At 44.1% G+C, this 144,179-nt stretch overlaps 3 protein-coding genes across 5 annotated transcripts; 1 reads left to right on the plus strand and 2 right to left on the minus strand.

Annotated features, from left to right (window-relative positions):
* Positions 1-4,095: 4,095 nt before the first annotated feature.
* Positions 4,096-10,608, plus strand: LRIT2 (leucine rich repeat, Ig-like and transmembrane domains 2). The gene is made up of 3 exons (XM_035137438.2): positions 4,096-4,130; positions 4,471-5,252; positions 9,806-10,608. Exons 2-3 carry the CDS (start codon positions 4,484-4,486, stop codon positions 10,606-10,608), a joined length of 1,572 nt encoding a protein of 523 aa, XP_034993329.2. The 5' UTR covers positions 4,096-4,130; positions 4,471-4,483.
* Positions 10,609-20,285: 9,677 nt separating this feature from the next.
* Positions 20,286-77,419, minus strand: CDHR1 (cadherin related family member 1). Its single transcript, XM_060274204.1, has 17 exons — positions 77,359-77,419; positions 76,501-76,596; positions 73,765-73,910; positions 72,487-72,537; positions 71,656-71,745; positions 70,747-70,833; positions 60,816-60,932; positions 52,427-52,570; positions 49,994-50,072; positions 43,240-43,340; positions 42,233-42,436; positions 38,441-38,593; positions 35,127-35,291; positions 32,383-32,450; positions 27,426-27,654; positions 26,210-26,464; positions 20,286-20,834 (listed from the first exon to the last, which is right to left on the minus strand). Exons 1-17 carry the CDS (start codon positions 77,417-77,419, stop codon positions 20,286-20,288), a joined length of 2,595 nt encoding a protein of 864 aa, XP_060130187.1.
* Positions 77,420-93,535: 16,116 nt separating this feature from the next.
* GHITM (growth hormone inducible transmembrane protein) lies at positions 93,536-118,479 on the minus strand. 3 transcript variants are annotated; one of them, XM_035137961.2, is made up of 11 exons: positions 118,398-118,479; positions 113,924-114,078; positions 112,289-112,388; positions 110,432-110,543; positions 108,702-108,843; positions 106,684-106,792; positions 104,250-104,438; positions 103,711-103,888; positions 98,968-102,942; positions 95,743-95,799; positions 93,536-93,739 (listed from the first exon to the last, which is right to left on the minus strand). In XM_035137961.2, the coding sequence occupies exons 2-9, from the start codon at positions 114,047-114,049 to the stop codon at positions 102,855-102,857; spliced, it is 1,044 nt and encodes a 347-aa protein (XP_034993852.1). In that variant the 5' UTR covers positions 114,050-114,078; positions 118,398-118,479; the 3' UTR covers positions 93,536-93,739; positions 95,743-95,799; positions 98,968-102,854. The 3 variants fall into 3 exon arrangements, with proteins under 3 accessions (XP_034993852.1, XP_034993854.1, XP_034993853.1); XM_035137963.2 differs by having other exon boundaries at positions 118,389-118,430; XM_035137962.2 differs by having other exon boundaries at positions 118,302-118,404.
* Between the last annotated feature and the right edge of the window lie 25,700 nt (positions 118,480-144,179).

The raw sequence follows: 144,179 nt of genomic DNA on the forward strand, positions 1-144,179 counted from the left end.
TAGCTGGATTCTCTTGATGATGTGCTTTATATGGTCATGCTGGCCACATGACCGGAAAGCTGTCTGTGGACGTATGCCGTCTCCCTTGGCCTGAAAGCGAGATGAGCGCCACACCCCATAGTCGCCTTTGACTGGACTTAACCGTCCAGGGGTCCTTTACCTTTACGTTTTATGTTTTATATGTAAACCACTTTGATGATATGTCCCAGAAGTGAAAAGTGATACAGTCAAACCTCGGTTTACGTCTAGCTCTGTTTGCAACCGCTTCGGTGAGTGACCGCCGCGGACCCGGAAGTGTTTACATACAGGTTCCGCGGCGTCGGATGCGCAGACGCAATCTGCGCAGCTTGCGCATGCGTAGAAGCGATCTGCGCAGTGTGTGTGTGCGCGCAGAAGTGCTCTATCGGCTCTTCTCGCACGCGCAGAAGCGTGCCTTCGGTGAGCAACCGCTTCGGTGACCGGCCGCCTCCGCGGAACGGATTGCGGTCGCAAACTGAGGTACCACTGTATAGAAACTCTCCAAATAGTTAATAAATAAATACAAGCGTCACTTTTCCATAGGACAGCCAAAGTGTCAAAACCAACATTTTGCGGTGAGAAGTTCTAAAGGGAGAGAAAAAACAGGCTCCCTGAAACAGCTTAGTCAACACAGGGACTTTCCACTCAAAGGAAATACTGTCATGGTTAGGATGACAATGGGGGATTATACATAGCACTGATCCAGTCTGAGCAAATAGGATTCCAACTGAGCTTACTTAGCCCATTCTCGCCCCTCCCTGCTTGCACCCTTTCCATCATCACCCATTTCGACCTTTGTTGACATTGCAATGTTTTAGTAGGGACACGGGGCACAGCATGACAGCAGCATCATAATGTCAGATTATGGCATGCTAGGGAACTTAGTAGTGACCCTGGCTTGTCCAGCCGGCATAACGGGAGGATAGGCTCATGCTGCAAAAACAGCCAGTAATTAAATAGCTTATTTGGGAGCAACGCTGAGCACACAGCCTGATGGGCTTTGTTATAATTAGCTAATGACACATAGAACCAAATATGCAAAGCAGGTATCTTAGGGGCTCTGTTTATACTGCAAAACCTTTCCAGAATTGTCTGCTGTGTTGACTATGTCAGTTTCCTACTGGGGATTCAAAGGCTCCTGTGACTTAAAGGGCTCTACAGAATCAGGACCAGTGTTTACTCTCTCTCTCTCTCTCTCTCTCTCTCTCTCTCTCTCTCTCTCTCTCTCTCTCTCTCTCTCTCTCCAAACCAAGTAGGACAAAGATGTTTATAGACCAAATCTGTCACCTAGGTAGCTATAAATACTTTTCTATCCTAGTCTTCTAAGGTGATGGGTTAAGCAGGTTCAGGCTAATCTCTGTTTTCAGCTAGGCTTCATAGGGATGAGACTAATCACTTTTCCATCAACATAGTGTTCTCTGAGAACACTAATACCAACTATTGCCACTAGATGTCACCAAAAGAATAGATCATTTCCCACTCCAAAAGGTGCTGTCTCTGTGTTGTTGACACATTTTCAGGCAGGTGAAGGCTAATACCTGTTTTTGACCTTTGCTTCCTAAGGATTGTTGTTCCATCAGCAGGGTTTCCCGCCTTTGCTCCTAGCTTATGGCATATCTAGGGTTTTTTTTTTGTTTTATTTCTGTTACTGTTCTTATTTATGCTCTGTTACTTAAGCCATCTTTATGCTACATTTGGGTTACAATTTGTGAGAGCTTGCCGAAAACTACGAAACTAGCACTAGATGTTGCCAAAGGAATACAGATTTCTCATTTCAAAATGCTTCAGCCCTGTGTTCAATGTTTTTAAGTGCAATATCACTTTTGGTGATCTCCATCGAACATAGTAAAGAGTAGCATCTAAGCATTTAGTTTGGGGTTTTCATTGCAGAGCAAAAAGCTGATGGGTCCCCCTCTCCCCTGTTAACACCAGCAAACTATTACATATATGAATAGACTGGTGGGAGTACCTTGGTCTTTGCCCAACGACTTAGGCACCAAATTTTAAGAGATATTTCATTCATAATAGTGGGCCCCATGCAGTTGGCTTGTAAGAACATTGCAGCAACATTGCAGCCATAGCTGTCTTGCACAGGAGTTACTGTTTGTGTGAACCACCAACATGGCTGTCGTGTATGTTTCACTTGAAATTTCAATGGTGGAGATGTTTGTTTGTACAGACGGGGTGGCACTGTGGTCTAAACCACTCAGCCTCTTGGGCTTGCTGATCAGAAGGTCGGCAGTTTGGATCCCTGCGACGGGGTGAGTTCCCGTTGGATCCCTGCGACGGGGTGAGTTCCTGTTGCTCTGTCCCAGCTCTTGCCAACCTAGTTTTCGAAAGCACGCCAGTGCAAGTAGACAAATAGGTACCGCTGCAGTGGGAAGGTAAACGGCGTTTCCGTGCACTCTGGTTTCCGTCACAGTGTCCTGTTGCACCAGAAGCAGTTTAGTCATGCTGGCCACATGACCTCGAAACACCAGCTCCCTTGGCCTGAAAGCAAGATGAGCGCCGCAACCCCATAGTTGCCTTTGACTGGACTTAACCATCCAGGGGTCCTTTACCTTTTTACAGATGGTGGATTCATGCACACATGACTAAGCCAGTATCAGCCATCCATAATGACATGTGGGCACAATGTCATAGGTGAACTGTTCTTTGCTCCACCTTTTATCAATCTCACAGGCCTCTTTAGATGAAAACTGTGAGACTAACCCCCGATGTCACTGAAGTCTCCCACTCCATTTGAAGTTCACCGATTTCTTGTGTAGAAGATCTAGTGACTTTAGAGGTTTATTTTCTATCGTGTCATTTACACCTGGGGTGTGTTGCATTCCCAGAGATGGTTTAGCAGAGCCAGTGCAGCAGTGTGGCTATGAGCTAGAAAGCCCCTTGTTTAAACCTCACCTTAGCCTTATACCTCTCCCCGCCCAAAAAAGCCTATATATGTTCTTCCCTGGTCTCTTATCACAGGCATGTGAAGATTCTCCCTCCACCAGGAATTTGGGAATTAGATTGAGATTCCATTTTTATTTTCTTTTATTTTCTTTCCATTCTAATTTTTTTTGGGGGGGGGGAGGGAGGGTAACTAATTACATTTTCAGTGCTATTTTTCTAGCAATGGTGCCCACCTGAGAGGTGCTAGAACTGAGTTTCATTGAGTTTCAGCTGGAAAACAGGCCTGCTTATTCTTATATTGGGAACTTGTTTTTTTTAAAAAAAGAACTTTATTTCATTTCTTTAAAAAAATTACATGATAGAAAAAAGAAGAAAGAAAAAACAGGTAAGGAAAACAAATATAAACATAAAGTAGTAACAAATTCTTTAAATTAATATTTAGGTTTTTTTCACTAAACAAACCTAAGCAAAATTTTTTTAACAAACATTACAAGCGTAAAATCATCAAATCATAATTTACAGAATAAAGCATACAAAAACAAAACAAAAGAAAAACGAAACAAAAGAAAAATGGTAAAATTAAAAATTGACTCCCTACTATTAATAATACCGCTTCCCTTTAAGATAAATTCCTCTTATCTTGCATTATCTAAATTTAATTTACATAGATTCACTGTACATTGTTTCTCTATACTATTCTATGCATACATTTTCTGTATTTCCAGAAAATATTATTTTGGGAACTTGTGTCATGTTGAAAGCTTGTCTCTAAACAGTTTAGAGTTAACCTATCAGTTAACCATGGGCTTCCTGGCTGAATGTCCACTGCAATTTCCTTTGGCGTATTCTATATTCTCACTTCATCCATTGAATTAAAGGTAAATATTACTTAGGGACAGATTCATAGCTACCTAACAGAGCAGTTACTTCTTAGTACAGTGATGTTTGGAAAAAACATGTGCAAAAATCCATAGGATCCCTCCAGGTCCTCAGAAGTAGCTATCCCTGAGTCAAAGAAGATTACTCCTAATAGGATTTGCTACTTGGAGGCTGTTGTTCTGTCTGTTGCAAAACCTGCACAGTGTTTACTTCAGGAAGAATATGGATCTCATCTGTCATGCATGTCTTCTTCTGCTGCTGCTTTTCTCTTATGGGGCAAACCTGACAATTTCATCTTGTGTCACAGGATGTACCTGTTCCGACGATAACTTTGGACGGTAAGAAACATTGGTAGGACTATAGAGAAACTTGGGAACGACAAGTAGTGGCTGAATTGTGCCCAATATTGCTAGTATTTTGTTTTTGTTTTTTATTCTGTTTAATTTCACGTTCATATTTAGGGCAGGATTCGTTTTCTGAAATAGTAAGTCTTCGGATATGATGCTACTGGCGATGTTAATGTACTTTTGTTTGGGTGTTAAAACGAGAAAGATGAAAACGAAGCAAGTGCATTCTTAACAGTGTCATAAAAACAGAAACCTTCACTTTGCTGTCGTTCCATGTAATGGATTTAAAACCAACTAAGCAATATGTTAACTTTGCTGATTTGCTTTCTAGGAGTTTGCTTTGCATGTCAACACCATTGAGAAAGATCCCTGGGGGCATCCCTGAAGACATCAAAAAAATTAGAATAGAAAATTCTCACCTAACAGAATTGCCTCGTGGGTCATTCTCTAATGCCAGTGCCTTGGAATATCTTTGGCTTAATTTCAATAACATCACGGTCATGCATCTGAAAAGCCTCGAGTACCTGAAGGATTTGACTGAGCTGAGATTGCAGGGGAACAAACTGACTTCAGTACCATGGACAGCGTTCCAAGACACACCAGCTTTGAAAATACTGGATCTAAAGCACAACAGACTCGATGTCCTTCCAGAACATGCCCTCCGCTATCTGCCTAGCCTGACCTATTTAGACATCTCTTCCAATCAGCTTACTGTCATCTCCAAGGATGTTTTCTATAACTGGCCTGTGTACCAAAAAACCCAGCAGCTGGAGAAGAAGGGAGATGCTATTTCCAACGCGGTCTTGGCTTTGCACGACAACCCATGGATATGTGACTGTCGCCTGCGAGGGTTTGTCCAGTTCATCAAATCTATTAGCCCTCCCATCATTCTGATGAATTCTTACTTAACTTGCTCAAGCCCCAAATTCAGAGCAGGGAAGTACTTCCATGAAGTGGAGCTGAATAACTGCATGAAGCCATTGGTATCACCCTCTGAGCAGAATCCCACTGTATATGTTGGGCTGAATGTGACCTTGACCTGTCTGGTGCAGGCTAGCCCTTCCCCAGCAATCTGGTGGACCTATATGTTAAAACACCTACGAGGATTTAATGGTAAGCATTACTCCAAGGAAAGTTATATTGATTTGTCTCTGAACTTCTAGTCAGGGGCTGACTGCATACCAGTTAAGCTGGTTAGCCCATTGGATTCAATGAGACTAAAGTGCCTTATTCACTTTTTTTGTGAATGGGCTGCCACTTACCGAACTGAAAAGGTGGGTGAAATGTGAACAACCATTGTGTGATATTATATGAGTAAAGCCAGTCAGATCCTGTTATTGTTAAAAAATCATGTTGATTTAGGAGGGCTGAAGTGTTAGATACCTTCATCACCAGTCCCTTCTCTGCCTATTACATCCATATTCCACCTTTCCTCCAAGAAGCTCAGGGTAGCATACATTGTCCCCTCCCTCCTTTTTGTTCTTACATTATTTCTGTGAAATTGACTGGCAAAGGGATAGCAGCGGCACAAGATCACCCAGTGAGGTTCATGGTTGAGTGTGGCTTTGAACCTGGGCCTTCTCAGTCCTGTTTGATACAACCAAGTGCACCACACTGACTCCCCTCTATATGAGCAGGAGACTGATGAAACAAGCATAGTTTCAGTTTAGAGGTACAGAAATCTCTCTCTGCGTCATCAAGAGAAATATGATTGTCATGATTTCAGATTGAGTACAGTGGTGCCTCACAAGACGAAATTAATTCATTCCGCGAGTCGCTTCATCTAGCTATAATTTCGTCTTGCAAAGCGCGGGTTGCCGCGGCAAAAAGCCCCCAACAAAACAAAACAAAAGAACGCCGAAAAACTTCATATTGCGAAGCACGGCCATAGAAAACCAAAACATCGCAAGACGCTTTCGTCTAGCGAGTTTTTCATTGCATGAGGCATTCGTCTTGCGAGGTACCACTGTAATATCATTTGATTTAGGTTTTGTATGCCCTGCCTTCAGTTGGCTATATTATTGAAATTTTATTGTTGTTTACTTGTTTCTCTGGTTCCATAATATTTTGGGGGGTGGAATTAAAACAAAAACAAACATACTGTGCCTGGATGGATATGCTGAGCTTCCTGGATGCTCACATTTATTATGACTTGCTTAAAAATACCATCCTTTGGGTATGAAACCCATACCATGCTGACTTAGGGAAGGAGCATAACTCAGTGGCTGACTAAATTCTTTGAATGTGGAGTTTAATCCTTGGAAACTCTAAGCTAAAAGGATCAGGTACCAAGTGATCCCTGCCTGAGATCTGAGAGAGCCACTACTAGCATATAATGGGGTAGATCTGAGAGAGCCACTACTAGACTGTAATGGGGTAGATGGTTGAATAGTCAGACTGGATATAAAATAGCACCCTATGTTCCTTAGAGTACATCAAATGATTTTAATTGGACTGCTTCAGTGTCAATGAATTGCTGATAATAGCTGAATATATCCATCATATGCCATGTGCTCTCTCTCACATTTTCTTTAAAACATCTTAATGAGATTGCCAAGTCTACTGATATTTCCCTTCTCCCAGACCTCTCCTCACATCCTCAGGGTTGGCCCATCACTGCAGTGCCATTTTGTAAGCTTTATTTTAACAATGACTGCTCTATATCTAGTATGACTTGCTTCATTAGTAATACTTTGCTTATTAATTACTTTATACATTGGCCATGGTATAGCATCCAATTGAAAGAAATTGAATTGTGGGCTTTGAGGATAATCCGGCACAAATTAGCCACATCTTCATTCTGCTAAAATCAATGGAAGCTAAATTGTTTTCTTTTCCTTCATTCCCTCTTTCTCTTTCTCTCTCCCCTTCCCTTTGATTTCTTACCTGTGCTTTCCTCTAATGTCCTGGGATGACTTACATAAGCTAAAAAACAATCACAAAATAATAAATATAACCCGCAAACCATAAAACAACAGCAGCAATGCATGAGATACAACTAGTGATACAATTTACAGGGAGGACAACAACAATAACAAAATACTTCAGTTACAAAAGGAGAGGTGGAAGATGTAAAGTTGATGTAAAGAGGTGGAAATTCCACAGTTTTGAGGACACTTCAGAGAAGGCCTTGTCACGAATCACCACCCTCACACCACAGAGGGTTTCATTAGTCACTATGAAACCCCTTTCCATTGTTTTTTGATAAGAAATAAAGGTAAAGTTAAAGGGACCCCTGACCATTAGGTCCAGTTGCGGATGACTCTGTCTGGGGTTGCGGTGCTCATCTCACTTTATTGGCCGAGGGAGCTGGAGTACAGCTTCTGGGTCATGTGGCCAGCATGACTAAGCCGCTTCTGGCAAACCAGAGCAGTGCATGGAAATGCTGTTTACCTTCCCGCCAGAGCGGTACCTATTTATCTACTTGCACTTTGACGTGCTTTCGAACTGCTAGGTTGGCAGGAGCAGGGACCGAGCAATGGGTGCTCACCCCGTCGCGGGGATTCGAACCGCCGACCTTCTGATCAGCAAGCCCTAGGCTCTGTGGTTTAATCCACAGCACCACCCATGTCCCATTTGATAAGAAATTGTTGTCAGCAAATTTTTGCTGGATTGTGACTCTTTAAAGCATATTTGATCCTGGAGCTTTTTACACGTCCATTTACTGCTTATGCATATCTGAACGGTGTATAAAATGAAGGCAAGAGTTAACAATATCAACCGAGCAATTCTATACTCTTATACTTGGAAGCAAGCTCCGTTGACTTCAAGGAGACGTACTCCTGCATACAACCGAAGGCTGCAACCCAAAGTTCCAGATGGAGGCAGTAGGACTGAACGGAGCTGCAACTGAATCTCTGCTGCTCGTGCCAACCGTGGCTGAAGTTGGCAGAGCAGGGCATTAAAATGGGTGATTATTGCTGTCCCAATTCCAGGCTGTCACAGAAGAGAGTCCTGGGTTGCCCCATTGCCGGTAGCTGCACTGGCTTAGGATACAGCAGATGCTTGGCAGGCCTCCTCCCTTCCCACAAAGTGACCCCATTTGGGGAGTTTATGCCGGCTACCACAGACGGGCATATAACCAACCAATTGGTAGCATGTGTTACCAGCAGAAACAGTAGGGACCTCCCTATCAGCAGGGGTCCCCTAACAGCAAAGCCTTGTAGAGCTGAGTGGAACCAAGTGGAATGAATCCTTTGCCACATCCTGACCCCCTCCAAGCCGTAAACCGGGGGGGGGGGTGAGGATTGCTACAGCCACATTAGAATTTTGCAGCCTTACTATATTGACTAAATTGCATGTAGCTTTCCTAAACTGATTCCTACAGGGCTGGAATTTTCCTAGTCTGGACTCAGCCTTGAAGTAAATTATTTTAGACAGTTGAAATGAAATTGATTCAGCTAGTATCTGAGTATTTCATTCCTATAGGTCTTAATTGCTTCTTTTGCAGTCACCTGAATGGTTGTCGCTAGAAACAGTGACCTTGATTTGATTCATAGACCTTATGGAGAGAAAAGGAAAGTCTTAAGCGGATGGTAAAAGAACTCCATATTGTTCTGGCATTTTGGGCTCAGTTGCCAACCAGTATGGATGACTGCTGCTCTGTTGACTTAAAAATCCTGAATGACACTAGACAGTTCATAATTTTTGAAGTTAGGGTTTGCCACTGCGTAGCTACCTTCGGTCAAGGCCTACCATGTCACATCTGAGATTTCAACAGTCACTGGATAAATCCATGTTCTTCATAGCAAGTGCTCTTGGGTCTCCATGGTGTATGAAATGTACAGACACTGTTGTTTCCTTGATCACTAGGTGATAATGTGCACTAAATAAGTGTAGGGGTATCTGAGGCCTTCTTCATCCTGTGCCCTTTTATGGTACCTTCTCCACCATCGTTTCATCTCTTGCTAACGGATATGATCTGGTCTAGTGGTGATTGTAGTGAGGAGCCCATCTTGCTCAGGAGGTCCTCAGAATAATAGGATCAAAATTCCAGAGTCCACAATCAGGCAAAATTGTTTTAAGGCTAACCAAAATAAGGTGCAAGCTTCTGGGTTTCCCAGAACTCTTCATCGAAAGCTTGCACACTCTTCCAACGTTTTTCATGGCACTGCCCCAATATGGAATTTGCCGCTTTTCTTATGGGCCGACACAGCTGTCTTTCAACTTGGGAAATTTAGAATTGTCTCCACCCCCATCGTTGTGCCTGGACACTGACGTCCAGCTCTGAAGGCCTTCTGGCGGTTCCCTTGCTGCGAGAAGTGAGGTTACCGGGAACCAGACAGAGGGCCTTTTTGGTGGTGGCGCCCACCCTGTGGAATGCCCTCCCATCAGCTGTCAAGGAAATAAACAACTTTCTGACGACATCTGAAGACAGCCCTGTTTAGGGAAGTTTTTAATGTTTGATGTTTTATTGTCTTTTCCATGTTCTGTTAGGAGTTGCCAACAGTGGCTGGGGAAACCCATCCAGATGGGTGGGATATAAATAAATAAATAAATAAATAATAATAGCTGAAATCATTGAGATGAAACCATTGCAATTTTTAATGAATTTTTGCACATCTCTATGTTGTTCTGAGACTTGGATCATGCTATTAAAATATCAGGGGATCTAGAGTGCCGGTACTACTAACATGTGTGTCCTTGTTCTCCTTCCCCCTCCCTAGCATCCACCACCCATATTAGTGAAGACAGAATTAAGTCAGAATTGATTATTCCTTCTGCCCACGTTGTGGATGAAGGCAATTACACATGCACAGCTGCTAACTTCCTTGGCAACTCCTCAGCCACAATGATGCTGAAAGTTCAAGCTCCAAGGGCGTCCTCCTCCTCCTCCTTCTCTTCCTCAGCCTCAGGTGAGAATTCCTACATCGATGTGAGGATTGCCAAGCAGACGGTCTATGGGATCACTTTGGAGTGGTACAGCTTGACAGAGAATCCAGGAGAAGCCTGGTATACCCTCCATTTTGGGAAGTACGATGACCCTAAGAAAGAGATGGTATACCTTGGCCCCGGCATCAATAGCTACTCTGTCAATGACCTCCTCCCTGCCACCAAGTATGAAGTGTGTGTTACTTTGAGGAACCAGATGCCTCAAAAGGGGCAGTGCATTGTGTTTGTTACAGGCAGTGACATCAGCGAGCTGGAGCAGCGGGAGAAGCTCATCCACATCATCATCATTGTATGTGCCATGGTGCTGGCCGTCCCCGCCGGGATGTACGCGTGTACCACCGAGACCAGGTTTAATTGCATGGAGAAATGTGCCGACTTCTGCCGCCAGAGCAGGAAAGGGCAAAATCTCCGGGCGGTCAATAAAGAGAACACATTCGACAGCTTGCCAACAGGCAGTGAAGAGGGGCTGTGCCACCGAGACTCCAGTGACGACAAGAAAAAGCTGAAGGCTTGCGAGGAGAAGGAGAAGGCCAACAAGCAGAAACCCGAGCACAGAAATAGCGCTGATCTCTATTAGCCGATCTCCGAGCGCAATCCCATATTAGATAAGAGAAAGGTAAATATAGAAAGGCCGATGGAAATATCTCACACATGTGGACACTAGGTTTTCATGCTACATCAGTCTCAACAGGTGGCAAACGTACACAACAGAACTTCTGAGGCCACCCAAAACCTACAGCGGTTGAAGTTGTTGGAAGGGTCATCATTTTAGCAGGAACGCTATGCCTCTGTCAGCCTTCTAGCTGTAATTTATGGTTAACAGTGCAGGGGATGGATGGAATTGTATCGCTTGTTGAACGAGCATAGGGTATGATTGATCAATATACAACCAGAGGGTTTTTCTAGAGACACACCTGTAATTTAGCAAAATAAAAAAATTCCTTCAGTAGCACCTTAAAGACCAACTAAGTTTATATTTTGGTATGAGCTTTCGTGTGCATGCACACTTCTTCAGATACACTAGAAACAGAAGTGTCAGACCCTATATATATACAGAGGGTGCACATATATATATATATATATATATATATATATATATATATATATATATACAGGACGCCCCATCATCTCAGGTATTGGCACCATTATATATATACAGGACGCCCCATCATCTCAGGTATTGGCACCATTACAGTGGGTGTTTCCGGCTATATGGACTCTGTTCTGAAACCATATGCTATCAGTGCTCCCAGCTACGTACGTGACACCACAGATTTTCTGAGGAAAATACAATCTTTGAACAATCTTCCTAACAATACTATACTAGCCACTATGGATGTGGAATCTCTATACACCAACATCCCACACAATGATGGTTTACAAGCCATAAGGAACACCATTTCAGATAAAACCACAGCGGACTTTGCTACCAAACTCTGCCACTTTGTCCTTACCCACAACCACTTCAAATTTGGTGATGACCTGTTCCTCCAGATCAGCGGCACAGCCATGGGCACCCGCATGGCCCCACAGTATGCCAACATCTTCATGGCAGATTTAGAACATCGTTTCCTAGACTCCTACCCACTCAAACCTCTCTTGTACCTACGATACATTGACGATATTTTTATTATCTGGACACATGGACAACAGACCCTGGAAACCTTCCACCCTCTGTATATATATATAGGGTCTGACACTTCTGTTTCTAGTGTATCTGAAGAAGTGTGCATGCACACGAAAGCTCATACCAAAATATAAACTTAGTTGGTCTTTAAGGTGCTACTGAAGGAATTTTTTTATTTTGCTTCGACTCAGACCAACACGGCTACCTACCTGTAACCTGTAATTTAGATTACTGAATTGTTTTAGGACATCCCCACACCTTTCCTTCCCATTGTAGCTGCTGGTGAGGGTTTTTTTTAAAAAAAATATTAAACAAACAAACAAACAAATAAAGCAAATTCAGAAACAGGACCTTAGCAACAGCACTGGTCAGACCAGGAGAGTTTGTCCAAGTGCATTTAAAACAAGCAAGGTGGTGGAGATTTCGAATTCAGATTAAGAACTCTTCTGCACAGAAATAACTCGGAAAGACCGAAGCTGTTAAAGAAATGGAAGCAAAATGGTTTTCTTAAAATACCATGTGTTTTTGTTTGTTTGTTTTTAAATCACATCAGTCCAAATCTGACTTCAGTTGTATGTAACAACTATTGGTTCCAGAAGTAAACATGCATCTCTACCAGCATGAAAAGAACATTAAAGAATATTTAAAGCACATCCCTAAAAAGCATTTACTCTTAACTGAGGTACAGTTCCTAGCACAATACAGTTATCGTGGTTGTTTGGGGCAGGGATCTGCTTTCAATGTCTGGTATGTTTGCAGCTTTGGTTAGATCCAGCAGGCTCTTCCCAGGTTCTTGTAGATCTCTCTTACTGGTTAAAGTCAGCCATAACTTTAGATTTAACTTTATTGTCGCCTTCTAGTGAGCTTACAGAAGTAATTTTTTTTTTATCAGCAGCACAAAAAGTTAGTGGCGTCTTAGTTAATGGCGAAATTAGACAACAGAGCTTATCGTTCAGAAACCCTATTTGCTGCTAAAATGAAGTGATACTTAAAAGTATAAAAATCTGGGTGTCTGGGGGTGAGAATTTTGCTGTTTAGAAAGAAAGATGTGCCCACATACCTGTATGCAACCAGCCACACAAGGTACACACTGATCACAACAAGGATTCTTAGTTGTCCGCACAGATCAAAATCCAATGTCCATGGAGAAAAGATGCCAGTTTCAGGTCTCTCCCCCCACCCTCGGTAGTGTGGGGGGGAACGGAAGGCTGTGGGGGGGGAATCTTTAAAGAGGCAAATGATAGGTGGGGAAAGGATGAAGCACATCTCTCCCTAGGGATGGGTGAATTTGTCAATTTTGGTTCTCTCAGCTTCTCATTTTTCCAACTGATACTCAGTTCTCCACATTTTGCAGCAATGCAGGTTGAAAAAAATCCATGAAAATTCATTGTCATTTTAATTTGAATTTCTCCTTTAAAAACAATGCTTTTAATATGCAGCGTTGACTAATGTCAAGCTTTGCAAGTGATTCCCCCGAAAATAACACCTTTTTGCACATTATTTTCACCAGTATCTTCATTCTTGTGCCCACTTCCCCCTAACAGACGCATTTTTGTAGACACTGGCTGGAGAACTCCATGTTCGCTTATTTGGGTTCGCTTATTGCTCCCGAATGTGCAGTTTTGATAGATTCAGCTTTATACGAATACTTAACTGGGTTACTCCTCAATCCCTACATCTCCTCACCAATCAATTTCACACACGCATTGCATTAAAAAAAGGGGGGGTGGACTTCTCAGATCTTCCATGCCACATCTAATTTTGCCATTAGAAACAATCCAACAATACTTTATTCCCCAAATGTAAAATAATTGATAGTAAGACAGTCCATTTTTTTGGAAAACTTACTCGTCTCCTTTTTGCAAAGGACACCCAAGGCACTTTACATTAGAAGCAATTAAAATACAAAATAGAAAGTTGCCCCTCCCCCCATCAGTAAATGATAATTATGTTTATTGAAGCCATTTTCTTTTAAATGTGTGAAATCCCCCCTCCTGAAAAAGGTATACAGACCCAGTAGCATATCTGCATGCAGAAAAACTCTGTTATCTACCTGTCTGTCTTTATGTATGTATGTGGCAATTTTGGCCCCAGAGTCTGAAACTTTTGTCAATATTTTTTTAACTGGGCTCTTAAAAGATGATGTAGAAACAGTGCTATTTTTTTAAAAAAGAATTATTATTTTTGAAGTTGACTCTTCTTCAAAAGAGTTCAGCATATTTAGTTTAATCCCCCACAGCAACTCTATGAGGTAGGTTAAATTGAGTGGTCCAGTGACATTTAATGATGCTCAGAACCAAGCAGAGATTTGGCCACAGGTCCCCACTGTTCCCTAGGCCATGTTCATAAGCTCAGCAAAATTTTATATTCCAGAGCTTCTAGAGCAAGCATGTCCAACTGGTCGATCACGAGGTGTCCCTGATCGATCCTGGCCGATTGTGTGTTTCTGATCGCTCCCAAAAAAGCTCAACAACTTTGGTTAACCCATTGTCACTTTTTTATTTTTTATAGTGGGAGTAGATTGCAGTCTCTTGGGAATCGGACATGCCTGTTTTAGAGCAGCTAATTTTCAGGATTTCCTTGCTCCTCTAACAACGACCATTTCAACACATTATTATCCCAATCCTTAGATATGACTGTGTTATCTTTTGGATATTGAAAGTATGTGCGGTAGAAAGAAGTTGCTGTTAGCCGAAAACACACGTCTTGAAATAAAAGAAATGGTTTTTCCAAATGCGTTTCTTCTCTGTTGTGACACCTTGATTCATTTTGCACATATACATGTGGAGGTTGATGGGGAGGGGGCATATCGAAAGGACACACACACCCTAGCAAAAATGCAAGGCTTCAAATGTCAACGCTTCAAATGATTCAGGTGATCATATTGGTGACAAGCTATTAGGAAGAGAGAACAATTCGGGGAGTTCAGTGACCTCATTAAATAGATTTTTTAAAAGTGGGATGGGAAAGGAAGGAAATGAGCAGGTTTTAATTTGGCATCTCAAGCATCCTCTGCAAAGTGAAGTGTTGAAGCACCTTTTGAAAAATGTAATCTCGCCTGACAATTCTATGCCATTAGCTCATGAGAAGATGGTACAAATGGGGAAATGGAGTGGTCAAAATAAGAATGCATAGATCTCAGGCCTGTGGATAATTTTTGACTTTTAAAAAACTTGTAGCGCAATGGAAGTTGAATTGATCATGGCTCAGAACAGTACCAGATTTACATATAAGCTAAACAAGCTATAGCTTAGGGCCCCACTCTCTTGGGGAACCCCAAAAAGAAATCAAAGAGGAAAAAAACTGGATGTACATTTCCAAAATATAAGATAAAAAAACAAATAAAATAAAATCTACATACAGCAACAGTGTTTAGTGTTGTGTAGGCTCCTATGACGTAAGTAATGGGCCCTGTCTGCTCCCTAAAATATCACTGGTTTGCTCATTTCTATATATAGGGTGCCTACATTCTGCATGGACTGATTGTATGGGCAACGTGTGCAAATGGCTCTAGATACCTATTAGGTCCATAAATTACCATATAGCATTTATTCAACACACAAAAAAAACAGCAACTACTTGTTGTTGACAAAGGACAGCTGGACATATAAAGGGCACCATTACCTTCAGTAGCTTAGGGCCTCATCAAACCTAAATCCGCCCCTGGCTGAGAACCAGAACGTTTCTAATGGTCAAAGGATGCGGTTTAAGTGCCATGAAAAACTACTTGTCCTTACCCATAACTTCTGCTTCTACTCCTTGCCTTTGAAACCCTACAGTCCATCTCACCGTGATCCCCTTTCTCTGCCAATTGCTTCAAAAGGGTGAATCTTAACAATGGAATTGTTTAAAAACTTTTGCTGTGGTTGCATGCGTACACCGGTGGAATGTGCGTATTGTTTTTGTGCCATGGCAGTGAAATCCTGCTTGTGGGCTTCACAGGGACATCTGATTGGCTATCACAGGGACATCTGATTGGAGTAGATACTGGGGGCACAGGTGGCGTGGCGCTGTGGTCTAAACCACTGAGCCTCTTGGGCTTGCTGATCAGAAGGTCGGCAGTTCGAATCCCCGCAATGGGGTGAGCTCCCGTTGCTCGGTCCCAGCTCCTGCCAACCTAGCAGTTCGAAAGCACGTCAAAGTGCAAGTAGATAAATAGGTACAGCGGGAAGGTAAACGGCATTTCCGTGCACTGCTCTGGTTTGCCAGAAGCAGCCTAGTCATGCTGGCCACATGACCCGGAAGCTGTATGCCGGCTCTCTTGGCCAATAAAGCGAGATGAGCGCCGCAACCCCATAATCGCCTTTGACTGGACTTAACTGTCCAGGGGTCCTTTGCTGGAGTAGATGGGAAATTGGCCTGATCCAGCAGGATCTTCTTATATCCTTATATCCTTACTCAGATATTAGGTAAAATTACATACCAACTTAGTGTACTAGGATAAATCCACACTGAGGTTTTCATGAGGACTTTTTTTAAAAAACACAAACGGATATGGAAATGTGGATAACTGAACTTAAGGTTGCAAAAATGAGAATCTGAGAGAAGCCAGAATCGATGGATTCACCCATCCCTAATTTTGACCTTGGGACCCTAAAGGCATTGAAGGTCAAGACATCTTGGCCAGTGACAGGGTTGTGAGAAAAGGATCTCACCCATTGATTTGCAGCAGCCGAGAATTTTTTGGGCTGAAGGCTTCTAGCAGAATCTGGGCCGGATCTAGGCACATCAAAAAAAGTTTCAGGAAAATGCATATTAAACCTCATAATGGGAAATCGTGTTGCCAAAAGATGGAACTCCACAGCGCCATCTGGTGTGTTATAATGCATTTTAAATGCTTTTTCTTTACTAATGTAGCCGAGTCCCTGGATTGCCTTGACCCAAGCAATGCTGAATATGAAGAATTGACAGGGGTGACAATGATCAGAACATAAAAATAAGGCAACAAATGCATTTTACAAGTTTTTATTAACAAAAACATTTGGAACGCAGTTTACTTAGCGCATAATAACTGCATTTGGTTTGGGGGTGGGGAGTTGCACGATGTAAAAGAAAAACAGGTATCTCTTAATTATGTTGGAATCTATTAAGTCTAATATTATAAGTCTTTTCTTGAACATGATGCTGAGGGTTGCCACCTTTTCAGCTGCCAAAGGATGGGGCAATCCAGCCATTTTACATGTCAGTGGGCAATAGCTGCTCTGGACTCCTTTACAGGAGGGGGAAAAGAAGAATTATGCTTTGTTGCCCATTCTATCAGTGCAGTCGAGCCCTTTGACTGCATTGTGAAGTTGTAGCACACTCATGCTGGGGAGAGGGAAGGATCCGCAGGAGAAATTTAATCCTGCTACACCTTTCCTCCCGTCTCGTTCTAATTCCAACATTCTTGCGGTACCTTAAACACATTTTATGGTGGCATCTTTAGCATAATAAAATGTGCCGGTCTTTAAGGTTCCACAGGGCTGTTTGTTAATTTTGCTACAGACTAACACAAATATCCCCCCCCTCAAAAAAAAAAAAAACCCTGGCAAAATGCAAAATATGCTTTTTGTGGTTCCATAATTTTTTCTCCCTCAAACACATCATTTAAAAATCAAATGGAGTACTGATTCAAGTTTCTTTGTGCACAAAATGTCGATTCCATAAAACGTTTATCTGCAACAGGTTTTTTACATATATTACGGACAGATATATTTCAAAAATATGAACAATCCATACAGATTACAAACGGATGGCAGCCCTAGAGGTTTTTTTACCCTTGTTTCATTGTGCAATAAAACACTGTGTTAAGAAAATAGCAATGCAGACAATTCTTGGAAGGTTTTGGTACCTTAAAGAGAATTTGTTTAAGTAGGTTCAGAAACAAAAAGAAAGATGTTGTACAATTTACATATCATCCCATGATTTGGATGTGCCCCTCTGGGTGTAATATAAGAAATGTGCCTCTTTCTAAAGCTATTTATGACGCATATACTCAACTCTTCATCTGAAGAGCTCCAAGCAGCTCACATATAGTTACTGGGAGGACTTCTTTCAAATCCATTACATGGCCAGACCTGATAAACTTCAACAATAGGACTCTTTCATGTGCCTTCAAGACATTATCTTCTCCTGTGACTATTCATGGAGATCTCATGTGGGGTATTCCCCTGGGAGTGAAATTTACCAAATTGAACAGAGGGACATTTTGTTAATCTGGTTCGGGGGTAGCCAATGTTGCGCCCTCTGGATTTTGCAGGGCCAAAGTCCAAACACCACTGACTATTATTATTATTATTTATTATATTTGTCAGTTGGTTTTATTGCAAAGCAAATGAAAACAATAAAAACCGAAAACCACAGCAACACAGGCTAAAAACATAGCTAAACGAAAAGGCAGGGATACAAGTGTCGCCCCCCCCTCCCCGACACAATGCGACCCTTCAGATGAAGGGCCCAAAATGGAGGAATGGAGAAAGGGTTTTGGCCAGTCCGTAAAGCTCGGTGGAGAAGGTTCCAGGCCTACTTCCTTGGGGTCAGCAGTCCACAAGCAAAAAGGCCTGTTCTTGAATTGTCATCCTCTAAATCTCCCATGGAGGTGGCACACAAAGAAGGGTCATGTTGGCTAGGACTGATGGGATTTGGAGCCCAATAATATGGGGGGGGGATGGGACCACATTGGTAACCCCATGTCTGATTGAACCAGCCTTCGCCTCCTTCAAACACCCTGATGTTCCTTCCCAAAATGAACCCATGAAGTCACCATGAATTGCTTTGATGGCAACTCTTGCTTAGAACTACCGGTAGTAAGGAATCAAGTTAGGGCCACCAGCAAACCAGTCTAGATATGATGCAGGTAGAGTTAGGCTTCCCTCAACCTTGTGGCTATTAGAGCCAGGGGAAAGTCGGGATATCTGGACAGGTCTGATGGTGTCACAGCTCACCTGTGGATCCGTCGCAGTGGGTGAAATGGAGGAGGTTTCAGGAAGAAAACACACACAACTCCCTCCTATATCCCTCGGTTGGCAGGATGCCGCATGAAAGCCTTACACCATGTTTATAATGATATGGCACTAACATTCCACATGATGCGGTTTTAAGGGATGTTGCTACATTCCTTAAAAGGCTTCAGCTCAGAAGTTTACCTAAATTGTGCTGCATCTCAAAATGATGCCGGGCTGCAAGCGATTTCTGTCTTTCTCCTGTTCACACCTTTTCTTTGCCCAGCTCCACTCCAAGGCAAACACATCTGACACCATGTTCCTCGTTTAACTGCCTCGTTTGTAGTAATTTAACACCAGGGGAATGTTCAGATTGTCTCTCTGCAGCACCTTAACTTCACATTCCCATAAACACCGGCATTTTAAACATTCAGTGGTAAGGATGCTCATAAAGCAGTAAAGCACTGTTTTGCCGCAGTGTAGGGAGCAATTTTGCCTTTTATAGAGAAAGAACTCTAGGTTTTTCCACTCCTCCATAAAAAGTTTAACGTCACTGGTCTGTTGCGATGAGGCATATCACATAGAGACGAGCCGACTCTCAATAATACTGAGTGTGATGAAAACATTCCTGTTTTCAGTATAACTCACCTGCTTACTTTATGGACAGAAGTGGCTCTGATAAATTTTGTCAACCTATCCTTACTTGTCATTCAATGCATGTGCCCCAATACTGTTCATGTTACCTGTGATTAGGGATGACATGAATACCTCTGACTGCACACCTGTGAGCAGAATCAGGGTAAACACAACTCTCCCTCACTTTCCCGAAGGTGAAAAAACTGGATTGCAACTAGAAATACCACAATTCTTGCTGGGAAAGTGATACTGGATGCTGTTGGCTGTCACCTCCTGCCATGATCCCTCACCTCCTTCCTCTCTCATTCAAGAGATTTTCTTGGACAGGTTAGGGCAAATTGCATCATTCACACCTCACATTGGGGCATGTTAATCTGTATGCTCGATGCCTATATGATTGGGAATGCTGTCAAATTCTGGCCCGACTAAATCCCGAGTTATGGCTGGGGCAGAGCAATTTATAAGGTCAACCAACATCTGAGCTGGACCCCGGAGCTACTGAATTCCAGCGAGTGGCATGCTAGGAGATGGGGCAGCTTGTTAGGCTTCCTTGGCTATTCCTCGAGGACTCTGGCATGAGATATTTTAAAACGTTCAATATTTCAAGCTGAACTTTAAAACAGATCACTGGAAAGCACTGGCCAGATACAGAACAAATTGGCATCCTGAAAATCGCAGCACACAAACACACGAGCAGACTTTGCAGCCGGAACCTGTATAAAAAGGTTGTAACAAATGTGCACCACTTATTTACCATAAACATAGCTGCCAAGTTATCCCTTTTTTAAAGGGATTTCCCCTTATGCTGAATAGGCTTCCTCGTGAGAAAAGCGAAAACTTGGCAGCTATGCATAAAGTTATAGGTGAAACAATTGCACCGGGAGATAGGATATGTACCGGCATGCGATCCGGGCGAATGGATGCGAAACACCGAGAAGAGATAACGAGCGTTTTCAGCTTGCGGGGAGTTTAACAGAATTGGTACAAAATGCAAAGTAAGAAAAATCACACCATGTACCTGGAATGGCACACAGAAGACACACTCCACCTGCAAGCTGTGGGGAGGAGACACTAAATGTGAGGGCTTGCCGCATTTCTCATCTCAAACCTCTGCTTGAGCTCCGACACCAGGGCATTGTGAGATGTGCAGACCGCAGCGCCTTTCTTCGCCTGCTTTTTCATAATCTTCGGACTCAGCGACCCGGATACTGTGGGGACCCTCCATTCAGAGACATAAGTCTTGAGTGCTGGGGCTGGAGGGAGGGCTGGAGCAGCAGGTGGCGGAGGAGGAACGGGCACCTGCAAGTTGTTGTTGCTGTTCTCATTTTGCAGGCTCTTGGCATCCTCTTCGACGGCAAACTTCTCCGCAGCGTTGCTGGGCCTCTTGAATTTCAGCCACTCCACCCTGATCGTCCTGCTTGGTTGGTTCTGCCTCTTTTTAATGATCCGCCTCACGGGCATGATTTTGTTGGTTCTCTTATTGCGCCAGAACATGGCGGTGGAGATTAAGATGGTGATCGCCACCATCACCCCCATGACACCAGCTAGCACTCCTAAGGCTTTCATGGGGTTATCTTTTGTTTGCATCAAAAAGGCAGCCATAGGCCCTTTGTGAAGAGTCTGTAAAAGAGTACAAAGATAACATGGTGACTTAACTCTGGGGCACAGAGAGAGAGAGAGAGAGAGAGACTGCGCTTTCATTTGTCCAAAATATGTGATCCACACCACCAGGCCATCTCCAATTTGGCATCCGAAATTCAGATTTAACACTAAGAAGGCCAACTGCAGCCATTAAATAGTGGAGCCCTTCACTCAGGATGTGGGGAGTTTTGCATCATTCCTATGCAATACTCTATCGTCCGTCGGTTGCAAGTGGAAACAAAACCACTGGGTTGTGCAGCCAAGGACTTACCCATGCAACAAACTGGTGACAACAGTCATTCCTATTCTCTGAGGAACCCTGGAAATTGTAGTTCTGTTAGAACAGACACCAGGGGTCCCTAACCAGGCAGAGGGCCTTCTCGGTAGTGGCACCCCCTTAGAAGATCTCTGAAGGCAGCCCTGTTTAGGGAAGTTTTTAATGTTTGATGTTTTGTTGTGCTTTTAATATTCTGTTGGGAGCCACCCAGAGTGGCGGGGGGAATCCAGCCAGATGGGCAGGGTATAAATATTAAATTATTATAATTATAATGAACACCCATAAACTAAAATGTCTCAGATTCTTTGGGGGAAGCCGTCGCAGTTAAAACCGGTATCAAATTGAGATAATTTCGTAATATATCCATAAATGGAAGGCGTTCATTATGCTTCAGATTTCATTTCAGAATCCCCCTAAATCAAAGCAACGCTTTCCGAGAAAATAGTAGTAATAAGATTTTCTCAACGTGTCGCATCTTCAACTGAAAACATTTTGAGGCTGTCAATTTGGTTCTTAAACAGCAGAAACTGAGCATGTTCTAGTACTCTTTTACAGACATTACGAAAACAAAACAAACCACTCCAATGCTATGAGGTAATGAATGTGAGATGAAGAGACAGGCTGCTTGTTTCCCTTTTAAAGAATCCAAAGCTTGATTAAGAGGTAATGCAGCCTCTCGATATGGCATATTGAGGACAAATGAATGGAAAAGTTCACATAGCATTTTAGCACATAGAGCGCTGTGGTGGCCGCCGTTTAATTTTCCTGATTTTGCCCTGAGGATGGAGTCTGGATCTTTTCACACTTTTCCAGTACATGATGGTGGAGATCACCATGGTAAGAGAAATGGAAGAAAGGACGCCACTCATGCAAATCCCAAATAATGTCCATGGACGTTTCTTGAGGCCTAAAATATAGGATCTTACCCTTGATTTGATCTGAAAATGTCAAAAATAAGAAAACCAATCAACCTGTGGACCACCGTCATAAAGGTTGCATCCAATGTAGTGCAAAGGACCTCATTCTGTCAGTGCAAGGATGTCTGCTTGTGGGACACAACTTTCTCCTCCCTCCCTAAATCTGTTCTGGGATTCCTCCCACCCCCCTGCAACGTATTTGGGGAGGGCGTGGGGGGTGAACACAGGCAGAAGAAAGAGGAGGGAGTTCTGTTGTGCAAGTGGAAATCCTCGTACTGCCAAAATACGAAGTAATTGCAAGTAATTGAAGCAGATAGTTTAATTAGACAGCGCCTATATGATATCGAGCAACAGAACAATTTGGTCACCATAAGGAAATTTTGTCCATTGTACGATTATTTCCCACCTAGTCATTTTGACTCTTTGGCAACCTATTTGCAGAACTGAACAATTCCAAAATATACAGATGTGCTTTTACTTATGCAAAATTAAATTTACTGCCGACAGCTGTGCTTGAGGGTCAATTTCAAAAAAATCTGCTGGAAAAACAGTTATGTCCATGTGGAGATGGCAGTATTGAATCAGTAGTTCATGTGCTTCTAGCTTGAACTCTTTATAAAGATTTGAGGAGTGAAGTTATTACCCGGAAGCTGTACGCCAGCTCCTTGGCCAGTAAAGCGAGATGAGCGCCGCAACCCCAGAGTCATCCGCGACTGGACCTAACGGTCAGGGGGTCTCTTTACCTTTACCTACTATCCCTACCAGGTCGCTCAACAATTGCTATTGTGTCCTTTCTTTTAGCAGATCAGGATAACCAGGTGACAACAAAAACTGCAAAAAAAATTTAGCAGGGACAATTAGAATAATATGTATTATTCTATTATTAAGACTGGCTTAGTTGTATGGTACCTAAATCTAAACATGAAGCAGGTGTTCTTCATCTGAGATCAGGGATTGGAACCTGAGCTGCAGAAGCAGGCAGAAAATACTGCTCTCTTGAACTGACAAAGGCAGATATCCAAGCTCCCATTGTCTAGCTTGGACTTGACCAACTTTTCCTCCTGACTGTCCATTGTAGGAGACTGCAATCTCCTGCACCAGATTGCCAAATCCTGAGACACCATTCCTTTCCAGCATGGCACCAAGTGCTTTCTGCCTCCTTTCTTGCTTGCTGCCTTGATGGCAATAGCACTGTTACAACCCAGAGGTAATGGTGTGCAGGATTCCAGCCTTGGAGACTGACTACACTGCACTGCACTGACTTTAAGCAATGACTTTAAGCAATGGCCTTGGAGACTGACTACACTGCAGCCCAGGTCAATGGGAAGATTCTTCTGCTGATTTGAACAGTACAGAATCTCGTCTTCCTAAGATTTCTGGAGCAGGCCACAATCAATGCATGTTCTCTTTAGCTGCCTGAATAAGTTTATCTGTTACACACTTGACTCAGCAGTAAGCGTGCAAGAGAAAAACATATTCATCGCACGAGGCACACTTAAACTGAGTCCCATTTCCTCACTGTCCCTGTGCGTCGTCACAACAACAACAACATAATTTATTATTCATACCCCGCCCATCTGGCTGGGTTTCCCCAGCCACTCTGGGCGGCTTCCAACTGAATATTAAAAACAGTACAGTATCAAACATTAAAAACTTCCCTAAACATCCTAAGTCTGCTTATGTCAAATGTAAAGGAGATGAGGCTGTTAATAAAACACTCAGGTGTGTATTCAGTGATACCTGATTTCTCATATGAAAGCTTCCTGCTGCATGCCGTTTTCAATTTCCACATGGCACTAGGATGCTACTGAAATGATATGTATCGGGGCTGGAGCACCCAGAAAATTGTGGAGCTGCTAGGCTGCTAATTGGGATCAGCCATTGTGAACATATTTTGCCATTGCTTAAAGAGCTGCACTGGCTCCTGGTTCGTTTCTGAGAACAATATAAAGTGTTGGTGCTCCCTGTTAAAGCTTGGGATCTGGAAACAGCTCGCATAGCTGTCTGCTCTAACATTCACCTGCTTGTGCACAAAGATCATCTTTGGATGGCCTCCCCCAGGTACCCCACCATCAGATACAAGGCATGTGGCAACTGGGAAGAGGGACTTTTACCAGAAGCAGGCAGAGTCCAGCTTGTGTGGACAAGTGTAACATGTAGCCCGCCTCTGAATGAACCTTCTTCTTATCCATTTATGTTCAGGGCAGATGGTTAGATAGTCACCCCTTCTAAGCTTGTGTTTCTATTAGCCAAATATCTTATGGACTATAGACAAACTTTCACAAAACCATTGGTGTGCTCTGTCACTGCAAGGACCAGCCTTTCCATTCCAGGCCACAGAAATCTAGGATTACGCACTGTCATTAAACAAATACCTGTAAACAAGGATAGGGGAAAGCAAACAGCATATGCACTTTCCTCCCAGTAGGTATGAAAGAAAGCGTTGGCTTATAATCAATATCACTTTTTGTGTGTGGTAAAAATAGGATCCATTAAATTAAATAGCCTTGGGATTTTATTTTATTTTTATCGCTGCATTGTTTGAAGAGCAAAAGGTTTTTTTGATGCATGAAACCACCAAACCTAGCCGCAGGGCATCCATCTCGAAGAGAGCAGCGTTCTGCTAATTGTGATGGTAAATGTTAATCAAAAATAGGCCTGTTTAATTACTCATTGTGATTAACACTGTTGGACACCTCTAGTTGTGTTGTCAAAGAAGCTTTTCCTTCAGAAAGGAAAACAGAGCACTGTTCTGTGGGGTGAAGGGTGCCGGGTCAGACACAATGAACAGATGCATTCAAGTACATCCTGGGGCACGTTATACAGAGAATGCCTTATTTGCATGCCACTAGCTTTGATCCTGCCATCTCCAGTTGGAAATGATTTTTCTAGTGTAGTACAGTATATGCTAACCCTTTTCCTCCTGAAAAAAGGTCACAAAACCTTAAAGAGGGTGGGTGGAGTCTCAGAGGTGGAGTCATGTACCATGCAAGCTTAGGGTTCATCCACACTTCTGCTCGCTATCAAATCAGAGCAAACATCAATCTGGTTTCCTCCAGATGGACATTTGCACCAATTTAGTGCACAAGTGTGGGTTTCCTGGGGGAAAGCAGTGAGGAAGAGGCTAGACTGCATGGCCCCATGCTTTCTAGGCGTGGGAGAAGCGGAAATGTGGACAACTCCTACTTAGGCGCTAAGCATTGTTGCAATGAAGACACAAATAAGACAAACAGGCACAGGCTCTACTATAAAGAGACCAAGATATGAAAGCAAGGAACTGAGCTATTGCAGAGGAAATTACAGACAGCATAGTGAAGAGTTTCAGGTGGACACTTGTAAATTATAAGGTTTCGGGATAATAAAGCTAGGTATGGCTGAGGGGGCGGCATTTCAAATCTCTTCGCCACCAATTTGCAATGCTTATTCAAGGGAAATAAATATCCTAGAGCAGATGGGTGGCTTTCTGTTTGCTGATATTAATTGGCATTAGATTGCCACATGTCTAGGTTGCCCCTACCACATCTATGTGGTCCGCAGGGTAGAAGGGAAATGACCGTTTAACGAATCCTCTGTATATGTGAAGCAGATTGACAAGTCTGTCGCACACCCCAATACACTCACCCCAGCATTGGACTCGCCATCGCAAACATTCTGAAAATATTGTTTGGGAAGTTAAATGTAATAATAAAGAAGGAGTTACAGTGTTCTTCTAATGAACCATTTGGAGAACGGTTGGTAAAATCAAGGGTGAGTTAAGATACAAAGTTAAAAGAAGAAGGAAAGAATAGACGTGGACCTTTAAGACAATTGTTGTGGGCCTTCATGAATTTCTCCTTCTCCATTTTCAGTATAGGGAAAGCAATTGTAGCTTCTATTTGGTAGCGATGAGGCTGAACAATGCAACAGAGAGGTCAGGGGTGGACCCATTGCCAGTATCTGAAATAACTTAGGATCCACTTGATCCATAGGTAAACTCTACGCTTCCTTGACCCAGAAATGCCAGAAATTCTCATTTCACAGCTGACAGTACCCCCTTCCTTCCATCTAATGACTCAAATTATGACGCTTTTGCAGTGGTGCCCATTACAAACCACTGTTTCTCAACCACAAATCTTGGGTCTCCCCATTTGCCATTTCTCTCCAGTATCTTATCCTCTTACCTCTTCTGTGATATCAATCTTCAGGACAGCGGTGGTGCTAAATGAAGGAGAGCCCCGATCTTTGGCTTGAACTACCACCGACCATATGCAGTCTTTGTTGTTGGTGATGTTGTGAATTATGTCCAAGGATCTTATGTAGGATTTCAGTTTTATTTCTCCGGTGCTTTGGTCTATATCAAACACATTGGCAGGATCTGCTTGCATAATAGAATAGTCAACTATGTTATTGGGTTCTTCCGCATCCTGGTCTATTGCCTGTTGGAGATGGGGAGAAAAAGTGAAAGAGAAGTGTTTATTGAATGGCAATCTATTTTAAAGAGGACCGGTTCTTTTGGATTCTGAAGTGCCGTACTTTGAGCATGGCTTCTATACCAGAACTTTGTGAGGTGGGGTTTGGTTGGATTCCGGAGTAGTTTAAAAATCTATCTTGTACCATTCTTCCATTTTATATTCTGCTTGGTATAAAGAGGTGTGGGATATAGCTATTAATGATAAATTGACATGTGCCATTAAGGTAAGATGGGGAATATGCATATGGGTATGGTTAAATCCTGTGCTGACCCTCTGTCTGTTCCCAGCAGGGAATAGCAGTGTGTACCCAAACTGAGCAGGATTTAACACACACCCCACTCATTTGTTGCCTGATCCGAGCCATTAAGAAGAATCAACCAGCCTTGATTTTCCACGGGTCTCTCTAAGCTGTTAAGGTAGGTAAAGGTAAAGGACCCCTGGATGGTTAAGTCCAGTCAAAGGCGACTATGGGGTTGCGGTGCTCATCTCGCTTTCAGGCTGAGTGAGCCGGTGTCTCTGCACAGAAACACCGTTTACCTTCCCGCCACAGCGGTACCTATTTATCTACCTGCACTGGCATGCTTATGAACTGTTAGGTTGGCAGGAGCTGGGGCAGAGCAATGGGAGCTCACTCCATCGTGGAGATTCAAACTGCTGACCTTCGGCAAGCCCAAAAGGCTCTGTGGTTTAGACCACAGTGCCACCCGCATCCTCTAAGTCTAAACTGTAATGGAATATTGAAAAGTGGCTTATACCCATATCGGCACAGATTTACTTACAGAAATGTAAGCTCCTTATTTAGCCTTCGAGTCCATAATAGGAATCATTGCAACATAACGAATGCATTGCGATCACTTCAATACTAATCACTGCAACCAAACACACAAACAAAAAAACAAAAAAACAAACATGCACATCGACCAACCTCCACTTTCACTGGAGTGCCAATAATCATGGTTTTTTCCTGGATGTTCTCGTTGAACTCTGGGGAGTGATCGTTGACATCAAGCACAGTAATGAAGACTTCAGCCAAGCTATACTTCCCCTCTGTATCTTCTGCCTTCACATAGAAGTTGTACTTGGACGTAACTTCTGCATCTAACGTGGCCCATGGCTGGGTGTAAATGATCCCAGTGGATGGATGGATGAGGAATCTGGAAGAAAAAAACAACAGTGGCCAATATTTCATCTATTTCCTAGTCAGCTGCACAGACAGAAGAAAAGAAATCGCCCTTATGTTCAGATGCACCCTTTTCAGAGTGATTTCTCCCCCTAGCTGCTGTGGGTGGCTGCAGTCCCAATTGCGCTTGGAAAATGGGGATTTATTTGTTACAAATCCCATTAGCCAATTCTCTATAAAATACTCTGAACAACATACAGTAAAACAAGTGTTTAACGTGATGCATCTCTTAAAAAGAACATTTCATACCAATGGCTACACAATACCCATTAAAAATCAAGCTCATCTCAGCTATTCAGCATTTTCAAAAGTCGTGGTGAATAAGGATGGAGTCTGGTATACTTCTGTACAGAGTTCCGCAGGGAGGAGTGTCATAAAACTGAAAGCCTTGCTTGCTCTGTGGCCAGCCTTCCCAAAATCATCTTTCTACAGAAACTTCCCAGTTTGTACTGCTTATGGGCATGGAAAAGATCCCAGGAGAGGCCCGTTTTGACTTATGAAGATTAATTAAGGATGGAGTTATTTGTGTAAGATGGCAGAAGTTATTAGCACAACGGCTCTGAAGTAGGAAGCGATGGCTTATATTGAGGGAAAACGTTAACACCTTTGGACCCCTCCAATCTGAGCTATTTCCCATTTAATTTAAATCAAAAATGATTTTAAGGAAATGAGAAAGCAATCTGGGGCTTATGGAGTATTCCCTGGGTCTGTCAGAGGGGTCCTGTTATTCTTGCACTATTCTTCATAAATATATTTTTACATATTTAAAAGTTCACGTTATCTGTTGACCTGTATATGCTTCCATCCTTCACCTTACTTCAATGCCAGTAAAGCGAGATGAGCGCCGCAACCCCAGAGTCGTCCGCGACTGGACCTAATGGTCAGGGGTCCCTTTACCTTTACCTTTAGAAGAGTTGAAAACTGCTTGGAGGAGTGTGTGTGTGTGTGTGTGTGTTACTTGCTGCCCATCTCTCCACAACAAATAAATAAATAAATCCCTGAGCATTGGCCATGCTTGCAGAAGCTGATGAGAGCTTCAGTTCAACAACAGGCATGGAGGGGGGAGTGGCTTAAGGCAATAAGGCATGCCATCTCTTTCTCTCTCTCTGTGTGTGTCTATGTGTATTTATATATATATCTGCCTGCAAATAATAATATTAAATCCAAATCTGCAAAAGTCAAAACGGGGGGGGGGGGATCAATTCCAGTGTAACATGGATATATTTAGATTTAATACTATTTTTATATATTTTTTTGTGAACAGCACAGTGCGATGGATTTCCACTCAGTCCCTCTGCAGTGAAACAAGGGAGGATGGCGCAGTTGTGCAGTTTGTAAGAACAATGTATTGAGTCATGTGCTGAATAAAACAACGCAGAGACCTTCAGCACGCAGGCAATGGAAGTGTAACGTTTTGCTGTTGGTTAGTTTGGCCGAACACTGCATTAGATCCCTTATAAAACAAGAAAGGGGAGAAGAATTTATTTCCTCCTGCTTCTAAAGGGAGTTAAGCTCTGCTCCTCAAACTCTGAGGTACATTTAGACTAACTCAGAGAAGGCAAGTCTGAAAATCTTAGCTTAAATGAGTGTAAGACTGCAACTTCATCACACACAGACACACCCTGAAGGCAGCAGGCAGGCAAAACTATTTGTCACACATTATATACCAATCATTTCAAACGACAGACTGAATTTATTTGAAAGATGCTAATGTAAAATCTGATTCTATGAATTTGCAGATTGAATGATTTGGGGAAGCCTTTTTTAAAACACAAGATAGTACTAAATGTTCTGGGGTTCCCTCACCATTTTGACTTTTCCAATAGCAAGGCTAAGTCATAAAATTCTCGAGTAAACCTATTATACTCAAAAATGATTTGGGGGTAATGGAAGTTGCCCAGAGTGGCTGGGGTTGGGTGCATAGCTGCCAAGTATCCCGTATCCGCCGGGAAAACCCCTTTTTTTCTTACCGTTTCCGGCGGTCTCCCGTTTGGCGGAAAATCCCGGCATTGTCCCTTTAATTTGCTTCTTCCCGGCGGCCATTTTTCTGGTGCCACTTTGCCCTTCTATGGGCACCAGAAAATGGCGTCGGCGGCGTCGGAAGTCGCTTCCGCGCATGACCGGAAGTTGCGTGACGCGACTTCCGGTTGCGGTTTGCCCTTCTATGGGCATCAGAAAATGGCGGCGCCGGCGTTGGAAGTCGCTTTTACGTGTTTCCGGTCATGCGCGGAAGCGACTTCCGGAGCTGGCGCCGCCATTTTCTGGTGCCCATAGAAGGGCGAAGCGCCACCGGAAGTTGCGTCACGCAACTTCCGGTTATGCGCGCGCTGCCGATCCCGGATCTTTACGATCCGGACTTGGCAGCTATGGTTGGGTGGGGTATAATGATAATGATAATTCACAAGCCCCTGCTCTCACCTTTTCTTTTTTGCTACCAACACCCCTTCCTGCCATTACTCCATATTAGCTTCATAATAAAGCCAAATCAGAATGAGGGCAATGTGTCCTGCCATTACTCTGATTGGCTTGATAGTAAAATAAAGACAACAAGGGGGTCCGGTAGCACACAGGACCATAGCTATGGCAGCCAGGAATATCAGTAACTGGAATAAACTTCACAGAGCCCCTTCAAAATTGCTGAAAAATTGCCCCGCCCAACTCTTGGATTCAGCCCAATAACAACAGTAATAACAACCTCCTAATGCAAAATGTCCCAAGCAGAAATTAAAAATCAACATTGTTTATTGTTGTTTTTTCATGCCCAGTGAGTCGGTGTAAATATTGGATGCAATTAAAAATCTAATTATTTTTGCTAATTCCTTTTGAGACCATTTGCTGGCTATTAGAGTTATGACTGGGGACCCGCTATTTGTGCCCAACCTTCTGCAAATGCAAAGGGCAAGATATTCAAAAGGTTGTTCGTGAAGACAGAGAAATACTATTAGAATTATGCTCCTGCAGAAGTGCCTTGAGTTTTTCAGATGTAACCAAAGAGACAACCCATCCCACGAATTGCTAACCATCATTCTAAAAGAGGGAAGAAATATCTAAAGGAGCTGCTTAGATGTTGTTGCTGTCATATATATATATATATATATAGAGAGAGAGAGAGAGAGAGAGAGAGAAGCAACTTCCGGGGCTGCTCTGCCCATGTGTGGGCACCAGAAATAGGGCAGAGCGGCACCGGAAGTCACTTCTACGCATGCCCGGCAGCCATCTTGGTTGATTTCCGGTGCCCACACATGGACAGAGCGGCACCCAAAATGGAGGCTCCTTGGCAGGTAGGAAATCCGGGGGATTTCTGGGATTTTTCTCCATTCGGGAGAACAGCGGAAAACGGATTAAAATCTGGGGGTTTCCCACGGAAAACTTGGCAGCTAAGCTCAGAACTGGAGGAAAAAGCACACGGTTTTCTGACTCTTTATCAGGGTCCATCCAAACCTTTTTGAAGTCCAAGGGTGAGGTGCTAAGCATCATGGATGTGCAGGAAGAACAATGGCTCCCAGGACCAGGGTATGGCTGTGCTGGGCAGCAAATACCACTTACCTGAAGCCCCAGTTAAGTGGAGATTATCAGCGTTCAAAGGGATGCAGGTGGCGCTGTAGTCTAAACCACTGAGCCTCTTGGGCTTGCCGATCAGAAGGTTGGCAGGCCAAATCTGCACAATGGGATGAGCTCCCATTGCTCTGTGCCACCTCCTGCCAACCTAGCAGTTTGAAAGCACACTACTGCAAGTAGATAAATAGGTACCACTGCGGCAGGAAGGTAAATGGTGTTTCCATGCATTCTGGGTTCCGTCACAGTGTCCTGTTGTGCCAGAAGCGGTTTAGTCATGCTGGCCACATGACGCAGAAAGCTGTCTGTGGACAAACGCCGGCTCCCTCGGCTTGAGAGTGAGATGAGCACCTCACCCCATAGTTGCCTTTGACTGGACGTAACCCTCCAGGTCTTTTTAAAATCAGAGTTTGAGGAGATTTCCAGCCAGGTGAAGGCAGCAAAATATGACGTGAAGCAGGAAAAGAAAGGGGCGGGGATGGAGGGGGGGCAGAATTTTGGCATGAGGAGAGTCCATGAGGAGAGGGCCAGATGGGGAGATTTATTAGGCCCCAGGGGGCCTTACAGTGTTCCAGAGGGGAGATTATAAGTGGCACATCTCTTGAATAACATGCAGTTTTCATTGATAACCCCCTCGAAATTATTTGCTGCACCCTAAGTGGCACATCTCTTGAATTGCATGCAGTTTTCTTTGGTATCCCCCTTAAAATCGTTTGCTCCCACAATCCCAATCTTTTATGCTTTTACGTTTTATTTATGCAAAACTTCTACAACCCACAGTCGCTCAAGGTGGTTCACTCCATCAGTTTCACGCAGTTCCATACATCAAAACAAACAAAAAGCACACACTAAAACGGCAAACGTTAAAATGAAAAACAGCAACACCCTTCCCACAATCTGTTCTTCCTTTATGCGTTATTGTTAGGTTCATGTGGAAGAACCTGGAGGTTTAGTCCTCTGCATGTTGCTTTGCTTGAAATAGAACACTGTCGGTGTGAAACAGCCAGGAAAAAGATATATACATCCCTTTAAGGAAGGAATTTCATCATGTTTGATCTCGTTTGTTATCTAGTAACAATAAAAATTATGCAAACTATTTTTTTTAAAAAAACACACACCCTTAAACAAAATATATGTTTAAACTTACAGATCTGCACCTGTTCCATAAATGGAGTATTTCATTTCACCCCAAAGGCCTGAATCAGGGTCTGTTGCCTTAAGAAGAAAATGGAAAGGGGTATTGATGGATTAAAACAGAAACAAAACAGACTTTCATGACATGTATAATTGGTCCCGTTGAGGATGGAAAATAGCAAAAACCAGATGGCTACTTTTCCTAGGGGGACACAACTTTGGGAGTGGGATTTGGAGGGCAGAAGAGGGTGCTTCACCACTTTTCAGTTCACTGCTAATAATAATAATAATAATAATAATAATAATAATAATAATAATAATAATTTATTCCCTGCCCATCTGGCCAGGATTCCCCAGCCACTCTGGGCAGCTTCTAACAGAATATTAAAAACATGATAAAACATCAAACCTTAAAAACTTCCCTAAACAGGGCTGCCTTCAGGTGTCTTCTAAAAGTCAAATAGTTGTTTATCTCCTTGACATCTGATGGGAGGGCGTTCCACAGGGCAGGCGCCACTACCGAGGAGGCCCTCTGCCTGGTTCCCTGTAACCTCACTTTTTGCAGTGAGGGAACCGCCAGAAGGCCCTCTGAGCTGGTCCTCAGTGTCTGGGCTGAACGATGGGGGTCGAGATGCTCCTTCAGGTATACTGAGCTGAGGCCGTTTACGGCTTTAAAGGTCAGCACTCCAAATGGCGACCACAAACTGCTTCCCTCTCCCCACCTGACCCTTTCGCCACCAGCGTGTTTGGAGATGAAAATGTGCAACTGAAAGTTTCTGGGGGAGCAGGTAGGAGCCGAATTTAACAGCAGGGAAGAGTCATGTCAATTAATCTGCATCCATTTTTAAGGTGTTGGGAAAGGATGTCGCTAAGAGATGCATGTAAGAGAGTGATACCCGTGTTTCTCATATTATAAGACATGTCTTATATTTATTTTTTCCTCAAAAAAACACACTATGGCTTATTTTCAAGGGATGTCTTATTTTTTTCCTCCTCCTGCTGCTGCGGCCAGCATTGCTGCTGCGCCTATCACTATGTCTTATTTTCGGGGTATGGCTTATATTCCTTGAATGCTTAAAAATCCTGCTATGGCTTATTTTATGGGTATGTCTTAAAATATGAGAAACAGGGTAGTAAACTTCAGGATCAGGCCTACAAAGGACACACAAAGAAAAGGTGAAAAATTCCACCTCTGTACTAGCAACATTACCAAGTGGCGCCACTGGGTGGCTCCCCTCACTTGAGATACATGTCACCATTAAAGTTTGGGACTTGAAAAATGATGAAACGATCCTCTTTCTGAGCATATTATTCTGCTAAGAAAATATCAAGGCATTGTGCAGATTGGGCCCCTAGAAAATACGGGAGAAAAATAAATCATCTAGCCATCTTTTATTTTCCACTTAGCTGTTCTAGTTTAAGCTAAACAACATGTGAGATGAAGAAAGCATGCTATGCAGAAAGGTTTGGTTCTCTCCAATGACTTATTTGGTGGTTTCATATCAGCTTAGCTTTCACATCTTCCTCTACAGAATCATAGGAATTGCAGTTTGCAGTGCAATCCTAACCAAGTTAGTCCTGCTTAATTTGGTGGGAATAACACCAGTGGGAATTAGGTTAATCCAGAAGATATCATCATCATCATTTATTATGTATACCCTACCCATCTGGCTAGCTTTCCCTAGCCACTCTGGGCGGCTCCCAACGGATGATGATGATGATTATTATTATTAAAAGTGATAAAGGATCAAACATTAAAAACGTCCCTAAACAGGGCTGCCTTCAGATGTCTTCTAAAAGTCAGATAGTTATTTATTTCCTTCACATCGGATGGGAGGGTGTTTCACAGAGCGGTGTGCCACTACCGAGAAGGCCCTCTGCCTGGTTCCCTGTAGCTTCACTTCTCACAATGAAGGATCCACCAGAAGGCCCTCGGAACTGGACCTCAGTGTCTGGGCTGAAGGATGGCGGTGGAGACGCTCTTTCGGGTATACCCGGCCAAGGCCATTTAGGGCTTTAAAGGTCAGCACCAACACTTTGAATTGTGCTGGGAAACATGCTGGGAGCCAATGTAGTCTTTCAGGACCGGTGTTATATCAGTTTATACTGTGAATATGCTCCTGGGTCCCTGTATATTCTACATCCCAGAAGCCTCTGTGCTTTAAATCAGGGCCGGGAAAACTTTGGCACTCCAGATGTGGCTGGACTACAATTCCCATCACCCCTGACTAGGGGCTGATGGGTGCTAGCGTCCAGCAACATCTGGAAGGGCCCAGTTTAACCCCCCCGCTTTAATTCTGAAGTTGTAGAACACTGAAAAAAATCCGAGGATAGACTTAGCTTGATGTCACATGGACAGACAAACCATCTATCAAGTAGTTTCAGCACAGTTTTAAAGTGGTGGCATTATTATTTTATTCGTGTGAATACTGGCACTCTATAATTTAATTTAAGAAACACACCCTTGCTCAGCAGAGCAAATTCCAACCTGCATTGCTCTGTGCAGAATTACAGCCTGTGGTGAATTCAAATTCAAATTCTAAGAAGCAATCCTAGCTTGCTTCTGTGCTTAGACTCGTGAGAGATTCAGCTCTACAACTCTGTGATTCTATGATTCTAATTTTTTTGTCAGTTTCTGAATATATAAATCCCCACCTTCTCCCAGGTGCAATAATTGCAGATATCGAGAGACTCATGGAACTACACAGAATTGTAAGTGCAGCAGAGCATGGCTCTGGAGGGATGAATAAATTTTACCGTTACAGCCACAACATTGGAGCCGCCAGGAGAATTCTCTGGGATCCTCGCGATGTAGTAATCAGATGAAAACTTTGGGACATTATCATTCGTATCCAAGAGACGGATCACAATATCTGCTGTTGAACTGAACTTCTCAGGTGTGTTAACTTCTATTGCAAGAAGCTAAGGAGGTAATTGAGAAATTACGAGCTAGTAAGTCATGCAAAATCCAACAGTTGTGCTTCTACAGAGCCCAGCTATTTTATATGGAACTGACTAATATGCGCTATAGCTAATGATGATGATAGAGAATCCCATCAGTAGAAAATATTCCACATAGGACTGAAATAAAGAGAGAGAAAAGAATTCACAAAAGTCGGACTTCTGTCATTGTTACGTTAATAAAAAGTTAATTTTCAAATGACTGCAAAAATCTGAGTAAAAATCCCTTACGGCATACAGTGTTTCTCCGAAAATAAGACACTGTCTTATATTTATTTTTGCTTTAAAAAACCACACACTATTGCTTATTTTCAGGGGATGTCCTATTTTTTCCTCCTCCTGCTGCGGCCGGCATTGCTGCTGCGCCTATCACTATGTCTTATTTTCGGGGTATGGCTTATATTCCTTGAATGCTTAAAAATCCTGCTATGGCTTAGGGAAACAGGGTAGTCATGTTTGTGTGCTATATATAATTTCATTAACCACGGGAAGAACTAGAGTTTTCAGCACATCCTGAATCAAAGAGATCCAGCAAATGTCGATGGAACATCAGCATCACCACCAAACAAAGAAGGAAGCAGAACAAAAGAACATGAGGAGAGCTCTTGCGTTCCTTCTTTGTTGAGACCTTGGTGGCGATGCTCAAGAAAACTACATGGCAACTAGCAACCCAGAATAAAATGAAAGCAAATCACTCTTGAACATTAATACACCAGAACAGGTTATTTGGTTAAGGCATGAAGACATTAAACTGTGTGTTTGTGTGGGAAAGAGTGGGATACACTTATGAGAAATGAATTATTATTATTATTATTATTATTATTATTATTATTATTACTTATACCCAGCCCACATGGCTGGGCCTCCCCAGCCACTCTGGGCAGCTCCCAACAGAATATTAAAAACATAATAAAACATCAAACATAATAAACTTCCCTAAACAGGGCAACCTCCCCACTGCCGCCACTTCCTCCTACTTGGCTCTTGGCCATACGCGGCTGCCTCAGCGGGAAGGAAGAGGCGTCGCCCAGAGGCGTCTCCAGCTTCGGATTGCCTGCAGGAGCTTCCTGTGGCCAATCCGAAGCCGTGCCAGCACCGCGGAAGTCAGGCTGCCGTGCCGGTTTAGCACGGGGACTGACCAAGGGGGCGCCAGGGTCCGCAAGGTTCGCGGGCCGGATTAACAAGCCGGGTGGGCCGCATCCGGCCACTGGGCCTTAGTTTGCTGACCCCTGGTATAAAGATTAGTGGAGTCAAGAGCCAAGGAGGTCATCTGGAGTAATAGCAAGATGGTAATGAATCAAAGTGGGCATCAAGCTACACCCCCCCCCTGGGAGAACATGCGGGGGCAGCAGACAGAGGGGACTATTCCGCCCCCCCCCCAAATTCAAACTCCCAAGGACCCAAACCAAATCCGTCTATGAAATATTGCTTTCAGCTTTAATCGAAAGCTTCTGCAAATAGATGATGGCATGCCTATTAAAGACTGTTAATCATCCCCTCCGCTAAGAATAATAAAATATCGGGGACTGACATAAAGCAAAGGTTATGTAAAATTAACTTTGTATATTCCATCGCTCTGCTATCTTAGATATGTCAGATAACTGACCATTGAAGGCAACATCAACGCGATAAAAACATTTGGAATGTACAATTTCATGTGGAAATCTGGTCTTCAATAAAGTTCCTCTTCTCCCGGGCCTTTGACCAATTAAACAATTTATGGGAAACGGTGTGTGGCGGGGTTGGGGTATTATTGCTTTTGTTTGTTAGTATGTTGTGCATTTTTGTGTTTTTATATTCTAAATTGCATTGTGTTCCTCGGATGAATGGCAGTATATCATCATCATCATCATCTTCATCATATCAGTGGAGAACTCTCTACTGGCACCCGTGGTGAATGAATCTCTGACTTTCTTTGTTGCCAACGCATTTGGAATTTATAAAAGGGCTTTAAAATGTTTTATAAAAGCCCTTTGCTGTTTATCTTCAATCACTTGCAAATAATAATAATAATAATATTTTTTTTCAGAGACAAAGTGTACAATTTCTCAAGTAAAAAGAAACACACACTTTTCTCTTTTAATTACTTCCTTTGGTGTTTACAGCAGTGAATCATGCTGAATTCTATTAGTATTCATGAGGCCACGCTTTGTAATTTCCTTACCATGCATACTTGGGCAGTGCATTACAACCTTCTGAGAATTTTCTAGTTGTAACAGGAATAATTATACAGTAGGTCGCGTTCCATGCGCACCTCTTTCACCCAACACCCCATGAAATAAACAGGCAAGGGCCTTGGATGGCTCAAAAGGAGCAGATGGTCATCAAATCCAGCCCTCTCCCATGAGGCAGAAATATCCACACATCACCTTTTCCCCCACTCCGAGATTTACCCACACAAGCCAGAACACTGTATGCCGCAAACAGAGAGGTGAAACAAGTTGTAAATAAGACAGGAAGATACTTGCAATTGGGGTAGGTTGAGGTGGCTCTTGCAAGTGAGCCAAGGGACACACTTCGGAAGGGCTTCTATAATTTTAACCACATGAAAAACTATTTTTTGCCATTTTGGGGACATTTATTGTTTGTTTATAGATAGTTGCCTTGGTAATGTTATCTTGTGTCTGTTTTTTTCTTAAAAAATGTTTAGGGGTACTCTCATTTTGACTCAAGAAAAGCACCATTTTATAGTTCAAATCGGGGGAAATAAATACAGTAAATGGACAAAAGTACAAAGATTCACAAAATGTTTAGGGGTATGCGTACCCCTATGTCCGCCCGGAAAAAAAGCACTGTATATATGAAATCTCAAGATTCTATGCTGCAGCATTAACCCTTTGTGTAGAATTTGGGTCCAGCATTTCCCCCCACGCCCCCGGTCACCATTCTAATCCCCCTCCAGGAGTTGGAGGGCAATTTTCTGAAGGAGGAAGCCTGCTGTAAACCCACAGAGGCTTCCCGCACATTTTAGAACAGGGTTCTAAAACACCGAGGGAGAGTCGGCCAGGGCAAGAGACTCCCCACTTCAGAAGATTGTGCTCTAACTCATGATGAACAATCGGAATGGCAATGCGGGAATGAAGTTAGCATGAAGGCAGAAGTTACGGTACCTTGAAGGTCAACACCTGGAACTTTTCGTAGTCTATGGCAGCAGAGTTTTCTACGATGATTGTGACCTGCGCTTCATTCAGCACAGTCTGAGGGACAACGCGGAAAATGCCGCCTGGCCCGACAAGCCGGAGGTTGAATTTCGCATTCGCCCCCTGTGAAGATAGAGCCGGCATTAAAGAATAAATGACAAGTTCATGTATCATAGCCTGTAACACAGTACTGTTGATTTCCTTGCAGAAGAGACACATGTTTGTGTGTGATAAGTGTAAAAAAATCCTAGTCTTCCCGCAATAAATGTGGAAGTAGTGGGATTATTATTGGTGGTGCTACCCTTGACCTAAATGGGCCTGCCAGCTAGCCATCTCTGCACAGTAAATAGAAAATATGCTTGCATAAGTGAACATGCGGAGCTCCTCCATTCACATTCAGACCCAGAGACCTCCACCCTAAATATAGAAACATTTGACTCAAATTTTAGTTTGGTTTTTGGCAGAATTTTGGCGAGACCGTTCTCCCATCCCTATCACCTGAACCAGTGCCTATCCGCAACCTTACAAGTTGTGATGATTTGCTACGCTGCAGGCGAAACCCAAATGGCACCAGTCAATCAGCCAAGTGGGGGAAATTCCTGTTGTGCCCCTGTCCCAATGACAGACGACACACAACGGCATAGCAAGGTCAATCGCAAAATGTCCTAAAAGTAGGGAGAGGTGGGCGGGTGTTCCAAATGCACGGGCCAAAAGACGAAGCTCTGGGTCACATGCATGGGTATATATGGGTCCCTTGATCCGTTTGGACTGCACCCCATTGGCCAGAATGAACCCAACATCAAGGGACCTACCAATCGGGTGTTGTGGCTGTCCAGTCTCCCCCACCCACAACACAGGCGGTCAGTCTCCTGGTCTCACCGCAACACGTGCCCTCTTTTAGGGAGGACACAATCTGTTATCATGGAATAGGGCCCATTCTTCCACCCTGTCCAGTATACAGAAATTGGGGGACAGAGTTGGCATTTCCCTTTCCACACGTGGAGGGGAGAATGAGAGGAGAGGGCAAGAACGACTGCTTAGTATCTTCGATTCAACAGCTATTGGCTGAGAGAGAACTAAGAGGCTTTCTGGAGTAATCTCCCCAAGCTTTGGCTCACAAGACGTATGTGGTTTTGATAAAAATAGATTTGGGAGCTTGCCTATTCCTCCAGTCGCAATGGAAGAGCACCTAGTTTAGGTGGGCTAAGTGTGAGAATAATGTGGAAGGTAGACTCTGAGATGCTGAACATTCAGAATAACCCGATTACCTAAATATGGGTCATTTTAGGTACAAGGTACAACTCCATATTCTTTGACCAGGGGCATGGTTGAATATTATCCCTCCTTCTGCTAAGAAAGTACTGGGAGTGGGCCTTAGGTTGGTGGCACAGGTCTTTTTATTATTATTCCAGATTAATATGGTTGCTGCTCTGGAAATAAGTCACAACACCTTTCTGAGAGGAGAAGAATATGATTGGGTATGGTCAGGGCCAGCCCGCCCATGAGGCAAGATGAAGCTCTTGCTTCAGGGTGGCAGGCTGAGAGAGGCGACAAATCTGCCTCTTGTGCTTGTCAGCCTCCTCTTCTTCCTCTGCTGCATGCCCACTCTTCTCCTTCTGCTCCATGTATGCATGGCCATCCTGCCATGCGGGGCTCCATTTTGAAAACGTTGTCCTTACAACGTTGCGTGTCCCCAAGGAACAAGACAACAGGAGGAGGGGATGATGTGATTGGGCCATACGCAGCCTTCCGCAGGGTCAAGCTGTAACAGCGCCGTTTTCCAAATGGAGCCCCGCAAGGAAGGTAGGCCATGCGATGGTAACTGCAGCAGTGGATATACTATGAAAGTAATGAAGTTTAAGCTTCAGGGTCTGTGGTCCACATTGCTTACAAACATTTGGGTCTAGTAGGCCCAACCCGAGTCGCAAATTGTTGCATATGTTTCAACAGTCCCAAAATTTGGGAGTCAGCATCACAGACTTTTAGAAGACATCTGAAGGCAGCCCTGTTTAGGGAAGGTTTTTAATGTTTGATGTTTTATTGTGCTTTTAATTCTGTTGAGAGCTGCCCAGAGTGGCTGGGGAAACTCAGTCAGATGGGCGGGGTATAAATAATAAACTACTACTACTACTACTACTACTACTACTATTACCGTGATGGGGTGAGCTCCCGTTGCCCGGTCTCAGCTCCTGCCAACCTAGCAGTTCGAAAGCACGAAAGTGCAAGAAGATAAATAGGAACCGCTACAGCGGGAAGGTAAACGGAATTTCCGTGGGCTGCTATGATTCACCAGAAGCGGCTTTGTCATGCTGGCCACATGACCTGGAAGCTGTACGCCGGCTCCCTCGGCCAATAACGCGAGATGAGCACTGCAACCCCATGACTGGACCTAATGGTCAGGGGTCCCTTTACCTTTACCTTTACCTTACTACTACTACATGGTCTGCCTTGCATCCTATCGGCTAGCCTGCTGCCCTCAGGTGTAGTAGACAATGGACACTGGTTGGGGCCAGTGAGCGCTGCTAAACTTTCCTTTTGAATACCCGAAGGCGGCTCTAGTGAGGAACAAACAGGTGCAGGCGGAACCAGAGTTCAATTTTGGGTAGGGACTAGAAATATAAATATAAATTAAAAAGCAATCTTGAAGCTCAAATTGCACGGTTTCCTTGTGATAGGAAGGGGAGTAGAATGTAGCAAACAAAAGATCTATGCAAAATATACCAGCCATGACAACTTTTGGCTGGTCTCTGCTTGCTCCATAATATTAGTAAGCAGTTAATTTAAATTTTGCTGCCTTCTGCAGCTGCAGAAGCAGCAATTACGAGGCTGGCTGCCTCAGAAGTACGGTAGTTACTTATCCCTTTGCAGCAGGCTGGCAGGGAACCTGCTGACTTTTATATAGAACAGAATGCAGCCATGTTAGCACCAACACTGAGTATATACTACACATTGATGGGCTAGATTTTCTTTTCAATAATTGCAGTCCTTTCATGTGTATTAAACTTTCAGGCCTCAACTTTTCCTCTCCGGTTAGCTCAGGTGGAAGCTATTACAGAGGTTTCCTTAGCAACCTTTGCCATAGTTTCCACATAAAATAAACTGTACCGAACCTAAAGGAATCTCATTCCTCTGGGTAAAGAATACAGCGCTGACTGCATATGGGGTAGAGTGCTTATTTTTCAAAATAAGGCTCTAGTAGAGTAGCTTTAACAATGCTCCAGAAAGATCGGGATCAGGATTATTATTATTTTAAATGAAAAATAAAAACTAAGTGAGGAAGTATTATGTCCATCGGCTGATGAAGTAAATCAGCAATAATGCAATAAAGAAAGGGCACAACCCAGTCAAACTAAGAAGACAAGGCTTGCTGAATCAAACAAAATATTCATCCATTAACAGCATTTTGTTTCAAGGGCACAAATGTCAGATGCCCCTGGAAATCAAGCAGGACAAGAAGACAATGGATTGCTGGCTGTCACCAGCATCTACTTTTCAGTGCTGTGATACTTAAAGCAAAAGATATATGGAATCAAGGCCTGCCCACCCATGAGGCAAGATGAGGCAACAGCCTCAGGTGGTAGGATCAACAGGGGCAGCAGATCCTGGTGTAGATCTTTATCCCCCACCCCTGATTTTCCCTGGCAGGAAGGAAGCATTTTGTGGTTCGTCTCAAGTGCCAAAATGTTTTGGGCTGGCCCAGAATGGAGGTATAAGACAGAGGCAAGAAAGGACAGATAAACCAAACAAAAACACCACACTGGCCTGATCTGAATCATTGACGGTAATTTTGAGGCCTCTCAGAATCTCGCCCTCCGGTGGATGCTCGTACATTGTGAGCTCAAATCGGTTCTGTGGCCCGTTTTCTCCGTAGAACGTCGGCGGGTGGTTGTTGAGGTCCACAACTCGTATGGTTGCCGTGGCAAAGGCGTGAGCGGTCGCCTCACCCTCCGGGCTGATTTCGGAAGCCTATAGTGAACAAGAAATGGATTTCCATGGGCTCTTCCTCCTGCTTACGATACTTCATCCGGCATGCAATTCTAGAGTTTGATCATATCAGTATCTTTCGTTGGTTGCATTTGAGACTTCAGCGACTCCAGCTCTTCACCATTGGCCTCAGGGCTGACCAGAGGTGGAAGGTCCAGATTTGACTTCCCACAGCCCCAGCCTTGCACAGTGATACACAGCTAGAATGAGGAACTGTCAGCTCTGTGTGCAATTGCCTTATATATTAGAGCATATTCCTGACAATGAAATATTTCTCGAGTTCAGACCTACTCTGACCATTTGGCCCTCCTGGACAGAAAGAACTCCAAAAGGCTTCCTGGCCAACAAGGACTTCCTGGTTCCAGTATGTTTCTGTGGATCCCGCTTTGACTCTTGGCTTAGTCCCTTGGCTCAGAGTCTCTGGTGCAAATCTGACAGCTTAAACTATGGTTTAGCCATAATGCACACTACATAGGTGAACAAATTTGCATAACATGAATAATGCATTCCTATCAATCCTATTAAACTGTCTGGTTATCTAGTTATAGAATCCAGATCTTTTCTCTTTAACACACCAGACCCTTTGGGTAGAGTTGGCATTGGCAGAGAAAATTGTTTGTTTGTTTGTTTGTTTTTTAAATGGTATCATAGCAGAAAGCAGCAATATGCATCAATTCTCATATGTAAAGAGGGCACTACATTTGCAGTAGTTGAAATTCTTCACACTGCAGATCCATCAGAAGTGGTAAGGGGAAACATTTATAGCAGGAGAGTAAGACAAATACCTGAATTTTCAGTTCATATACTTCTTTCTTCAGCTGAATTGGGCTTTTAATAACAGAAATGGCTCCAGTCGCGTTATTTATTTCAAACGAGCCTTCACTTCCTGTTACAAAACAGAAATATACCTATCAAGTTTTCCAGCCCCCTCAAAATGAATCCGCTTCAATCCAGTTACAATCAGAGCAACTACTGGCCATACCCAGAGTACTGGGAAGTTATATTGATTGAAAATAGCTTCCCGACCATGCTGAACATGTGACCTGCTGTTTAAGAGACCCAGGACTCATCTACACAGCTGCAAATGAAACGTTTTAAATGTGTTGTAAAGTGCAATATACAAATGTGGCACTAGATTGCGACAGTGAGCTATGCCAAATCGAATGTATTTTTCAAAACCTTTTAAAAGCATTTTCACAGCGTTTTTTTTAAATATGTGTGTAGATTACACCCTACTTGTGCAAATACACAGGTACATGTGAACCTGTATCTTACTGATTACATGCGTGTTCATGGAAATAGTGCATCTTATCTGGAGTTGATTGTATACCACAGAGGCTATTGTAATGGACACCATTACTTTTAAAATACCAATCTTGTATTGCTTACTGGGGGAATTACCAACCACCAACAAGTTTGTTTACTAAAAAGGGTGCTCCGTGAGTCAAATGGCTCCGCTGTTTGAAGTGACAGTGCAGAAATGCAAAATAGCAAGTAGTTACAAAAATGTCACACATCACTTGGGAAGAAAGCCAAACTAATGCCAGTGTATTGGAAGAAGCAAAGATCACCAGTGTTGAAGCAATGATTCTTCAAATATCAACTTTTTTGGACTAGTCATGTTGTTCGGATGCCTGATTACCGTCTTCCAAAGTATCTATTCTATTTTGAACTTAAAAATGGGAAGCGTAATGCTGGTGGTCAACAAAAGAGGTTTAAAGACTCTCTCAAGACAAATCTAAAAAAATGTAATATAAGCATCGACAATTGGGAAACTCTCGCCTGCGAGGGATCCAGTTGGAGAACAGCCTTTACCAAAGGTGTCATGGCCTTTGAAGAAACTCAAACTCAGGACGAAAGGGAGAAATGTGCTAAGAGGAAGGCACTTTTGGCAAACCCTCACCATGATCAACTCCCACCTGGAAACCTATGTCCCCACTGTGGAAGGATGTGTTGACCCAGAATTGAAGACAGTGTTCATGGAAGACAATCTTACTCAACTACGAGTGATCACCAAAGAGGAAGAAAGAAGAATGACTTGCAGAATTCTCCATCCTTTTGCTGGTGGAGCCATTCAGGCACAGAGGGGTTAGCATAGGGCTTAGCAGAACCTGGTACTTTTCTGTGTCCTTCATGAACCCCCTTTGGACATGACGGGCCATTGCTGGGAATGAGAGGCCTGTGCAAGACTCCCATAGGCAGTTCCACGTTACCCTCCCTTTTTAGTACAAGTTACTTGCATGCATTCCTGCGCCAATCCCTCTATGTGTGGTTGGCTTCACCAACGTGGAAATGGATCATGTCACAAGGGAGTGGAACCAGTGAGGAATAAGCACATGTGCTCCATACAGGATCTGAAAGAAGGTGCGCTCTCTCTCTGTGAGAGATTGTCCCCTTTAAATGCTCAGTAGCCATCTTTGAATGCCGTATTGCTCAGGTGTGCAAAACATAAGGAAAAGCTGAAAAAGAACACTTCTCTTTTAATTTGCTGGGGCATAATTATATCCTCCAACAGTGCGAACACCTTTCACAAAGCTCAAGTAGGTGAGAAGTTTAACTTTCACAGATTCCTTTTCCTGCACATGTTTCTGAAAAACACACAACAGCCACAGCCACAAGCTCAGATCCTCGTATCTCGGGCATTCGGTGCTCAACAACAACAATGGCAACAGAAGCGGTAAACCCAAATCCTTGTATCTTAGGTGTTAAACATTCCACCTCCAAGCAATCTAAAAAACATGAAAAGATATGAGTCATGCAAGAGGCTTGGGTCCCCCCCGATGACTACTTGAGGCAGCTGTAAGTGTTAAAATCTAGATTTTTAGATCTAGTTAGTCTTCTAGACCTGTGCTGCTCATGATTCACCCAATCTAGAACCAGCACTAAAACTGAATGGAGACTAATTAGTTTTGGGGGATATTTTTGCTAGTAATGAACTGCCTCCCCTTTTCATTTGCCGGCAAATTCTTTTTTTGGTTTCCAGGTTCTGAAAACCGAGGTGCACATTAGATTCGGTGGCACATTAGACTCAAGCAAATATGTATATGCGCTGCTGCATACACCATGGGAGATGAAAGATAAAAAGGTAAAGGTAAAAGACCCCTGGACGGTTAAGTTCAGTCAAAAGCTACTATGGGGTTGCAGCATTCATCTCACTTTCAGGCCGAGGGAGTTGGAGCTTGTCCACAGACAACTTTCCGGGTCATGCGGCCAGCATGACTAAACCGCTTCTGGTGCAACGAAAACCAGAGCACACGGAAACACTGTTTATCTTCCCGCTGCAGCAGTACCTATTTATCTACTTGCACTGGTGTGCTTTCAAACTGCTAGGGTGGCAGGAGCTGGGACAGAGCAACAGGACCTCACCCTGTCATGCGGATTCGAAGCGCCAACCTTCTGATCGGCAAGCCCAAGAGGCCACCCGTGTCCTAGCACAGATAAACTAGGGAATCCACAGTAGATCATGAGCTCCTGTCCCTCAGAAATCTCACTCCAGGCCTTAAATCTCACTGACTCGGGTCTACTCTCAAGCAGTGCAACATCTGGGGACACTGCCATAGGGAGGTTGAGTGCCCCTGTTCCCTGTTCCCCTACCCTTCAAATCCGACAAAAAAAATATCAGTTCTATCCCCAGTTTTCTGACCAGAGCTGCATGCATGTGACCCTGTTCAGGAGTGCAGCATGTGTTCAGGAGAATTTTCATACGGAGGATGAAACACGTTCTGGGGCTCAGCCAAGCCTAGTTTGAAACTAGGAGTGTAGGAAATCCAGTTAAAGAAAACAGCACCGATACTCTTCTCTGTTTCCTTCTCTAATTTGACACTGATGCTCATTTTGAAAACCATCCAATAATGTCTCATTTTGCTAATATCTGCAATAACTGTGACTTCATTAGAAGGCATTAGACTTCACACTGAACACGGATTGACTTATGTGGAGGGCCATTATCAAGATTCATAGGCCAGAAAAGGAAAGCTTGACTACAATGGAAATGAAGTCAATAGCAGTTTCAAGTGCTCATATATCATGCTATTCACTGCCTAATTGCTATGTGGAAATAGATAATTCAGAGCATGGTTCATCGTGTGTTTTCTGGAGGATTTGCCAGCATATAAAATATAAAGTTCTTTTCAATGGTTTAGCATTATTTATTCTTTAATAAGAATGATAGACCTTTCTACAATTCCACTGAGTAACAGGTACGAAACATCACATGGGACTGAGATGGCACAAAAAGCTTGAGGAAGGACAAGTATGCAGAAAACCTGTGTTTGTTGTTACAACATGTAAGGAAAGTAATTGGTAGTTTACTTGCCATGATATACGTGTCCGTTTTGTGCTATGCAAAAACAACCACAGCAATTTAAATGCATATATTGTAAAGATTGTTATGTGCATATATTACTTTTCCCAATTAAGTTTTCTTGTTTTACGAGTATTTCAGATCTTTTATGATGTAATTTTGTGTAACTTCTTTTCATAGCTGCCAAGTTATCCCTTTTTTAAAGGGATTTTCCCTTATGCTGAATAGTCTTCCTCACGAGAAAAGGGAAAACTTGGCAGCTATGCTTCTTTTCCTGAAAGTGTTTCCAGACACGCCCAGAAATAATTGTTGTGATCTAGCCCTTTAAGAATTGAGTACCACACAGTATAAAAGCCAGGGATTAGGAACACCTTCCAGCAGTCCTTGCAATAGCTTTGTAAGAACAAGACTATGAGAGCTTACATAGCCCTTTGCTGAATCTTTTCTACAAGCTATGATAGCTTGGCTTCGAATCTTCCTATAGGTTTTAAACCTTTGGATTCAAGCAAACCTGGGCTTTTTATTTATTTATTTTACCCCTTACTGCCTGGGAGCTTTCAGTTTTCATTAAAATTCATAAATCCTCCCCTTATTTTGAATTGTTGAGAAGTGACCCTGAGTCTTTACAAATGCAATAAGTTTCTTTTTTTCCTTCTGAGGAAACTGATAGATCATTTACAGTGAAATGAGATTTTTAGCCGGCAACTCGTTAAGGTTTCTTTGAGTTATGTATGTTTCTTTGAGTATTTAATTATGGTTATATATTAGTTAGTTTAGCTTCACTATATTCTTCACTTTAATTCTAGATATCTCGTTTTAGGGATCTTTCACAATGTAGACTTGTTCTATATTTTCACATCGGCAGGAAATGAAGGGCAACCTAAGACGTGCAAAATAAACCGATTGCAGAGGAATGGAAAAGACCAGATAAAAACCACAAATGAATGTCGGAACGGATTGAGGCGTGTCTGTACGTCATTCTTATGAAGCTACTGAAAGTCAAACGGCAGAAAACCTATTCCTTGAAACTGGGTGTGCCCCAATCACATATATTTTTTTGGGGGGGGGGAGGTTGAAGAGCTCAAAATGGGATGCAGATGAAGGGAGCTGCACTCTCCCATTCCAGTTTGGCCCACAGTTTGGACCCCAAAACTGAAAGCAAGACTTTCAGGGAGGGGAAAACAATACCTGGTTGACAATCCGTGAGGAGATAAACTGCAGAAGTGGGGAAGTAAGGTTCTGCTCTTCTCGATTGCATGCCCCCTTTCTCTCCACAACTTCCGCTTTTATACGTGATTGGGGTCGGCAGGCACTTAAACAGAGTCTGCTGCCATCACTTGTAGTCTGAGCTAGCCAGGTTGTGCTAGCTCCCCACGGTCCAGTTAGGAGGATTCCAGGTAAAAAAGGCACTCTCAGCATCATCCTTCACACACCAGGTACTTGACATTAGAAAATGTGTCCTTTTCCCAATATGAAGATAAACATTACGTGTGAAATAATCCTTAGTTTGAGGGTAAATGTTCTGCAGATAAAGCCATGCTCTACTTGGCTCTCCCCGCCCCCAACCCCCCCCCACTAATAGCAGCTTCAAATAATAGACTAACTCCTTCCAACAAAACTGCCCTGATTGAATTAACAGAGTTTTAAGTTAAAAACGAAAATCAAGACAGTCATATGGATTTAATCTATCATGTCTAGCTTGGATGTCAAGGGTAAAAGTAGAAACATAGTCTGTGTGTGGAGGGGCCAGAGTTAAGGAAGCAGGCTAGTTAATCTGAACTGAAAACCTTTGTCATTTGGGACTGTATAACAAAAAAATTCGTTAAGACGATATAAAATGTAAATTGAAAAATGAAAACTAAAAGAGGAAAACCTTTGTCGTTTGCTCCTATCACCCATGTCTATCAGAGCTCCACTGTGACATCATGGTTTTCCCTTGCCTGGCCATGTACTGCTTTCTGTCTCCACTAAGAACTGCTAGACCCAGGTCTCATCTCATCCAATTGTACTCCCCATGATCTGTCATAAACTGGCCCTCAGCTCTCAAGCATAACCCCTGCATCAGAGTCTCGGCCAACCGGCAATCCTGCCCAGTGGATTAAAATTGGTTTACTCATCATCACAATCCTCATAACCAAATGCATGCAGTCCATTAAAAGAGGAGAAACAGGCCTGCCAACACACAGGCAGACATGGGTAGAATCTATACACACACACATATATATAAAGACTGTGAAAATGCTTACCCCACCCCACCCCCCAAAAAAAGTTTTGAAAAAAATACATTGGATTTGGCGTAGCTCACCATCGCCACCTAGAGTCGCATTTGTATATTGCACTTTACAACCCATTTTAAATGTTTCATTTGCAGTTTTATAGCTGAGTCCCATGGAAGCCAATATGCCCATTCCCGATGTGTACAACTACTATTATCCCTGATCATGGTGCTGAAGGGAGTTGTAGTCTGAAGGGCACCATGTTGGGAGAAGCTTTTGACTCTCCTAGAACCTGCCTGTGCCTTCTTAGACACAGTGAGAGCAAATATATATTTTGTGGTTTTATATTTTGATTTTGTTCTGTGAACCGCCCTGAGACCTCTGGGTATAGGGCGGTACAGTGGAACCTCGGTTTATGAACACCTCGGTTTATGAATTTTCGGTTTATGAACGCCGCGGACCCATCTGGAAAGGATTAATTCATTTTCCATTACTTTCAATGGGAAAGTTCGCTTCAATTTATGAACGCTTCAGTTTATGAACAGACTTCCGGAACCAATTACACCCATGCTTCAGTTTATGAATGCTTCAGTTTAAGTACTCTGCGGACCCATCTGGAACGGATTAATCCACTTTCCATTACTTTCAATGGGAAAGTTCGCTTCAGTTTATGAACGCTTCAGTTTAAGTACCCCTGGAACAGATTAATCCACTTTCCATTACTTTCAATGGGAAAGTTCGCTTCAGTTTATGAACGCTTCAGTTTATGAACAGACTTCCAGAACCAATTGTGTTCATAAACCGAGGTACCACTGTATATAAATTAAATAAGTAAGTAAGTAAGTAAGTAAGTAAGTAAGTAAGTAAGTAATAAGCTTTACAGCAAACCAAAGCAATGTTAAGTATACTTGTTCTTTTATATCTGATAGACTTCCTTGCATATATGACACCATAACTAAACAGTAAGTTCGGTGGCATTGGGTATTCCTTTAGGATTTCACACCAACCCGGTAAACTTACCATTCATAAGATGGTAATGAATGTCATTGGGCTTCCCTCGGTCCCCATCAATAGCAGCGACTGTTATTACCTCAGAACCCTGGAGAGAGAGAGGGAGAGAGGGAAAGAAAACAGGGGGGACAGGGAGGTAAAACTGCTGTAAAATAGAACTCCAAGCCAACCTAATGCATCAGCTCTCTCCCATGTAGACAGGCAACACAATATAAAACTGAGCACACTACTTGCAAACAGCCTTGCCAAAACACAAGCTCACCAGCATGATACGGTAAATGATTCAAGAGAGAGGAACTAAAGGTCCTGTTCTGTATTTGTAGTTCTGCTCAGACTCAGAGAATAACTTTTCTATCTTTTTTAATGGCGTATTTTAACAGAGAACACGGCAAGACCAAGACCAAGCAGGTGGAAACAAATCAAGGAGCTTCACTATCTCTGGTGGAAGAAGTAAGGACCAGCAACTCCTTGCTCAGTGATGGGAGGGGTTGACCACCCCTCAGAGTTGCCTTGGGCTCTAATGAGTGAGACACATCCTTCTGCAATTATTTGGAAAACTTGGGGGGGGGAATGCAGAACGTTGAAAAGTGCTTTAGGAAGAAATCGTCTTCAATAGCTAAGAAAGCAATATGCTATAAAAAGAGAAAAGAACGTTCAAGCTGAAAATCCACTCCCTTTGCAGGTTTAATGGGCAACACCTGGATCTGTAAATAATAGTAAACCTGGAAAAAGCATTTTACTATGTGGAGTTCCTGACATATTGAGCAGGGAAAGAGGTGAGTTTTTCCATCATTATAATATGATAATATTTTTGGTTATGGGGCTCACAGTGGAGGTGATTAATACTTAATTATCCCGGATTTCCTCAGTGGGCTCCATAAAAAAAAACCACAACTTGGTGCATTTAATAATTATGGGCATTTCCAGATCGTTGGTTAATAGCAGCACAAAGTAAATTATTATGTTTCCCAGCTTTATAGCACCTCTTATTGCCAAGGATTATGAAGTGCATGAAAAACACCTCCAATATTCCCCCAAATCATTCTCTCCTGCCCTCTAACTGGGCAGGCTACAACAATATGGGCACTGAAATATGGTACCAGTGTCTACAGAAATAACAGCAGAAATAACTGCAGATTGTGGAGGCAGACGCCTCCGTAAACATGGTTTGAACAGCAAGTTGCAGCACCACAGAGCTAAACTATGAGCTCGCTTCAGCTCTGGAGAATTTTATATCCACTTGCACAAGCTAAACCAGGATTAACCAAACCTTATAAGCTCCTGCAGGTTGAACTTGGATTTCTGCCGAGGTTGAAAACGCAAGTGGGTGTACTACATAAGTTCAGTTTGGACATTAAGCAGGCTTGGCCTTACCATTTGGCAAAGTCAAATAGCTGGGGACAATGTGTGCGTATAATCATGCTACAACCCTTCGTTATATCTGAGCATCATAAATTAATTCTGTAAGAACATGGCTTGTGTAAGCAATACTTCTGCTAAGCCGTTTACGGTACGTGTCACCCCCCCCCCCCAGTCTGCTTCAACTCTCTCTTTGTTCATCGCCTTTCCGCCTACTGTATTTCCAAAAACACTTGGAAAACTTAATGCAATTTCAGTATGACCCGATTTTAATTGATTAATTCCAAGCATCACGCACAATCCAAAGGTGCACATACAATCCACTGCGCATGAAGTGGGGCAAAAGTATATTTTAGCCTCCTCTTGAAGCAGGAGCTGCCCACACTCCTGTCAGGCATCCGAGGACCCAACCCCCACAGCAGGTTGCCAGGAATGGACAAGACAAGGAAAAGTCCTTACCATTTGCTTTTTATTCAATATTCACAGAGAGAGGCTTGGAATGCAGCCTCTTGGTATAATGCTGTTGCCCTGAGTCAGAGTTTCCTCCCCCTCCATCTCTCCCACTTCCTCATGCGTCCTCACTATGGGTGCTGAAAAGTGCCCTCTGCTTTTGAGCTCTTTGCTCTCCTACTTTCAATGCTTGCTGGGTTCTGGGAGAGGGAGGTTCTGCAATGTTTTCTAAAGACACTGTGTCTGTCAGCTGTCCCCCCCCCCCCCGGTGCTTCTTCTTCCTCCTCTCCCATTATTTCCCAGCTTTTCCCCTCATCTGCTTCTGAGCTGTGACCTTCCTTGAACCCCTGAACTGTCTTCTTCTCCTCTTGAAGGGTCAGGATGGGGAGGCGGTCTCCACCATTCCTCCTCTGCCCAGTTTCTGACAACTCCCCTGAAAAGCGACCCCTTAAGGTCCGGGGACCTTGGACATTTTGTGGGGAGCAAAGGACCACTCACTGTCAGAAAGGAAATTGTCAATCACCTTGCACATGTGCAGAAGCACTTTGCACCCACCCCTGCACTCCAGTTATTTGTTGCAGAAGCTACATGATTTTCACAGGGTGCACAATAAATGATTCTTGTGGTACTCACGGCCAGAGTGTCCTCATAGACATATCCATAGTAGGGAGTGCCGACAAACATTGGAGGTGTGTCTTGAACATCTTCCACATTGATTGTGACAGTGGTTGTGGCTGAGAACACCTTGTTGTTGCCACGGAGCTTGCCACCACCATCCTAGGATTCAAAACAGTTCCAAGATCTTAGGATCCCTTTGCATTTCACACACACACACACACACACACACACACACACACAACATGCACTCCACACATGTGGGTCTGTTCAATTGCTGTGAGAGACCAGGCTGAGAAGTACAGCTCTGATGAGGAGTGGTGGGAGCCTCTCCCTCCCCATGTGCCTGACCAGGATCCTGAAGCCATCCAGGAGCAGGAGGACAGTATAGATTCGGTACAGTGGTTTGCAGAGGGGCATAGTTCTGAAGACAAAAGTTGGGATGGACTGGGGGTTGAACAGCAAAGTGAAGCAGAACAGGAAGAGATAGAGCTAACAGACACTCTCTCACTGGAGACTGTCCAGCCTATCAGTCCAAGGACATGTAGAGCAGCCACCATAAGGTGGCTGCACAAAAGGCACAGTGGTTGTCAGATCAGGTTGCAAGGCGCAGAAATGACGAGGGGAACGTGAGTGGAAACCTTAATTGGAAACACCATCATTCCGAGAATGGCTGTGTTGCTCTTTTGCTGCGATCATTAAAGACTCTTCAAATGGTAAGCAACTCTTTTCATTTCCTGCTTATCTATGGCAAAAGGGTCCCCGAAGCCTGACAATTGCTCTGCTCCTGGTAGAACAGACTAACTGGACATGTTGAAAATTATGCATACACCAGAACTGATGGAAATAGGAAATATCTGATCTGGCACAGATAGATGGGGCTCATTCCCTGAACCATAGGAAGCTTTCCCCTCATTTTCAGCTTTTCTTCTGTTAACTACTTCTGAGGTCTGACCTTAACTGTCCAAGATTTTACATGCCCAGGATTCTAAGGAGAGAGGCTTTTTCCCAGGGACCACTCCCAAGGTGACAACGGTTACTGTCACTAGACCAAGGATTTATTGTAGTGCTCCTCGTGGATGCAAGTCTTTTGCTTTGTCAGCACAATACCATTGGTATCAAATTGCCAACCAGTATCTCCCCCCCCCCCCCAAACAATTCATCTGAATTTATCCTCTCTGCAGAATATACAATAAGCAAAGAAAAAACACTTGCTGCCAAGAACCCATTTGCAATATCTCAATGACTCATTTGGAATATTAACCTAACAGTATACAAAATGCTTCTACGAATTTCTAAATTTTGCTTTATTTTTAATTGCTCTTGTTTGTTCCTTAAATAAGCAGCCGGGGTAAATCCATCACATATCCTTTGTTTGCTTTTCTTTGAAAGGTTTGCAGATTTGATCTTCAACTGGTCACAGGGCAGCTAAGTCAGAAAATTCCGCTCTCCTATAGAGTACCAGGGGCTGAATTTACCCAGAATCCTTAAATACAGGCCTTGACATGATGGTAACACCCCACTGATCTTGGCAACGTTATTTCTGAAGGAAAAACCAGAAGACTGGAGTCCCTTAGAGACTCCCTTGTGATGGCATAATCAAAGTGCAAACAGCCTCTATGGACTATGAGAGAATTGACTCCTGCTGGAGCTGCAGGCACAATATAGGCAATTAAGGAGACAATTTGACATATGTAACCTTTCAACACCCAGTGATCATCATGGCTGAGCAGGGCTTTGAACTGGAGAGATCATCTACACAAACAACCAGATTATGTGCCAAAACCTTTAGCTCATATAGTCACTGTGTCCATTCAACCCTTTCTTGGGCCAGGGGAATTGGCCTGTACACTGGAATGTACGAAGGAGTCACATATCTTCACAAATCTGTTTTTAATTAATTATCACTCTCTTCTCCCCACACATTTCCTCCTCCTACACACACCACAGATTGATGTCTAAAAGCTTGGAACAAAAAATTAAAGCTTGGAACAAAAAATTAAAAAAAATTCCTTCCAGTAGCACCTTAGAGACCAACTAAGTGATAACACTGAGACTCTTGGTGTATTTTAATTCAGCACTTTTCCATTGCAGTCTCCCTTCGAATGACAAAGTGGACCTGACTGGGCTAAATGGACCATTGGCCTGGCACTGTAATAAGGGAGGTCCATACATTCTCAAGACCAGAAGTTGTCCACCCCTGCCCAATCGTCACCACCTCTTTCGAAATGTGCACAGATATCTTCCACCCACAGACTTTGCAGGATACCACTCACTCTGTTATGGGAAAGCTGAATATGTTTGGCTGCCATAAACCATTTCTCCAGAACTTCACACGGCAAGAATACGTGTCACAGTGGCCGGAGTGGGCTACTTCAGAGTAACGACGCTACGCAGCTCTGCATTTTATTCTTTTATTGGTGCTGCGTATTTACAGTGCTGAAGTCATTGCTATTTACACGGAGTGATGTGGTCAGTCGGTTCCAGAACCTCCGAATGGCTTTTGGCGCGTCTTTCTCCAACACAAAAGCTTTGGCAGACCCATCCTCTTTCCCCTCCTCTTTCTGCGTAATTCCGGAGTTGGGGGGATGGGTCTCCCCCCCTTATTCGCCCCTTCCTGTCCCACCTGGGACCCTGGCTCCTCTACCTTGCCTGAGCCTCGGACACGACTTCCTGCTTCCCCATTGGAATCGGAACTCTCTCTGCTTTCCCCTGTGCTCGGGGATGGGCTTGAACTCAGGAGGGGAGGGACTTCGCGATATCCCCTGTCCCTCACATCCACCCCCCTCCCAAGCTCTCCTTCACCCCTCCCCAGGTCCCCCCCAGGTGTCGGTGACGACTGGAAGCCTAAGAACTCAGTGCCTTCCGAGCCCGTTGGTGTGAACACCTCCCCCCAGTCCTGCGATCCCCCCCCCTTCCGCCTGGGAGGACGGGAATCCCAAAAAGTCCGTGGCGTCAGAGCTGGTAGGGGTAAAAATGTTCTGCCAATCTGCTCCTTCCTCTGACTGGGTGGATCTCGGTGACACCCATACCTCATCCTCTGGTTCCTCAAACTCCGCTTCCCAGCGCCATGGTGAACTGCTCTCCCGTGCTTCCTCCCCCTCCCCCTCCCTTTCCATGCGCCAGGGCTTGGGTCTATGGGGAAAGAGGGCGTGAAATTCTTCTACCAGGAATTCCTCCTGTATCTGAGTGGCTGGGACCCATTCATTCTGGGACGGTGGAGCATCCTCCCATGCCATGAGGTACTCCAGGCCCCCCACCCCCCTCCTTGAGTCCAGGATGGCCGTGGCCTCATTGAGTTGCTCCCTGCCTTCTCTCTCCCCCCCTCCCTCAGGGGTTTGTTCGCTGCCTCGGAGCCTGCTGCTTTCCCTGTACGGCGACAGCAGCGATCTATGAAACACTGGGTGCACCCTCATGTCCTCTGGCAGTGCCAACCTGTATGCCACCGGGTTGACCTGTTGCGTGACCGTGAAGGGGCCCAACCTTCTGGGCGCCAGCTTTTTGCACCTCCCTCTGATGGGAAGGCCCTCCGAGGACAACCAAACTTTGTCCCCCACCCTAATGACCTCCCCCGGTCGCCTGTGGCGATCTGCCCCCTTCTTGTACGCTTCCTTGGCTCTCTCCAAGTGTTCTCTGAGCTGCTGGTGCACCGTCTCCAGTTCCTCTGCCCAATCCTCAGCCTGTGGGCCCTCCTCCTCCTCCTCCCCCTCCCTCTCTGGGAAAGATCTGAGGTCGCGCCCGTAATTGGCCTTAAAGGGCGACACCCCTGTGGAGACGTGCACCGCATTGTTGTAGGCAAATTCTGCCAGTGGCAGGCGATCCACCCAGTCCGTTTGCCGCTGGCTGACGTAGCATCTCAGGTACTGCTGCAGAATGGCGTTGACCCTCTCCGCCTGTCCATTGGTCTGCGGGTGTCTAGCCGTCGACAAGCTGACCTCCACCTGCAGGAGGTTCATGAGCCGCCGCCAGAATCTGGAAACAAATTGGCGGCCACGATCCGAAATAACCCTTAAAGGTAATCCATGCAGTCTGAATACGTGATCCACAAACAGTTTGGCTGTCTCTTCTGCAGAGACCGCCCTGGCACACGGTATAAAGTGGCACATTTTGGACATGAGGTCCACCACCACCAACACTGCGGTCTTGCCCCTGGAAGAAGGCAGATCTGTGATGAAGTCCATGGACACCACTTCCCACGGCCTGTGTGGTGTGGCTAAGGGCTCCAGCAATCCCGGTGGCGCTGCTCTGACCACCTTTGCCCGCTGGCAGGTGTCACAGCCCCGTACATAGTCTCGAACATCTTCCCGCACCCCTGGCCACCAGAAGTGTCTCATGACTAGGTGAGCGGTTTTGTCCCTCCCAAAATGACCCGCCGTTGGGTTGTCGTGCATCTGCTTGAGGACCGTACGTCTAAGCTGGGTGGTGGGCAGGTACAGTGCACCCTTGTAGAAAAGCAGCCCCCTGCGTTCTGCAAAGTCTTTTGCCTGCTCCCCCCCCTCTCAGTTCTCTGAAGATGCGGTTGGCAAACTCATCTGCTGCCGTCAGTGCTGTGAGTTCCGCCTCGCTCACCACTGCTGCTCCGCAGGACCATGCTGACGGGGGAAAAATGTGCCTGGGTGCCGGTGGCGCCTCCTCCTCCATGTACTCTGGCTTGCGGGAGAGGGCATCCGCCCTGACATTCTGCTCTCCCGGGATGTAGTGTATGGAGAAGTTGAAGTTCGAGAAGAACTCTGCCCACCGTATCTGCCGCTGGTTGAGCACCCTGGCAGTTCTCCAGAACTCCAGGTTCTTGTGGTCTGTGCACACCTGGATGGGGTGCTTGGCGCCCACCAGGAAGTGTCTCCAGTGCTGGAACGCAGCGTGGATCGCAAGAAGTTCCCGATCAAACACCGTGTAGTTTCGCTCTGGCTGGGTCAACTTCCTGGAGAAGAAGCACAGGGTCTCCACTCTCTGTTGGCGTCCAGTTGCAACAAAATGGCGCCCACAGCTTTATCAGAAGCATCTGTCTCCACGCGTAGGGGCGCGTCCTGAACCACGTGGAACAGGTTCTGGTCTGAGGCGAACACCCTCTTGAGGCTTTCGAACGCTGCTTGCGCCTCTGGTGTCCACCTGAACTTCTGCTTGCCTCTCAGGCAGTCAGTGATGGGAGCCGTAACGCGAGAGAAGTTCTTGATGAACTTCCTGTAGAAGTTGGCGAAGCCTAGTAGGCGTTGGGCATCTTTGCGCGTCCTGGGGCTGTGCCAGTCCAGGATGGCCTGCACCTTGTCCTTGTCCATCGCCAGCCCCTTGTCTGACAGCTTGTAGCCCAGGAAGTCCACCTCCTTGGTGTGAAACTTGCACTTCTCCAGCTTCACATACAGGTGGTTCTCCTTCAGGCGCTGCAACACCTCCCTGACATCTTTCACATGCTGCACTGGGTCATCGGAATAGATAAGGATGTCATCCAGGAAGACCAAGCATTTCCTGAAGAGGAGGGACCCCAGGACGTGGTGCATGAAGGCCTGGAAGCATGCTGAGCCCCCTTGCAACCCGAAGGGCATCACCAGATATTCAAAAGAGCCCAGAGGCGTGAACATCGTGGTTTTCCATTCATCGCCTTCCCGGATCCTGATCAAGTTGTACGCCCCCTCAGGTCTAGCTTGGTGAAAATCTTGCCCCTGCGTGCCGCTGTCAGGAGATCATCCACTCTGGGCATGGGGAAAGCCACTGGCTCTGTCACTGAATTCAGCCGTCTAAAATCCACCACAAGACGGCGCTGTTGCGTGTCTTTCTTGTCCACCCAGAAGACTGGGCTGCCCCCTGCTGCCTTGCTTTCTCTGATGAACCCCCGCTTGAGGTTCTTGTCGATGAAAGCGCGCAGATCCTCCAGTTCCTGGTCTGACATGGTGTACAGCTTGGCTGGGGGTATAGTTGCCCCTGGCACCAGGTTGATCTGGCAGTCAAAAGGCCTGTGTGGGGGTAGGTGGTCGGACTCCGCTTCGCTGAAGACCTCCTGCAGGTCCCAGTACGGCTTGGGTATCGCCTCACCCCCTTTGACGTGCATGGTGGCTACCGTGGCTATCGGAGGCCCCTCCCCTGGTTGGTGCTGCATGCAATGTTCCAGGCAAAAGTCCGATCCAAAAGTGATGCACCTCTGGTGCCAACTGATGGAGGGGTCGTGGCGCGCCAGCCAGCTCATGCCCAAAACGATGGGGGGGTCTGAGATGGTGGTGACGTTGAATGCCAGCGTCTCTGAGTGCCTTCCCACCGTCATTTTCATGGGGGGGGTTTGATGAGTGATGGCCCCTCCCAGCAGCTCTCTGCCGTCAATGGTCGCCACGTGCAGAGGAAAATCCAGCTGCAGAAGCTGGATCTGGTGCTCTTCTGCAAAGTTTCTCGAGAAGAAGTTGGCTGAGGCACCACTGTCAATTAGGGCGAGGACCGTCAGGGGATAGCCATTTGGGAGCGTGAGCGTCACTTCTAGAACCACTCCTGCTCTGGGAGGGGTGGGCTGGCTCTGCTCCTCTCTGTGCGGGTGGGTGGGCTGGGGCTGTTGTCTGCTGACTGTGCCTGGCTGCTGCCCCTTGTCTCCTGCAGCCAGGCTTTCTCGTTTCCCTGCTGTGGTGCTGCGTCAGTGGGGGAGGGCACAACCGTTCCCGCCTTTCCTTGCCACTCCCTGCGATGTGGGCAGTCTCTGACGAGATGCTGGGGGGAGTTGCAGAGAAAGCAATTCCCACCCCTTCCCTCCTTGCGTCTTGGCGCCGCTGGGGTTTGAAAAGCCCGCGCGCGCGCGCTATCAATCTGCATGGGTTCCTGGTCCTGGCTGGCCCCAGGCGTGGCTTGAAAGGGTTGTTGGGGGAGTGGCTTCTCCTGCGACCGTGGGAACCAAGCCCGCTTTGCGCGCGTTGCTTGCTTGTCGCTCCACCGGGATTCCTGTCTCACCCCCACCGCCAGAGCCGCTTTGCTCAGCTGATCCATATTACTGGGCTTTGGACCTCTCGAGAGCTCATCCTTCACCTCCTCATGCAACCCCAAGTAGAACGCCGCTTGCATTGGGGGTGACTCCAGTTCCCACCCCAATCTGTGCACCAGCATGGTGAATTTCGCCCAATACGCGCGAACTGTCATATTTCCTTGGCGTAAATTATGAAGTTCCTCCTTAGTCTGGTCCATATGACTATCGGACGAATACATCGTTTTCAAACCTTCTAGAAATAGTTTGACATTCTTCATGCAAGGATTCTTTGTTGCGATTAACGGTCTTAGCCACTCCCTGGCTGCCCCGTTAAGGTGCTCCACAATAAACGCTACCCTGTGCTCATCATCAGGGAACTCATCGTGGTGCAGCTCAAGAGCATACACAATCTCAGTCTCAAAGCCCTGATATTCCCTCGGGTCTCCATTGAACTTGCTTACTAGGGTCCCGGCTCTCCTTCCTGGCAGCACTTGGACTTGGGGTGCCCCTCCCGCCTTGTTTTTCTCTGCATCCAGCTTGTTTTGGAGGTCTACCGCCACCGCCCTTAATTCCTGCTCTCTTTCCTGTAGCGCTCTCACCTGTTCCGCAAGTTGTAGCCGGTCGTCCTGGACCTTCTTAGTCTCTTCTTTAGCTGCCTTCAATTCCCCCTGCGCCTGCAGCGACAGCTGCTGCAGTTCTTGCTGGGCTTGCTCCGCGATCTGCCGCCATCTCTCCGCCTCTGACACGCTCATCCCGGCAACTCCAAAGTAGCCCAAAAAAGGATTCGGAGGTGCTGTCACAGTGGCCGGAGTGGGCTACTTCAGAGTAACGACGCTACGCAGCTCTGCATTTTATTCTTTTATTGGTGCTGCGTATTTACAGTGCTGAAGTCATTGCTATTTACACGGAGTGATGTGGTCAGTCGGTTCCAGAACCTCCGAATGGCTTTTGGCGCGTCTTTCTCCAACACAAAAGCTTTGGCAGACCCATCCTCTTTCCCCTCCTCTTTCTGCGTAATTCCGGAGTTGGGGGATGGGTCTCCCCCCCCCCTTATTCGCCCCTTCCTGTCCCACCTGGGACCCTGGCTCCTCTACCTTGCCTGAGCCTCGGACACGACTTCCTGCTTCCCCATTGGAATCGGAACTCTCTCTGCTTTCCCCTGTGCTCGGGGATGGGCTTGAACTCAGGAGGGGAGGGACTTCGCGATATCCCCTGTCCCTCACAATACGGAAAGATACTCAGGCCATGTCCTTCACTGTAAACCCCAGGAGAAATCACAGAAAGACTTCTCGAGGATTGCTTTGATAGACTGGCAGACGTACTGTAGATCCACCGTTGAGAAAAGATTAGATGTCACAAGCTATTTTGGGCCTGTTAGATCTCACACCATTTCTATCACCTGCGTGCTTTTCCTTGCCCTTGTACAGTTTTCCCCACAGCTGGAAAAGTATGATCAGGAGAATATATAAATACCTTTGCCACCACAGTAACAAAATAAGTTCTTGATTTTTCATAGTCAAGAGTGATCCCGGTTTTGATGCGAAGGACACCACTGTGGCGATCTATAGTAAACTTATTTGTATGGATGTTCTAGAAGAAAAGAAAAGAAATGTAAGATTGCGTGTGTCTTTAATGCATAGGTTGATATCCTCCTGCTGTCAGAAACCAACTTCATATTATTTGCTCTGAAAGAACAAGACCTACTATGGCAACACAGAGAACAAGCGGCTGCCCGCAAAAAGAACGAGCGCTCTGCACAATGTGAATTTCCTTGAGACAAATGAGTTTTAATCTTCAGTAGGTCAACTGACTGAAGCGAACTGGAGCAAGCACAGAATTCATCCCCTCTGACAGTAGTGTGGCCAATTACCCATTGCCAAGAAAGAAGATTTGCATTACCCAAAGAGGACACCAATCGGCATGTGCAAAATTTTATGTAGAGGCACAAATTCAGAAATAATTGATATAGTTTAAATAGGAGCTCAATGCTTCTCACCATACTGGGGAAGACACCGGGTGACTCGGGTCACTCATTCAGTCTGCTGGCCCACAGCTGCCAATTGCTCCTCAAAGCTCTCCCTTTCTATGACCTGACAGCCCTCAAAATAGAGGACCATTCTCTTTAAAGTAGGGCATAAAGGTAAAGGTACCTGTTATGTACTGAGCTGAATCCTAGAACAATAGGATTCAGAATCAGCGGGAGCTACCCAATCCAACTCCAGGTGGAAGTGAATCCGCAACCTGATTGGCCTGCTGGAGCAGCCAATCAGGCGGCTGGCAGAAGTGAATCTGCTACCTGATTGGCCTGTAGGAGCAGCCAATCAGGCTGCAGGCAGAAGTCAATCCACAATATAATTGGCCCACAGGTGTAGCCCTGAAGTAGCCAATCACGCAAGGCCCATTGTGTAAATAATGTATATAAGCAGATGGTTTTGGGAAAAGAGCCATTCGTCTTCTCTTCTTCTCCTTGATGAATATGAGCTGAATAAAGAGCATGAAATTCACTCTCGACTCCGAGTATATTTCACTGGCGACGAAGGTGGGATCCTGCTGAGCTGACCGCCACCACGCACTGCACCGCAGCACCGCCACCTGCTGCACCGCTGCATCGCACCGTGCATCCAGGCTTCAGCTCCAGGACCCAAGGAACCCAGAATGGCAACCGACAGCAGCTTCTTGCCATTCAAACCAGCATCAGGAGACTGGGAAGGGTACGCCGCCCGTTTCAACTTCCTCCTGCAAGCGAAAGAAGTCACCAACGATGCCATGAAGAGGGCGACATTCTTCAGCGTCTGTGGAGAGGAGACGTTTGAAATCGCCCGGGCTCTCCTTGCACCTAGAGATGTCGCTACCGTCTCTTACAAAACAATAATGGAACGGCTGAAGGAGCACTTTTCACCACAGCCCTCGGTGGTAGCTTGCCGAAATGCCTTCTACGCAAAGCGGCAAGCCCCGGGGGAAACCATAACTGGGTTTGTGACCTCCCTCCGCCAAGCCGCCCGGTTATGCAACTTCTCAGAGTTGGAGAACATGCTTCGTGACCGCCTCGTCGGTGGCCTGAGGGACGAGATGTTGCAACGACGCCTCTACGCCAAAAAAGACCTCACGTTCCAGATTGCTCTGGAGGAAGCCCTGGCAACCGAAGCCACCGAGAGGTCAACACAAGAGGCACGACCGGCCCCGCCATCCCAACCGAGGGTCTACCACGAAGACCTCACTGACGAATCCGAATTTGACAGGGAGGAAGTACACCGAGTACAGCGGCGCACTCAAGCAGCACACACACCACAGCAGCCTCGACGAGAAGGAGGGAACTGTGCAAGCTGCGGGGAGAACCACGAGAGGAGGACCTGTCGTTTCCGCAACGCAGAGTGCAGGCAGTGCAGAAAGTTGGGACACATCGCCCGGGTGTGTCGGGCTCGACTCACCCGTCGACAAGCATCAGATGACCGACCCAGGAGCCCCAGGTCACACGGCACCATGCACCAAGGCAACTCGACGGAGATCACGGACTACCAGGTATTCCAGTTGCCCCATCCCAGCACAGAGAAAATTTATATATAGGTACAGATATAGGGAGCCCCATGCCGCATGGAGCTGGACACGGGTTCAACTCTATCCATAATCTCGTCCCGAACATTAAGGGTACTGTGCCCTAATGGGGGTCCCAAACTAAGGCCGGCCCCATTCACCCTCCGGGACTTCCAGAAACGTAAGGTCCCTACAATGGGGGTGGGGACCTTCAGGGTGCAATATCGAGGGCGAAAGCAACAATTGGACTTGCTGGTAGTTAAGGGCCCCTACGTTAGCTTACTGGGACTGGCATGGTTTGGACCTCTGGGGCTAGCCGTTACCGGGGTGAACCGCACTAGCTTACAAGTGGACGTGGACGCCATATGCAAAGAGTTTCCAGGGGTTTTCGATGGGGCATTGGGACGATATACAGGACCCCCCATTGCCCTACAGCTAGACCCCGCTGTACGACCCATCAGGCACAAGGCCCGCCGGGTCCCGTTCGCCCTGAAACCCCGCATAGACGAGGAATTGGACCGGCTCGTGGAGCAAGGAGTGCTGGAGCCGGTGCCCAACGCCCCCTGGGAAACTCCAATTGTCACACCCGTCAAGCCTAACGGTTCGGTCCGCATCTGTGCAGACTACAAATGCACCATAAACAAGGCTCTCACGGCCCATGCATACCCAGTGCCAGTGGTCAGCCATGTCCTCGCCACCCTGGCTGGGTCAAAAATCTTTGGCAAACTGGACTTGGCCCAAGCGTATCAACAGTTGCCTGTGGACGAAGCCACAGCAGAGGCTCAGACGATTGTGATGCACAGAGGGGCATTCAGAGTAAAGCGGCTGCAATTTGGCGTTAGCGTGGCACCAGGCATATTCCAGAATCTAATGGACTCTCTCCTTAAAGGGATTCCTGGCGTCACCCCCTTCTTCGATGATGTACTGATCGCCGGGCCCACACCAGAGGAATTTGAGGACCGCCTCCGCTCCGTCCTGCACCGTTTCCAGACGGCGGGCCTCAAGGTGAAGCGGGAAAAGTGTTTACTGGGAGTGCCGCAGGTGGACTTTCTGGGATTTAAGGTGGACGCAGAAGGGGTCCATCCAACCGGTGACAAGGTACGGGCCATTTGTGAGGCCCCAGCGCCCAAGAGCAAGCCCGAACTTCAGTCATTCTTGGGACTATTGAACTTTTACCATGCCTTCCTTCCCCATAAGGCAGCGGTAGCGGAGCCCCTACACAGACTCCTAGATAAAAGGGCCCCTTGGGTGTGGGGCCAGCGACAAAGGGCCGCATTCCAGGCAGTCAAGGACTTGCTCGTCTCGAACTCGGTCTTGGCACACTTCGACGAGAGGCTGCCAGTGGTGCTGGCATGCGACGCCTCTCCCTATGGCATCGGCGCTGTCCTGGGACACCAACTCCCGGATGGAAGAGAGGTGCCGGTGGCATACTTCTCCCAGACGCTTGCTGCAGCCGAACGAAACTACTCACAGATTGACAAGGAGGGTCTGGCAATCGTGAAGGGCGTAAAAAAATTCCATGATTTCTTGTACGGGCGGCCCTTTACCATAGTGACTGACCACAAGCCGTTGCTTGGCCTGTTTGCCCCCGAGAAGCAGACCCCCCAAGTGTTGTCTCCACGTGTCCTCAGGTGGTCAATTTTCCTTGCCGGCTACCAGTATGCACTAATCCACCGCCCTGGGAAGGCGATGGGCCACGCAGACGCACTCAGCAGGCTACCACTACCAGAAACAGGCCCCGACCCAGCGCCTGCGCAAGAGGTTATGACCCTGGAGCTGCTTCCCGACCGACCCATTCAGGCACAAGAAGTTGCGCACCATTCCACAAAAGATAGGGTCATCTCCCGGGTCCTGGACTGGGTGTGGCGAGGATGGCCCAGCAGCAGCCCCGGGCCAGAATTCGCTGGCTACACAAATCGCAAACATGAACTGTCGGCCCACAAGGGGTGCCTGTTATGGGGAAGCAGGGTTGTTGTTCCCCAGCCCCTCCGCAAAAGGGTCCTCACAGCCCTACACGAGACACACCCAGGGGTAGTGAGGATGAAGGCCCTTGCCAGGAGTTATGTGTGGTGGCCGGGGATTGACAGAGAGATAGAGGCATGGGTCCAACACTGCCAGACCTGCCAAGAATCCCGCCCGGATCCCCCAAGGGCCCCAGTCCAGCCCTGGGAGTCCGCCCGACATCCATGGTCACGCTTGCACGTGGACTTCGCTGGCCCCTTCCAGGGAAAAACATTCTTCATAGTGGTGGATTCCTACACCAAATGGCTGGAGGTCGCACTGGTACCGTCCACTTCTACGGCGGCAGCCATTCGGGTACTACGTAAGCTTTTTGCAACCCACGGGCTCCCTGACACCCTCGTCTCGGACAATGGAACCGCATTCACGTCAGAGGAGTTCCAGACCTTCACAGCGCAGAACGCCATCCGCCACATCCGCTCAGCACCATTCCACCCTGCCACCAATGGCCAAGCGGAGCGCATGGTGCGGACCACCAAGGACAGCCTCCGCCGCATAACACAAGGGGACTGGGAATACCGCCTTGCCGCATTTCTTCTAGCACAGCACAGCACCCCAAGCACAACGACGGGCCGGAGCCCAGCTGAACTACTCATGGGCCGGCGCCTTGCAACTAGACTGGACCGACTTCACCCCGACAGAGCTCAGGATGAGGTAGTGGTGGGGAAAGGCAGGAACCCCCGGACATTTGTGGCCCAGGACCCAGTGTATGCAAAGAATTTTGGGGCAGGCCCAGCATGGGTACCCGCCACAGTCACCAAGGTGACCGGTCCCGTGTCGTACGAGGTACTAACGGAAGGGGGGCAATGTTGGCGCCGCCACTGCGACCAGCTACGGCGACGATTCCCAGGAGGAACCCGGGAGGAGAGCGGGACAGAGGGGTCCCAAGGGGACAGCAGGGCAGTGAGGCCTGTAGAGCGAGAGGGGTGGGCAGGGGAAGCAGAAGCAGTAGGCACAGAGGGGCGCCCCGAGGCTGGAAGGACACCGGAACCAGAGTCACAACCTAGTGGTTCAGTGGCGCCAGACCAGACAGCCCCGGCACAGCCAGCAGCCTCGGAACACGAGCCAGAACCAGAACCCCTGACCAAGGAACACCCCAGGCCACAACGCACACGGAGGCGGCCAGCAGACCTTGGGGACTACGAATGCAACTTCCCGGGCAGGACTGGAACTTAGAGGGGAGGGGTGTTATGTACTGAGTTGAATCCTAGAACAATAGGATTCAGAATCAGCGGGAGCTACCCAATCCAACTCCAGGTGGAAGTGAATCCGCAACCTGATTGGCCTGCTGGAGCAGCCAATCAGGCGGCTGGCAGAAGTGAATCTGCTACCTGATTGGCCTGTAGGAGCAGCCAATCAGGCTGCAGGCAGAAGTCAATCCACAATATAATTGGCCCACAGGTGTAGCCCTGAAGTAGCCAATCACGCAAGGCCCATTGTGTAAATAATGTATATAAGCAGATGGTTTTGGGAAAAGAGCCATTCGTCTTCTCTTCTTCTCCTTGATGAATATGAGCTGAATAAAGAGCATGAAATTCACTCTCGACTCCGAGTATATTTCAGTACCCCTGACCATTAGGTCCAGTCGCGGATGACTTTGGAACTGCGGCACACATCTTGCTCTATAGGCCGAGGGAGCCTGGCGTTTGTCCGCTGATACCTTCCGGGTCATGTGGCCAGCATGACTAAGCAGCCCATGGAAATGCCATTTACCTTCCTGCTGGAGTGGTACCTATTTATCTACTTGCACTTTGATTTGATGTGCTTTCAAACTGCTATATGGGCAGGAGCTGGAACAGAACAACAGGAGCTCGCCCAGTCTCAGGGATTCGAACCGCTGACCTTCTGATCGGCAAGCCCTAGGCTCTGTGGTTTAGACCACAGCGCCACCCGCATCCCTAATTGTCGGGGGTCTTTTTCTGAGTGAGGAGACTCTACTCACATTATGCTCTGCAACCGCCAAGGTTCCTGTGCTCACCCCATTGTGAGTACCCATTTATTTGCACTGTCCAAAGAAGGGGGAAGTACAAGAGGGAAAGAGTTATGTTGATGGTTAAAGGTAAAGGCAAAAGACCCCTGGATGGTTAAGTCCAGTCAAAGGCGACTATGGGGTTGCAGCGCTCATCTTGCTTTCAGGCCAAGGGAGCTGGTGTTTGCCCACAGACAGTTTTCCAGGTCATGTGGCCAGCAGGACTAAACCACTTCTGGTGCAACGGAACACTGTGATGGAAACCAGAGCCCACGGAAACGCTGTTTACCTTCCTGCCACAGCATTACCTATTTATCTACTTGCATACTTGATGGAGCAAGCAAGCAATCTATAACATACTTCATTTTGAAATCCTTGTTCTCTCTACAAGTGCCAATCTGGAAACATGGAGGAGGGGCTGGTGACAAAAGGATCTGAGAGGCAGAGGGCACATAGTATAGGACAGGGGTGCAGCCCAATCACCTTCTAAATCCGGCCCGTGGACGGTCCGGGAATCAGCATGTTTTTACATGAGTAGAATGTGTCCTTTTATTTAAAATGCATCTCTGGGTTATTTGTGGGGCATAGGAATTGGTTCATATATTTTTTCCCCAAAATATAGTCCAGCCCCCAACAAGGTCTGAGGGACAGTGGACCGGCCCCCTAATGAAAAAGTTTGCTGACTCCTGGTATAGGACCAGCTCTCGACATTTATGACCGTGGACGGTCCGGGAATCAGCATGTTTTTACATGAGTAGAATGTGTCCTTTTATTTAAAATGCATCTCTGGGTTATTTGTGGGGCATAGGAATTGGTTCATATATTTTTTCCCCAAAATATAGTCCAGCCCCCAACAAGGTCTGAGGGACAGTGGACCGGCCCCCTAATGAAAAAGTTTGCTGACTCCTGGTATAGGACCAGCTCTCGACATTTATGAATGCTGTGGCAAGCTCAGCAATTTTCTCAGACTTCCCGTAATTCTTACTCGTGAACTCAAACGTTATTATAAAGAACAGTTGATTTGCATGCAGGATAGCGCTATGTGAATCTTCTCTCCCCACAAAGATTTCTGCCTGCGCAGCAAAATGTTCACCCCCTCTCCTCCCCTGTGCATCCTAAATCTGTTCCATGGGTTCTCCCAACCATCTGGAGCAGATTTGGGGAGTGGGAGGAGAGGGAGTAAAGTCCTGGTACATAAGCAGGGGGGGGGAATGCACAGATGGGACACCTGGCCCTCCAGCTGTTTTGAGACTACAACTTCCATCATCCCTAGCTAACAGGACCAGTGGTCAGGGATGATGGGAATTGTAGTCCCAAAACAGCTGGGGGGCTGAGTTTGGGGATGCCTGAATTATCTGCATACAGCCCTGTAGTCTGCCATCTTAACAGTAACAGCATCATCAAAACACAGGGTGTATTTTTTCTCCCAGTCCTTTCCTGCCTCTCTAGACACATCCCACAATTTTTAGCAGTATAACAATTCTTATACTGTTACATGTGCTTTACCAGAATATAGAGTTTCATTACAGGTAAAAGGACAACTAGAAACACTCCTTCTGACGGCTTAGCAGTAAGGAGATTTTGTTGTGTTACTTGTGAAAGCAATTATACCCCACTTTTCGGCGCTCAAAGTGTTTTTTGCGGTAAAAAAATAAAGTGAAATACAATAGAGCCGAGAGCTTTTCAATGGAACCAAAACATAAACAGCATGGTGGAAGAAAAAACCAACCAAAGTTTAAAACCATGTGAAAGAAAAGGGGCTTCAGAACTTTGCTTAAAGTTCAAAAGGGAGGCCCACCACCTTAGCACTGTGTGCTTTCTGAGGTGGTGCAAATCTGTGAGAAGACCATATTATTTGCCCCTTAATCATCTGGAACATCTAGGACAGGGGTTGCTCAAAAAAGGAGAAGGAAAAATGCTAAGATCTCTTTTCAGTAAGGAAGAATGATTGCCTTTCTGTCTCCCTTGGCTGTACACAATGCTCAGCTTATGGTTTCTCTCATAAGTAGATTAGATTTAATCCTGCTTAAATATTTGTGCTTTCAGAAGCAGCTACTTGATTAGTGAGCTCTCCAGTGTCTGAGGAAAGACGAAAATGAATTGGTTCACATGGATTCTTTTACCTCTAGTTGGGTGGGAATCAAAATTATTCAGCTGTTAGATTTTTATATTACTAGCTCTATTAGTTCAGGTAGACAGTGTCTTTTTTTGCACTGAAGTTTTTTTCTTTGAAAGGGCCATTAGAAGAACCAAAATTGTTTCTACTGAGATATTGCCCCCTCCTAGATGGGTCATTCTCTGGTACACAATTGCAGTCAAATAAATTAAGACGTGTATAGCTGGCTGGCAACTGATGCACTTGTGGCAAAGTATCATTAAAACCATACTTTTGCCTGAAGCTCAGTACACAAAGCAACCTTTCCTAACTCATCGTCTCAAGTAACCCTGCGAGGTAAATCAGTGATGCTTTCATTTTATGAATCGGAAACTGAGGCAGACAGCTGCAGCGAGTTGTCACGAGATTTGGAGACGTCTACCCATCTAACCTCTGAGTCACACAAGGCCACTTAGGGGTGCGGCAGCTTTGCGGAACAGCCAGTGCCTCTCCTCCCGCCAACGATGCAGGGCTGCGTGTCAGGGTCTGATCCTTGCTGGACCGCAAGCTTCAAATCCTGCTTTGCGTCAGCCTGCCAAACTGGCCAATGGCAAGCTGGTGTAGAGGGCTGGGCTCTCTGGGGGCAGGCTGGAGGGAAGAATCAGGCTTCCCTCAGGTCCACTCTTGGGGGATTTAAAACAGCCTGCACCAGCCCCCAATGTCCAGCTCTTCTTCATCGGAACAAACCAACTCCAGTAATTTTGCATTTACTCATTGGATTGACCTTGCTATGGCTGTGGTAGTTGCCGCATTTATGGGGCCGGGTAGGAATTTGCCTACCAGGCGAATTGGCTGTGACCTGGAGGTTTCGCCTACTGTGTAGCAATCACCACAACTTTTAGTGGTTTAGGCATTGGGTAACCTTAGCCTGGGTTGGAGGGGGGTGGGTTGTACCCTCGCCTTCCCCTCCAGAAATAGAGGGTCCTGTTAAAGGGATCTGTGATGGAGTTGCTTTTGTCCATTTGCCCAGACAAGAGGCTTGGGCCTCAACGGTCCTAGAGGTGGTGTTCCCTGCGGGGACCCCCCTATCTGAATGTAATTCATAGGAATCCTCGCTGCCGGGTTGACCCTGATGTCATTTCCAGTAGACAGCCTGGAAATAAATGCTTACCCAATGGCTATGCCAAACCACTTCTTCTGTAGTCAATAAAGTTGTAGCCTGATTCAATCCCATTCAACTTTGTGGTCTCCTTTATTGGTAGCTCACCTGGGCGGAGGGGGCACAGCCTGGCCCTGCAAGTATCATTTCAGGATATATTTATCTCATGCTGTACCAGGCTGAGCTCATAGATGGGGAACCAGTGACCCTCTAGAACAGGCATCCCCAAACTTCAGCCCTCCAGATGTTTTGGACTACAATCCAATCTTCCCTGACCACTGATCCTGTTAGCCAGGGATCATGGGAGTTGTAGGCAAAAACATCTGGAGGGCCACAGTTTGGGGATGCCTGCTCTAGAAGTTGTTGGACTGCAAGTCCCATCATCCGTGACTGGATGAGGTTGATGGGAGTTGCAGTCCAACAATATCTGGAATGGCAAATGTCCTCATTCCTGCATTATATCATTATGGAAGTTCTAATGTTCTTGGTCTTAACTTCATAGTCAGAAGTTACTCAAACAAACAGACACCATGATATGGATTTTAAATGGCTCCCAGTGCTTCTAGTCCACTCTTTCTCTCAGGCCTTTGTCTTATTTCTGGGGTGCCTGGACACCTAAGTCAATATTTACCTGCAGAAAGTAGGTAATGCTCCCCCCTGAACCGGTGTCTCTGTCTATGGCTTCAATTTTCAAGATGCTGCTTCCTGAAGGTGTGTTCTGTGAATCCAAACAGATAACATAATCAGAGATGAGCACGATATAAAAAATTAGGGGGTATTGGTAAAATATAAATAAGCTCCTATGATGGGAAGGTAATATGTTAGGAAAGGAAAGAGAGAGAGTGAGAACAATGAGATATTGCATTGGGAAGAAGGGGAAAGAGAATCAAGTGCATTCCTTCCCCATCCATCCCAAAATCACAGCAGCAACAAGGAGAGACCCAGAACAATGAAGAATATGTCCATAAGTCAGCTGTTTTTACTCTCCACTGAGCACTGAAGTGTACAATTTGAAGCTTGGGGAAAGTCTTCAGAAAGGCAGGGTAAAAACTGACATAACATTTGGCAGATGAAACCTCTACAGAGCACTGGGAATAGTTTTAGATATGCTCTCAAAATGATCAATACAAACATACTTTTTCGAGCTCTTATAAAATGATTTGGGCAGTTTCCTGGAGAAGCTGATTGTGGGCAGTTGTAACTGATTGGCTAGTGCCCAGGAAATCACTATGAATGCTGCCTCCCAGTCCCCAAGGCAGTTTGTAGTAGTTGTTATTACTTTTTACCTTACTTTAAAAATGAAATGAAATAATAACGGCACCTTTTCTTTCAAGACAAGGGATAACGACATATTATCATCAAATTGCAAAGCTCATCAGAAACCTTCATTTGAAGTGCAATTGGCATATGTCAACACTGCTTGAATCTTACCACAAAAGCAGCCGGTGCAAAACTTACAGCCATGCTCATCATGGAGCAGCCAAACCCAATTTCCTCTCTATTCACATTTGCTAAAAAGACCAAGTTAAGTTTCACCAACCTCCAGGACTTGGGCTATGTATGGCGTGTTGGTAAATTCTGGGCTCTCGTCATTAGCATCTGTTACAAGGATCCTGACTTTCTCAGCCACCTAAAGTTGAACATGATGCAATTTTAGCCAGGAAAGTGGATTTATACCAAGGAGTGATCATATGCATGCAGTGCTTGGTTGCATCTTAGCCCTCATGACAACCATTTTAAGAACTACTAGGATCAGAACAAGGGTTCCTCAAGGGTGGCAGGTTTGATCCCCGTATGGGACAATTGCACATTCCTGCATTGCAGGGGGTTGGACTAGACCAGTGGTCTAGTCAACCTTTTTTTTTTGGCCATGCCCCACCTAAGCACCTCTAAAATCCTCATGCCCTCCCGCCATGACATATAATTCTTATTATTCAAAAATATTCACGTGGAGGAAGCCTAAAAGGCCATTAACTTGGTCTAAACAAGCTTCCAAAGAGCATGGCATCCATGAAAGAGAAAAATAAAAAGGACAAAGGGACAGTTGAAGTACTGAGGAAGAAATCACTAAGAAATTTTTAAAATGTGTATGTCACAATATATATTTATACACTGTATATGTGGCCCATAGAAGCATAAGAAATGCGAAAAAAATCACTGTCAATAACTCATTCTCAAGCTATTTCTGGCCCGGCACTGACCCAGAGATGGGCAACCGATAAGAGTGGGTGGTGGTGGCGGGGGTCGTCGGGGGCTGCACAATTGGCTCGCACGGGCCGCATCTGGCCCTCGGGCCTTAGTTTGGGGACCCCTGGTATAGAGCGTGAATGGGCAACGATGAGGAAAAACCCCTTTCTCTTGAAATACTTACTGTACTTAAGCCATCTGAGATGCTGACAACAACTTCAACCTCATCTTCTCTCTTAAAATAGAAAATAACAGAATTGTTCACCACAGGGTTGATGGGATCTTTTAGAAGTGTAAAAATAAAACATTTATCAAATATTTGCTTGCTTTCTACCTAGTATCGTTTTTAGCTGGCTAAATAAGTAGCATATAACAATGTCTGAAGAACAGAGTTAGGAGACCATTAACAGCAGAAACCTAGGGATGTCTGCTTAAACGTATGATCTATTGAGCAATGGGGCTTACTCCCAAGTAAGTGCGGGCAAGTTCATGTGTACACTTATTGTGGAGTAAGCCCAACTGAATTCAGGAATTAATTCTGAGTAAATACCCACATTGACTATAACTGTTTTTAGAGTAACCTTTTGAATATATTGAGTTTGTCTTCAATGTGTGGACTTATTGGAAACATCCATTTGGTGGACATAATTATGGTTACTAACATTTTACTTCTAGCATGTTTATTTATGTGAAACATTATACCACAACTATTCTTTACAAATATTAGGAAGTTTTTGCAATAAAGCCAAATCACCCAAATTTTCAAATTCCATGTTTTAAATGAAGCTAAAAAATACAGTGGTACCTAGACTTACGAAGGCGATCCGTTCCGCGGCACTCTTTGTAAGTCAAATCCTATGGTTGTCGAAGCGTCCATTTTGCGCATGCGCGGAGTGCGATTTTGCACCACTTCTGCGCAGGCGCAGAACGCGCGTGGCGAAAACACTTCCGGGGTTGCCGACTTCGTAAGTTGAAACCTTCGGAAGTCGAGTCATTCGGATGTCGAGGTACCACTGTAATCGATATTTCTGCCATTTGCTTCACACTGATTTTACTCATTTTGTCCCCCAAATCAATGGAAGGTATAACCAGTTGTCCTACGACTGATAGATATGGCCCCAAATTTTCACTGGAGGCAATAAACCTGAGTCTGGACTGCACCATTTTGGACCACAGGTTGAATTTTCCTCCCTAAAAGAAAACAGAATCTTTGCACAGAGTAATGAGCATGTCAGGGAGACGAGCTTAAACTTTCTCTAGTTTCCTTTGTATGGTTTTTGGTATTTTTATTGCATAAAGAAGCATTTGGTTATGTGAGTGCCCTCCCCCTTGAAATTTTAAGTGAACAGCCCAGGTAGGGGGTTATCAGCTCAGTGGGAACTAAGCCACAAACAGCTGACACAAACAACCATCTTAAATTGATCCTGACACCACAGATAGATTCCGCATTGTTTCACTGTACCTCACGGTCCAGCTCTTCAATCAGTGTAACATTTCCGTAGTTTTCATCAATAGCAAAGTACTTTCTCGACCCAGATTCAAAGGTCATGCCATAGGTTACCGGATCCCCTTCCGGATCTGTTCCGTTCAATGTGTACACATGTGTACCTGAAAGAGAGCGATTAGGAACCTTGTAGAAAAATTTGCTTCCGGAGGGTATTGCGAAGAGCCACTGCAATGTTGTTATACAGTGGAACCTCGGTTGTCGAACGTAATCCGTTCCAGAAGACCGTTCGACTTCCGAAACGTTCGACAATCGAGGCGCAATTGCCAGCCAGCAAAATCCATTGTAAAAATGGAGAAAGGCTCCCTAGAAGCCATTCGACTTCTGAGGCACATTCGAAAATGGAAGCATTCACTTCCGGGTTGTTGGCATTCAAAAGCCGAAACATTCGACTTCTGAAGTGTTCAACAACCGAAGTTCCACTGTAGTAACATTTTAAATTTTTTGGAAAAAAATTAAGTACATTGTTGACTTTAAGAAAAAACCTAGGTCATTCTTTTTCTCACTTGAGACTGAAACTAGTTTGGAGGGATATGCATCAAAACACAGTATTTCATAAACAATGAGAGGCAGTGTTGTAGCTTGGGGTGGTTGCCCTGAATGCAAAATTGTCAGGGGTGCAAAATTCCGATATTTTACCTTTGGCGTGTTAAAGGACTCCTCGTGTTTTTGTTTTGTTTTGTTTTCTTGTTCCGCAAGCAAACATGCACCAAAAGAACCCCCTGCTCTTCCATGCCTCCCTCCCCCAAGCTGATATCAAGCGATGTTTCACTGGTTGCGCGAATGCCAGGGTGTTAATAGGATGTTAAAACGGGAAGGTTTTATGGCTTCTCCTCCAGATCAGGCTTGGTGTCTGACTGATAATTTTTACACCTTTCTCAGCACAAGCTCTCCATATCATTAACACCCAGGGAACACTTCCCAGTGCAGAATTAACACCAATTAAAAAAAATCTATCTTTGGCATTTCTGCCTCCTCTTGCTGAAAAGAAAAGTGAATTTAAAATTAGTCTTATCTTTGTAGGCGCCAGCAAATGGAAACAGAAGCAAACACAGCAGTCTTCATCCCTTGGGGCAGGGGGAAAACAAAAGCCTTTTCCTCGGTCCATTATGATTTGTGAGCTGAAACTGAATCTTGGCATTAATCTACCTACCTAGTCAATATATCAGAGGTACAGTGAGGAGCAATAAAACCAGTGCTATTTTTCTAGAAAAAGTGGTGCTGGAACTCGCCATTATCACCTCCCTGGTTCTCTCAGAATGGCAAAGACGACCACCTGAGAGGAACTGAATTCTGGTGAGTTCCGGCTGGGGGAAAAAAAGCCTTGAATAAAACTCTGGAGGAAAGGCCCAAGAAAAAGGTAAAATTCTGGACAGGTGAGAAGGGAAAACAGGAAGTACAGTAGGAATGTGAAAGCTAAAAAAGGTAAACAGCTAAAGGACCCCTGGATGGTTAAGTCCAGTCAAAGGCAGTTATGGGGTTGCGGCGCTCATCTGGCTGGGTTTCCCCAGCCACTCTAGACATAGTAGGTCCCAAGTAATGCCCACAAAAAGTATGGGGTAAAGTGGGAGGGGGAGTTGGGGGTGCAAAATGTCTACAAGACCCCTATTGTAGCTTTTTCATTTCTTCTGTGGCACTTCACAGCCAGGGTGATCCACTCCTCCATCATGTTGTTTTCTCTCTCTCTCGCCACATGATCCTGGCCAATCGAGAATCGTGTAGTGAGCGAGAGGATTTTGCACGTAGCCAATCGGAATAGGCCACCTACCGTTATTGCTGGGAGCGAGTGTTGCGCTCACGTTGGTGGGAGGAGGGATGCATAATCCTTGTGTTGTCCTGACAGACCAAATGACTCTTCCCAGCTTCTTACCCTTTGCCGGAATGGGTTGTGGCACAGTGCAGGAAGAAAAGGAATTTACCTGGATGTCTGGAAAGTGCAGGGATGTGCACAAGAAAGGAACATTTTGGAGGGCAGGCAGGTGGAAAGAGGCTAAGATGGTGGCATTCAACTGCTAAGGAGTGTTCAAGCCTAGGAAGGGAAAGCTGGTGATGGGTGCCAGCCATGGTTTTGGTGAAGGAATTTGGGTAGGCAAAATATGGAAGACTGGCATGTTTAGACTGATTTATGAGAGAATGATTAAAAAATATTAAACTCCGGTCCCCTAACTGGCAAATTTCTGGTTAAAGAAAGTCGGGCATCTGTTGGAAGTAGAGTTTTGCGTTTGACCCATTTGAGTGTAATGTCCCTGCCCTATAGCAAATCCCTTGTGCGTTAATTGTGTGGAAAATACCAGATAGATAACTCATTCCAGCAAGAAAGTTCCAGAAACAAGCTTAAGAGTGCAGGGCCAATGGAAATGGAAATTCATGCTTACAAACACTTGCATCGCAATGCTCACCCAGGCCTCATTGAATTGGCTGAGTGTCCCCATTCGTTGTGCAAAATTACAGCCAAAATAGGGTACACACACATGCATTTGAACGCACATGAATGCTACTTACACAAATGACCCATTTAACTCATTTCATTTATATATAAGTGCATTGAGTTTAAAGACAAAAAGAGTTTTTAGGTGGACACAACCTGCACAAATACGACTGAGTCTCTGTTCTCAGTTTTTAACAAATGAAAAAGAAACCAGCAAATTAATATTGTTATTTTTAAGAAGGAGTGGGCTATATCGTAAGACTGACCGACAGCTGTGTCTTCCGAAAGGCTGAGAAGTGCCATGTTCCCGTTAGTGCTGCTAGCTCCATTGTCGAAGAAATAGGGAGCGTAATTTGCCTGAGCTGCAGGTTGAAAAGAAAACAGAACCCCAAACAAAAGCATTCTTTAGATCACAAACAGATGAAGTACAAAGCAAAGATCAACCCTGAAGGGAATAATCTGAGTTCACAATATATCCAATTATGCTAATAGATCACATCTACATTTTGGAAAGTTTATGGGCATATTTAAGGGATCCTGTACTATCTTATTAATAATACAAATGGCTATGAATCAGTTAACATATTACAGATGTACCCATATATATAACACGCAGAAAACGAATTAATCAAGATCCCACCAGACCAGACAGTCTGAAGTTTTCTTCTTGTTGAATGAGCCTTCACGAAATGCTCACTAACTGCAAAATGAGCCTCTTTGACCTCCAGGCAATCCCTAAGCAATCTATTGGAGATTCTAAAACATGTTGATTTTCAGGGAAGCCATAATGAAATTTATTAAGAAGCCATAATGAAATAATTACTTACTTGCTGCAAGAGAACAGCAAAGTTCAAAGAAAAAAAAGTGAAAATGAAATGAAATTAGTTATCATTCTAATCACAGATCAAGAATCAATAACAGTCCACTTGGAACTATAGGTAATAATACAATCAGCGGGGAGGGGGGGTTGTTAAGGGGGGGGGGACAGCCAGCAAGCAGTATTTATTTGCACAGTTATCAAGAAACAGTTGCAAGGCCACATTATGAAGGATTACTAACAAAGCTTAGACGTACGTTGCTGTCCTATCATTTTCTTAAGGAGCCAAGAGTTTGTTCTTACTTACCCAGGCAAACATGCATCAAATTGAGGAATAATGATGGGGGCAGCTGCCATAGATGCTTCATTCCCCCAGAGCGACGGTCAGTATCTTACAAGTTTGGGGGCAGGTGGGTGGAAAGATGGCCCCAAAGACCCGGCAGTAAGCTGTCCTTCAGCCCCGTACAGTGGGGAGAGGCAGGAGCAGATGTTAAGATGTTAAGTGGATGACGCGTCTTAATTTCCGAGGAATTTAAAGGCGCTCCTTCCTTCCACCTAATTAGACCAATTACTTTGCAAGGAGCTCTGGGACTCATTTCTCTGCGAGAGAGTTTGGAGGAACCAACATCACTCTCTGCTGGGGCTGTTATTGTCGTGGGCTGCACTCATACCGCCCAATAAAACATTTTCCAGATCTGGAAAAGACAAGGTAAACCCGGGGTTTTTAAATATCCCTCTCCCTCTTTTTTCTAACCTCGCTTTTCTTTTTTCCAGAAACGGAAGGAAGGACCATTTTTACCTCCCTCGAAAGGCTGACGGAACAAATTCTCAAAAGTAAATCGACTTTGACTTACAGAGTGAGCAGCAACACGCAGCATATTCTTATAGCCAGGAAATCATTGCCTGAAAGATGGATGTAAAATGTAACGAAGAGAAGTGCTCGTCTATCTAGATAATTATTTCACTACATTTTCAAGACTGGCTTTGATTTAGGTTTCTAATACTTGATTGATAAGTCCACCAATTTTACAACCAATATAGATAACATTTAAAAACAACAGGGCTTTTGTTTCTCATTTCACTTTATATCTGATAGAAAGAAAACTGTGGTGTTTTTTAAAATATCATTTTGAAGATTCCTGCATTGCAGGGGGTTGGATTAGATGATTCTTGTGGCCCCTGCCAGCTCTGCAATTTTATGATTCCATGAAGCACTTATTAACATAATGTAATTCATTAAATGAAGGGCTAAACTAAAGCACTTGTCACCCAAATTTGTACCTCTAGCTTGAAAAAAGTGCTTCATAAATGATTTAATAGGCCCCATTCTGCGACTGAAAGTGTCAGACTGAGTTCAAAAGGATTGCAGCCTTAAACAGGGCTCTCCAAATTTGGATTTAAGGGGGAGAAAGCAATGAGAAATTGACTTGAATTTTTTTAACAGGGCAATAATAATAATAATAATAATAATAATAATAATAATAATAATAATAATAATAGTTTATTAGGTCCAAGACCAGCTCGCATAACACAGTAGTGACAGCATTCATAAAGATAAAATTAGAATAGACTGTAGCAATAGCTCATAAGTTAAAATTGAAATATATGCATACATCTGTACGTCTGAGATTTGGGCTACCATAAAAATTGATCCCAAGGTGCCCCAAAAGGGGACTCCAGCTTTTCCCTAGTAAGCTATTTTATTCTAGAGTATGATCTGTGCCTACAAATCTGGGCACAGAATCTGGCTACCAGCAAGGTCGTCTCGTAATCTTTGCCTACGACAGGCATCCCCAAACTGTGGGCCCTCCAGATGTTTTGGCCTACAACTCCCATGAATCCTAGCTAACAGAACCAGTGGTCAGGGATGATGGGAATTGTAGTCCAAAACATTTGGAGGGCCGAAGATTGGGGGTGCCTGGCCTAAGAGGAGAGAATTAAGTTTAGACTTGTCTGGAAGATCGGCGAGACTCTTCAGCAAAGGGTCAATGGTTTCTCTATGAATCTCAGCATAAAAAGGACATCTAAATATATATATATATGTTTGGGGCTTCCTATTTCCCCTACTGGGCAGGCGACTAAATCATTAGAGTTTGCACCAAATAGCACAATTGCTAGGAGTTGGGCTGAATGGAGAAAGCATTGTGCCATTATGAAGAATAAACCTGTCTGCTCCAAAGTCCCGTGGCCCCTTGGTGCAATAATATTGCTTACACCTTCAACAAAAAAAGTGAATTGCTTTTGCGTTTCATATCAATGTAGGAGAGGACATACGGATTTGGTCCACTTTGCAATGATGCATCTCGCTACCAACCTGAAACCACCCAAAGCTGTTCACCCGCAGATTGTTCCAAGTCGCTCTCTCAATGTCGCACCCGCAGCAAGAGGTGTTATAGCACATAGGAAGCATAACAAAATATCACCTCCATACCTGGAGGTGAGCTCTGTTCTGCAACACCTCCCTTGTTAATGCCTCTACGGATCTAAATAGGACTGAGGATTATGGACAGAAAGTGATACAAGGCTAAAAACACAAGCCGCTCACTCAGCAACCCCCAAAATAAAAGCCAATCCTCATTCATTGCCCTGTGTGCTAAAAATTATCCACCGCTTACTACAATTTAATAATACATTTGAAATTTCTTAAAGAGACACTGATCTCCCCGCTTTCTCATTTGGTGTGTGTGTGTGTGTGTGTGCTATATTTACTTGTAGTTACTTCAGGACAGTCCCAAAATACAGACTTTTGAAACAGGAATTGGAAGGTAGGTGAAAAATTGGCATGAAGCAAATGGACTCTGGAAGCCTGCATTTTTATATGCATCCAGATCCTCTTTGCTATAATGGGGTTCCAGACCTCAGGCTTACAAGAATTATGGATCCTCATCTCTTTTCTTGCAGTAAGCTAAAGCACAGACTGAAAATTCCAAAGCGGGTGTACTTTGTCCATCCATATTTAACATCCATTATAAAGTGTGCAAATTAGGGATGCTCTAAAAGCATGCTTTCTTTGAAAAATATACAGTGGTACCTCTACTTACGAATTTAATGTGTTCCGAACGCACATTCGTAAGTAGAAAAAAATTGTAAGTCGAATCCCATAGGAATGCATTGGGAGAAAAAATTCGTAAGTCGAAGCAACCCTATCTAAAAATTTGTAAGTAGAAAAAAACCTATCTAAACCGCATCCAAAATGGCGGATGGAGCTCCATTCGTAAGTAGAAACATTCGTAAGTAGAGTTATTCGTAAGTAGAGGTACCACTGTATCCACATTGCAGAAACAGGTAGAGAGGAAGGCTGCAGAAACTGGAATCTGTTAAAGGAATTCCAAGCCATCTCTGTCACTTTCACAGGTTTAGAATTTCTTTCTTCCTGTTTGGCAAAATGAGGTTTTTTATTTTTTATTTTTTTAAAAGGGAGAGTAAATATGAGTGCTAAAGCCGGTTGATTTTACTCAGTTATGTCACTCTGAGGAAAAACCATCTTATTCCAATTAGTTCCAAATAAAACGACAATCCGCCCCTCCAAAAAAAAAAAAAAAAAACCAACAACCCTCCAATAAAGTATACATTTTCATGATCCAACTGGCAGTAATTGCCAAATAAATATTTTCCACAGAACTCAATCTGGCCCAGTCTGAGCCTGATAAACAGAAAGTACCCATAGTCAATATTGTGGATTGCCGTGGAAACAAAATCCATCATGCTGAGACTTTGTGACATTCTTTATCTGATCATAACCTAGAAAGGAAGAGGCACTCAGGGATGCAAAATGGTCTATCATTAAGACTGGATTTTAAACTACTTTCACTAGGGGCAAAATCACTTGTAAACAACCGTGGTTTTAGCCCAAGTATACGCATCCCTACTTTCTAGAAATGAGGAGCAAATATTTTTCTGAAGGTGGAACTAGATACAACACAGGGTTGGAGCCAGACAACCATAGGATTGTAGAGTTGGAAGGGATCACGAGAGTTTTTTTTTGTGTGTTTTTTTTAGGATGTATTCTGAGACACGTCATTGATGCAAAAAATAACATATTACTGGTGGATTTGCTGTACTTTTCCGTGTATTAGACGCCCCCATGTATAAGATGCCCCCTATTTGGGGGAGACTCAAATTTAAGAAAATGGGCTCAGAGTTGTTGAACTTTTTTGGGGGGGGTTACCCAGGGTTGTTTAGCTTTTTTTAGGGGGGGTTGCCAAAAATCGCCTGCACGCATCAAAAAATCAGTCTCACGTCTGTCCCACCGCCAGCAGAAGCTGCCAAACGTCCGCCCAATTACTGCAGCGTCAGCCAATCAACACCAGCCATTGATGCAGGAACCAATAAGAAGCCCAATAGTCACTGACAGCTATGGCAGCAACCAATCAAACGTCCACCCTATGCACTATCCATGTATAAGACCAGACACCCCCAAACTTGGCCCTCCAGATGTTTTGGGACTACAACTCCCATCATCCCTAGCTCACAGGACCAGTGGTCAGGGATGATGGGAATTGTAGTCTCAAAACATCTGGAGGGTCGAGTTTGCCTATGCCTGTATAAGATGAGCCCCACTTTTAAGCATGCTGTAAATTTCAAATCCTCTCTCCATCATTTCTCCCATGAAGAGAGTTGAGTATTATATCCAAAATCCCTTGCCAATGTACAATTACTGCTTTAACCTCTTCATCTTTAGTGTACCTTTCTAACAACATCTTATACATTTTAGAAAGTATCTTTGCCATTTTCCGAGCTCTGGATTGTATATTCCAGAGTATTTCTGAGCCCATGCTCTGTGGCTTATATTACAACTACAGCCATTCTGATTTCTCGAACCCAAAGCCTCTGCGTGACTTTTGGGTCTACCAAAGGATGCAATTTGCCTGTCCACCAAACAGCTACTTGTACAGGAACTCCCATACCACTGTTTCCAATGTATTGATCCATTTCCTTTTTCTCTCTCGTTGGGCAGCTGCTTATGTAATACCTTTTTACGGCTGGCAGGGTGAGTAAATTAGGCTTGTGCTGATCTTGTTGCATTCAGTCAGCCATAGACCTAATAAAATGGACATCCATCATCTGCTTGCAGAGGCCGGAGGCACCATCGTTTTGTTCCAGCTGGAGCATGGAGACCCAAGTCATGCACTTGTAAGCCTCTGATGCCCTAGCCCAAGAGGCGAGAGGATTGCTGCGCATTGCACATGGTAACCGTTTCCTTACCCTTTACAGAATGGCAGACGGGGATCCAGCGGGAAACTAAAAAGCAGAAATAAAACAAAAGACAAGAGCGAGAGAGAGAGAGAGAGAGAGAGAGAGAGAGAGAGAGAGAGAGAGAGAGAGAGAGCTCATTCTCCTTTTTGCTCCCAGGTATCCCTGCCACTTAAAGCTGAATGATGCTTTATTATTTACAATTTATATAGTAATGTTTGAGCAAAATGGCCAGTGCCTTCCTGGGGATCTTAGAAATCTAACAGCCAAGGTAAAAAGGTAAAGGACCTCGAGACGGTTAAGTCCAGTCAAAGGTGGTTATGGGGTTGCGCCGCTCATCTCACTTTCAGGCCGAGGGAGCCAGCGTTTTTCCACAGACAGCTTTCCAGGTCATGTGGCCAGCAGGACTAAACGGCTTCTGGCACAACGGAACACCGTGACGGAAACCAGAGCACACGGAAATGCCGTTTACCTTCCCGCTGTAGCGGTACCTATTTGTCTAATTGCACTGGCATGTTTAAAAACTGCTAGGTTGGCAGGAGCTGGGACAGAGCAACGGGAGCTCACCCCGTCATGGGGCTTCGAACTGCCAACCTTCCAATCAGCAATCGCAAGAGGCTCAGTGGTTTAGACCACAGCACCACCCGCTCCCTAACAGCCAAATTACACCCTGGGTTATACCTCTCCGAAAATAAGCCATACCCCCAAAATAAGCCATACCCCCCAAAATAAGCCACACCCCGAAAATAAGTCACACCCCAAAAATAAGCCACACCCCAAAAATAAACCATAGTGATAGGCAGTTTAACCTTGTAGGTTAAACTGTACCATACTTAATAAAAAAATAAAATAAGACATCCCCTGAAAATAAGCCACCGTGTTGTTGTTTTTTGAGGAAAAATAAATATAAGACGGTGTCTTATTTTTGGAGAAACACGGTACTGATTTTCTGAGGTGGAATCAACACACATTTAAAATGTTCTGAAAATGCTTTTTTAAAATAATTTTTAAAAAAGGTTTTGAAAAATACATTGGATTTGACATAGCTCACCATCGCCATCTAGTTTCACATTGTATATTGCACTTAAAACACACTTAAAACGTTTAATTTGCAGCTGCATAGCTGAGTCCCTTGATCCATTCAAATAGGGCTTTAAACCCAGTTTCGGAATAGGCTGGCCCTAAGAGAAGATGCCTAAGAGCATACCATCCTGTTCGTTCTTTTGGACTCCTCAGTGGCCTTAGATGTCACCAGCCATGGTAGGTCTGTGCATCCCACACCCCTAATATGATATAGGCCCTAATCTGGCCTGGATCCAGACCCTGGATTGATTTAGGGGCCAGTGCCTAATTAGGATTTTAAAGCCTAATTAAACCTGTGCACGAATAGTTCAGTTGGTTAGAACATGGTACTGATAATCCAAGGTTGCAGGTTCAATCCTCGTCTGGGGCAGAGGCATATTCCCTCATTGCAGGGGGTTGGACTAGTTGACCCTCAGGGTCCCTTCCAACTCTACCATTTGATAATTTGATGTGCTCAGGAGCAGGAGGGAGGAAGAAGAAGATGCTCCATCTTGATTTGGAAGGAGCAGGCTCATAGTTTGGGGGGTGCTCTAAGATCCAGTGCTGTCACTTGAGGTTCAAGTGGCCTCAGTGACCTAGGACACTTTTATTAGTTCAGGATTAGTTCAGCCATGACTCTATCAGGACAGGGATAGCTGCATCTGAATATGTGAATTTGCTTTGCGAGAACAGTTTAGAGCAGGCATCCCCAAACTGCGGCCCTCCAGATGTTTTGGCCTACAACTCCCATGATCCCTAGCTAACAGGACCAGTGGTCGGGGAAGACGGGAATTGTAGTCCAAAACATCTGGAGGGCCAAAGTTTGGGGATGCCTGGTTTAGAGGATTCAAATTCAAGACCCAGATTCACCAGATGCAAAATAATGTGAGAAGGAGCTCGTCATCAAATTAACAAATAGGGCAATTCAGAGAAGCTATTTTTAAGGGCAATCAGAGGCTATTCCTCACTCATTCTGCAGACTAACAGGAAGCGATGCACTGGACTGAACCTGCAAAAAAGGAAGTGTTTGATTTAAAGACGCAGGAGCTGTAAAGAAAGAAAACTATATGGAAATGATGTATAGATGGTATTTGACTCCCAGTAAATTAGCAAAGATGTATAAGAATACTTCAAATAAGTGTTGGAAATGCAAGGAAAAAGAGGGCACCTTTTATCCTATGTGATGGACCTATAAGGTGATAAAAGCATGTTGGGAAATGATATATAATGAGTTGAAAAAGATGTTTAAAATAACATTCATTAAAAAAACAACCCAGAAGCCTTTTTATTAGGAATTGTAGGTGCAGAGATACCAAGGGAGTAGAAAAGATTGTTTATGTACGTGACGACAGCAGCCTGGATGTTTCTAGGCCAAAGATGGAAGGAAGATAAAATATCTACAAAAGAGGAGACAACAGCAAAACTGTTGCCTATGCAGAGATGGCCAAAATGACTGGAAAAACCAGAAACCAAGATGGCAAAAACTTTAATAAAGACTGGGGGAAGTTTGTAATATATTTAAAAGAACACTGTTAAAGAACAGTTAAAAACATTAGCAGGATTGAAATAACACTTGTAATGTGAAAAGAACTATGGATTTAAATAGAATACTATGAAAATTTTAGAGGAAAACATGATATGCAGTGAAAAATGTTGACGAGAGGACTCCATGGAGGGGAGGGTGGAAGTCTGTGAATTCAGGGAATGTAAATTTACATTGTGAAAAACTAATCCAATAAAAAGTTAAAAACTATATGTATCCAGAGCTCTGGAATGGGTGGATAAGTATCAAATCTAGGCAGGCTATATTTTACGCTTTGGTCGCATTTCTACATGCAGAGGAAAATACATCCCATTAGCTTTAGCGAAGCTTACTTCTGAGTAGACATGCATAGGATTGCACTGTTATTTAGACCAGTGGTTTTCAACCAGTGTGCCGTGGCACCCTGAGGTGCCATGAATGATGGCCAGGGGTGCCGCGGGCAATACTGGCCTCTGTCCCTCTTTCCTTCCCTCCCTCCTCTGATGCCCTCTTGCATCTCTGCCTCCCAAAGGCTTGCATGGCTCTTTGTTGGAGCAGCCCTGGCTACAAGCTCTGCAGGAGAATGGAGCCTCTGGGGTTGGCCAGGGGGTTGTTGGTTGCAAGAAGATGAGGCGGCCTCTGAGTAAGCAAGCAAGTGGGCGAGGGAGCCCAGCCAGCCAGCCTGCCAGCCCTTTGCTGTTGGGAATGGACAAACAAGTCTCAGGCCCCCATGGGGCAGTGTGAGGACACATCTCTCTTTGGGGTGGACGCAGCAGCTGCCCAGAGGACTCCCAGGGAGAGGAGGCTTAGGGTGTTCAAAAAAGGGTGAGAAGGCTGCCGGCTCTGCAGGGAAGGGGTGACATAACTGGCTCCTGAGCCCCACAGGGGTGCCACAGAAGGCATGTAGTTGTCCAAGGGAGCCGTGGACTCAAAAAGGTTGGAAACCTCTAATTTAAGCATCTTATTGCAGTTCCTTCACTCAGTCAAGATCTTATTTTCTCTATGGCACTGGCTCTGCCCCTCTGGTGCTATTTACCTGTTGCTCATAAAATACATTTACAGCTGCTGTTTTATGAATTTCATCAGCCATGGCACAGAAGCTGGACAAACATACTGCGGTCTGGAAAGTAAAAGTTTCTCTTAAAAACAAATTGTGCAGGCAAGGGGGTGCAATTGTGCCATTAATTGTACTGTTAGCCAATCTATTTGTGTATGCAGTTGACCAGGAGTGGTATTGAATATTGCAGTTTTTACAATGCCTTTTTGCCTATTTGGCTTTTTGCCCATTCTGTAGATCGATTAAGGGCTTTATGACCACTGTTTAATATTCATTTTAATGGATTCTAACTTTTTTTTAAAATAACTTTCACAACAGAATGTTAATTTAAAACTTCTAATCTCAAACGCCTTGTGAGGCTGGATAGATGAGAAATAAATAAACAGATAGATAGATAAACAGAATAACTTGCAGACTCTCAGCAATTAGGGAAGGACACTCTATGCGTGCTCCAAGGCACTCATTCACAAACATAAGCAGCAAGTGTAATCTGCCTGTAGGATTGTGGAAAGAGCTGAAAATGCTTTCACTACAGATCAAATGAAATGAAATGTGGCATGCCAGGAACAAGGATTCACCCTGGACTTTCCCCCAACTTAATAGCAGCAATGTTACTACTTGACTCTTTTGAATGTTTAAAAGTACCTTCCCAAAAAAACCAGGGGGTTGGACTAGATTCTTCTCAACCTGTGGGTCCCCAGATATTGTTGGACTACAACTCCCATCATCCCTAGTGGGAAGGTCCAGCAGTCAGTGATTGTGGGAATTGTAGTCCAACAACACCTGGGCACCCACAGGTTGAGAAGAATCTAGTCCAACCCCCTGCAATGCAGGAATCTCAGCTAAAGCATCCATAACAGATGGCCATCCAACCTCTGCTTAAAAACCTCCAAGGAAGGAGAGTCCACCTCCTCTCGTGTGAGTTTGTTCCACTGCCGAACAGCTCTGACTGTCAGAAAGTTCTATCATATGTGGTGGACTTGTAAAAGGGTAAAAGAATATTAGGAAATAATTTATAATGAATTGAAAAAAATGTTTTAAAGTACTTTTCAAAAACAATAACAACAACAGAGTTCTTTTTGTTGGGGATAATTCGGACGAAAATTCCCAGGTATCGGAAAAGGTTAATTATGTATGCTACTACTGCGGCCCGTGTTTTGTTAGCCCCAAAATGGAAAATGAGTGAGGTCTCAGCTAAAGAAGAATGGCAATTTAAGCTGATGGAATATGCCCAGCTTGCAGACTTAACATATAGAATAAGAGAAAAAGAAAAACATATATATAAAGAAGATTGAAAAATGTTTATTGAATATATGGGGGAAATTGTGTACAGTCACACCTTGGTTTCCGAACAGCTTAGTTCTTGAACATTTTGGCTCCCGAGCGCCACAAATCCAGAAATGAGTGCTCCGGTTTGCGAACTATTTTTGGAATGTATTTTTGGAATGTAGATAGTCCGAGGGGATTTCCGTGGCTTCTGATTGGCTGCAGGAGCTTCCTGCAGCCAATCAGAAGCCGTGCTTTGGTTTTCGAATGTTTTGGAAGTTGAACGGACTTCCGGAACAGATTCCATTTGACTTCCAAGGTACAACTGTACGCTTGAAAACGATGGCAGTGTTAAGATAAATTCAACAGTGTAAATAAGTTTTGATGGATGGAATACTGGATAGTTTAGTAGTTTATGTAAAATATGCAGGGATTTATGGTATGTAAAACGAACCAAGGAAAGAGAAGAAGGGAAGTCATTGATATTGTAAGGATGTTTAAATGAGTATTTAAAATTGTAAAACAGAAAATCTAATAAAAATTAGTGTGTGCGTGTGTGTGTTCCATTCATTGGTCATCTGAGTACGATGGGGTGGAACACATCACACAAAGACACGGCTCCGAGTCAGCCTGCCACACCATTGAAATCAAAATGGCTGTGCAGTTATGGGATCTGCCTGTTTATGCTGCCACAGGGTGACCTGATTTCTCCACTTACACTTCGGTGAGGAGGACAGATGGCATTGTGCTTATCAGAGGATTATCACGCGGCAAATCCATGTTCTTATCCCTTGCCAGGCAGAAGGTGAGTCAAAGGGAAATTGTGAACTAAACCTTCCCCCGCAACTGAAGACACTGACGGGAAACGAGGTTCACAGTATGACTCATTAAGACATGTTTAGTTTTATTCCAACTGCCGCACTGAATTCTGGTTTCTGCAGTCGATTTTCGGGCCAGATTAAGTGGCTAAAGGCTTTTCGCAAATGTGCTCGTGCATTAAAACCTGCAAGAAAACACATAAACCTTGTATCAGCTGAAGCCTGTGGTTCAATTGAAAAAACAACAACAGTTGCAGCCAGAACAAATACAGTGGTACCTTGGTTCTCAAACGTAATCCGTTCTGGAAGACCATTTGAGTTCCGAAACGTTCGACAACCGAGGCACAAAGGGCTGTGTCTGCAAGTTCAATGGAGAAAAGTGAAGAATACACAGTGGAAGCCGTTCGACTTCTGAGGCGTGTTCGAAAACGGAAGCATTTATTTTACTTCCGGGTTTTCTGCGTTTGGGTTCCGAAACGTTCGTCAACGGAGATGTTCGAGAACTGAGGTACCACTGTATGTCTGTGTTTCATGAATGGCTCCTCCGCTTCCCCAAACAGTAGAAAGTTCTAGAGACAGTTGATAACAGGACCTTATTTCCCACTGAAGAGAAAAACAAGAGGGAAAGTACAGCCCCACTAAATCCAAAAGTTGTTAACTCCCATGCCTAGGATGGTGTCCCTATTTCCCTGGGACAGCCCCAGATTTACAGAACCCGTCCCAGTTTCTTATCTGATCCCATAATGTTCTGCTTTTCCTTAGGATCTCCCTATTTCATTGGAGAAACGTTGGAGGGTATGGAGTTATTTATACCCAGTCATATGAGCAGGGTATAAATAGTACTGTTGTTGTGGTTGTGGCTGTTGTTAAATAGGACGTCCCTATTTTCATCAGAAAAAATGTTGGCGGGCATGTTAGGCTTGTAGGGTGCTTTTCATGATAGCTGTTTATTTACAAATATACATTATATAAAGATATATATATATATTGTGAGGGAGGCACCAAGCACCCATACAGAGCAAAGCCACTTTCTTTTTAGTTGAACACATGCATATTATTATTATTATTATTATTAAGGACATCCGTATTTTCATTGGAGAAACATTGAAGGACATGATAGGTTTGTAGGGTACTTTTCTTCTTCTTCTTCTTCTTCTTCTTCTTCTTCTTCTTCTTCTTCTTCTTCTTCTTATTATTATTATTATTATTATTATTATTATTATTATACCACCCTATACCCGGAGATCTCAGGGTGGTTCACAAAACAAAAACAAAATACCAAAGGACAAAATACGTACTCAAAATAAAAACAACAACAGCCCAATACCCCGCCCCCCCCAAAAGGAGCCACATTTTAAAAGGGCATAGGATGTCAATCAAATAATCTAAAGGCCTCTAAAGGCCTGATGAAAAAGGAACGTTTTTGCCTGACGGCTAAAGGTGTATAATGAAGGCGCCAGGCGAACCTCCGTGGGGAGAGCATTCCACAGACGGGGAGCCACTGCAGAGAAGGCCCGTTCTCGTGTTGCCAGCCTCCGGATGTCTCAAGGAAGATGCACATGATGAAGGGCCTCAGAAGATGATCAGGGTCTGCATAGATTCATATGGAAAGAGGCAGTCCGTGAGGTATTGAGGCCCTGAGCCATTTAAGACTATATAGGTCAAAACCAGCACTTTGAATTGGACCCGGAAGCTAATTGGTAACCACTGCAGTCTGACCAAGATCATTCCATCTGCAAACAAATATGTTTGATGCAAAGTGGGTCAGGGCAATGGGGCTGCTCATACCTCTGGATTCGGCCGCCCTCTGCTGGTTAGTTTTTGAACTACTGTAATTGCTTCAGCCTGTTGTCTTTGTCCATGAAGTTTTCTTGGCAAAATACAGGAGTGGTTTGCAAGTTCCTTCTCCAGGTGGATCACATTTAGTCTAAACTCTCAGCTATGACCTCTCTGTCTTGGGTGGCCCTGCATGGCATAGCTCAGGCATCCCCAAACTGCGGCCCTCCAGATGTTTTGGCCTACAACTCCCATGATCCCTAGCTAACAGGACTAGTGGTTTGGGAAGATGGGAATTGTAGTCCAAAACATCTGGAGGGCTGAAGTTTGGGGATCCCTGGCATAGCTCATAGCTTCTCTGAGTTATTCAAGTCCCTTTGCCATGACAAGGCAGTGATCCATGAAGGGAGCTGGACCATAAAGAAGGCTGATTACCAAAGAATTGATGCTTTTGAATTATGGTGCCGGAGGAGACTAATGAGATTCCCATGGACTGCAAGAAGATCAAACCTATCCATTCTAAAGGAAATCAGCCCGGAATGCTCACTGGAAGGACAGATCCTGAAGCTGAGGCTCCAATACTTTGGCCACCTCATGAGAAGAGAAGACTCCCTGGAAAAGACCCCGATGTTGGGAAAGATTGAGGGCACAAGGAGAAGGGGACGACAGAGGACGAGATGGTTGGACAGTGTTCTCAAAGCTACCAACATGAGTTTGACCAAGCTGCGGGAGGCAGTGGAAGACAGGAGTGCCTGGCGTGCTCTGGTCCATGGGGTCACGAAGAGTCTGACATGACTAAACAACTAAACAACAACAACAACAATTGCTTGAGCAATAATGGGAGCATATTGAAAGTTCACACCACCCACACCGTGAAATGAAAGTGAGTGAATCACATAGATAAGTGCTTAAAGGCCATTCATTGCTGTGTAGAATTCCCCAGTACTGAAACTGCTCTACTCAGAAGGAAATTTAATAAAAGGTCTACAAACATGCCATGGTAGGAAGTAAGTCCTGAAACTTACTTTTGAGTAGACCTGCATTGTGTTATATACACCCTTGTGCAAATTAATTGAAACAAAGCATGTTTTCTATCTTACTCCCGCACTCAAAACAAACACGAAAAGTCAGTTGATCATTATGGTGTCAGAAGCCTGCAGCCAATAGAAGGAATGATGCGCTTGCCACAATATATTGAGGTTCTATGAAAGAGAGTTATTCCAGAGCTGGAAAAGAGGTATCCTGACGGTACTGGGATATTGCAGCAGGACCTAGCCCCCTGTCACACATCAAAAGTGGTGAAGAAATTCATGGCAGAGCAGCAAATACAGGTACTTGATTGGCCAGGGAATTCCCCAGACCTAAATCCCATTGAGAATTTGTGGGCTATATGCAAAAGTCGCCTCCGTGCTGTAGACTGTACAACTATGGAGAAGCTCATTCAGGTATTGATTCAAGTGTGGTACAGGGATCCAAAAATCAACAGTGACTGTTCGAAACTAGCAGACTCCATGCCAAACCGTGTTCAAATGCTGCTTAAAAATTGTGGAGGTCATATCTGTTACTAATGTACATATATGTGGGTTTTGTACATCTACATGTGAGTTTTGTACAATAAACGGCATTGTTTGTTTCAATTAATTTGCACAAGGGTGTAGGTAAAAGAGAGCCAGAGTGGTACGGGGTGGGTAATGGAGAAGAAATAGGGAGGTGTGAGTTCAAATCCCCATTGCCCATGAATGGCACTTAGGCTTTCCTAGTTTACTCAGGAGGAAGTCTCATCGAACTCAGTGGGACTTAATTCTGAGTATAGAATTGGTCTATAAAGGAGCTTGGCTCAATTATTCACTTTAAGCTACCTCCTAGAGTTGCCAGTGAAAATGACATGGGGTAACCCCCTTGTATGCAGCCCTGAGCTCTTTGAAGGAAGCATAGGATATAAATATGAAAACTAATTTAGTGAGACTGATTTCAGTGAGATGACCAGCCCTCTTAGCGGTGGCAGAGCAAAAAGGAAGAATGGAATCTGATGCTTTTGGAGTGGAAACAAGTTGGTAGGTGAGAAAGGTGAATAGCAACGGATATTCACTGAGCAAATTCCAAAAGAAACAAGAACCTCTGGATATGCGGGCACAGTATTGTGCAGTGGGCACAGATGCACGCCATTGCCACTGGTTTGGGGGCTGTGGTCGGGCTTCCAACTGGCTCCCGGATTCACTGGCTGGGCCACTGGGGCATGAAGTGGCAAGAGTTTATGCCCATGATAATGGCAAGAATTGAGTCTCAAGGGCCCTTGATCTTCCAGTTTGGGGGAAATGATTTGGGCCAATGCAAAGGAATTGACTTAATGTGGGTAATAATAATAATAATAATTTATTGTTTACCGTATTTTTCCATGCAAAGCACACACACACCAACACCCCCCGCCCCGTGTATAAGATATCCCCTATTTTTGTGGACTCCAATTTAAGAAAATGGGGAGAATGTCCCAGAGTTGTTGAGCTTTTGGGGGGGGAGCTGAGTTGTTGCACTTTTTAAAGGTGGGAATGTGTCACAAGATCCATCTATCGTCGGTCCCCTACCGGCAGAAGCCGCAAATCGCCCGCCCAATTGTTGCAGTGACAGCCAATCGGCACCAGCACATGACGCAGCCACCAATAACATGCACAATAGCCGCTGACAATCAGCATTGCACCAACCAATCCAAAGTCCCACTGATACACTATTTGTGTATAAGACGCCCATTCTGAAACATTATTTTTAAATAAAACATTCTGTATTCCATAAAGCTGTCGCCTGTTTCGATCCCAACCAGACTTAGTGGTCTTTTATTTATCTGAGGTTGGGGTCTGGGGAGCATGATGCAAAGATAGCAGAGCCATGACACCGATAGGGCAAGATACTCCGGATGCATTCAGACACAGGAACTGTGCATCAGTTTCCCTAATTATAATGCTAACGCTTCTGCCCTGTTTTCTGGTGTTATTTTTTTACACTGCAGTACTTGTTGCAATAAGGAATTATGGCTTAGGGGCCAATCAGAGGCGTCCTTCCCATAGGGGCTAGTGGCTCATTGCGCCAGGGCACCGGCATCTCAGGGGCGCCACAGCATTGGCGGGGTGCAATAAGCCCTATGGCTCCGCTGCCGCCTCCTCTCCCCCGGCCGCAGGAATCCCCTCAGCCATTGCCCTCCAAGCCGCTGTCACCTGACGGAGCGGCGGTGGCGGCTCCCGAGGGGCCTCCTCTACATCACCGGTGCCCGTCACACCACCACTCCCGGGACACAGGAAGTGGCATGGAAACCGCCTCCTGCTCCTTGGGCCGCTGGGCAGCAGTGAGAGCACTGGCAGCGGGCTGTAGTCAAGCAGCCCCAATGGCGCCTTCCGCCCCAGGCTAAATTTTGGGAAAGGGAGGGGGCACCAGAGGGACATTTGCACCACGGCGCTGAATGTGCTTAAGACAGCCCTGGGGCCAATATACTGGAATGTCACACTAAATTTCATTCACACCAGTACGTGTAGTGTGAAAAAACCCACAAACTTCATTCGATGTTGCTACACCCCTATGTTCCCCTATGACTACCCCATGTAAACAGCAGGGAAAGTTTGCTTGCCAGCATACAGTCCCCAAATTCCATCCCTTCACTCCAACAATTCTCTGGAGCCATGGGGTTGCAAAAAGGTACAACCATGCGGAATGTTGCGGAATGCAAATAACCTGCTGAAACTGAGTTTTGGGAACCCCCAGATAGAAATCCGAATGCCAGCGTCACTCAAGAATGCCCTGCGAATGGATGGAGAAAGTTTAATGAGGGGAATGAAGGTGGGAAGGGAGAACTCAAAGCCATGTGGGCTTATGAAATGTGTTTGCCCCAATCTTCTGAAACTTTTACGTCAGTTGAGAGGAAGTGGTCCAACAGGAAGGGGTACGTTTGGCTGTCTAAATCTCTGGCAAGGCACACAGTCATGTCGCTTGGCATGTCTGGTATTTATCTCTGTAAGATAAAGAGAGGGAGAATGTTGAACTGAAAGAATTTAGCATACATGTTAAGACATTTCTCCTCATGCTCTAGCTTAAGCCACCGTCCCTTAACTTTAAAAAGCTATAAATCTAGCTCTGGCCCTGTGCAGCAGAGAATAATTATTTCCCCTCTTCTGTATGACAGTCCTTCAGGAACTTGAAGAGCAACCTCAGTCTTTTCTTCTCCCATTTCTGGAACTTATTTTCAGTCTTTCTTATTCTCCCCTATTCCTGTTTGTCTAAATCAGGCATCCCCAAACTGCGGCCCTCCAGATGTTTTGGCCTACAACTCCCATGATCCCTAGCTAACAGGACCAGTGGTCGGGGAAGATGGGAATTGTAGTCCAAAATATCTGGAGGTTCGAAGTTTGGGGATGCCTGGTCTAAATCCCATGATCTGAAATGTTGAGGACAATGACTTTTCATAAAGTAAATGAGAATGTGTGTGTATGTATACAGCGGTGCCTCGCAAGACGAAAGTAATTTGTTCCGTGAGTCGCTTCGTCTTGTGGTAATTTCGTCTTGCGAAGTGCGGTTTGCAGCAGCAAAAAAAAAAAAACCGCCGAAAAACTAGGTCTTGCGAAGCGCGGCCATAGGAAAACTTCATCTTGTGAAGCACTGAAAACATCGCAAAATGCTTTCGTCTAGCAAGTTTTTCATTGCGCAAGGCACTCGTCTTGCGAGGTACCACTGTGTGTGTGTGTGTGTGTATGAATACACACACACACTCCCTAAAAAGTAGTACCCAAAGGACTGGCTATAGTAAAAGGTAAAGGACCCCTGGACGGCTAAGTCCAGTCAAAGGCGACTATGTGGTTGCGGCGCTCATCGCACTTTCAGGCCAAGGTAGCTGGCATTTGTCCACAGACAGCTTACCGGGTCATGTGGCCAGCATGACTAAGTCACTTCTGGTGCAACAGAACACCAGAGTGCATGGAAACGCTGTTTACCTTCCTGCTGCAGTGTTACCTATTTATCTACATGCACTGGCATGCTTTTGAACTGCTGGGTTGGCAGGAGCTGGGCTGGGACAGAGCAACGGGACCTCGCTCCGTCATGGGGATTTGAACCGCCGACCTTCCAATCTGCAAGCTCAAGAGGCTCAGTGGTTTAGATCACAGCGTCACCCGCATCCCCACTGAATATGGCTAGTTCAGAAACGATACAACTATTGCTTTTTGTGACTTGAGAACTGCGGTTCTCAAGTTGCATTAGCCTTTTTTTTTTGCAGCCACACCACATTGCTGACTCATGCTCAACTTTTCACATGTGGTTTCCGTCACTTGGAAAGCTGTCTGTGGACAAACACCAGCTCCCTCGCCTGAAGCGAGATGAGCGCCGCACCCCATAGGTGAACTCAACTGGACCTAACCGTCCAGGAGTCCTTGACTTAACCTTTACCTTTACATCAGAACAAACCTGATGTCATGCAACTGCAGTAATTTATAGCTCCCACCACAGTTTTGGGATGGTATTTCCTACACCATCCATATTGAAAATTTTATGAGTTGGGAAGCAACAAATGGCACGAGGCTTGGCTCCATGAACGTGTGGGTTGTGAGCAACTCCTGCTTCCATTCTAGGTGCTAATAACTTTTAAAAGTTCCCTTTGTTTCATATACAATTAAACAAGGGATTATTATTATGACCAGAATGTAATTGAGATCAATAAGATTTTGGAACGCAGAAGCAAAGAAAATAATCAAATCATCAATTCTAGCGCATTGAGGGTCACCTTATCTAAATAATATAATTTAGTTAAATGATTGATATTGGTAATTGTATTATGAATTGATATTGTTATAATGAGGCTATTATTGGATTATAATTGAAAACTAATAAAAAAATTATTATCACATTAAAGAAAAAGTTCCCTTAGTTTCATTCTAGTTTCTGTCGGTAGGCATTTGGTGTGGTTTGCAGTAAGGAATGCCTGGCGGACACCCATATCTTTGTTCATCATTAACAAAACCATACTTCTCTTGTGATGTGCAGTCTTCATTTTGTGGCAGCAAATTCTTCTACCTTTAGGACCTAGGGAATGATTTTAAAAAAATGTTGCCGGTAAATATTGAGGGAAAATAGAGATATAGATAGATAATAAGTCATGAAAGCATCAAAAAAGTTTCAGACAAGTTTGTTCTGAATCCTGGTAAAGGGGCCCCTGACCATCAGGTCCAGTCATGTCCGACTCTGGGGTTGCGGTGCTCATCTCGCTCTATAGGCCGAGGGAGCCAGCGTTTGTCCGCAGACAGCTTCCGGGTCATGTGGCCAGCATGACAAAGCTGCTTCTGGCGAATCAGAGCAGCACACGGAAACGCCGTTTACCTTCCCACCGGAGCGGTCCCTATTTATCTACTTGCACTTTGATGTGCTTTCAAACTGCTAGGAGGCAGGAGCTGGGACCGAGCAACGGGAACTCACCCCGTCGCAGGGATTCGAACTGCCGACCTTCTGATCAGCAAGCCCTAGACTCTGTGGTTTAACCCACAGCGCCACTTGGGTCCCTGAATCCTGGTAGGATGCAGTTAATAACTAAAATCATATACAGTGACTAACAGAACAGAAATTATAAATTCTTACAGCAAAACTTTGCAGCTTCCGCCTTGACAGTTGCTCTAATAAAAATGATGCCGTTTCCAAGGGAGCAGTTCTAGAACTTTGGTGATGGAATGCAATTGATGAATCCTACAGGCCATAGAGCTACTTGCTTCAGAGATGCCCAGAAATTCAACAATGTAGCAACAAGGGAGAACTTCGGAATGGATATGCCAGACAAATTAAGCCTTGCATGGCCTCAGTTTGGAGGATAGAACCAGCATTGCTTAGCTTCGGTAAATGAAGGTCTTCTGAGCACTCCATCCTCAAAGCTGCAGAATTGCCACCTTAAGAATAGAAGCAGTTTTATAGGGGCAATGGATGAAGGTAGAAGCTGAAACGTTTTGCTGTGAGAATTTGAAATGTCTGTTTTGTTAGTTACTCATATCTATCTAATCTAATCTATCTATCTATCGAGTTATGTCAGTTATGAACAGGATAGGAAGGGCTATGGCTTATTTAAAAAAATTCCTTCAGTAGCACCTTAAAGACCAACTAAGTTTTTATTTTGGTATGAGCTTTCGTGTGCATGCGAAGTGTGCATGCACACGAAAGCTCATACCAAAATAAAAACTTAGTTGGTCTTTAAGGTGCTACTGAAGGAATTTTTTTTATTTTACTTCGACCCAGACCAACACGGCTACCTACCTATGGCTTATTTAGTGAGCATTTATCCTGATTTGCTTACACAGAGGTTAGATTATATCCATTCCTTATTGAGGATTTGTTCAGATTTGCTTGCAGGGAGGTTATCCGACAATGAGCATTTGTCCTGCATTTGCTTAATGGATGCTTATGCATCTTCCTGTTATTCATTCACCCCACACTTAACCATGCATTTTCCCGTCACATTCCTAACCACAATACGTCTCATCATTTTATTTGTTGCGCTAGGGTGCTAAAGCATTTTAGTGCACTCAAATTGGGCAAATCTAAATGCACAGTATGTGCTTGAATCCCTCCTGGAAAACGGTGTGCTCTAGCACCCTAGCGCAACAAATCCACTTTAAGAGAGAGAGGGGGGGCACAAAGCATGCTAGATGCAAAGAGCCAAGAGGCAGAGGGATTGAGCCGAATCACCAGCCAAGAATGAAAATCTGTAATGTACATAAAGAAGGATAAGGATGAAAAATTGGTGACAAACATCGCTCCCTCTGTGAGCAAACAGTCTTACAGAAGTACAGCAAATATTTATTTTTAAGGGGTTGCCTCTTGCACATGAAGCCAGCCAAATGAGGCCACAGAATTATGAGTTTCACTTGAGAAGAAAACTGGGCGATGGTTGGCCGGCTGGCTGGCACTCTGAAATGAGGACACCTCTTAGGTGGTGAGGAGACACGGCAGCATTTTGTTGTTGCTGTTCCTACTTATGAAATAGCAAAAAACAAACAAACAACAAACCAACAACAACAACAACAGATGTTGCAGAGGTTAAATTCTAGGCTCGTATTCTGAAGACTGCAGAAGGAAGCCCAGCAGTGTGACCTGGAGAAATAGAGGGTGTGTAGCTTTCCATGATTTTACACAGATTGCCATCAGAAATGCAACATCAACACAACTAATTATCATTGTTTAAGTTTCTTAAGCTGTTTTCAGCGTATTTTAAATGGTCGTAACCCACTCTAGGACCCACAATTTTCAGAATATTCACTGGTGAAATATTAGTTCTTCATCTTTGGCAGTCTGAGGGCAATTCCTCCATTCCCCATGTTTTGGTTATTCTCTTCACACATATCTCTAGTTATTAAGATGTATACAAAAGTAATCCCCATAAGCTCTTTTCCAATATACTTCTCTTTGCTATTTGCAGTCACTGGTGTGCTGCTTCTCCACAAGATTGTGTCCAAAGCAACTTGCAAGATAACATTTTATTTTTATTTTTTTAAGTACTATTCAGAATATAATATGAAACACAGACCACCTGAATGAAACTCGTGGACCATTGGTGGTCTATATATACCACTGTTTTTGGGAACTCCTGATATTAACAGTTACAGATATCAATCACAGAATCAATATAATATAAAAAAGAAAGCATATGGAACAAAAAATACAAGCAGGCTAATCATTTTATGGCAACCATGAACATATAATGGAGCAGACGTTTGAATCTTGCAATAAGTTCTACCCTGTCCCCCATGCTAGTGGCCTATTGGGCATAGGTTATTCATTTATTTAAAAATATACAAATATTTATTTAATATAAATATATTTCAAAATATATTTTATAAGTACACAGTATTTCAAATATATATAAACTGCACTTTCGTATAAAATATCATTCAGACAAAAAACCCATTATGACATCTAACACATTAGTAATAGCTGCTTGGCAAAGGATCTCGGGTTAGAAAGGCCTGTGCAAATAATCAGACATCTAAAAATGAGCAAGTGCCGCATTGGCCCGACTATAAGACGCAGCCACAAATAAGCCGTACCTTTAAAATTCATGGCTTATTTGCGGGTGCGGCCCACCTCCCAGCACTACCGCCCTGATGGCAACAGAGCACTGGGTCGGAGAGACTTTTGGCGCAACCCGGCAAATAAGTCCTTGTGAAAATAAAGCCCTGCCAAGTGTTCCTCGCTGTGGAGTCTATAGCTTACCTGCGCTTTCAGCTGAAAAGGTCCCGAGGCAGAGAATCAAGATGACTAGGAAGCCGAGGAGGTTCAAAAACTTCATGGTTCCACCCGGCTGCAGACTGTCACCCAAAAGGACTCAGGCAGTTGTTGCTGTTCACCAACAGCGATGCAACATTTATTTATTGGGGCGGCCAGGTATGATAAAACATGATTGCCGTAGGAGCCTCGGCCTTTGTACTGGTTTATTCAGGATTAACAGCTCAGAGCTGGACATCTGCCAATATATATCATAAAGCAGCTTCACTGCTTAGATCCTGGATTTTGGGACTAATAAATCAAACCCCGCTTCTCTCACAGGGAAGGTGGAAAGAGAGAGAGGCCTTGAGCGGGGAAAAGGTCTATTTGTTTCACAAGCCTGGACTTTTATAGGACTCAGTGAGGACAACTGCTTTCTCCAATCAGGTGTTTTGCACTACAATTCCCATAATCTCTGTCCCTTGACAGAGGGAGTGATATTTTTCACCAATTTTTCACCCTTGATTATTCTTCTTTATGTACATTATAGAAGCAGGACATTCCAGGATCAAATCAGAAACCAGGACAGCCTCTGTCAACAGGTGACGGGGAGGGAAATGAACATCATATCTTAATTTATTAATCCAACAAAAACAATACATATGGTCTTAACATCTTCCCCAAATCTGTCACTCCCAACAGAAATAATATCACCCATATTTCAATACATCCGTTTTCATATGAATTCCCCCCCCCCCGGCACAAGTACATAGGTTAATTTATATGTCACTGTGGCATTCCAGGATCAGAGCATTATCAACTGTAAATAATAAAATTCTAGCACAGCACTATAATGTCAAAGTTTATGATTAACAGAAGGACCGGAACCTTTGCAAATACTTTCGTAAAACACCTCCTGGGCGGAAGGTGTGCAGTCTCATCAGGATAGTGTCAAAGTCCAAAAGGCCACGCACAATGAATGCTTTTTTAAAAAAATGAAGTTCAAAATAAGGTGTGACAGTAGCACACCTTTCTTTGCTCAAAGGAGCACAGCCAATGTAGATGCCTATGATTCACAACCCATCAATGGTTTCAAGGCACTGGGGATCAAAGCTTTCATTTTCCCCTGTGGAACACTCAAATGCGCCAGACATTAAAGCACCAAGAAATTTTTGGAGCATTTTCAAAAGGCATTTTTGGCACTATTTAACCCCCGTGGCTGGTTTTACGAGGCATTTGCCCGATTTCTGAAAACTAATCCGATGGCTCATTTTTTGGTCTACGTGGAAACATGGCGTATGCAGCACCAAACTCTGCAGGGGACAATTTGCAGGTGTTTTGCGCCGTTTTCGAGTGAATCGGACGTCAGAATTTTGGCAACAACCGTGTCAGGGCACCAAGGGCTCATTTGGGGGCCTACTAGGAAATGCAGCATTTGCACCGATTCACGCAAAAATGGCGCAAAAACCTGCACAGATTGGCCACTGCAGTTTGGAGCTGCATATACTGCGTTTCCGCATAGGCCAAAAAATGAGCCGTTGGCGCTCTGACAAAATTCCGTTTTCGCCAAAATTCCGACATCCTCCAATTCATTTGAAAACGGCACCAAACACCTGCAAATTGGCCACTGCCTACCAGGAAACATGTTTGCACCGTCAAACGCTGCAGGTGGCCATTTGCAGGTATTTGGCGCCTTTTTCAAGTGAACCAGACTTCGGTATTTTGGCAAAAACCATGACCCGCAGGTCAGGGCGCCGAGGCCTTTCTTTGGCCTACCATAAAACGTGGTGTTTCCACCACCCAAAGCTGCAGGGGGGGGGCATTTGCAGGTATTTGGTGCGGTTTTCGAGTGAATCGGATGACGGTGGAATTTTGGCGAAAACCATGACTTGCAGGTCATGGCAGTGAGGGCCCATTTTTTGGCCTACCTGGCACCACTTTTGGGTGAATCGGACGTCAGGCTGCGGGCAGCCAAAAGCCTGTCCCAGATAGGCCAGCCCTTCAAATACAAAGTGGTGGCATCCTGTGGGGGGTGGGCATGAGCCAGCCCCCTTCCCCCTTTTCACAGTGTACCAGGGACTCAGCTATACAGCTGCAGATAAAACGTTTTAAGTGTGTTGTAAGGTGCGAGATACAAATGTGACACTAGACTGCGACAGTGAGCTATGGCACTTTCAATTTATTTTTCGAAATGTTAACATAAAAAAGCATTTTCACATCATTTTTTATACGTGTGTAGATTCCACTCAGAACCTCTGGGAGCGCTGGAGCAAGCTTTTCAGGTTCCCTACACCTGGGCAGGTGAGGGAGTTGCTGCTGCTGGATTCAGGGCATATACCAGGATCCCTTGCACAAGCACCCAGGGTCCCCAGACTCTGATGGGTCTGCAGAAAGATCCATCTCCAAAAACATGTCTCCTCTCAAGGAAAACCCCTTCTGACAGTTTGAGCCACTTTCCAAGGCTCCCCGCCAACAACATTCAGAAGCCTCTAAGGCTGTAGGCGCAAAACACAAGGAAACAAAAAAAAAGCCCCGAATATGGATGCCTGCTGGAGGGAAAGGAAAGTTCTATGGAGCTGGCAGATTACTAAACAGAGTATGACCTGTGAACACTCATTTTTGTGAAGTTTCCCCTAAAAAGCATAACTTCGGCAGGGAAATGAAAACTGCTCAAGTGCCTTCAAGTATATGAAAAGCGTTTTTAAAAGTACAGTTTTAAGTAAAGTAGCACAGAAAACAAGACCAATACATTTCTCGGCTAAGACTTTGTTTCAGAAGCTGGTACAAGCACAAATGGCAAAAGCGGATAGAAAAGAAAGTTACTGAATTGCTGTGCCACAATACTTAAAAATAATAGATGAGTACTATGGAAATAAAGAGGTCTAGCAATTTCCAAAATGACTTCTTTTCCGTCTGATGAATGAATTCACAAACATGTGCTTTCCCAGCTTTTTAAAAAAAATTCTTTGCAGAAGTGTGGCTCTTGAATTAGACATCTTTTAGAAATCAGTGTTCTGTGATATTTATATTTTGATAAATATCAAAAGAAAACTGCCAGTTGAAAGGTAACATTTTGAGCCTGGAAGAGAGGGATGTGGATTTCCAAGTTAAAATTGTGTCCCAGTTTGACTTCAAAAGAAAAAGCAGGTCAGAAATGCTCAAATGGATTCCTTTACCCTTGCTGTTAGCGATAGCGAAAAGCAACTCTTGAGTTAACCTGCACTTCAGCGTTGCTTCCGCAATCTCTTCAAAGAGAAGCGACACTTAGCTGATGGCATTTGTGCGACAGTAGTACAAATACAATACAGTATAGCCTGCTGGTAAGTTCCCCGATTGTCTGCAAGGGAAATGCAAAGAGGATCCTAACAAATATCCTTTTAGAGAGTTTATTTTATTAGCCATTTCTGTTATTAGTCCGGAGTATTCTACATTCAGTCACCACCAAAGAGTATGCCGCGGGGCACAATCTGTTGCAAATAACTTCCAAATACAGCTCCCTTTGACGTTCATTTTGGTTTAAATGCAGTGCCCTTTGGGTCTGCTCCTATATACGGAGCAAGACCAAAACTTCGCCTTTTAAGAGGAGGAAATTAAACTTACACCGGCTACAAATCTACGTTTTAAAATAAACTTCTTACACATTTCCAAACCCCCCCAAATCAGGGAGAAATGATTTAATGACATGCAGCAATCTAGTTTCCACATCAGTGTTAAGATCCAAATCACATTACTCCGAAAACACCTTAAAAGGTCACGTGGAAGGGCTAGGAATATCTGACTGCTACATGAAAGCTGCCTTCCAACCCAGCGGCAGTTTTAGGAGATATTATGTGCTAATCAGACAAGCCAAAGTTTTCGGAGAGCTATCAGTTCGGTCCGAGGAAGGAAGCTGCGGTCTATTTTCTCCTGTTGCCACTGCCGGTAGCAAGCATGGTGGCGACTCTGATGAAGATGTTTAGAGTATCCATGTATATACCCATACACCTGAAAGACAAAAGAAGCAGCCATTAGGTTCAACAAACTTTCCTTGTCCTCTAGCAAGGGAAAAAGAATGAAGCAAATGATTTGGCACAGCATGCTGGTGTTAAAACTGAAGTTCATTCGCGGTTTTGTGACAAAAACACAGCAAACTAAGTTCACGGACCTTACTAGTGTATAGAAAAAATATATTAGTAAATACTATCCACAAATGGCTTCCTTCCCAGTCATTTGTACTCCTATTGTACACTACTTGCTGCCACCAGTACAGTCGTACCTTGGATCCCAAATGCCTTGGTACTCAGACATTTTGGAACCCAAACGTCCGACGGGGCCTCCCCTTCCTGCAGCCAGTCCAAAGCTGCGCTTTGGTTTCCATACATTTTGGAAGTCAAACGGACTTCCGGAATGGATTCTGTTCAACTTCCAAGGTACAACTGTTTTTGCAAAGCTTTATTGCAGAATGGCCTGGAAATTGCTCTCCTTAGGTAACAGCTGTTTCTAAGCCTGTAACACAAAGGGTTGTTTTTACTGGCGATAGCTAATGAAAATCAGAGGTTGTCTATTGCACCCGGCCTCCTGGTGCAGCTGCTCATCTTCCTAACCTTCTAAGCAGCAATCACTAGAAAGAATGACATGGCATCCTTTATTAAAAGGTCTATAGACTTCTAGGCAGACCTAAACATAGCATGCACACAGTTTGCTTGTATTCCAGAAGACTAGGATTCTCTAATTCATGAATTTGCGCCACGTTTATCAAGAGGAAGCACTTACATGTTGATGGGGTCATACTTTTGTAGCCCTACGCCATACAGTGGTTGACTTTCTGCACGGTGTACGACTTTCTGAGTGTCATAGAGCAGGAACAGGCTGAAAAGTACCAAGCCACCGTAAACTGCGACGGAATAGAGGCCGGCGCCAAAAGCAGTCGTAGGAGGAAAGAACATTGATCCTGGAAGATATACACAAAGGCTGTCAAGAACAAAGCATGCATTTTGGGGGATGCACAGTTATATTGACCGTGAAATCACTGAATGACCTTCCCTAGGACATGCTACTTATAATCAGCCTCCCTTTTCCTTACTTTAGATGCCCAATATTTGCTTTTTACAAGTTCGCAACATACAAACCTGAGTAGGTCTAATTTCAAACGGAACATTTTTAATATGCCGAGAAATGGAGATGGCCAACCAGTGGAAATGTACATAACACAAATTTTCGGAACACATTTGTTAAGGAACAGATGGAATGTATAAAGCAAGCTTGATTCTAGGCAGCTCAATCACACTCTACACCCAACATCATCCACTGACCAAGGGAAGAAGCAAGCACAAGGCCAAAGCCCACTCCCAGTGGCGCTCCCATGTTCAGAAACTTCTCACTCGGTGCGCACATAGCCACAGTCGAGAGACCGCCAACGATTCCTGCTGTGTACCAAGCAGCTCGAATGAGCAGGGGGCCACCCAGTAGAGTGAGAGGAGCCACAATGGCACCCATGACACCTGAGGGAAGAAAGAGGCACCAATATTAATTCTGTTACTCAACTGTATACATGACACATCAAGGCTTTTAAGGACTGTGAACAGAAACCAAACTTAAAGGAGGTTAGTCTTTCCATCTATTTAAATCGCCTGTCGCTGTTTTAGTTTGAACTTTTTTTGTGCTTTACTACACTGTCAGCTGCCCTAGAAACAAATAAGTGTTGTAGGTTTGGGATACAAGTTAGATAAATAGGAATACATATGTGGCAAGTTAACTTAGGGTTGTCACATGTCCGGATTTCCCCAGACATTACGAAAAATCGCGGTCGAAAAAAAGCTTTCAAGTTTTCCCTAAAAACAGCTCAACAATTTGGGGGTCTTCCTAAAACAAGCTCAACAACTTCCAGGGTGTCCTGGTTTTAACTTTTTGAAATATGGCAAACCTAGTTAACTAGTAACTGGTGATGAGGCAATCACATTTTCACCCTGCTGCAATGTTGGCCTCAAGCGCCAATATTTTAAAGGGAAAATATTAAAGTTTCCTCAGACTGGAGTTCCACGATACCCTTATGAGTCAAAGACAATCCAAGTCTATGCTAGATGCCATGAAAATTCTGCAGAACTGAACAGTATGAAACTACACGGAACAATCCTGACGCGAAAGCTGTGGAGATTTAAATTCGCTAACATGCAATACTACCCTAAAACCCTCTGTGCTTTCAAAAAGGCATGAAATAACCCCAACAGCTGACTAAAAAAGAAAAGAAAAAAAACCTTGGTTTAATTTATGTATTATTTAACAGACTAGTATATAACAACGCATCTGGTAGCCAAGGATGACCAGGAATTCCATGCAGGTGAGTGGAGACGAACTCCACACTTCATCACTGCTCTGCCAGCTTGTTTTGTTCTGTGCTAGCTATGGAGGAACAAACTTCCTCCACTTGCATGGAAATGCAGCAGGGCAGAGGAGGGAGGATCGACTGCTCTGTTCCTCCTTCACCATTCCTAATGGCAGAAGGCATAAAAAAACCAAAACCATTCAGCTCCTATCTTTCAGATCTCAGCTCCTATCTTTCAGATCTCAGTTTCCAGCCTACTGAAAGGTAGTAGCTTACATTCCTGCACTGGGCATGGAGCAAGCAGCTTCCTGTTTTCCCTTGTCAGGATGGAAACAAAGGCTACTAGCTTCTCGGCAGGCTTTTAACTTTTGTAAGGTTACTTAGAAAGCTGTGACGAAGTGTTTTTCTTAAGTTCTCAAAGCACTTCTTAACATCATCTCAGCAACCGTTACAACAACACTGCAAAGGTAAGCCGCCATAATTCCTGTATCCGAGACACAGTGGTTTGTTTTAAAGTCCCTGGCAAGTTCAAGCCCGAGAGGAGATTTGGAGAAGGGAGCAGATTTTAAGCGTTTTATTTTATCAGATGGGATCCGGAGCTGCACAAAACACTCGTGTGCATTTTGGAAGTTTAAATGGAAGTGTTTCCCCAAAATGCATGGGAGCGTTTTGTGCACAGAAGCTCTGGATCCCTCCCCCCCCCCTGACTGCAAGATGTCCACGAGTGTCTCTCCCTAAATGTAAATGAATTGCGAATAAGACTCTATGAATTAAAAGTGGAGACGAGAGATAGACTGCAAAAGGTATATCTGTTTTGTAATACAAAAAATCCTTAAAATATATATTTTTAAAACCCACTTCCATGCATGCATGAAGACTGTCCAGCTTCTAACATGTTATCCCTTGCCCTTCTAGGGGTGCTATTCTTGAGGGATCCAACCTTAAGAGCTGAAGGGTTTTTTTGGGGGGGGGGGGCAGAAAGAAATGACACCAGAAGCCAAGATGCGGAACTGACTGCATGGTGTTTGGAACCTGGTCCCTGCATGTTTAAATACCTTCACAATAGATGGCATGTGTCTTTAATGCCACTGTTTCTGGGTATAGGGCAGTATATAAATAATAATAATAATAATAATAACAACAACAACAACAACAACAACAACAACAACAACAACAACAACAACAACAACAACCTTGATTGCCTCCCTCTAAATATATTTAAACCAACGCACTATTCTACAGCTCCACAGCAGATCAGCTGGATTGTCAAGTATATTTCTGACTGCAAGTGAGAACTCTGCATCCTACCAGTGAATCAATAAATAAATCAGGTGAGCTGATCAGGGGAATTCTCAATGCAGCTTACATTTGAGGTCAACAACAGCAACAACAATAATTGTCTAGGAAAATCAGAAGCCACCTACCTGCGTGCAGCATCCAAGCCAGATGTTTAGGGACAGGGCTCTGTTCATAATCTATTGATCTAACCAGCATTCCAGCACCAATCATTGCAGCAAATGTCGCACCCATTGCCTGTAAAAGATTGTTGTTATTACTAGCAAATTGTTTTATAGTTTTGGGTTTGTTTCTGGTTTTTTTACTAAGCATTTTCCAGCTGACTAAGGTTCACTTATGACACGGCAATATTCACTCGGGGTCTTTCCCCAGATAAACATGGCAGGAAATTACACTCGTGTCACAAAGGTCATAATCAGGCAGCTTCGTCCAATTCTGTTTCGGCAATGGCTATACTTGTGCCATACATTTGCTTCCTAGCCAGTGTGTTTACCTTTCATGCAAAGGCAATATTTGACTAAATTAGCAGCGGCTCCCTCTAGTGGGCACTGGATCTTCAGGTTGTTTTTTTTGGCAAGATGGCAGATACTGGGTGTTCTAAAAAGTGAGATTTGAGGCTTATGGTGCAGTCCCATCCATCTCTATTCAGAAGTAAATCCCAGAGAATTCAACAGAGCATATTCCCACCTAATTGGGGTTGGGATTGCAGCATAATGCCATCGTGCGACTGCAAACTCTTCCATTTACTGCTGTGCGGTAAAACTAGGTCCCTTGTTTCTCCACGTCTATTTCCAACCATGCCGATAAGGAAATTAGGAAGATAATCTTTGAAGGGGCTGTGTTAATAGGCGATTAACCTATAGCAAGCACAGAACTGCTGCCGACCAAGTGGCATCCCTGGCAAGTGAAATCATATTCCAACAAGGAATAAGGTCTCCTTGTTTCTGGAAGAACATGCCTGCCCCCCAAAAGAACATGCAAATACCTGTCCTTCACTGTGCGGACAGACTTCAGCATCAATACTGAAAACCCACCTGTTTTAATTGTTAACAAAGCAGCATGAGAGGGATTGTGTTAATCCCGGCTCTGTGCAAACCTGGCCGTAAGTGCTTCACTCCAGAATCAGTCTCTCACACATGAAACAACGTACCATATATGCTGGCGTATAAGGCGACTGGGCGTATAAGACGACCCCTTACTTTTCAAGTTAAAATATAGAATTTGGGATGTACTCCAGCCCTTTTTTGGCGGGGAGGGGAGGCTGTCTTCTCCAGCACTCAAGTCTGCAGCCGGGGAAATGGTGGTTTGTTTGTTTGCTTGCTTGCTTAGTTATTGAGAGGGGGAAAGAAGCCAGAGAGCGGAGAGAGAGACAACGAGGCTGGCTCAGTGAGCAAAAGGGGAATAGAAGCCAGGGAGAGGGAGAGAAACCATAGAGAGGATAGCGATAGAGGGGCAGAGACATCGGAGGCTCACACAGCCAGCGAAAGACGCTGAGCAGCAGTGAAAGAGAGAGCGGAGAGAGAGAGAGACGGAGAGATCCCTTTGCTTTGCGCTGACAAAAAAAGAAGAGGCAGCAGCTTGACACCAATGAAATACACAAAACTGTATCTCTGCGCTGATCCAGGTCACAAAGCCATGAGGGAGCCATTCTCCCTGGCGGGGAGCAGCCCCCTCCCGAGCGCGCTTCTTTGCGTTCATATGGTCACTGCATACAGTGGGGATGCGGCCGTTTTTGAGCTCCCCCCACCGTATGCGGTGACTGCAGATTCTTGGACCCGGTGTATAAGACGGGCCCCCAACTTTTGAAAAAAATTTCCTGGGTTCAAAAGCCGTCTAATACGCCAGTATATACGGTAATCTTTTGATGTTTGTCATTTAGCAAGCGGGTGACTAACTGAGCACGCCTATGTTACAGCTCTCTGGGTTCTCTGTGAGAAGCACCACCACTCAAATAGGGTCAAAACCATGGCATATTTTATCAAACCCTGCCTACATATCAGTCTTTTCATCACTTGAGATTTAGAGAGCCCCTACAGGTTATGAGAAAAATTTAACTCAGTCGACGGGAGGTTGAAGAATTCTTTTGAGAGATGCATTCTGACTGATGTTAGATAGAGAACACCAAAAAACAAAACCCCGAACTTACCAACCAAGACCCCCTCATCATGAGACCCATGAGGGCTGGAGATCTGCTAACTAAAACAGCAGACAATGCTGTCAAACCAACACTTCCTGCAAAATACATGTAGGTGGAACGGATTCTGTCTTTCACATACTGCGGCCAGATACTGGAAACAAACAGAATATACATAAGTCATATGAATATTTCACAGGAGGCAAGAATACAGCAAGCAGCAAGTTCGTACTCTGATGGAAGAAAAACTGTTTTAATACTTGCAATCCAGGCTTTTAATGTAATGAGTTTGTGACACTCCCTTAATATAGCATGTGTGGTGGATATCATGTTAGTTATTAAGGGAACAGCAAAAAATACAATGTGGGGAATCTGAGACCACATTTCCCTGCAACCACGTCTCTAGCCACAGGGTAGTTTTGGATCTCTCGGCTGATTTTTTATCATTTGCCCATTGGGCAATTAATTTTTGTTCACTTTTGCATTGTGTTTTAGCTCAAAAAGGCACCTGTACAGAGGTATTTAAACAACAACTATGAGAAGGTAAGCTCCTCCTATTTTTCTCTCTCAACATGCCAGAACCAAAACAGGCTAGGGATGGGGGTAGATTAAGGTGGGGAAATTCTCTTCAATAGAACCATTTTCTCTTTTGCTGTAACCATTTCTCCTCAAAATTTCTAGTCATTTGTATTTCTGTCTTCAAAACCTAAAATTTCAATGGCTACAGTTATGATTTTTTTTAAAAAAAGACTAATAACTATCAGAAAAAGCACAGAAGTTTCACATACCACACTTCCTCCTTGCATCCTAAACACAGAATAGAGGGCAAATACATAAGCCAGTGGAATATGAACGATTTGCAGCTAGGATGGGCTGGAGAAGATGCATCTTTAAACATATCCATATAGCAGGAAAAGCACAGCTTCTTCTGCCCCTGCTCCCCGCAAAACACTGATTCTGGCTCTAATGCTATTTCAGCACCATTTTTCTTGGTTTCATTTTTAAATGGTTTCAGTCACTTAGGGGTCACATTATGGATGGGATGGTACCACTGAGGACAAACGAGGCCTTTTTAGAAAATGACCTACGTTTCTTTCTTACACTGGTCACATAGATCATCCACACCTGTCAGGGCTCACTCTATGGACTTAGCGTTTTTCAGACGACCCCTAAAAAGTTGCTGGGGGGAAATGCCACCGCCGACACCAAAATATTTTTGCAAAACACTCCCCACCTCAGCCCCCACCTAAACCCTCCTTTCGGCTCAGCCTGGGTAACCCGATTCATGCTGAAACCCTGCCAGTTTCCAGGCTCAAAGCGGGCCTGCTGCCATCACATGACAGAAGCCAGCCAGATGAGGACTGCTTGGCTCCTTTGCCCCTGAAACATCCTGACCGGTAAAGCTAGACAGCGCTGGGTGGAGAAAACTTTCTGCCTCATCCAAACTCCCTCCAGCCCAGCTGACTGGGGGTTTGGGTTGCAGCCCAAACCAGTAGCTTCTGTATCTTTGCAGTCACTGGTTTAGCAGAATCATTAACAACAAATCAAGAGATTCTTTCTGGTTCAGAGTCCCTCGAAGAAGAAGTGCACCACACATTTAATCACGGTTTTGTCATGTTCAGAAAAAGAAAGAGCGAACTTTGAAAAAAACAGCTCTGACTATAGATTGATTTCACTGAAATTGCTTTTAATTGCCTTGTTGTGACCACAAGAACTCAACACATTTTGGGTATTTTACTTACATGGCCTTTTCAATGGCTCCAATCTCATTGGACATCCCCAATCCGTAGTAACAAACTGCCCCAAGGCCGACAGCAGCACCTCCGGCGACAATCCATCTCCCCATTCGATCAACTGGTAAAGAGAAGAAAATTAAGCTTACCCCATAAAACGTTTTCCCCATTTTGGGGCAACACCAATGCAATGTTATGATTTCTTAAGTAAGTAGTGTTCTCCTAAGAAATATGCATTTGAATAACTGAACAAGTGAGTGAGTGGGTTGGTATGCATGATTTATACTGGAAGAAGCAAAGATCACCAGTGTTGAAGCGATGATTCTTCAACATCAACTTCATTGGACTGGTCATGTTGTTCGGATGCCTGATTATCGTCTTCCAAAGCAACTACTCTATTCCTAACTTAAAAATGGAAGTGACCTCCACAGTCACTTAAAAATGGAAAGTGTAATGCTGGTGGTCAACAAAAGAGGTTTAGTATATAGTATAAACACCGACAACTGGGAAACATTGGCCTGTGAGCGCTCCAATTGGAGAACAGCCTTTACCAAAGGTGTCATAGGCTTTGAAGACGCTCAAACTGCAGACGAAAGGGAGAAATGAGCTAAGAGGAAGGCACATTTGGCAGACCCTCACTGTGATCAACTCCCACCCAGAAACCTATGTCCCTACTGTGGAAGGACGAGTGGTCCACAGTCACTTACAGGCTCACTGTTAAGACCGTGTTCGTGGAAGACAATCTTGCTCGTCAAAGAAGAAGATTTGTGATCAGAGACAACCAAAGCTCAAGTATAGAAATGTGTTTTTTTTTAAAGAATTTTATTGACTAGAGCCCAAAGCCTATTTCCTGCCTCTTCTGCCCCCAGAGCCTATATTCTGGCTCCTTTACGTACATATTTTAGGCTTAAATGTTCTGAATTATGATTGAACACTGAATCATAGAATCAGAGAGTCAGAAGGGACCATACGGGTTATCTAGCCCAATCCTCTGCTATACAACCCTGAGAGTCTTGTGCTCTGCTGACTGAGGTACCCAAGTGGGCATACATATCTCAAAAGGGGCAAAACCGGATTTTTAATGTTCAATGATAACCGGCACCTTTAGAAGATTTCATTTTTATTCTTCTTGAATGAACATTGAAGTTTCTAGCTCTTCACTATGTACTAATGGCCACAGAATTGAGAGAACTGCCATGCATCCTGTTTACTTTATGCCTATCATCTTTTGCCATGCATACAGAGTTCACCACCAATTGTTTAGAAGGGCAAAAGTTTCATACAATTAATGGCGCAATCCAAACCTTGGCTGCAAGAACCATCACTGCGTCTGTAGCTCAGCTGCCCAGCAGTCAGGGTGGAGGGAGATTGTTAGGAGACTCCTAATCCCCCCACAGAGCTACAGTTTCCAGAGAGGTTTAACCTGGGAACTATAGCTGTGTGAGGAGAATAGGGATCTCTTAACAACTGTTAGCAGTCTTAACAAACGACAGTTTCCAGCATTCTTTGGGGGAAGCCATAACTGCTTAAAATGACATGATACTGCTTTAAATGTATAGTGTAACTGGGACCTTAGTTAGATATCACCCTATGTAAATGCAACAAATAAAACAGTTTGCAAGAGGATCATGAATCAAGTTTAAGAGATATTGATTATATCAGTTTTGAAATTAATCAATTAAAAACTGGCAATTGTGTTTTTATATGCTTTATCTGTATCATGCCTCTTTTTAAAACATACACTTTGTTAAAGCCAAAAAGTAAAAATACAGAAAGTCATCAATTTGCCTCTACACTACTTTTGAGGGTTGCTTTGCCTCTCCTTTGTCAACCACAGTCAGTGAAATTTGAGAGATATACAGGTACCTTTTAACACTTTCTCCATTGATGGTTCAAAAGCCGCTTCCTTAATTTCTTGACCAGTTCTCCCCTTGCGTACACCAAACCTGGCTTTGGAGGCATATCCCTGTTACAACAAAAGGTAAGGAAAGAAAGACAGACTATAGATTGCTGTTAAGGGAACAGATGACAAACGTGCCCCCAGTTAATCTGGAGAAACAGCATACTGCACAACAAGGATCAAATTAGGAGGAGCTGAACAATGGGGAAGGATAGCTGGAGTCTAATCATGTATCACACAATCATCTCCCAGTTTGGAGAAATATCAATGTGACAGGCCAAACTTACTCGACTGGGTCATTCACATGCATAACGTCTGTATCAGGAGAGGCCGTTCAAACCGTGGACCAACAAACTATGAATCCGGCAAGACAAGGGGCCTTGTGGGTGGGTGGTTCCTCAATAAGGAAAACTGGACTACTGACTGCTTGGGACAGGGTTGTATTCCCCTTGAAGGAGCATGCGCCTGGTATGAGGGATGCTCCTGTATCCTGTAAGCATCCATATGACCTCCGTGGCTAGGAGTGTCTTTTATCAGCTTCAGCTGGTAAGACAGATTTGCCTGTTTCTTGACTGGGATAGCCTGACCACCATTGTCCATACGTCGATAAGCTCCAAATTGCATTACTGCAACGGGCTCCATATGAGGCGGCCCTTGATGTTGGCCCAGAAGCTGCAGTTAGTGCAAAATGCAGGAGCACAACTACTCACTGTGGCAGACAAGGTTACGCTACTGCTAAAAAAATTGCACTGGCTGAAAATTAGCTAACATGCTACAATTAATGTGTTAGTATGGGCACATAAATTCCTATACCTGCTCCATCACTGAGCTCTGCAGGAGAGGATGCTCTGTAAATGCAATCTTATTGACAGCTCTATTTTACAGGGTAGGAATCTGAATATCAGACCAGCATCACCTCTGCTGTCCCTTCAGCATCTACAGAAGACCACCCTCTTTCAACAAGCTTTTCTCCCACTCTGCAACTGTACTGTAACTAGCTGTTTTTGTATGTGGAATTGTTAAATGTTTGCTTTGTTTTTAATTCTGGATCTGTTTCATATGGTGCTGTTTTTACACGATTCCTCTTTTATGTTTACAACCGTTTTATGTAATTGTATACTTTATTGTAGTATATAATAGTATTGTAGTGTATAATTGTATACTTTATTGTAGTAACTTGTGCTGAGACCTTAAGGCAAACGGCAGGCAGGGCTCTATTAAAAGAAGTTAATAAATTCCACATTGGAACATACCACTAAGAAGTGGGGCCCATGAAGATAGTTGCGGGGTGTGCGTGCGTGCAAAGACAGGGTAGATTTTAGGCTGGTTTTGATGTAGCTGCATCAACATGTCAAGCTGTGCTGCCTTGACCATGACCCACACTCTACAAGGCTAGAGCTATTAAACAGAAAAGAAAGCTATGGTTTTCTGTTCACATGAAAGCCTTCCAATGATTAAGATCTTGGAGCAGATCCTTATGGCTTTAAGAAGCAAAAAAAATAGGCTACCTTAATTCATGTACTGAATGTGTTAACTTGCACATAAACTGTTTTTAAAAGAGGTATCTCAAAACTAGTATAAGATTCCAAAAAGACGCCTACCTTAGAAGGCTGTGAGAGCCAATGCTGTGTCTTTAGAGCAGAATTTCTCAGTGCAGGTGAAGCCTGAAGGTGTGCAGGCCGTAGGCAAGGGAGAGCCCGAAGGCACACCAACCTTGATGCCAACATGGCTGTGGTCGTCAATGGCAAAATTTTACCTGTAACAACAACATGAAAGAGAGTTACATAACAGCAACTGCACTGCAAAGCATAGCGTGGAGCCAAAAAAAATTAATTGCTAACATCATTATATAAAAGAAACTGGATATAGGAAGCTGCTTCAAATCATCCCTCCACTTAACTGTTGAACCCAATAGTGTCTACTCTGGCTGGAAGCAGCTCTTCAAGGTCCAGCACATTTTTACCTGGAGATCCCAAGGATTCACGACATAGGTAAGCTAAAGGTAAAGGACCCTTGGATGGGTAAGTCCAGTCAAAGGCGACTATGAAGTTGTGGTGTTTATCTTGCTTTCAGGCTGAGGGAGCCGGTGTTTGTCCATAGACAGCTTTCCAGGTCATGTGGCCAGCAGGACTAAACTGACTCTGGCACACAGAAGACTGTGACGGAAACCAGAGTGCAAGGAAATGCTATTTACCTTGCCGCCGCCGCAGTACCTATTTATCTACTTGCACTGGTGTGCTTTCGAACTGCTAGGTTGGCAGGAGCTGGGACAGAGCAATGGGAGCTCACCCCATCGCAGGGATTTGAACGGCCAACCCTCTGATCGGCAAGCCCAAGAGGCTCAGTGGTTTAGACCACAGCGCCACCTGCATCAAGACATACATGAACTGGGAACCGTCAAAATGTACAGCATGGGCACAAACAATGTGTTACAGCCCATCCCCCTTTATGAAAGAAAAGAGTCAAACTTCGATAAAAGATAGTACTCAAAATTAAATTAGGACAGCAGACTGTCTTGAGTAGTAGCAGCTTTTTTGTTTTGTTTTTGTGTGGATTTTTTTTTTTACTCTGCCACTTTTAAGTGTGTTCAACTCAGTTGCTGGGAAAGGAGGCTTCAAAAGAGATTATCCTCTCTCTTCCTTTGCAGTCTTTTAAATGGCAACATTTAAAAAAGGTATACTACAGTGTTTCTCTGGAAGCTGTCGCTGCAAGGTAGGAGCTGGAAGATGGCGACTTCAAGGCAAGGGGAGCTTCCCCAAAAGGTTTCATTTGCCACACTGGTCATGTCCAGCTGCTGACGACATCATCTCCAGGAGCTGAGCAGCTCCTCCTTGCAGTTCTGCTTGCTGTGTTTTTATGGAGAGCCGGAAAGGGAGAGGATCCCAACAGCAGAGTAGAATTCATAGAATTCAAACCATTGTGATGCCACCATCTCTTAGGGATTCCACAGCCTGATAATCTGCCCTCAGAATAGTGCAAGCTAAGTTTCAGTTACATTTGCTGCTGTGAAATTTTAAAGTGGAAATGCACATTTAGGAGAGGGATAAGCTCTTTGGCCCTCCAGATTTAGGATTCTCACTGGGGATGATAGGGGCTTGTGGTCCAATAACAGGCTCTACATCTCTCATCTACAAGGAATAAAGGAAAGGTCTTATTTTGTTATTCCTAGTTTAAGCTAAGCAGAGGCAAGACTACTCTCTTTTCACCCAGGCTTTCCAAGGGGCAGGGGTGGAAAGGCAGAAAGAAGAAAAGAGAAGCTAGGCAAACTGGAGCAAATATGATCCTCGCTTTGCCCATTTATGTCGTTTTTCCATGTTGTTATTCTCAATCAGAAGCACGTGGGAATACTCATTAATGAAAATACATACAACCTCTTTAAAATGTGGTCATATAGACAGACTTGCAACTGGCTGATCCCCAGAAACAGAAAAGAGTCAGCAGAATACAAGAACCAAAAGGGTTTGTTGGAATGTGGTGAATACAGTTCTGAACTTTTCCATAAGATTCAAGCAAGTAACACACACCAACCCAGTAAGCTGTTTAAGAGGCTGTTATTTAAATGACAGCCAAATAAAAGTGGCAAGGATTGCAGAGCTGTGTCACTAATACTTCCCATCCAGTTTAAACCTGTTACATGGTTGCTACTGATCCCTTGATGCTAAGCCACAAAAATTAAAGAAATATTTAACTTTCACCATAAACAAAAAAACTATCTGGAGAACAGCTGAAGTCACAAATTTAGCCTTAAACTGGAGAAATCAGAAAAAAATCAGACACATGATTATAATTCTCTCCTTACCCAAGGTTTTTAGAAGTTAGCAGATTTTTTTAAAAATAAAACAAATCTTGTGAAGAGAAAGGAAAAGAAATGGGAAACAAGTTGTGGCTGATTAGCAACCACAAGTTAGCTAAAATAGGTCCTTCTGTGAATAAGACCCATGAAATAATTTCTAAGGAACTAGGGAAGGGGAAGGAGGGGTAGTAGTATGCATTTTCATGGTGCACTCGTAAGTGGACAATAGCACAGTCTGTATTTGCTATGAAAAACTGTTCAGTGGGTTTCGAATCTATTATACATCTGAGCCTCTGGCAGTCAGTACTGAGCAGAAAAGCTTCATTTTGGTTACAAACCATACTTACTTCTGAGTAGTAATACATAGGACTGGAGTGTAGATACACTTTTTTAAAGGCTCATGTATGTACAGTATCAGAAATATATCACAGAAACTTTGTTAAGATTAGGGCTGCCATATGTCCTGGAATTCACCTCCGAAAATGGCGTCCTGGATTTTTTTTAAAAAAAAATCGGGCAAATGTCCTGAAAAACCAACAAATTTGTGCTTTTAAAAGCTCCAGAAGCTTTTAAAAGCTCCAAAAACCCAAAAACTCTTGTAACTTAAAGCTGTTGGTTCCCTTCAAAACCAAAAACAAGCTGAATAACTCTGTCCTGAGTTTCACTTTTTCACTTTTGATTTGTCAACAACTTTTGAGTTTTCCTTTTAAAAAAAAGCTCAACAATTTTGGTGGTTTCCTTAAAAAAAGGAGGCTTTTAGGATGTCCTGGCTTTTACTTTTTGAAAAACGGCAGCCGTAGTCAAGACCTTCTAAAAACAAGAGGGAGCAGCTACAGATGAAGGCAACACAGTAACCATGTCTGTCACCAAGCCTGTTTATCTAACATCAAGTAAATGCTGAGTCAAGGCTGTATGATGTAATAATGAGAAAGACATGCATGTATACAAGGACGTCCACCAAGCCTCTTTTAATCCTCAAAATAGAGGAATAGAGATTGATGCTGCAACTTTAAACCAAAATAACATTATTTCTGTGGTGTTCCCACAGATCAATGATACAGTCGCTGAATGTACAAAGGATCTGCAAGAACGTGTGATTATTTAGCAGAACCAGTCACTTTTATTCTTTCAGTTGCTGTCCTACATGGGCTAGGAGCAGTGTTCGAAACTCCCACTGTACTAGGCGCATTTTGCGATAGGGAATTTCATTAGCGCAAGCAGTTTCTGAGCTCTGGGTGCAGTACTGCGCCTAATATTTCAGATTAAAATTGCAAAATGGGAGGAAAGGATGACCTTTTCTGCTTCTCTACTTCCACTCTCTGAAGACAAGAGAAGTGACCCTCCTAGGAATATTAGGGGGGTGGGCAGGGGAAGGACTAGACCAAGTGAAAAATGAACATAATATTTTAGCTGCAGTTCATTCATTTTCAGCTTTGTATTATTGTTATTAAAAAAGAGCACCTAGACATTATGTTGTTGCGCCCATAACTTAGGCTAGGCTTGCCCTATATCAGAAAAATTCCTGGTTTGGGGGTGCAAAAATGGCGTCGGGGGGGGGGGTGCCAAATTGGCAAAATGTCATGGAAAACCTGGCTATATGGCAACGCGATGGGAAATTTTCCCCCACAAAAGATTAACAATTTGGGTTTGTTCCCCCCAAAAGCTCCACAATTTGGGTGGTTTCTAATAAAAAATAAAAAATAAATCTTGGTGGTTACAGGTAGGTAATCTTGGTGGGTTTACTAGAATAAAGCTCGACCATTTTGGTGGGTTTCTTTAAAATAATAATAATAATAATAATAATAATAATAATAATAATAATAATAAAATGCTCCACAATCTTGGTGGATTCCTAAAAAAAATGCTCGACAATTTTGTTGGTTATCCAAAATAAAGCTCGACAATTTTGGTGAGTTTCCTAAAATAAAGCTTCACAATATTGGCGGTTTCTAAAAAAAAGCTCGACAATCTTGGTGGGTTTCTTAAACAAAATGAAACATAACACTAAAACTTCCACAATTGGTGGAATTTTACTTTTGGGAATATGGCGAGCCTAACCCGGGCTTAAGTGCCATTGAGCTAATATCTGCGTATACGTATCTGCGTGTTTGCACATTTGTATCTGCGCATCTGCGTGTATCTTCGCTTCCTCACACGGGGACTATTCCCACCCGCCCCTCTCCTACCTGTGAACACGGAACCCCTCCCGGAGCAAAGAACGGCCACAGAGGGAAGCGCTGCCAAAACAAACCGATTCCACGCCGGATTCCGACCTCACTCACCTACCACCGTCCGTCTCGTCCTGCGTTTGACACCGGGAAACGGTGCCGGCGCAAAGCCTTCTGGGAAGAGCGGCTCTGCTCACGCGCGCTGTCTTCCGCCTCTCCCTCGTAAGGCTCGGCCGGCCATTTTGACTGAGGGCAAACTAGGACGCTTCCCTTCCCGACGTCTCGACGAAAGGCCGCTGCCGTCGCCGCGGAAACACCTAAAGCGTGCGTCATACGGCGGGGGTGGGTGTGGGGGCATCCATCTTCGTTCCGGATGTAGGAAGCTGCCGACCGCCATGTTGGATGAGGGCAAGCGGCTCTGGGTCGCTTGGGAGGGGGGCGGAGAAGAAATGTGCAAACAAACAAATGCAGAATTTTTAAAAGTTCATTTATGATTTTCATCTACAACAGATAAACATTTCAACAAAGAAAATGAAACTATGCAGCATCTTTTTAAAGTTCATTTATTATTTTCATTTACAACTAATAAACATTTCAACAGAGAAAATGAAACAACCATAAATTATTATTTTTTGAAAAAGCAACTTCCCTTCCCCCCCCTCTGCAGTTCTGTGAAGTTATTTCCTCACCAACCCCATCTCCCAATTAACTCTAATTATCTCTTTTCTCATCTATTTCATATATGTTTTAAGAACTGCAAGTTTCTGCAATAATCCTGCTAATGTCTTAATTTGTTTGCAGTTTATTTATAAATATACAATAGACGATTTCCATCCCTTACTAAAAGTCTTAATTTCTTATTCTTCTGGCAAGTTTTGCCATTTCTGCATAGCCCATTCTTCTCTTGTTGGGACTTCTTTTCCATTTTGGGGGGCAAATACTGTTCTTGCAGGAGTAGCTATATGTGTACATAAATTTCTATATTGTTTAAGTAATCCTGATCCTATAATCCCCAAGAAAAAAGCTTCTGGTTTTTTTTTTAAAACCAAATGTTATCTTAAACATCTTTTTCACTTCATTATATGTCATTTTCCAGTAAGCTTTAACCTTATTGCAAGACCACCACATATGGAAAAAGGTGCCTTCTTTCTCTTTACATTTCCGACACTTAATCAATTTGGATTTGTACATTGTTGCCAATCTGCTAGGTGTTTAGGAACCGTCTATATAAATTTTCCCCACTTGCTTGATCATCACCTTACTATATGCTTGTGAAACATGGACCACTTATAAACGCCATCTCCAACTCCTCGAAAGATTCCATCAACAGTGTCTCCGAAAATTTTTACACATCACTTCGGAAGACAGGCAAACTAATATCAGTGTACTGGAAGAAGTGAAGATCACCAGTGTTGAAGCAATGGTTCTTCAACATCAACTTCATTGGACTGGTCATGTTGCACAGATGCCTGATGATCACCTTCCAAAGCAACTACTCTATTCCGAACTTAAAAATGGAAAGCGTAATGCTGGTGGTCAACAAAAGAGGTTTAAAGACTGTCTCAAGGCAAATCTAAAAAAAATGTAGTATAAACACTGACAACTGGGAAACACTGGCCTGCGAGCGCTCCAGTTGGAGAACAGCCTGAAATATACTTGGAGTCGCCTTTACCAAAGCGGTCATGGGCTTTGAAGACACTCGAACTCAGGACAAAAGGGAGAAATGAGCTAAGAGGAAGGCACGTTTGGCAGACCTTCACTGTGATCAACTCCAGGGGCGGCTCGCCCATTGGCCCTAGTGGCGCGGGGCGCCGGGGCACTGAGGGGCGCCCCAGCAAGTGGGGGAGCTGTGCAGCGGCCTCCCTTTCCCTCCTCCTGGACGCCCGCCAGCCGCGCCGCTCGGAGGAGAAAGGTAAACAAATGGAGCAGGGGCACTAGGACCCTGCTCCGCTCTGCAGCGGAGCTTTCCTTTTTTTATTAAAAAAAGAGTGGGGAGGGGAGCCCGAGGGATCTGCACCAGGGTGCCCGATGACCTTAAGACGCTACTGATCAACTCCCACCCAGAAACCTATGTCCCCACTGTGGAAGGAAATGTGGATCCGAATTGGCCTCTACAGTCACTTATGGACTCGTTAAAACCTTGTTTATGGAAGACAATCTTACTCGGCTAAGAGTGATCACCAAAGAAGAAGATAACATTTTCACACAATTTTCTCTTAAGCCATAACATGCTGTCAATTTTATACCCATGTTCCAAAAGCAGCATCTTCACCAACTTCCATAAAAGCAGGAAACTAGCTAAAGAGGGACAGCGCTTACAGGAAACTGGCTGTTTTTAAAGGAAAATGAGCATATGAAATTCAAGTGCCTCTGAGCATACGTCTCGGAATTCTGTCTTTGGTTTTTTAAAAAATACTTTTCAAGTTTACACATTTCACTAATTTTATACATTTCACTAATTTTACACTCATTTTGACATTTCAAAACTTGGCTTCCTTCCCCCTCTTTCTGCAGTTGCTTAAATTTATTATTAATATATTCTGCATAGTGAAATTACCGGTAACTAAATTAAGGTTTTCTCTCCTCTTCTCCTCCGGAAAAGGAGTGAAGGGGGGCAAAGTGCCTCTAGACATGTGCAGAGTGCCTTCCTTTTGCGAGGGAAACCAATGGCGAAAGGTGCCTCTGAACATGTGCAGCTCTTTTTCGCAAAAGCTAAAAAGAAACAAACAAGCCAGATCCCACAGATATAGAGATTACCTCTGAGCTTGTTGCACCTAGAAGGTTGCATTGAAAAAGGCATCTTATTCAAAACAGATAAATTGCAGTTCAGGGAAAAACCTGATACACGCAAACACGTTTTTCTTGCTTTATGCAACTGGCCAATATGCCACTGTCTGGTTGTGAAAAATAAAACACATACGGTAGTTGTGGTTAGTACATTTTATGAGCGGAACAAAATTACTTTTTTCTGCAAGTGTAACTCTCTTTCTAAGTCGAAACAAAAAATAATAAAAAAATTCCTTCCAGTAGCACCTTAGAGACCAACTAAGTTTGTCATTGGTATGAGCTTTCGTGTGCATGCACACTTCTTCAGATACACTGAAACAGAAGTCACCAGACCCTTATATATAGTCAGAGGGTGGGGAGGGGTATTACTCAGAAGGGTGGTGGGAATGGGTGATTGGCTGATAGGAGTGGCAAACCTGTTGACGACTGTTAACGGCTGTTAAGGTGCTACTGGAAGGAATTTTTATTTATTTTTTTGTTTCGACTACGTCAGACCAACACGGCTACCTACCTGTAACTATCTCTTTCTAAGCTGAGCACCGTTAAGGATAAATTCAAATTTTACGTTTCTGCTGGAATTGGAAATCCACAATCCTTTGGATCCACAGGATCCTCGTCCCTGCTTTATAATCTGCTCCAGAGGTTTCCTAGCAGCAGTTATTGGGCTGTCTTGTTTGTAGAGTTTTGATTCTAGGCCAGAGAGATTTTCAGATTGCCAGCGGTGCATCCATTTGCAAGCAAATACCAGGTGAGCTCGCCCTGTCTAGCTCTTATGCATTCTCATTGCCTTGCCAGCCGCCTTAAACAAGACAACAAAACATACTGGTACTTCGGCAAACCTTTATTTGGCATTACAAATAGAGGCCATCGTAAAACATCCATATATCAAAATGTAAAAGATATACGAATAAAAATAGGTAGTATACAAGGATTTTAAATGGGAGTTCCTTCCTGCTAAATAGTGCCATTTGCCACTTTAAGAGATACTATTGAGAAAAACTGAGAAAAACTCAGCCGCCCTTGCACTTACTTCTGGGTTAATGTCAGAATCTGATATTTTCATTGTGTCGTGGTGTTAGACTACCCAAAAAAGGGGATAGCACACATTTGCGTAGCTGGTTGTACAATGGACAGCAGAAAATGGTATGTTCTACTGTGTCTGTCACATTCAAAGAATACCTGCAAAGTCTATCAATGTTTAAATACCTGCCCTTGACAAAACACAACTTGAAAAAAAGAGACAATGCACGTATTTTTGTAAATTAAGAAATCTTTAACAAAAATATTTTTAAAAAACCTGAGGAAAAACGTTCAGTCGGGCTAACATAAAGGCCCTGCATTGGACTGGAATTATTAATTTTGAAATATAAGTGACCCTGTTATCTGTTGTATTTAAACCATAAAACTTGAGGGAGGAAAAACGACAAAATATATTTAAATGTACCCAAATGCTGGAGCCACGGGAGCCGCAAACAACCCCGTAATTGCATTAACAGATAGGGTGGTTATGAAGTTTGAAATGCAAGCTTATAACTGGCGTGCCAGTTGGTTCCCTCTGCAGAAAAAAAACAAAAACAAAACCGACAACTTTATCAATTGTTCACACGGCTGTGTTCATCAGCAGAAAATAAATGAGTCTGTGCTTAGCACAATTTCTCCTCGGAGCAAGCTGGCCCGCTGAAGTTTTTCAAATGAGATCAGAAGCGCAGGGTGGCAGGGAGATACCAAAAAAAGAAGTGTAGCATTCTGGAGCCCGGCTGACTCTTTAGCATTCCATATGCCTCTGCTAGCATATTGCACAAGATTTGGGGATTTATCTATTGCTGCCATGCATATTATCAGAGCCCATTTAATAAGAAATTCGGCTCCTATTTTAGGCTAGATAATAAATAAAGGAGTGTGGGGATTTGAGGAGACAATAGCAGTATCTATTGCCATCGCTGTATCTCACAAATGGGAAAGGGAAAAGAGTTTTCTATTAAAAAGACCGAGCCCTTCAGGATTGCCGCGGTTCCCCGTCTCACGACAGAGCGGTTTAAAACATAGCCACTCTCAAATTTCAGCTAGGGGAATTCAATGGCGTACTTAGGGAACATAGGGAGTATGTGCACACAGAGCCAACCCTGGTCCACCTTGCTTAATAATTCTCTTTTTGTGTATGTACATGTTTTAAATCAGGCATCCCCAAACTTCGGCCCTCCAGATGTTTTGGACTACAATTCCCATCATCCCTGACCACTGGTCCTGTTAGCTAGGGATCATGGGAGTTGTAGGCCAAAACATCTGGAGGGCCGCAGTTTGGGGATGCCTGTTTTAAATGGACCTGTGGGTACCTGCTTCTTTATGAGTGAAACTATGTTTTTGGGATGGGGAGGGAGGCAAGGTGCTCTGTTTTAAAATGGGTCCGGCAGACAGATTCCCAAATAACAACGACAACCATAACAGCAAGTTTTTCTTTGTATAATTATTTTGAATAGTTTTATTTAGTTTCCCGTTTAACATCTCAAAACAAACATTTTACATAACACCATATAATCAGTGACTTCCTTCCTACCCCTTCCATGGCTCATTTTAGTTGTCTACATCATTCCTGCATATTTTACTATAACCATTTTAGTCCGTTCTCCAATCTTACATCACTCAAATATTAATTGCCTTCGGACGGCTCGGGGGTCGGATAACTCCATACCTTCTGAAATATACTCGGAGTCGAGAGTGAATTTCATGCTCTTTATTCAGCTCGTAGTCATCAAGGAGAAGAAGAATGCCCTTTTCCCAAAACCATCTGCTTATATACATTATTTACACAATGGGCTTTGCATGATTGGCTACTTCAGGGCTACACCTGTGGGCCAATCAGTTTGTGGATTGACTTGATTGGCTCCTGTAGGCCAATCAGGTTGCGGATTCACTTCTGCGAGCCGCCTGATTGGCTGCTCCTGCAGGCCAATCAGGTTGCGGATTCACTTCCACCTGGAGTTGGATTGGGTGGCTCCTGCGGACCAATCAGACTGCTGATTCTGGATCCTATTGTTCTATGATTCAGCTTAGTACATAACACCTTCCAACATTTCTCCAATGAAAATAGGGACAGCCTAAAGAAAAGTGGGGCATTCCGGAATCAAATCTGGGACAGCTTCTTTAAATCAGGGACATCCCTGGAAAATAGGGACATGGAGGGTCTGTATGACAGTGGGGTGAGGTGAGAGATAGTTTTGCTTCACAGACATTTATACAACTCTATACTATTTTTGGGGTCAACCCTGGCTATTGAAATGCTTTGAGCTGTCCTCAAAATCCCTCAGTGTTTATCCAGAGAAGAACCACTACAGTACGTCCATTTCTAAAGTTTGTTTTAGGCAAAATCCGTTGACAATCTGGTGTCGGCGTGGTGCAAGTAAACAAAACGAAATCCAATGGGTCTTATTTGAAACGGCTTCCCTTCACATTTCTGGGAGGTTTTACCAAGCAGGAAAGTCTAAATTTCTGTTGAAATAGGTGTGTACTCTAGTTTTCTCCTTACAGCGATCACTGTATTTATTGCAGCTTCGTAAAGAGATTGCTGAGGAGAGAAGGTCAAGGAAAGAGACATGACATGACAACAAATATAGACACCCAGTTGTTTTCTATCACGAGTAGCAAGAACAGGCTTGTTTTGTGCGCATTGACCAGTTTGCCTTTACAACCGTGAAGATGGAAACATGATGCAATGGGGGGGGGAACACACCCCAAATTTTCCCTCTCACAAATCACCTCCCTCCTCTCTGTAGAATAACTACAATGGAAGGTTCAATAAGATCTGAGCAGAAAAAATTGGAACGGCACAGCAACCATCTAAAAGTGAGAATCTCCCACAGGAGAATGCTGTGTAGACTTCATGAAACGGATATAAAAGCTTTCAGCAAAGCTTTGTAGTTTGCGGTCATGGTGGTGGTGGTAGGTAACTTTCGAGAGGAGCCACTTTCAAAACAAAACAAAACCCAACTATTTGCGTCTGGGAAAAAGATGCTTGCACCTGATTCAGAGAGCAGAGCAGCTCTGCCTAGGCAGGTGTTCTGCGCCGTCTAAGCCACTTCCATAGCACAAAGAGAGAAGGAAAACACCCTTTCTACAGTACCTTGCAGGATATAGCCCCTCCCACTGAGAATTAGGAGGTCACCCCAAAGGGTTTCCCCACACAGGTAAAATTCCCCAGAAATCTCCATGATGCCACATGATACCTCTAGGATAACCTCTAGGGAATATTTGAGGCTTTTGTTGGGTCATGGACCTTTCCAACTCTGTGATTCTAGGAAATAAATACAGTCAAACCTCAGAACTCGAACATAATCCATTCTGGAAGACCATTCGACTTCCAAAACGTTCAAGTTCCAAGCTTCCGATTGGCTGACAGCTAGGTTTTTGCATAGTGGAAGCCGCATTGGACGTTTGAGTTCCAAAGAATGTTCGAAAACCAGAACACTTGCTTCCGGGTTTTCGGCATTTGGGAACTGAAACGTTCAGCAACAGAGCCGTTTGAGTTCCAAGGTTTGACTGTATCGGTTAATAATCAGTTATCGGTTCATAATCAACTCTTGGAAGCAAGATACTGGACCAGATGTGATGCACCAAAGTTCTGTTTTTTTGGGTGAAAATGTATACTTGTTGAAAAGGCTTGAAGATCTTTAACCGCAGTTGTAATCTGTCCGTCTACGGAAACCAAAAGATTAACACCTAAAGCAATTTGGAGGCCCAAAGGAAATACAGTAAAACGTTGGGGATAAATGGGGGAATTAGTCTTTTAAAAAAGAGAGAGAGAGAGAGTCTGCAATCAGCTCTGATGATTATTGTAAGTGGTTTGAGATACTTAGATGGAAGGCGCTAAATGAAACACATTTCTAATAGTCATAAAGATCACTTGAGAGCACTTCCTCTGTTAAGTAAAGTATCAGCGAAACAATTTGTAGGGTGTTGAGTGTTCAGTTACACATATTCTTCAAGAGATGTCACTCTTTCCTCTTGCAAATTTCCCTGCACTCGGCAACTTATTGCTGGACACCACAAGATGATGGAGGTGCTACCCTACAGGTTAGAAGGGAAGGTAAGACCCATCCAACAAAACATCCCATAGTAAGTTTCCACAAAGGGCAGTGATGTCACTGTCACCATCCTGGCTTGAATAATTGCATCTCATCTCCAAATTATCCTCTGCCTTTTTTTGTAGCTCTGTTTGACCCGGCAGTATGACATGCTCTTCCTCTTGCCCTAAATTGCTTTGTGAATTTGCTTAGCCATTTTAAACAACTCCCATATTTTCTTTGTGAAACAAAAGCAGTGTACCAATAAGAGGAGGAGGCCTGGTTTATGAGTGCCAAAAGGATGGAAGTTTCCCTAGAAATAAGATAATATTGTCAAGATGGCAAGAATTTTTTTTTTTAAAGAATGGGAAATGTTTATTATGCATTTGCAAAAGTATTGTAAACAGATTAATATGTTGGTAGGATTTTAAGAGCACTTGTAATTTTTGAAACCCTACAGGAAATTTGAGATAAAAAAATAATTTGAAGTAGAAATGATATGTGGTTGAAAAGAAAATGTAAAGAACTGGGGGGGGGGGAGTCACAGTATCCGGAGAATCCCATTTTATGGATTTGATATAGTTTTAGTGTATATTTTTCTTGTTTGTGGTTGTTATTGCATTTGCTACTGTTTGTTTTTTTATTTTTGTTGAAATTATAATAAAAATATTATTTAAAAAATAGAAATAAGATATTATTAACGCCGAAGAGACGATGAGCAACACAGTTGGGAAAAGGGGATTCTAATTTGAGCACCACCTGCCTTTAAAAACAAAACAAAACCCAACCTTTTTTTGTCAGTACAGACCCACTGTCTGGATGTCTCATCAGAAGGGATTCATTAATAATAATGATATTACTACTAATAATAATAATAATTTCCAACCTAGTGGTAAGTAGCACAATGCATCAACGCCATGATTTCCATTGGCACAACAGAACCCCCTACTCATTCTCCCTTACACCCACTAAAACTGATCTGGGTCCCCCCCCCTCCTGAGCAGATCTGTAGAGAGTGTGGGGCACACGTGAGGAAAGGATGGGGGAAAGCTATCTTCCCAGGTGTATTTTTGTGTGTGTGTGTGTGTGTGTGTGTGCGTCTGTGTGTATTTGGAGACCACTCCCTCCTCCTGCTTCAAAACGGTTTGCCGTGTTTTACCCCTCTATTCTGACAATTTTTCCTCTCACAGTCCTTTCTCTTTACCACTGGGAAGAGAGGGTGTCCCCAGTGGTATGCAGGGAGCTGTGTACATAAATATCTGCTTCTCCTTACTACTGCAGAACCATGGCCACCCTTCAATCATCTCAGAAGGGGCTCAAGCAACTTGCTTTCAGGCATCACTTACAACTAATCCAGAATGATGCAGCTAGACTGGTGACTGGGAGTGACCAAGACCATATAACTGGTCCTGAAAGATCTACATTGGCTCCCAGTACGTATTTGAGCACAAATCAAAGTGTTGGTGTTGATCTTTAAAGACCTAAATAGCCTCGGCCCAGTATACCTGAAGGAGCATCTCCACCCACCCCCCATCGTTCAGCCCGGACACTGAGGTCCAGCTCTGAGGGCCTTCTGGCGGTTCCCTCACTGCGAGAAGTGAGGTTACAGGGTACCAGGCAGAGGGCCTTCTCGGTAGTGGCGCCCCGCCCTGTGGAACGCCCTCCCATCAGATGTCAAGGAAATAAACAACTATCTGACTTTTAGAAGACATCTGAAGGTAGCCCTGTTTAGGGAAGTTTTTAATGTTTGATTTTTTATCATGTTTTTAATATTCTGTTGGGAGCCGCCCAGAGTGGCTGGGGAGGCCTGGCCAGGTGGTGGTGGTGATGATGATGAAACCAGCACCTACAGAGCATATCAAAGATTCAGCATGGTAGATCACAGGAAGATCACAGCTCATGTGTGCACCTTTGCACGGAGCATAGCTGCCAAGTTTTCCCTTTTCTCATGAGGAATCCTATTCGGCATAAGGGAATTTCCCTTAAAACAAGGGAGAACTTGACAGCTATGGCACAGAGCGATGCAGTAGGGATTGGTGGCAACCTACCTGGGCAGTCTGTGGGACCTTATCGATGGCCAACCTGGCACACTATTGGTTGTTTACAACCTGTACAACCACTAGTATCCTGAGAAATTTCGCAGTATATCTTGAGTGGGGAATATGTGGCCCTGCAGATGTTGGACTCTTGACTCCAGGCAGCCCCAGGCAGCATGCTCCATGGCCCAGGAAGATGGAGCCAGAGCCTAAGAACAGGTTTCCCCATCCCTACAGTAGACTAGTCTCAGGCAGAGGAAAGCATCCGTGAAAAAGGTCGCAGAGATCAGAAGGCTAAGCGAGTCGGAAATCCAGGAAAGGAATTATCCACTTAAGGAAGCTGTTGCTGTTCTCTCAAGGATGAAGGTTGGAATGGCTTGCCTAGAGCAATAAGATGTTAGCAGCTGTTCATTATGTGGGGAAGCAAATGGTTTGCCTAAAGCAACAAGATACAGGGGTCTTTTATGCCTTTTTTGCAGATTGGCTGAAGTTTGAAAGAGGAAGCGGAGACAGGAGCTCATTAAAAGTGTTTGGTCTTGAGGGATACAGTGGTACCTCGGGTTAAGAACTTAATTTGTTCTGGAGGTCCTTTCCTAACCTGAAACTGTTCTTAACCTGAAGCACCACTTTAGCTAAAGGGGCCTCCCGCTGCCGCCACACGATTTCTGTTCTCATCCTGAGGTAAAGTTCTTAACCCAAGGTACTGTTTCTGGGTTAGCGGAGTCTGTAACCTGAAGTGTCTGTAACCTGAAGCGTCTGTAACCCAAGGTACCCCTGTACTTCAGTGAGTATTTGCTTGCTTTAGACATGCAAAGGTCATTCGAACAATTCCAGCTTCTTGGGGAAAGCATGGCTTTAAGAGGGATGTGGTAACAGCTGCGGCAGAGAGCGAGGAAATGAAGGTATCTTCATAAATGTATTAATTTAGCCATCATGACAATCGCTGAATGATAGAGCGTCAAGTTGAGACGGTGTGTTTTCAGAAACACAGTGATCTCTTTATTCGTAGAAGCATGGGAAATTGGCGGCATACATGATGTGCCTGCAGAATAAAGCCCAGGTTCTCCCCCCCCCCATTAGCTAACCCAATAAATGTCCTTGCTATTATTTGCTTTCATTCTGTTCCGCTCAGAGGAAAGACAAATCCCCTTATCCATGGATAATGAAACCTGCAGTTAAAAACCGTTAATGGACTGCCAGATTCTAGTTATATTTCCATAGCGTAACAGAAATGGCTGAGAGGAGAAGAGAGATTCCTCTAGGGTGGCTCATCGGCGACAGACATTCCATGTGTTTTCCTCATTGAGTGACATGCGGCAGGAGATAGAATGTGAAAAACACGGCACATTTCCTGAAAAGGGGAAGCTAATGCACAAAATGCTAATTGCTGACTTCCATTTTGGGGAAACTGATGGCCTTGTTAACAAACAAACAAATAAACACCCATGATCTTGTTACAAGTGATGATAGCCCTTTCACACACTCAACGTCTGTCTCAGCAGTGGTAGGTGTCAAGTTAGTGAGAAACTGCACACAAAATAGGATATTTGGAGAGGGACAGGGGGGCATTTAGGGGAAGGGTGATAGCTTAGTGGCAGAGCAGGTTCTGACCTATGCTTACTGCCCCCTTGGGTTTGCATTTCTCCCCACATCTCTTTTCAGTGCATTACAGTGGTACCTTGGTTCTCAAATTTACAGTAATCCGTTCTGGAAGTCCGTTCCAAAACCAAAGCGTTCCAAAACCAAGGCGCGCCTTCCCATAGAAAGTAATGCAAAACAGATCAATCCGTTCCAGACTTTTTAAAACAACTCCTAAAACAGTCATTTAACATGGGTTTTACTATCCAACAAGACCATTGATCCATAGAATGAAAGCAGTAAATGTACTGTACTATAAAATAAATAAGAGAGTATTGTAGATGATAATTTTTTTTTAAAAAAAAAAAATCTTACCTGCACTGATGATAGTCATTGTTTAGATGGGGGGCTTTTATCCATTTCTGCAGTCACACAATCAATCAATCAATCAATCAATCAATCAATCAGTACCTGAATTGAGTTCCACAAAGTCACAAAAACAAATTAACTGAAAAAGCCTCAAAAACAAAAATGCAAAATAAATAGCGAAAACAAAAGCGCCAAACTTAATCCGTTCTGGAAGTCTATTTGACTTCCGAAATGTTTGAAAACCAAGGCACAGCTTCTGATTGGTGCAGGCACCCTGGAAACAATAGCCAACAACCGCATTCGATGTTCGGCTTCTGAAAAACGTTTGAGAACCGGAACACTTACTTCTGGGTTTTCGGTGTTTGGGAACCAAGGCGTTTGAGAACCAAGGTACCACTGTACTTGATTTAGGCTTAGGCTTAGACCAATGATTTATTCATCTCCACTGCCTTTGACTTGCTAAGGGTCTAACGGTGAAGGCTGCCTGCTAAAATATTCCCACTAATTTCAACCCAATGTTATGTTGGAAAAATGGAAGGGGTAAAAAGAAACAGATAACATAACAAAAAGGCCATCTATGACACGGTTGGCAGAAGCCGGAGAATAAATAATGGATTAAACCTGCCTTGCGTAAGAGAAGACTCAGGTGGGTTTTCAATTTTTAAACCTGCACGAAGTTTCTTATACACAAAGATCTGCAGGGATTTGGATCAAAGAGAAATGTCTGTGCAAGGAAAGGCGAGTGTGAAAAAAAATAAAACATTGCTAAGGTGACAAAACTACCCAGGGTAGATCACTTCTCCCCATCTGCTGAGGTGCAGGGAATCTGTATTCTTTTCATAGGAGATCACACAAAACAAGATTTTCCATAACTCTTAAGAGTTCAGTCTGTGACACAGGAACAGGGGAAGCTGCCTTCCGCTAAGCCAATATGGCTCAGTATTGTCTGCCCTGACTACTGGCCAACTGCTCTCCATGGTTTCAGACAGGGGACATTCCCAGCCTTACCTAGACATTGAACCTGGGAACTTCCTTAAGAGGTCCTCTGATCCAATCCCGTGCTCAGTGCAGGAATCCTGCAATTCTGAATGTTGTAACTTCAAACAGCACATATACAGCATAATGCAGTCACCACTCTCCTTTCAATTAGATGGGATGGGAGGCAAGTGAAATAGTCGGAATTTGTGCAATAGCCTGATGAGAGAAGAGTTATTGATTAAAATAGTAGCGATTTATATTCAAGAACTGCTAAAAATGACATTTTGATTTTTGGCGATATATTCTATGCACAACAGTCATGAAATTAAGAGACGCCTGCTTCTTGGGAGGAAAGCAATGACAAACCTAGACAGCATCTTAAAAAGCAGAGACATCACCTTGCCAAAAAAGGTCCGTATAGTTAAAGCTATGGTTTTCCCAGTAGTGATGTATGGAAGTGAGAGCTGATCGCCAAAGAATTGATGCTTTTGAATTATGGTGCTGGAGGAGACTCTTGAGAGTCCCATGGACTGCAAGAAGATCAAACCTAGCCATTCTTAAGGAAATCAGCCCTGAGTGCTCACTGGAAGGACAGATCCTGAAGCTGAGGCTCCAATACTTTGGCCACCTCATGAGAAGAGAAGACTCCCAGGAAAAGACCCTGATGTTGGGAAAGATGGAGGGCACAAGGAGAAGGGGATGACAGAGGACGAGATGGTTGGACAGTGTTCTCGAAGCTACGAACATGAGTCTGACCAAACTGCGGGAGGCAGTGGAAGACAGAAGTGCCTGGCGTGCTCTGGTCCATGGGGTCACGAAGAGTCGGACACGACTAAACGACTAAACAACAACAAATCTTATGCACTGCAAAACCACAGTAGCTTAGAGGAGATAATATATGCAATCATGAGTTTTTCTATATTAGAACAAAAGAACTTATGAACTGGCTTGCTGTGTCAACCAAACGTTCCATGTATTCCATCATTCTGGTTCTACCGATGTCCAGTCTGTGGAAGCTCATCTGTCAATATACAAAGTTGAGGCATCTCCTCTTGTTTATCACTAGTATTCAGGGCTTTTAAAAAAATAAGAATCCAAATTACCATATGTGGTGGACATGTAAAGTTATAAAAGCCTTTGGGAAAAGATATATAATGAATTGGAAAAAATGTTTAAAATAACTTTTGTAAAACACACACACACACACAAGCAGAAGCTTTTTTATTAGGAATTGTAGGTACTGACATTCCAAAGGAACAGAAAAGACCATGTACAGTATGTGACAACAGCGGATGCTACTAGCCCAGAGTTGGAAAGAAGACAAAGTCTCTACCAGAGAGAAATGGAAAATCAAGCTTTTGGAATACGGTGAAATGGCAAAACTGACCGGAAGGCTCAGGAACCAAGAAGACCAAGACTTCAATAAATAATGGGGGGGGGATTAGACCACTGTAAGCAGATGAAAACATTAGCAGGATTTTAACAACACTTGTAATGTACTAAATACCATGGACAATATGGAAGGATACAAAATATGGATTATGGAATAATATGCACGTGAGAGGGTGTACAGGAGGACCCATGGAGGGGAAGGTGGGAAGTCCAGAGATTTGGTGAAATCTCAAAATAGGGATGTAAAATTCAGAATCTTCATACAATTAAGACTATTCCTTGAGATCTCACCATGCTAGGTGTAGTATGCTATTTTAAGGATTCTCTATAGGACCAGATTCATTTCAATAGGAATAATGCTGGCATTCATACTGGAATTCTTTCCTGTGCAAAATACAAACAGGCCTGGGGTAGCTTTGCTATTATGAGCGCCAGCTCACTTCTGAACAAATCCAAAGGAACTTTGGGTGTAATTTGTGTTCGTTTATGCTCCGTACATACACTAAGAGAATAGCTTGGTTAGGAGACTTCATTTAACCCGTAAAAACATCATCTGTTAAACGATGCATGTTTTCCCTCTAAAGGAAACCATTTATCATTGTTTGATGGGGAGACATTATTTTAGCAGTTTAATGGAAATAACACTCTCCGTGGAAAACATTTCTCTTGCCTCAAGTCCCAGGGGAATGGAGCAGAGATTGGAATATGAAGGGAGGAGGCCTGTCCAGAACTGTTCTCATGGTTACCTTCTTCTGCCTCTCTAGATCAAAAGGAAGCTTTCATAGGTAGCCTGTTTGACAACATAGTTCATAGGCATTTAAAGAAAACCACACAGTTCCTTCTTACAGGTGAACTTGGAGTGAAGAAGAGTTCACTGGTTTGAAACACACATGGTGATCCTAATGTAGGGATGGGCTAATCTATCAATGTAGGTTTCTCCCAGTTTCTGATTTTTAAAATCTTAAGATCAGTTCTGTATATTTCCATGCCAGTTTGCAATTTTTTAAGTCCTCATGAAAATTCACAAAGGCTTTAGAGCAGGTTTCCCGATGTTTAGTCAGAATCTCCTTTCCTGTAACGTGAAGGCCAGGCCAGGGCGGTCATCCTCTTATATACGTACTGGGATTGACAAGGCATCTAACCATCACCTGAATCTCATAACTCTCCTGACAGGTCATTTGGTCTGCAACCACAGTGTGGAAATAAAGGTTGAGTTTGCCTATACTATTCAAATTAGGCCCCAGTGTTTTTGTTACAAGTCTGCAACTGGAACGGTGCTTCTGCGCAAGCATGAAGTGTAATAAAGTGCTTCTGCGCATTTGCGAAGCACGCAGAATGCTTCTGCGCGCGCAAACACACACACACACGTACACGTGGCGAAACCCGGTAGTATACACTTCCGGGTTTGCTGTGTTCGCAAGCTGGAAAGAGAGAGAGAGAGAGAGAGAGAGAGAGGGACAGACAGACAGACAGACAGACAGACAGACAGACAGACAGACAGACAGACAGACAGACAGACAGATGATAGATGATAGATAGATGATGGATGGGAGGGAGGGAGGAAATGGGACACTCTCCCACCAATCCTTCATGGGGAGAAAGTGGACAGGCATAAAGAGTCAGACGGACTTGCAGAAGGAACAGGATTATAGGCCACTCCTATGCCAAGATTCCCGTTAACCCTAGTCTGACAAATTAATGTGGTTGGATGCGGGATTAATTATTGAAAGCCGAGGAAGAGAAAACCACTTTATTGTGGGGAAAGAACACAGCCCCACACCACACTCACATGATGCACCTGCAAAATCCATCTGTCTCTGCGGATATTGTAAAAAATTATTTAGACATCACTGGAAGCAAGCTAGAAGCAATGAGATAAAAGCTGTACTTTATGAATGCTCTCAGTAGCTCTCCCTTCGGCAACATAAATACCTCTGGCATCTGCGGGGAGATATGTGTCACCATAAAATGGCAGAGGCTATTCATTTGTTCATATCTATTATTATTCTGTCCCTCCATGCCAATTCTCATGTTTCCACTGACTCTGGCTGAGTTGCATGGCTCTCCCTTCCAAACCAGAGCACTGGGTGATAGGGGGATGTATATTTTAAGCAGTCAACATGACATGGACTGAGTCCCCTTCAGCATTTAGATCCAGTCCCCTTCACACACAAAAGCTGGATAAACCTATCCATTTCAGTTTCTCCTTTTCCATTCACCCCACATCAGCTTCAGATATATATTTTTAAAGGAATCTGAATGAAATCTGTGACACCTCTTCATGTGCATTTTCCCTAATAGAGACATTCTTGCAAGCACTTTTCCTTAACAGAATGCCTTTTTTCCGCATTATTTTCTCTAATGTGTGCGATCCTGTGCACACTTCACATTTTGGAGAACCACGCTGCAGAATTTTGAGAAGTGTGAGTGTGAGTTTTCAGGGATAGCTCTGTTTCAGTACAAGCATTGGTGATGGAAGTTTTAATTAAAGAGGTTTTCTCTGAAGTCTCTCAGCCCCACTCACCTCACAGTGTGTTTGTTGTGGGGGAGGAAGGGAAAGGAGATTGTTAGCCACTTTGAGACTCCTTAGGGTAGTGATAAAGCGGGATATCAAATCCAAACTCCTCCTCCTCCTCCTCCCCTTCTTCTTCTTCTTCTTCTTCCAGACTAAATAAATCTGTACCATTGCATTTAGTATGAAGGCCGTTCCATACATTACAGAGCTTAATCTAAACAAAGTGGTGCTGGGGTTTTTTGGGGGGGGGGGAGGGAGGCACACCTCCAAAAATGCAACTGAGCTTCCTGGGAGCTTGGACAGCCTCTTCCCTGAGGCAAGGGAAGAAAACGTAATCTCAGAGAGGAGGCCCTGGTTTGATGTAGAAGGACTTTGCCAAAATATGCTCACAGCTTTCAGAGCAGGCTGCACATACATTATTGAAGAGCTGTGTTTTTATATGCTGTTCCAAGTTGGCAGCGATGCAAATGTAAAATTTAGAAGCCACTGGAAAGGAACGAGGGATTGAAGTGGAGACGAAGAGCTCGGGAGGGCTTCCCCCCCTTCCATTGGGTGTTTGTTTGTGTGTTAAAGTTACATCATGGCAAAATTCTTCATTTCCTAATCATTTCTCTCTCTCCCTTCAACCCATCTTTCTTATAGCAAGCTCTGTCTGAGTGAGCCATGGAAAACAGTGAAATCCGAAAGCTGCTCTAAGCAAAAGAGAATAGCAGCTGCGCATTAAGCCTCAGAGGGAGACAAACAAACCAATGGCAACAGTAGAAAAGCAAAAAAGACACAAAGAGGCGCAGGCTGTCCTGTGCATACATGCAATGGCACACATGGATTTTGTTCTCAAGCTGGATTTGAGAAAGGGCAGTAGCTCAGTAGCAGAACACTCAGGCCCGTCCTAGCCATAGAGGCTAGTGGCATGGAGAACCATGGCGCCAGGCGCTGGAGGGCGCTGGAAGGGCGCCAAGTGAGCGCAGGGTTCCGGCGATCTGGCCAGGACTGCGCTCCTTCTCCGAGGACTCCGCGCTGCACCTCCTTCTCGTTTCCCCAGCGCTGGGTTCCACTCAGTTGAGCTTCGCCACCAGCGCGCGCACAGCGCCCAAGCAGCTCTTGCTGGTCCCGCGGTGCGCGCGCTGGTGGCGAAGCTTGACTGAGCAGAACCCAGCGCTGGGGAAACGAGAAGGAGGCTCAGTATGGAGTCCTCGGAGGTGGCCTCCCGCTGCTGCCGCGGTCCGCTTGGCACTCCCAGGCCCTTGGAGAGGCTCTGGAGGGGGGTGCTGGAGGGATCTAGCGCCAGGGCGCTGGATGGGCTTAAGACGGCCCTGAGAACACTTGCTTTGCATGCAGAAGGTTGCAGGTTCAATCTCTCACATCTACAGATATGGCTGGTAATGTCCCTTGTCTGAAATCTTGGAGAGTTGCAGGCAGTTACTCAGCCCACAGGCCACATTTGGCCTGGCCCGGCTCTCAATTTGCTCGTGAAGCCATTATCCCCAAACCACGTATTCCTAATATTGTATGTGACATCAGATGGGGGGCAGGCAGAGACACAGCTGGGTTGGTTGCCCAACTGAGTTCCTCATGAACATCCCTATAGCAAGCAAGTTTGAACTCACTTCTCCCACCAGCTGATATACAGTGACTTCCAGAAATGTTAAAGAAATAAGAGGCAGAATGTAGTGGATTTACATGGGTTCTTTTTACATGCCAAGAGGAATCACAGCTGGAATGGCAGCTTCTATTTTCTGGAGAAAGGCTTCCCCTGCATTAAGAGCTTCCTAAACAATGCTTGTTCACCACACTGCAGAGGGCCTTCTTGGTAGTGGCGCCCGCCCTGTGGAATGCCCTCCCATCAAATGTCAAGGAAAGAAACAACTATCTGACTTTTAGAAGACATCTGAAGGCAGCCCTGTTTAGGGAAGTTTTTAATGTTTGGTGTTTTATTGTGTTTTTAATATACTGTTGGGAGCCTCCCAGAGTGGCTGGGGAAACCCAGCCAGATGGGCGGGGTATAAACAAACAAACAAACAAACAAACAAACAAATAACTCTTGGTCTTGGTGGTATCATTCCTTACCTGCAGTAGATTACATTTAGGGCTGTGAACCCCTGGTCCAATCAGGGGCCCAATCCAGTGCCTCAGAGCAGCCCTAATCTGACCTGGGATGCTCAAGGGCCAACCAAGATTTGGAGCTTGGACCAAACTGGGGCTTTGCACAGTGTTTCATTAAGGTTTTAACTCTAATTAAATTTGGGTCTCCTCGCCATCTCCCCCTACTCCCAGATCACTTTGAATGGACCTCATCTGAGGCAGTCTCAGCCTGCTCAATGAAAATCACAGGTAGAACGAAATCAGCCTGATCTGGCTTGGGATCTAGGATTTGGCTGGAGTCATTGCACAGCCCTAATTATAGAGTCAGTCTTATAGGATTGATGTCAGTCTTATAGGATTGATGCAGATCGATGCATACTTGAGGAACCCCATACCCTCCAATATTTCAATAATAATAATAATAATAATAATAATAATAATATCCCTCCCATCTGACTGGATTTCCCCAGCTACTCTGGGCAGCTTCCAACATATATAAAAACATAATATAACATTAAACATAAAAAAACCTTCCCTATACAGGGTTATCTTATAAAACAGGCTTCCTCAACCTCAGCCCTCCAGATGTTTTTAGCCTACAACTCCCATGATCCCTAGCTAGCAGGACCAGTGGTTAGGGATGATGGGAATTGTAGTCGCAAAACATCTGGAGGGCCGAGGTTGAGGAAGCCTGTTCTTTTAAAGGTTGTATCATTCCTTGTTTCCTTGGCTCGAGGGTCGCATAACTCTATACCCTCCAACATTTATCCGATGAAAATAGGGAAATCCTAAGGAAAAGCGGGACATTCCAGGATCAAAGAAGAAACGGCGATGGATTCTGTAAATCTGGAACTGTCCCTGGAAAATAGAGACACTTGGAGGGTCTAGAACCCCAACACACTCCGTAGAATCTGGGGGGGAAAACCCGAACAAACCCTGCAATGGAATGGATTCCTAATAAGATAACATCAAGGGGCAGGGTTTAATTAGGCACTATTGTGTTTGAGTGCCAGCCTATTTGTTCTCAATATTTAAAGAGCCTAGTTAGCAAGGCAATCAGCCAGGATATGTCAGTAATAAATAAAACGGAACAAACAGATGTCTGCAGCTGACACATTTTTCAAGGCCGCTTGGCTGGTACAGCTCAAACGTTGCAGAATGGAAGGAGAAGCAGAGCTGCAGGGAGACAGAATCCCCCCCCCCAAACAACCTGATTAATAAGATCTGGATGAAATCCAGGCATTTTACTAATTTCCCGTGCCCTGATGTTTCACTGGCTAATTACATGTATGCTTTTTGACACACAAGGAGCAAAAAACCAAAACATTTTACGAGAAGAAACGTCTTAGCAATGCTTAGCAATGCTAAGCCTGCAGCCTGGAAATGGCAGCATCTCAACGCTCACATCTCCTGCGCACCCGAAAAGGGAGACGAGCAAGACGTTAAACAGCTACTGTGTCTCAAAGAAAAGGAAGGCAGTTCTGTGTTGACATGTTTAAACGGAGGCTCGGCTTTCAAGGCAAGGCATGAAGCGAAATACAGACAATTATCGGAGAAAGAGACAGTCCGACAGATAGGCAGGCTTCTGGGATAGCAGCAGGCTTAGAAGCCCAGCCTGTTTCCGCAGGAAAATGCAGGAAACCTGCTCTCCACATCTGAGAGATGTATGTAAATTCCTGGCTGATATATCATCAAGAGACAGCCTGTAATTCTGACATCGGCTGTGCTTTTTTTGCACGCCTGGGACAGTCTATATGATGAACTGCTATGCTAGCAAAGTGCAATCCTCTACTTCTTTTCACCCAGGTATATTTCCCCCTCCCCGAAGCATTCATCAAAGATGAATTGTTGTGGCTGGATGTGAGTCTCGAGCCAGGAAGTCCTTGACTCCAAATGTCTCATCTACCATGAACTCATTAAGCTGCAGCCTGGTCAAGTGGCTGTGTCACCTGGTAGCTCAGCTTTGATGGGTAGCTGCTGAACTGATGCTGGAGGCTTAACAAACTGAAGGTTTGAACAAGAACACTATCCTCTTTCTATGCTCCTCTCAATGGAAACATGCAGATGGGGACAGATATACTCCTGCTTTAACTCATTTACACACTGCCTTCTCTTGCATATTATTTACTACAAAGCTCGATGACTAAGCTCTTTAGTGACGAAACGTCTGATTACTGGAACGCCATCCGAGCGCTGAACCACTGATATAGTGCAGGCAAACTCTTTCTTTACTGTGTTTGCAACCGTTTAAGATAAAACCTATTTGGGAAAGGAACTACTTTTATTATATTTCCAGTTTTACAATTCCAAATAAATATTTTATAAACGTTAAAATACCCAATGACTTCCCTTCTTCTCTTTCCGTGGTTCGTTTTATGTACAGTATCTACATCCCTGCATATTTTATTTTAACCATTCAAATCTGTTTCCCACTTTTACAGCCATCAAAAATTATTTACTCTGTTGAATTTATGTTAATACTGCCAGTGTTCTCAGCTGTATACAGTTATTTTCCATAAATTCAATCAAAGTTTTCCAGTCTTCTTTAAATGTAGATTCTTCTTGCACTCTTATTCTATATGTTAAACCGGCAAGTTGTGCATATTCTGTCAACTTAAGATGCCTGCGGGAAACTCAAAAGCAGAACTTCAACATAACAGCTCTGTCTACAATTGCGATCCTCAGAAACCTGCACATTCAGAGGCATCCTGGCGATGCTCTATAGCCATTGGGATAACTGTTATTTGCCTGGAGCATCACAAATAACACATTTTTTTAAAAAAAAATATAATAATAACAACATAAGTTTTGGCAAAGGCAATATGTTGACGGTTGAAAAATCGAAGTATTCCCAGCTTGCTGAATTGTCCTAGTTAAACATGTTTTGATAAACCCTCACATATATTCATCTTCTCCATTTTTCCTGTGGTTGCTCATGAGGGTCAGCTATAAATAAGGCAAACTGGCTTCATCTGACACTCCTAAGGGAAGGAAATATTTTCTCTCTCTTTCTTCCATTTCCCTCACACCACTAAACACACACACACACATGCGCACACTTAGATTTAAAAAAGCACACACAAATTATGTGCAGTGTTTAAGAACAGAGCTGATATTTGTGCTGAAAGAATAGGGGGGGAAATGGGGTAATAGGAAGAAATATCAATGCATTTGCAGATGACATGGATTAATTTCATCATTTTCAAGGCCCTCTGCAATGTGCTCAGAAACTAGAAAAAGGCACTAACTCCTCTTTATTAAAATTTTTAATACTGAAAGCTTTGATCAACAGCTTAATCCACTAAATCTTAAATTGATTAATTCACAGAGGCCAATTTTACTTGGTGAGACTGTGAATTATGAGCTACTCTGGTCCCCAAAACATAAAGTCCAAATGGAACCCCTTGCTCCCTCAACATTTGTGCTAAATAGTTAATAATAAATAGTTTCTATAATAATAAACTATATCAGGAAAAATTGTTGAGTCACCCATAAATTGTGCCCAACGGTCTCATTCTGTCCAATCACTGGGCCAGCCCTTCATAATAGGTTGGTTTTTAATAAAAAAAATGCTGTTTCGGTTTTGATGTTTTGTAACTGGATGAAAACAAAACGCTTAAAATGTAGGGTTTTCTTTCCACAAAGGAGTGATGGGTGTCTGATTGTACATATACCTTACACTTTTTCCCAGTTCTCAAAAAAGACAACTGTGCCAAGGTTTTGGCAATCTGCAAATTTATTTTTATGCAGGCTTATTAATTGCTTGTTCTATTGAAGGACAGACTCAATTCCATAAAATGTCTCTGCATGGTGTGCAGGTAACAGGCAAGGAAATAAGTTTCTACTATAGTCCCCTTTTCTGGAAAATGGCTGAGGAAAATGGTATGTGGGGATAATAAACTATTTCTGATTACAGAAGTTGCAGATTACATTACATTACATTTTGTAAAATTGAATTTATATACCACCCTATACCCAGAGGCCTTAGGGCAGTTGATAGAACAAAATAAAAATATAAACCCACAAAATATATAATCAAAATAAAAACAACAACCCAATAAACTCCCCCCCCCCAAAAAAACCCCATGATAAAACAGTGTTGGATGTAAATCGGATCAACAAAGGCCTGGTTAAAAAGGAACGTTTTCACCTGGCACATAAAGGTGTACAATGAAGGCACCAGGCGAACTTCCCTGGGGAGAGCATTTCACAGACAGGGAGCCACTGCAGAGAAGGCCCGTTCTCATATTGCCACCCTTCAGACCTCTCAAGGATGAGGCACACAAAGGAGGACCTCAGAAGATGATCTCAGGGTCTGGGTAGGATCATATTGAAAGAGGAAGTCCTTGAAGTATTGTGATCCTGAGTCGTTTACGGCTTTATAGGTCAAAACCAGCACTTTGAATGGGACACAGAAACTAATTGGTAGCTAGTGCAGTTGGACCAAGATTGGTGTAATATATCAATAATATCAGAAGAGCCCTCTTGGAGCAGACCAAAAGTCCAACCAGCCCTGCATCTATTACCCCAGAGTGACCACCTGGATATCTACAGGATGTCCACAAGCAAGGCATGAAGACAATAGTCTTCTCCTGCTGCTGCTGTCCAGCAATGTATTCAATTGCCTCTGATCCCATCCTTCATGAATGGTAGGCTTAGCCTTCACGAATTTGTCTAATCTTCTGTGAAAGCCCTGTTGGGACCAAGCTTAATGTATCTTTCTATGCCAGTTTCAGCTTTTCTTGTGCATGCAACACGATATTCAGTGATTAAACACAAATTGCCGCAACTAAGGAAAATGGAATCAGAGCACAGAGAGGGGGATGTGACCATTTTGTCCAGTGTTGTGGCCTTGAGGAAAATCCCACTCTGAAATTACTTTTGTGCGTGTGTATAATTTTATTAAATTTTCTGTTTTACAATTTAGAATATTCATTTAAACAACCTTAAAATGTCAATGACTTTCCTTCTCTTCTCTTTCCCCATTTTGCATATCATAAATCCCTGCATATTTTACATAAACTAAACCGTTCAGCATTCCATTATTACATCCATCAAAACTTGTTTACACCGTTGAATTTATCTTAGTGCTGTCAGCATTTTCAAGTGCACACAATTTCCCCCATATATTCAATAGACATTTTCCAATCTTCTTTAAGTGTATGTTCTTCTGGTTCTCTTATTCTATATGTTAGGTCTGCAAGCTGCGGATATTCCATCAGTTTAATAGATAATCCCTCTTCTAAATCTAATATTTGCTTTGAATGGTGGAAATCTGCCATTGGCTCTAGACTGGTGAACATTGTTGTGTCTTGTGGGAAGAAAGTATTGAAGTACTTAATTTTGTCCCAAATTCCCCAATATTCCCCAAAATCTAGTATTATCTGAGAGAGAGAGAGAGAGAGAGAGAGAGAGAGAGAGAGAGAGAGAGAGAGAGAGAGAAGCTTCTCTACTTTCTCTGCACCATGAGCAGTTCTATTCCTGTCCTCCTTCACTTTCGTTCTAAATTGCAAAAGCCCAACCTTTGAAACCTTTCCTCATACAGGGGTCGTTACGGTCCATGTCAAAATATTTTTGAACAGATATCGTAGTAACCAGAACTATATGCACAGTATGCAAAAGGCTGTTACACCACTGATTTGTATGAAGGCATTATGATATGGGCTGTTTCTGAAAGCATTTTCTTACACAGTCTCAGTAACAATTGCATTTTCAACACAAAACTGAATAATAATAATAACAATAATAATAACAACAACAATATATTCTTTATACCACGCCCATCTGGCTGAGCCTCCGCAGCCACTCTGGGTGGCTTCCAACAGAACATTAAAATGTTATAATCTATTAAACATTAAAAGCTTCCCTAAACAGCCTTCAGATGTCTTCTAAAAGTCAGGTAGTTGTTTTTCTCTTTGACATCTGGTGGGAGGGTGTTCCACAGGGCAGGTGCCACTACCGAGAAGGCCCTCTGCCTGGTTCCCTGCAACTTGGCTTCTCGCAATGAGGGAACCGCCAGAAGGCCCTCAGAGCTGGACCTCAGTGTCCGGGCAGAACGATGGGGGTGGAGACGCTCCTTCAGATATACTGGATTGAGGCCATATGGGGCTTTAAGGGTCAGCACCAACACTTTGAATTGTGCTCAGAAACGTACCGGGAGCCAATGTAGATTTTTCAAGACTGGTGTTATGTGGTCTCAGCAGCTGCTCCCAGTCACCAGTCTAGCTGCCGCATTCTGGATTAATTGCAGTTTCCGGGTCACCTTCAAAGGTAGCCCCACATAGAGCGCATTGCAGTAATCCAAACGGGAGATAACTAGAGCATGCACCACTCTGGCGAGACAGTCCGCGGGGAGGTAGGTTCTCAGCCTGCGTACCAGGTGGAGCTGATAGACAGCTGCCCTGGATACAGAATTAACCTTTGCCTCCATGGACAGCTGTGAGTCCAAAAAGACTCCCAGGTTGCACACCTGGTCCTTCAGGGGCACAGTTACCCCATTCAGGACCAGGGATCCATCCAAATCGGTCCCACTTCCCTGCAGAGGGGAAGGGTAGCCGAGAAGTCCAGTTGTACCAGGTGAATAGTGTGAATGCTCGCTGCTTAGTCATTTTGGAAGAAACCACAAACCGCTAAAGGCCACTGCATACATATAGGACCACCACTTTTTAAATGCAAGGTACAGTGATGACTTGCACATGTGGGGGGAAAAGCCAGCATAGAGATAGTATATTCCTGTGATCAGCGTCATCTCAGATACAATTCATTTCGGCCGAGTCTGTTCATACATTCAACTGCTAGTCATAAAGCGTTGGATAACTGAGAAATAAGGAATCAAATTATGCACAGGGCCAGCCCCAGGGCAAATAGCACACACCTCAATTTGTTCAGCTTTTGAATACCTTATTTTTCATTGCATTTGCAGGCCGTTTCACAACTTTGATGTGTGATTTGCATGCATGATTTATTCCTATCGTATGAGGTGATAAATTCTCCTGCCAGGATCTCAGTCAGTCAGTCAGTCAGTCAGTCAAGTCAAGTCATCAGATTTTTCTTGTTTGTAGCTAAATAGGAAGCAGTAAATTAAGCACACACAAAATCCAAG

Source organism: Zootoca vivipara, chromosome 5 (genome assembly GCF_963506605.1).
Source record: "Zootoca vivipara chromosome 5, rZooViv1.1, whole genome shotgun sequence".
NCBI classification, from domain to species: Eukaryota; Metazoa; Chordata; class Lepidosauria; order Squamata; family Lacertidae; genus Zootoca; species Zootoca vivipara.

What these genes read in the sequence shown, in the direction of transcription:
- LRIT2 (XM_035137438.2), top strand. Translation starts at nt 4,484, where the DNA reads ATGTCAACACCATTGAGAAAGATCCCTGGGGGCATCCCTGAAGACATC. An exon ending in ACACCTACGAGGATTTAATG is followed by an intron (nt 5,253 to 9,805) that starts GTAAGCATTACT and finishes CCCCCTCCCTAG; the next exon opens with CATCCACCACCCATATTAGT.
- CDHR1 (XM_060274204.1), bottom strand. Translation starts at nt 77,419, where the DNA reads ATGAAGCATCTATGGCAGCTGCCCCCATCATTATTCCTCAATTTGATG. An exon ending in CCGTCAATGATTCAGATCAG is followed by an intron (nt 38,594 to 42,232) that starts GCCAGTGTGGTG and finishes CTATCTTCACAG; the next exon opens with GGGGCGAATGCGAAATTCAA. An exon ending in AGATTGATATCACAGAAGAG is followed by an intron (nt 20,835 to 26,209) that starts GTAAGAGGATAA and finishes ACTCTTTTACAG; the next exon opens with ACTCTTCACAAAGGGCCTAT.
- GHITM (XM_035137961.2), bottom strand. Translation starts at nt 114,049, where the DNA reads ATGTTGGCATCAAGGTTGGTGTGCCTTCGGGCTCTCCCTTGCCTACGG. An exon ending in AATGGAGAAAGTGTTAAAAG is followed by an intron (nt 110,544 to 112,288) that starts GTACCTGTATAT and finishes TCTCTTTACCAG; the next exon opens with TTGATCGAATGGGGAGATGG. An exon ending in AAGTATGACCCCATCAACAT is followed by an intron (nt 102,943 to 103,710) that starts GTAAGTGCTTCC and finishes TTTGTCTTTCAG; the next exon opens with GTGTATGGGTATATACATGG.